Source organism: Plecotus auritus, assembly GCF_963455305.1.
Source record: "Plecotus auritus genome assembly, chromosome: 10".
In the NCBI taxonomy this organism is placed as follows: domain Eukaryota; kingdom Metazoa; phylum Chordata; class Mammalia; order Chiroptera; family Vespertilionidae; genus Plecotus; species Plecotus auritus.
Genome location: NC_137785.1, coordinates 23,946,387 through 24,056,712, shown reverse-complemented (window position 1 = coordinate 24,056,712; position 110,326 = coordinate 23,946,387). Strand labels below are relative to the sequence as shown.

The 110,326-nt window shown below is 51.2% G+C and overlaps 1 protein-coding gene across 1 annotated transcript; it reads right to left on the bottom strand.

The window, feature by feature from the left end:
• Positions 1 to 5,354: 5,354 nt before the first annotated feature.
• CRISPLD2 (cysteine rich secretory protein LCCL domain containing 2) lies at positions 5,355 to 72,878 on the bottom strand. Its single transcript, XM_080643954.1, has 15 exons — positions 72,664 to 72,878; positions 55,922 to 56,235; positions 50,164 to 50,282; positions 47,521 to 47,653; positions 47,001 to 47,116; positions 42,235 to 42,335; positions 36,600 to 36,734; positions 34,721 to 34,781; positions 31,582 to 31,648; positions 30,991 to 31,121; positions 29,309 to 29,352; positions 28,018 to 28,090; positions 24,081 to 24,156; positions 17,259 to 17,392; positions 5,355 to 7,769 (listed from the first exon to the last, which is right to left on the bottom strand). The coding sequence occupies exons 2-15, from the start codon at positions 56,159 to 56,161 to the stop codon at positions 7,715 to 7,717; spliced, it is 1,485 nt and encodes a 494-aa protein (XP_080500080.1). The 5' UTR covers positions 56,162 to 56,235; positions 72,664 to 72,878; the 3' UTR covers positions 5,355 to 7,714.
• Between the last annotated feature and the right edge of the window lie 37,448 nt (positions 72,879 to 110,326).

Genomic DNA, 110,326 nt, shown 5'->3' with positions numbered 1-110,326 from the left:
ATACCTGGGTTGCAGGTCTGATCCCTGGTCCTGGTCAGGGCACTTGCAGGAGGCAACCAATCAATGGTTGTTTCCCCCCCTCCCTCCCTCCCCTCTCCCTCCTTGCCTTCCTCTCTCTCTCCTTTCCTCCTTCCCCTTTCTTTCCTTTCTTCCACGCTCTCTAAAAATCAATGGAAAAAATATCCTCGGATGAGGATTCACAAAACAAAACAAAAAGACAACCAACAGTGACTGCCTCATGACGACCCAGATATAGGAACTCATTGATCTATAGGGTGTTCCAAAAACATGCACACACACACTTTGAATAATTATAAAGGCAACGTTTATTAAAATACATTTCCTTTTCAAAATTGAGCTATCAGCTTTTAAAGTGCGTATACATTTTCGGGGGACACCCTGTATATCTATGCTGAAGTTGAAAAGGAAAATATCTTCAAAATAAAGGAAAGAGTGAGACATTTTGCAGAAAATTAGAAAAACAAACAATTGGACATTCTATACTTGAAAATGTCTCCGGACAGAGAAGCATTGAACAGACTGTCAAATTACAGGCGGAAGGCTGGGGAGGGGGTGGGGGAGGTAAGAGATCAACCGAAGGACTTGTACGCATGCATATAAGCACAACCAGTGGACGCAAGACACTGAGGGGTGAGGGCATGTGCCGGCAGGTAGGGGAGGCTGGGGGAAGGTCATTGGTGGGGGGAAAGGGAGACTTATGTACTACCATTTGTAATACTTTAAACAATATATTTTTTTTTTAAAGATAAAAAAGAAAATGTCTCTGAAGTCAACGGGACCTAATGAGCTGCCGCAGTGCTGTTGCCTTTCGCCGCAGTTCCTCTTCTTTCCCAGGACATCCAACTCTGAGGAGCTGGAGGTGAAGCCGTCAGCCATCTTTCAACCGTGAGGGCACAGGCCACGTGGAGGCTGACAGGTCAGAAGTGGGAGGAATCTGGTCCCTGGGGACTTCCCAAGCATTGTCCCCTGGACCTCCTACCTCCCACTGTGGGGCGCCTCCATTACACGAAGCTAAATGCATTTCTAACGGACACGTTGACAAATAAAATCAAACAGCACCTGAATTATATTTGACAAATATAATTGAATGAGCAAGTGCTTGGAAGACATGTGTGCTTATTAAATAGGATATAATATACTTGGTGCCTCCTGGTACCTCGCAGGCACTTGACACAGTGAATTTCTTTGCCACCTCCCTGTGTCAGACAGGGGTAGGGGCAGTGGGATGGAGAGGAAACATCCTTGGGACCACGCTCGGACGGGTGAAAGGAGGTGAAAGCAGGTGAGCTGGGAGCCTGCCGGCTGACACGCCGGCCCCTTCCCGTTCAGCCAGGGCGCACAGGGAGGCGTTCTGCCACTCGGAGCCAGGCCAGGCGCTGACAGAGGGAATTGGTTTAAGGGCCCCGTCTTCCTGGTTCTTGGCTGAAGACTGCTACCAGTTCAGCTGGCCAAGATGAAAGGGTAAAAGGAATGTCATGAGGTTTTCAAAACCTGCACCTTTGGCACCAAATTTATTTTTTTAAGGGTCTAAAAGATTTTTTTAAGGTCTAAAAGATTAAGACAGGTTTTGGCTTGGGGTGAAAAATTGGAAGGAAGGTGGATAAACGAACAAACAAAAATCAACCCACTAAAACATAACAACTTCGGGACCACCTACATAGCTGTGGGGTTTGTTTGTTTTCTTTTATAGAATGAAGCTGCCATGACTTGAGGACCCAGAATTCAATAGCTCCTTGTCACCCCTTCCCTGGGTTCCCAGGCTCTTCTGGGCAGGGCTGATGAGGGAAAGCCTTAAAGTCGATCTAGTCCAAGATTCTTCTACCTCTGCTTGTATCCTTCCAGAGACGGGAAGCTCACCCCCTATTCACATGAGCCATTTCAGCTTTGGGCAGTTCTGTCAATTACAGTGTCAGTGGCAGGAAAAAGGCACCAGGTGTTAACCTCCTTTCTGCCACCGCAGTTCTCGAGGTCTGGCTAAGAGGAGAACTCAGAGCCAAGACTCAAATGATAAGAGAAAGTTTATTGAGGAAGTCACAGAGGTAGGGGGGTGGGGCAGGCTGGAAGGGGTCAAGCGGGGGGAGGGGGGCCATATGTAATACTTTCAACAATAAAGAATTATTTTTAAAAAAGAAGAGAAAGAAAAGGAAGTCACAGAGATAGAAGAAGTGAGCTGTCGAAGAAATGGGCTCAGGAAACAAGTGATAGCAAAAGAAGGGCTCCTGGAGCTGAGGGGAGAGGGAGAGGAGAACGAGAGCACGCGCGCGCGAGAGGGAGAGAGAGAGAGAGAGAGAGAGAGAGAGAGCGAGAGAGAGAAAGAGAGAGAGAGAGAGAGCGAGCCCTGCTGGGTCCTTGTCCTGAGGGCTTCTATCTGAGGTTTCAGGGGAGGGTCTCAATAGAATATAGTCAGCTTTCCAGGTGTGTCTCCTCAGAATTGTGCTTTCTACTGACTGGTGGGCGCTAGGGGAGCGGGTCATTAATCCCTGCAGCCGGTCCCGAGGTCAGCCATGGCTTTACTCTGCCTGGTTTTGCCGCTTCTCTGGGCCTGGAGCGGAAACGTAGCTGAGGCCTAGGTGTGTTCATGCTGAAGGAGTGGTCCTGCAAGAACTTGCAGTTGTGTCCGTTGCTAAGCAACTGGGGCTCTCCATCCTGGTAACACTGCACCTGGCCCATCGGTCCTACTCTGCTCATGGCCGTCGAGCTGCCTCCTCCAAATCGGCCTCCCTGTGACATGCTGTCATTGGCATTAGTTCTGCAAAAACAATGAGAGTGACCATCTGCGGCAGCTGCGTGAGCATGCCAAGTACTGAGCATGTCTCAAGTTTGACCTCATTCAATCCACAGGACCACCCTGCGGAGCTGACCCTGCTATCATCACCCTTTTGTGGAGGAGAACACCGAGGCTCAGAGAGGTTCAGCAACTTGCCCGGCAGCACACAGCAAGTAAAGAGCTGAGCTGGGGTTCAAGCTCAGGCATGTCTGAGCCCCGCCTCTTGACTCACATCACACCTCCTCCTACGAGAGCACATCTTTATGTAAAGGCAGTGCTCATGGCCCCCTGGTTCTCCTCTTTCCACTCTAAATCTTCCTGTTCTCTCAACAGTTGCTTGTGACAGATCTGGAAATAGACATGTGGTTGTTTATGATGAAAGGGATTTCAAACAGGCCTACTGTGTGACATCAGGAAATATGTCTTTCCCTGATTAAAGAGAGAACACGTGGGAAGAAGTCCTTCCACTGCCATCCATCTTCCTGTCTCACATCCGTGTGTGAGCACAGCTGTGGCCCTGCCGTGACCACAGGGGAGGGGAGAGGCCTGGAGAGAGGTCGCTGGGGTGTCCTGAGCTCACTGAGCTGACGCCCCAGAATCACCTCCTCGGACTCCTGAGGCTGAGATATCTGGATGTCTTTAGAGTGATGCTTCTCCCACCGGAACCAGAGCCAGAGTCGTCCCCCAGAGGCTGGTTAGCACACAGGGTCTGGGTGACCTCCGAGGATCTGTAAGTCTGGGTGGGGGCCCGAGAACCTGCATTTCTATCAGGTCCTCGGGCCATTCGATGGGGTTTCTGTTACCTGCAGCCAAAAGCATTCCAACTGGGGCAAATAGTTAGCATCACCTGAGCGCGTACTTTGAGTACTTTTATCTACAGCTCCTCTAATTTAATCTTTACACGGCTATGAGGGGGCTGTGATAAATTTCTTTTGTTGTTGTTGTTGTTGTTGTTAATCCTCACCAGAGGACATTTTCCCATTGATTTTTAGAGAGTGAAATTGAGGGAGAGAGATGGGGAGGGAGGGAGGAAGAGAGAGGGAGAGAGAGGGAGAGAAACACCAATGTGAGAGAGATACACTGATTGGTTGCCTCCCGCATGTGCCCCACCAGGTTTGTGCCCTTGACCAGAAATCAAACCTGCGACCCTTGGGTGTGCAGACCAGCACTCTAACCACTGAGCACGCCAGCCAGGGTGATAAATTTCCACTTTATAGATGACCAGCCTTGTGCCCAAGGCGGCCAGTTGACTTGTCTGAGGTCCCGCAGCTGGTAAGAGGACTCCTAGGTCTGTGCTCTCTGTCCTTCCCCGCCCCCTCCCCCCCCCCCACTTCCCCCGGTGGCCACGGCAATGTTTACATGCCGGAGGTTTGGGGACAAGGCGCTTGGTGCAGGAGGGTGGCACCCTGGGATATCAGACCAGGGGAAGGGTGGGAAGGCTGCAGATTCTGAGGGAGGCGGCCGGACAGGGAGGCTCTCCAACACCCTGGGGGAGCTGCCCATGGGGGGGGCCTGTGAACTTGGCAATGCTTTTGTCAGAAACCAGTATGTCCCACACATCAGTCATTATTATCCAATCTCGGTGATTGTGGCAATTCATTCCCACAATTGGTTACTTAATATTGTAAAATTACCACCTAAGAAGGCTTAGCCATATTTAGTCAAGAGGAAAGCTCTCCCCGCCATCAAGGAAAAAGAGCATAAATAGAGGGCCTTGAAAGCGAAGGTGGAGCATTGATGGCGAGAGGAGACAGGTCAGCCAGGGGCCCCCAGCATCGCTTGTGGGCTACAGTGCATTGGAGCACGTGGGGACACAGGGCTGTGACCCCATGAACAGGGGCTGATGGCTGTGAAGAAGGTGACTATTTGAGACTGAATTGTGTCCCCAAGTTAACCCCCATTTGTATTTAAGGAGATAGTTAAGGTTAAATGGGGTCATAAGGGTGGGACCCTGATCCAGTAGGACTGGTGTCCTTATAAGAAGAGACACCAGGGGTGCACTCAGAGAGAAAAGGAACACAGTCAAGAAGGTGGCCGTCTACAAGTCAACAAGAGAGGCCTCAGGGGAAACCAGCCCTGCCAGCATCCTGATCTTGAACTTCCAGCCTCCAGAACTGAGAGCAATAAAATTGGTTGTTTAAGCCCCTGAGTCCTTCGTGGTCTTTTGTTATGGTGGCCCGAGCTGATTAAGACAGTGACAGAATGAGGTTGAGCCTGTCACCACTCACCTCTCAGAATAGGACTGGGATCAGCATGCCAGCGTCACCAGGAGCTCCCGAGGAATGCACACTCCAGGACCACTGCACAACTGCTGGACCACAATCCAAATCTGGCAAGTCCCCCACCCTGTGTGATTTCACACACTTAAGTCACACCTTTTCCTGCTTATCAGGCGGAGGTCTCCGAGAGCCTCTGGAAATACCGCAGTAATTAGCATCCCAGCCACGCTCCTTCCTGGTAGAAGCCGTGTAAACAAAATAGGTAACAGCCTGTGAGGAGGTTTCAACAGCTGTACTTCACAAACTGTTCCGATTTCTCCGTAAAAGAGACGTCACAGAAATGTTTTAGAAATCAAACCAGTTTTATTGAAACAATAGCAATGTGGTCCCTGTTCATGCAAAGCACAACAAATTTTTTACAGTAAACGTTTGTACATAGGAAGTAGTAAAATACATCATTTTTCATAGAAAAAAAGCACACATGTAAGCTGCGGGCCAAGTGAGCCTACAGACGATATGAAATCTCAGAACACGGGGACAGAAATCCAGAGGAAACCGAGACCCAGAAACCCTGTTGGCCTGGTTCACCATCTCTTTATGGGTTAAGTGCTGATGGCGCAATGGGTGTAATCAGGCACCACCTCGAAACACACAATTAGGGTGGCCCCTGATTACAAGGGCTTATCATTTGTGGTCTTAGTTTGAAAAATGGTTCCAGTTTCAAAATGTTCGTGAGGATGAAAAAGACACAAGGTCTGGCTCTGGGCAGGCTGTTCGAGCGAAGGGCCCACGCACGGAGGCACTCAGGGGCCTGGGAGCATGATCTCCCGGGACGGGGTCTGCTTACTCTGGAAACCTCAGGTTCTGCCTCGGGCGGGCGGCTTCAAAAGCAAAGCCACGGAGAGCCCCCTGGGCTGTCACTCATTCTGAAAGCCCAACCTGGCAGGCGGGACCGAGCACAGCCACGGTCACCAAAGTCTGGTGACGGACGAGCGGGAGTCCAGCAGCAGAGCAGGTGATACCCCAAGTTTCCAAGGACTCAGGCCTTTGCAGGGAACCAGACGCAATATCTGACAGGCTGGCCAAATTCTCTCACTCTGACATCTGGGGTTGAACAGTCAGGACCTACGCATTACTCCCAGCCCACAATGCACACGGCAAAAGCATGGTCCCACAGATTTCAGCTCCATTCAGCAAAGAGCTTCATTGCTTACTCCCCAGAGTGGGAGGGGAGAACTGTTCCCCTTCAGTTTTTGCATTAAGAATGCACTCAAAGCACCAGTTGTGTGTGTGTGTGTGTGTGTGTGTGTGTGTGTGTGTGTGTTTTTCCTGGTGATTCCTTTGCCTTTGTAATATTTTGATGGGGAGTGAAATCAAATTTGAAACTGGTGTTCACAAAAGTGATCTATTGGCCAGCCTGATGCTGGAGGGTGGAATTTTACCTTCTGCAAAGAAACACTATTTACAAAAGGGTATTTTATTTCACTGTGGGTTTTGGTCTGGGCTTATGAAGAACTTTTATAAAGTGAAGGAAGCCAGAGAGCACCACACTCCTCGGAGTCTCAGGAACATTTGGCAAGAGTTGTTCCACAAAAACAGGAAGAGGAATCCTTCTAGAGTGTTACTCTCTCTTGTGGTTATTATGCCGCAGGACCATTTCATAACCACAGGCTGTTCCTCTTCCCAGAGCTGCTAACCTCGGCGAAGAAGGCACTAAGGAATCCATTCCTCCCACTGCTAAAAAGTAGGTCACCGGACAGAAGGTGAATCTGCACGTTTAATTGTCATTTTTTAAAAGCAGCAACCAAGCACCTCTTCTTTGGCTGTTCTTAGATATCTCGGTGAAACCAACAGAGATGAGGAGTTTTTTTTTAAAAAGTGGGCTTCAAACAGAATCGCTTGCAAAGCAAATACCCCGGTGTGAACTATGACACATAAACTAGTCTGGGCTGGTGTGTGAGCCACAATGGGTAGGGGGTAAAGAAAGGATCCTGGTTCATTAGTCCTCAACGAGACCAAACGTCAGGACAGCAGACGGCCACATGGACGAAGGGAAGGACAAAGACAAGATAAATCTCTGGAGTTACTACTGAACTCTAAATAAACCAGCACTGCTGTATATAGAATCGGCCTGCTCGTGGCAGGACGCCAGCCAGGACAGTTGCCAAGGCAGAGCCTGAGTCTCGCTTCCTCAGCCCCCTGTTCCGGCCCATTTGTCTGACCAGCAAACATTAAACTCATTTTTCTCCATTGATATGAACGGACTGTGTTTTAAATTTTTTTTAAATAACTACCTTCTACCCCATTCCTGAAACTCCCCTTGCGTGTGCTCAGTCTGTCTCTTCCTACACCCCTGAAGGCCTCACCCTGGGATCCCCGAGTCTGGTGCTCTCTCCACTCATTTGGAATCCTCTCTCCCCATAGGACTACATGAGGAGGACCATCTTGAGTGACTGTCTGTGCAGAGTGAGCAGCAGATGGAGGCCGCCAGGCCTCGGCAGGACCAGTTGTCCGGCCAGGCCCCAGAGGATGCTGTTTCTCCACGGCCCAGAGATGAAATAAAGGCACAAAGGATGTGACACTGAACACCACTCAGGAAGTTTCCTGCCACTCCATATCCCCAGCCCACCCCCAAATGATAAAATAAAAACAAAAAGCAAAACCCAGAAGCCCTCTGGAAGACCCCCTTCTCCCCAGCACGGCAAGTTCACGGCCTGACAGCAAAGATCCGGAAGGCCTTTCCGTCCCGAGCCGTCTCCAAGCTGCAAAAGAAGGAGAGGGCATGTTATCTGTAGAAGGGTGGATTTCCACAGTGACTTGAGCTGGGAAGGAAGAGCTGGGTGACCCTTGTGTCCCCGTGGTGGAAGGACCGTGGCTGAGGGACACTTCTCCACAGCTGCTGGAAACAGAGTCTGCCCCAGCCAGGAACAGCTGGCAAATTCCATTCTCTTTGCCTGGGTCTGAATCTAGGTCAGGGTTGTTAAGTTATTTTCTTTTAACTCTGGGACTTACTGGCCCCAGTCTGTCTGAATTGAATTCACCCTCCAAAACTCCTGCCTGGTTTTTACTAACACCTGTCAACCCAAATAGTGGCCATCTGGCTGACCGATTAACCGGTTGGCATTATAACAATAATGCATGTGCTGCTGTCATTAAAATGGGCACACCGAATGCACTCAGATTTTTGTGCCAAGCACTGTGCAAAGTACTTTGTATACTCCTTTTTACCTTCCTCCCCCAGTACGTACCATTATGTATCCCATTTTGCAGGCGAGGAGATTATGCAATCATCTCACAATCTAATATTAAATCATTATAACCACCACCCCGCAAAAGATCTTTCATGCCCATTTATAATAAACTAGAGGCCTGGTGCACGAAATTCGTGCATAGGGAGGGGGGGTCCCTCAGCCCAGCCTGCATCCTCTCGCAATCCGGGACCCCTCGGAGGATGTCCGATTGCCGGTTTAAACTGGCAGTTGGACATCCCTCTCGCAATCCGGGACTGCTGGCTCCTAACCACTCACCTGCCTGCCTGCCTGATTGCCCCTAACCACCTCTGCCTCGGCCCCTGCCACCACGGCTTTGTCGGGAATAACTTCCAGAAGGTTGTTCGGCTATCTGGACTAATTAGCATATTCTGCTTTTTTATTATAGATTCCCCTCCTCTCAGGCCCTGGGAACTTCTCTCTCTACGGATTTGCCTACTCTGGACATTTCATGGAAATGGAATCCTACACTATGTGGCCTTTTGTGGCTGGCTTATTTCACCTAGCATAAAGTTTTTGAGGTTCAGCCATGTTGTAGCAGAGTCGGTACTCCATTCCTTTTTATTGCTAAATAATATTCCATTATATGGATATACCACTTTTGTTTATCCATTCTTCAGTTGATAGACATTTAGATTCCACCTTTGGCTATTATAAATAATGCTGCTATGTAAGTGAAACATGTCAGTCAGAGAAAGACAAGTGTCATATGATGTCACTCCCGTGGAATCTAATTAACAAAATGAACTGATGAATGGAGTGGATGCAGAGACAAGTACCTGTGTGGGCATTTGTTTTCAGTTCTTTTGGGTGGATACCTGGGTGCAAAATTGCTGGGTTGTATGTTAAATGGCCGCTTCAATTTCTTAAAAAACTGGACAGCTGTTTTCCACAGCGGCTGCACCTATTACAGTCCCACCAGCAATCCCTGAGGGGTTCCACTGTCTTCACACCCGCACCAACATGTGTTACTGTCTTTCAGCCATTGCTGGTGGCTGTCTGCACATAGAGAGCTTTCTCAGGCTTTTTATTCAACTGCATAGTCTTCTGTTCTATTGAAGTATTATACTATAGGTAACAGTCCTTTTAAATAGTATTTAGTTATTTCTAATCTCTTGTTTTTGCAAACAGTGCTAAGGAGAACAACCTTGTCCATGGCTTTTCACATATGTAGGAGGGTGCCTGTGGACAAGCTCCTGGAGGTGAAATTGTTGGATTAAAGGTTGTGGGCATTTGTAATTTGGGAAGCTCACCAAATTGCCCTCCATAAAGATTGTACCAATTGACAACTCCCATCAACCAAGCAAATCATCCAGCTTTGTGTTCTCAGCCGATCTAAACTAGGGAATGGCATCCAAATAGTTTTAATTTGCATTTTGCTCATTATGAATGCGTTTGAGTGTAAGATGAAAGCCCAGCCCGATCCAAGCCTGATTTCCTCAGAGTGTCCCCTCCAGATTGGAAACTGCTGGACTAGAGAGCTGGCCTCGCCCTCGTGAGCTATTCGCAAGGTCAGGGATCCTCGGGGAACAGGCTGCTGGGAACTCCTCCTTTTTTCCCCTTTCCCCATGGCAGGTCCAGGCTTTTGGCTACCCTGGGATTGAACTTTTGAAATGTGGATCCGATAGGAGCCCTTGGCGAGCTGGAGCTGTGAGGGAAGGCCAAGGGCCCAGAAAGAGCAGGATGCTTGGCCCCGTGGCCTGGGAGCCAGCCATCCAGCGGACGACTCAGAGGGAGAGTGGCCACACAGGGGCTGGGTTACCCCCGGCTGCCCTGCTGGTTTCTGGAGAGCTCAGATTCCAGGCCCTCCTCAGGCCTCCAGCTACAAGATTTCCCTGCATTCTTCGCCCAAATGAATAGTCTGGGACAGTGGTCGGCAAACTCACTAGTCAACAGAGCCAAATATCAACAGTACAATGACTGAAAATTCTTTTGAGAGCCGAAAACCGACTTCTGCGCATGGGCCACGAAGTTTCAATCGCACTGTACGTGCGTGCCCGCAGGTGGTATTTTGTGGAAGAGTCACCACACTCAAGGGGCCAAAGAGCCGCATGTGGCTCACGAGCCGCAGTTTGCCGACCACTGGTCTGGGAGAACCACCCAGAGCTACAAGGCAGTTGGCTCTTCCACATGGTGGGCAAACCACACTGGGGAAAATGACCAGGGTTTGGGTCTCCTCTGACTCCTGATGGGGCAGGGGGTTCTCCCATTCCCGGGGCCCCAAACAACCCAGGGACAAGGGGGACATTCAGGCTACCATCCAGACAGGCACCCCAAGGCACCTGGACATCTTGCCTGGACCTACCAAGCAGCCCCACTGAACTGACGTGTGTTCGTTAGCACATCAGACGCTGTGCTGGCTGCTGGAGGGCAGGGAGGCCACGCCAGGGTGGCCCACCACTGCCGCGGGCAGAGAAGCCCCCCACTTTGGGTTGCTCAAAACCTTCAGTGGGTCCATCTGTGCACACCTCAAATATTCGCTGAGTGCCAGGCCCTCCCGGTAAGCTGACAGTTGTGCATGTTTGAAATGAGTGTGATTTGAGAAATTATATGATAACCTCGTTTCCTAAATCTTGCCCTCTGATTCTATTTTTGGATTAGCTTGTAACTCCCATACATATGTGAAGGGAGTGTAAATTGACAAAGCATTTCTTGGCAATTTTCATAAAAGGTATTGAGCAATTTTCATATCAAGGGTTTTAAAAATCCCTCAATTAGTTCTCAACAAACTGCTGACCCCAGCAATTTGTCTGTCGTTTGACCAATGTTGACTGAATGCCTACTATGTGCCAGGCACTGGGTTGGGTGTTGGGGACATGGGGTTAGCAAAACTAATGGGGTTCTTGCCTTCATATCATTTACAGTCTGGGTGTGGGGGCGGGGGAATAGAGATAAGCAGCTAAATATGTGTAGGCAATAGTTTCAGAGAGAGGCAGGTCCTGGAAGGAAAATAAAACCCAGGACAACAGGATCACACCGGATCTGGGAGGAGGAAAGCGGCTGAGACACAGGGGTAGAAGGATGCTTTCTCAGGGAGGTGGCCTTTGTGTGTAGGTCCGAATGACAAGGGGGATCCAGCCACAGGACTATATAGGAGCCGGGAGCGTCCAGGGTTGGATATAAAGCAGGAGCAAAAGCCCTAGGTGAGAGTGATCTTGGCATGTTCGAGGAACAGAGAGAAAGCTAGTGAGGGAAGTGCTGTGCTGAGGAGGAGCAACGCACCAAGAGAGGGCGTGGAAATGGGCAGGGCTGGCCGCAGGCGTGACCTTGCGTGGTAAAAGGAGGGGGTTTTGTTCTCCATTGCAATGGAGAGCCATTGGGGGCAGGGTTTAAACAGCAGAGAGAGAGACATCCTGTGCATTATATAAAGAGATCAACGTGGCGGCCGTGGCTATTCTACCAAAAGGAAGTTACCTAAAGAAAGTGTCAATAAAGTACAAGGGTTGTGCAAAGATGCTCTTTGCTGTGTTGTTTAATAAAAGAAAAGAGGAAGCAACATGATGTCCACTGACCGGGTCAAGAAATGATGGTCTGTCCACACAAGGGAACAGTGTGTAGCCACTGAGACAATGGTGTGGCCACATTGAGCCTGACATGGAAAGACACTCACAGCCTGTGGCTGACTGAGGAATCAACAGAACGAGACAGACAGCATGGTCCCATTTTATAAAAAAATTAAAAATAAGGTGCTTGTGTGTAATCAGAAAAAAAAAAAAAAAAAAACGGGAAGAAGCATACCAGGATGTGTAGTGGCTCCCTCCTAGGTGTTGGAGTTTCAGTGACAGTAATTTCTTTAAAATTAGTTACTATATTTTTTGAAGTTTCTCTAATCTTATTTTAAAAAGAAGGAAGGAGGGGAAAGAGAGAGGAAGGAAAAAGAAAGGAAGGAAGGGAAGAGGGGGAGGAAACCAACACGAAAATTCCCCACAGAATTTGCAAGAGCTGAGTTGGCCTGGGAAGCTTCTGGGGAGTTCCCTTTGGTTGACTCAGTTCATGAGGAGCCTCTGACCTACCTGACCAGCCGTGACAAGGTGCTCTGGGAAAGGTCTGTAGCCTCAGGTGGTGTCTCCGGTCTCTACCTGGTTAATGACTCCCAGCCTTCTGATGGCCATCACCCTGCCCCAGGTGCTAACACTCACCTCCGAGCCAGCAGCTCTGCCCAGCACACACTCACTACACAACAGACGCTGCCTCCATCCTTTAAGACCTCACTTGTCCATCCATTCCTGCAGTCACCCCATGGGATCTCTAAGGTTCTTCCCACTACAGAAGGCAACCGAGGCTCTGAGGGGTGCCACAATCTGCTCCAAGGCCCCAGATTGATCCCCACATTCCCTAAGGGAAACAGGCTCTGGGGATATGGGCTCAGGATATGGGACCCCTTCCTAACCATTATCCGAAATGGACGGGCTGTGGCCAGGCCATCCCTGAAGATGGCATTGGCTAACCCAGATGGCAGTGGGAGCCCCTCGGAGGCGGGGCCTGCAGGTCCACAAGGAGCTGCAGAGTTAAGGCTGAGTCCTAGAGACTCCCCCTGTCAGTGAAAAGATCCCCATTTGGTGCACAACACAGACTGGATTAAAGAGAGAGGACAGCTGGCAGTTCTGGGAGCAGGGTGACCTGTCCTGGGAGGGGTCGAGGAACTGTCCATGTCACCATTGGCGTATTTCCCAATCTCCTTGTGAAATCTGTCTTTAAAAATGGTCCTGGTCTAAGAAAACGTCTTGAACTAATATTCACCCAGATGTCCAGCTTTTTCCTCAGAATATTTGCACAAAGCCCAGTCCCAACATCAAAAGCTCTTTCTGACGTCCTTTCCTTCCTCTGCTGTCCTCCACAGGCACATGTGTGAGAGAAGGTGCCTGTCCCCTTACGCTGTCCCAATTCGGCACCGTCACCTTTCAAAACCTTCAGGAAATCCTTTTCTAGAAAAGGTCATTGCCTAAACCAGGGGTGGGGAACCTCTTTCTGCCAAGGGCCATATGGGTATTTCTAACACCGTTTTCAGGCCATACAAAATTATCAACTTAAAAATTAGCCTGCTATATTTGGTCAAACATTTAACCAACTCACCCGAATGCCTTGGCAGGGCCAGACTAAATGATTTCTCAGGCCTTCTATGGCCCGAGGGCCAGACGTTCCCCACCCGTAAACCGATGCCACTTTGAAGCAGAACCAACTTTTGGCCGCGTGCTGGCCGCGCTGGTCAGGAGTTTTGTTGGTTCGAGTGATTGAAGGATTCCCTACATTTAGAACCCAGTTTGCTAAGGGCCCACATCTTCCTTGAGACTGACTGTGACCACTCCAGGGTCCCAGCAGACATTGGGGACAGAGCCCCCCTCTGGCCCCAGATTGATCCCCACATTCCCTAAGGGGAACAGGCTCTGGGGAAATTTCTCAGCCTGGGCTCTGTGCAGAGGGTTGCTGAGGTCCCATCTGAACAGGGAAAGATGGGCAGGGCCACACTGGAGATGTCCACGCATCTGCTGCAGCCACGTCACCAAGCAGGCACCTCTGGACGGTAAGTCGTGGTCCTGCTTGACGCAGTCAGCTCCCTACACCTCCTTCTATAACAGAACCACCCAGTGTCCCGCTACTACAATATTTCCACCTCTGTCCCCCGACTAAAGTCCCACGAGGTCAGAGGGCAGGCTGGGTTCCCTGCTGGTCCTGGTGCCTGGACACTAGGGCTCATCCCACGTAAGACGTCTGATGTGAAGGCATATTGGAAGGATGGATGCAAGAGGAAAGATTGCATTCCTTAACAAGCCTCTTCCTTGTCCTGAAAGGTAATCTATCTAAGGCTGTTTCTTATGATCAAATTGACTGGCACCATGTGAAAAGAGCCATAGCATCTTGAGGCTCGCAGCAGACCTGAGAAGGTATGCCATAGGGGAGAAGGGCCACCAGTTTCATCGGACACTTACTATGAGCCACCAGTAAGCGCTTTGCACGTACCGTCACATTCATCGTCATGGCAACCATTTGATGGGGCAGGACCGTGGCTGGGGGAGACTGCCTACCCAAGGACACACAGTGCAGCAGGGTCCCAAACGCCATGTGCCCTCTGGCCTAGCCTCTTCCCTCCGTACATGCAGGTGGACCCTGTCATCTGGGTGCCATGTACCCAGCGCAGGTCCTGGCACATCGCATGTAGTAAATGAAGACTCTTAATGGCAACATGTCAGAATCGTGCACAGTGTTGACTACGTGTGCCAGGGACACGGTCCCCTTCCATCACCCTTACAGTAGTGGTCGTCGCCCTCCAGTGTGCCTCAGGACCCCTGGAGGGTGGGTCACAGCCAGCAGAGCCCCTCCTGGAGTTTCTGACCCAGCGGATCTGAGGTGGCCTGAGGATCTGCTCTTCTAACCAGCACCTGGTTGACTGGGACGCTGCTGGCCTGGGGAACCCACGATGAGTTCCCCAAACCTTACCACCACTCAGGGGGTAGGAACTATCATTTCCCCCTCTACAGGTGAGCAAACCGAGGCATAGAAAGTGGAGGAACCTGTGCAAACATCACAGATTCCAGCCTGTAGGATGCGGGTGTGGGGCAGGGAAGAGTCCAGGGAAGAAGGGGAGCAGAGTCCCCGCTATGGGGGCGCTATGGAAGCTCACTAACCCTTTCTGAAAGTCACTAACACCTTCTGAACACTGCAGCGGGCTTCAGCCACATTGGGCCTGGGCAAGGCTGCCTGGCCAATGCTCATAATAACAGTGGCAATTCAGGTGGGTCCCTGGGGAGAGAGAATGAATGACGGGCCTCCCTGGGGAGGGGAGCGTAACAGTGAACAAGAAGCCCATTCTGGGACCCCGTCTTGGTCCCCTGCCCTCCCCAGACACCCACCTTTTGGAGGCCACACAATAAGCCATTTTGCAGCCCTGGGAGCTGCTGTGATGTCCTCGGGATAGTACAGGCAGAGAACAAAGGCCGACCCACCATACCGGTTTCTCTTAAAGAGCTCGATAGATTGGTGTCCTGGGATTTCTTCCCAGCCTGGCCAGGAAATTCCACCTCATCAGCGGCTTCATTTCCCTCCCGTTAAATCAATGGAATTTCCCTTCATTAAGCTTTTCCCAAACAAAGGTTGCAAATGCTGAGGGAGAAATTGCATGAGCAGTTAGCTGTAGCTTCCGGGGCTGAGGGCAGTGACTGTGCAGGGGCCCCTGGGAAGCAGCGTGTGCGATTCCCGTCACGGGATTCCGCAAAGGTCTTCACACACAGCACTGCCCGGAGGTTCAGCACGCTCTGGGAGGATGGGAGGGGGGGACAGGAGGATGGAGCCATGAGACCTTAAGGTCCAAGGGGCCTTAGCACATCTTGTGTTCTTGATTTTATATACCTTTTCTAAAGAGGGCCCTCAAATGCAAAGTCTTCAGCATTCCCCTGTGTTATGGGCTGAATTGAGCCCCGTCCCCAGTTCACATACTGAAGCCCCGACCCCAGCACCCTCAGGACTGTACTTGGAGATAGAGCCTCTAAAGATGTACTTAAATTAAAGTGAGGTCATTGCGGCAGGTCCTGCCCCAGTATGACTGGTGTGCTTGTAAAAAGAGCTGGGCATCATCTCAGCGAATCCCCCCCACCACCCTGTGAGGTAGAGACTATTGTTATCCCCATATCACAGGTGAGAAAACCAAGGCTCAAAGAAATCAGGCGGCTGTTCAAGGTCACAAAGCTGGTAAGAAGAAGAGCCTCCACACTCTCCACTCTCATTTATGTAACAACTAGAGGCCCGGTGCACAAAATTCATGCATGGGGGGTGTCCCTCAGCCCAGCCTGCACCCTCTCCAATCTGGGACCCCTCGGACATTTCTCTCACAATCTGGGACTGCTGGCTCCTAACCACTCGCCTGCCTGCCTGCCTGATAGCCCCCTACTGCTCCCCTGCTGGCCTGATTGACATCTAACTGCTCCCCTGCCAACATGATCATTCCCAACTGCCCTCCCCTGCTGGCTTGATCGCCTCCAACTGCCCTCCCCTGCCGGCCCAATCACCCCCAACTGCCTTCCCCTGTGGGGCTGAGGGGACTAGGGGACTCCAGCTGGATGAAGTGGGGCTGAGGGGACTGGGGGACTGAGGCTGGATGAGGCGGGGTTGAGGGGACCGGGTGCCACCATCTTGTAGCTGTGGGTGCCGCCATCTTGTGAGGGCATGGAAGTCAATTAGCATATTCCCTCTTTATTAGATAGGATATGTAAGTACATTATTATGGAGCCATATCTAACCACTATCTATATATATAAAAGCCCAGCGATCATTATGGTGGAATGACGAGAACAACCGGTCACTATGACGCCCACTGACCACCAGGGGGCAGATGCTCAATGCAGGAGCTGACCCCTGGTGGTCAGTGTGCTCCCACAAGGGGAATGCCACTCAGCCAGAAGCCGGGCATATAGCTGGCGAGTGTGGCGGCGGTGGTGGGAGCCTCTCCCGCCTCTGAGGCAGCGCTAAGGAGCAGCTAGCCCAGCTTCTCAGGGATCAGGCCTAAGCTGGCAGGCAGATATCCCCTGAGGGGTCCCGGAATGCGAGAGGGTGCGGGCTGGGCTGAGGGACCCCCCCCCCCCCCAGTGCACAAATTTCATGCACCAGGCCTCTAGTGTAACTATAATTTGAGCTCACTGTTTGTGGGGGTGGGGGAGACAGGCACACATGCACACATAGAGAAGGGACCACAGGGATGGGCACCAAAAATCTAACAGCAACTCCCCCAGGTGATGGGTGACGGATGGCTGTTTTCCTACGGACTCCTCTGATGTTTCTAAATTTTCTAAAAATTCATGCATTGGTAATGGAAAGAGACAAGCTCTTACTTTGAAAAGAAAAAGGAAGAGAAAAGTACAGGTTTCTCCTGGGTGTTCTGGTAAGAACTAACACAAGGCTGTCCAAGTTTCATCTTAACGGGCACCGTCCTGGGCCCTCTGCCGGGCACCCCTGCCGGCTTTGGGTGTGGAGAGTTGAGGAGCGCAGTCCTACCTTTCAGACTGGACCCCGTTTTTGAGCGAGCCCACGTACGTCTTCTTTTTATCGACGGGCATCACGTCCACGTAGCCCCCGCTGTCGTTCCTGATGACTCCCGCGTGCACGGCCGTCTTACAGATGCTCGAAGTCTGAAAGCACAGGAAGAGCTGAGGTCAATGTCAAGGGGTCAGGCTCCTGGATAAAGGTCAGCCTCCTGCTGGGGGTCAGCCTCCCGCTTGGTGGCCATGTCAACCTTGAGGAAAGGACCATCACTACCTTGATTCCTCAGTGGTCTCTCCAGAGAGACCTGCCATCATTCATTCATTCGTTCATTCATTCATTTGTTCAACAAAGATGTTCTGAGCACCCACTATATGCTGGACACTGTCCTAGATGCAGGGGGATTCCACAGGGAACAAAACGAAGACCTTGCCTTCACAGAGTGAAGGGAGACAAGTAAACAAATACAAAAACAAGTAACTCGGGCTATGAACAAATAAAACCAGATCGTGAGATAAAATGACTAAGTGGAGGGGGCATTTTTAGGCCAGTTAATCAGGGAAGACTGTTCTTGATGGGCCATTTGCACTTAGAACTGAGTAACAAAAAGGAGCCAGCCACAGCCATGGGAACATCTCTGGGCAGCAGAGCATCCCAGGCAGAGGAAGCAGCTTGTGGAAAGGCCCTGGGGCCCTGTCCAAGGATCAGAAAGAGGACTGGGTTGCTGAGTCAGGCAGAATGTGGCAGGAGAGGGTGGAGAGGTGAGCAGGGGCCAGCCACGTGGGGCTGTGAGGACCACAGCGCGAGTCTGGATTTATTCTAGGAGCCAGGGGAGCTGCTGGCTTTTAAGCAGGGGCAGGGTGTGCTGTTTTCCACAGTCATCACGTTGTCCAATTCCTGGGTAATAAAACCCTCGAGTAAAACGTTCATTAGGGCCTTAACTTATCCAATAGAAAAGTGTGTTGGGTTGTCTGAGAGTAATGAATCAACATTTCTCAAATTCGTTCAGGGGTGGCTGGCGTTTGCTAAAGATGCAGGCTGCTGGGCCTCACCCTGACCTACGGATGCAGAATCTCCCCGGACAAGGGCTGGTGGTTCTGATGCACACCCCAGGCTAAGCACCTGGCAGGTAGCACCCTCATGCCTCTTCTATGATCCTCTCAGCTGGCCTGTGCTAAAACCCCACACCAGCCGTGGCAGCGGGTCCCAATCTTCACAGCAACTCAGAGCATCTTTTCCTGATGACAATGCCTGGACCCCTCCCCCACCCAACCCCACCAATTCAGTTGCTCTGGGATGAAGCTCAAGACTCAGTATGGTAAACATGAGTGACTTTTGGAAAGAGGGGGATACTTGTTGGTAGAAAACAGAGTCACCCGGAGAATGGCCCCAGTGGCATCTAATGATCCACTCAACCAGGCTGATGGAGTCAGCTGCTCAGCCTAGCTCGGCAAGTTGCCAACTTAAAGATAAAGTCAGGCCCGACACCACTGGGCAGGACTGACCCCAAGGCCTGCCCTCCCTCACAGCCCAGTGACCTGTGGCCACCACAGGGGCTCGGCCTGTGGCCTGTGGGCTCCGTGTGGGGCGAGGGTGGACAGGGCAGACGGGGCCAGGTTAGCTGGCTTTATGCCATCCTGTGGGGGGACACAGGCCCCTGCCAACCACGTCCTGAGTGGGAAAACTTAAACATGCCACGCAGGCTCACACAGCAGGAGGGCGGGTCTGGGCTTTGGGGTGGCTTCATGCCATGCCGCTGCACAGTATGGGGGACCCAGTAATCACTGTGGGGCGACTGAGGTCCCAACCACTGGTTAACCAGCCAGCACCTCCTTCATGGAGAGAGCAAGAGAGGGAAGAAGACAAATACATTCCACGTGCAGGGGGTACCAAAAGGAGTCAACTTCACAGCCACGGAAAGGTTGTGGGCGGGGGACGGGGAGGGGAAGGGAGGTGCTGTGCGATGGACGAAGTTTCAGATTTGCAAGATGAAAAACTGGAGCTCTAGTACCCGACAATGTGAACACAGTCAACACTACCAACCGTACACTTACACCTGGCTAAGAGGGAAATTTCACGTGTTGTATCGTTTACCACAATAAGAGAAAGAAAAGGGAAGAGAGGGGGAGAGGGATAGAAAGACAGACAGAGAGAACGCCACACCCAAGCCTAGAGAACACGTTCCTTCCAGAGCTAAGCAGCGCCCCCCTAAGCGTGGTCCCAGGCTCTGCCCCTGGCACGGCCCGCCACATTCCTTTGTCCCCTGTCCTTACCATTGTCCCTGGCCCGTCTGTGTGTGGAAGATGCACCCTGAACTGCTCTCTGAATGGGACAAGCAACCCACCCAGCAGGTTCCCAACACCAGACGTGAGAGGATGGAGGAATTCTCTGAGAACTGAAATCTCACTGAGCTTATTACTGCTCAGAACCCGCAGCCGTTCAAAAACTGCATCATGCCCTCTCAAGGGATCTGCCCTTCCCATCTGCCCTTCAGCCACTGCCTCACCCTTCGAAAAACCAGGTCATTCCGGAGAAGTTGCTGGTTTTGCACAAGAAGAAAAAGGCTTCCTACGGAAGACCCGTTGCTGCCGGTCCCCTGGGAAGTTAGCTTGCTGTTAAAAAGGTGGAGCGTGCCCTGGCCGGTTGCTCAGTGGCTAAAGCGCCGGCCTGCGGACTAAAGGGTCACGGGTTTGATTCCTGGTCAACGGCACGTACCTCGGTTGCAGGCTCAATCCCCAGTCTGGGTCACAGTGCATGTGGGAGGCAACCAATTGATCTCTCGCTCCCCCTCTCCCTCTCTCCTCTCCTCCCTCCCTTCCATTCTCTCTAAGAATCAATGGAACTAGGGGTGGGCAAACTTTTTGATTCGAGGGCCACAATGGGTTCTTAAACTGGGCCAGAGGGCCGGAACAAAAGCATGGATGGAGTGTTTGTGTGAACTAATATAAATTCAAAGTAAAGGAGCGGAGGGGAGAGCAAGAGAACCGGATAGAACAGCCGGATCCGGCCCACGGGCCGTAGTTTGCCCAAGGCTGAAGTATATCCTCGGGTGAGGATTAAAAGAAAGGGTGGACAGCCCAGAGCCCACGCACATTCATACTAAATGCTGGAGAACTGGACTTCTTGCTTCCCGTGACTAGTTTCCCTGGTTTAACCGAAGGCCAGTTTCTTAAGTCCTGCCCCTACACATCTCATCTTCTTCAATAAATAAACGGACGAGGGCAGGTTCCTTCGCCCGAAGTGGCCTGCAGGGGGTCTGTGGGGCCCTGGAGGTGCCGGCAGAGCCCTGGGTGCCTGCAGGGCCAGCAAGAACCTCCCGGGGGCCAGCGCTGAGCACAGGAAGCCCCTCAGTCCCAGGCATCCTGTCACCACCCCCAGAGCAAGGATCCACACCTTTCCAGTTCTCAACTGCGTCTGCGCCCTCGAAGCTGAAGAAGCAACCCCTTGACAGCCATCTCCGGGCGGCAGGGAGACTGGACAGAAATGGGCATGTTCGGACGCCTCTACGTTCGTGCGGCGGGCGAGCTTGGTCAGTGAGCACAGCGCCCTTACTGCTCTCACTGGCAGCGAACTGGCATGTTTCCCTTTCTCTCCCGGTACTGCTCACCCTGCTACCCGGGTTACCAGAAGGGGAGCCCGGGGCTGTTTCCAGGGGGGCCAGCACCTCTGCTGCCCCGCATCGGCCCTCCTGCAGGCCCTGCCTGGGGAGCCGGACTCGTGACTAACTGTTGCCAAGAGGCGGTGCCCTCCAGTGTGTGCCCTCTGAGACGGGTCTTTCCTCCGCTCCGAGGACTTCCGGATGCCAGAGGCAACACGAAGCCATGGCCAGGCCTACGCCAACCTCACCCCCACGGCGGCTCTTTCTCACGCGACAGGCCCCGTGTTCGTCCCTTATCTGCACACACATCTTCATCCCCGAGGCCAGGCAAACATTTTCTTCCCTTTTCTCCCTCCTTTCTCCCACACCTCTCCTCTCACCGAGCTTCCGTAAAGGTACATGTTGTCCCTTTTCTCCTCGCAGGGCCCCAGTAATACAAAGATCTGAATGTTTATTGACCACTGTCCTCAGCAGGATCTGTCTCCGCGAGGCTGGGAGCCACTCCCACATTGCCCGCGTGGCCTGGGTGACCACGTTAAGCCCCAGAGTCTCTATTTTCTAATGTAAAGGGGGGATCAGCTACAGTTTTGAGCATCACCAAGGCAGGCCCTGTCCCAAGCGTTTCACATGCACTGATGCAGTCAGCTCCCGACTCCCTGCAACGTAGGTGTTATCAGCAGTCCCTCTTGACAGTCGGGCAGACTGGGGCTCGGGGAGGTTAAGTGACAAACAGCAGAGCCAGCAAGCTGCACCCTGTGCTCAGGGGCCAGTAAGTGCTCAGTAGATGTTTGGTAACCAGACAAAGATCACCACCCTAATCATCACTGTCACACTCACTATTATTGAAAATTCTCAAGGGACGGTCACCTCTAACCCGGTGGTCCTCTAAGTGCAGTCCCGGACCAGTGTGTGAGCATCACTGGGGACTCTGGCTCTTCCCCAGACCCACTGAGTCAGAAATGCTGGGGCGGGGCCCGGAAGTCTGTGTGAACAGCCCTCCGGGGATTCTGATGCATAAGAACTAACCCAACCACCACGGAGACAGGGAGGACAGATAAGAACACTGAGGTTCAGTGGGGAGCGGGGAGGGAGGCAGGGCTTGCCCACCATCCCCCAACTAGTAAATGCCACAGGTGGGGCTTGAACTCTTGTCTTCTGACCCAGACTTTGTGCTTGGGCTACACCCTGATGCTTCTCCTGCCTGCAGCTCACCACAAAGCGAGGGGTCTGCCAAGTACACTGGGTGAGCAGGCAGGGACTGCAGCACTGTGAGGCCCTTCGAAGATCTGGAGACAACGCTCCCAAAATAAATCTCTTAGCTAAACAGACATTTTCCAAAAGACATCACCATTTCCCAGAATACAGAGTGACCTAGAAACCAAGGCCAGAAAAGAACCTCTGGACCGAGGTAGCGTTCTTCCTTCCCTCCTCCCCCTTCCCGCCCTGCCTCCTCCTCGCTTGTTCTTTCTCCCTTTCCTCCTTCCTTCTCTTGCTTTCTGAAGAGCTGCTTAAGTACTGACCACGGAGTATCTTCGTTTATTTCATTCTTCAACAAACGTTAATTGAACACTTGTCGGGTGCCAAGCTCTGTCAACGAGCTCTGTGTTTCCCACTTCGCAAAACTCTGAAGAATGAGTTCAAGCCTCCACACAGGCTTCACCCACATGCCTGTAACATCAGTGTACCTATGGGCGCAACAGGATGGAATGAAGAGAGCCTGAGGCAAGACACACCTCGTGGCATCCCACTTCGCCATGTACCAGCTTGTGTGATTTGGGGCAGGTTATGGGACAGGTTATTCTGAGCCTCACTTTCCTTTTCTGTCAGGTGGGGGTGACAAAACCTGGAGGTGGTGTTTCTAAAGACCCTACAACACAGGGAACGGCAGCTTTCTGTTGTTACTCAACTTGTATCAAGTTCTTGCATTTCTTACCCTTTGGGAAGGGCTTCCTTTTTAGACGTTTAGCTGCTATCTTGTTTGGTGCATGTAGACTGTTCATATTTCCAGAGATATACTTTCTGTGTCATTGCATAATGAATCGTTTGTCCCATTCAGTATGCTTAACCTTCAATCCTATTTTACAGGATAGAAATATTGCCGCTCCTACTGTAATTGTTTGCTTCTTTGTATTTCGCTGGAATCACTTTAAATCATTTAAAAATCAAAGTCTCTGTCTCTTAATAGCAGACTTTGGTTCAGACATTTAATATAATAATGTGTGTGTGTATATGTGTATGTGTGTATGTGTGTGTGTGTAATTTTACTCCTTTTTTAAACTTTCAGAACTCAATGTTGGCCAAGCAGTTTTTGAGGAAAAACAATGACTCACTTAAAGAGGAAAGAAAAAAGGAGGAAAGCGCTGGCCATTAGGCTGCTCTGACCTCGTAGAACTCAGTGTCCTCACACCCACAGGGATCCAGAACAAATGAAGGCAAAGACGGCGATGGTGTGTGAGCGAGAACCACAAAAATGAAGATGAGAAACAGTGGGGTGAAAATGCTGGCTGGGGATGAGTGGTGCTAATCTAATCACGGAAATCCAGATCTGGAAGATTCCCTGGGCTAGAAAGCCCGAGCTGGCTCGTTTAACAGTGAGGTAGATGACTTGGCAAGACCACGCAGACTGCTGGGCAGAGCCGCGGCCATACTCACATCTGCCGGGTCACCATGTCCCTAAACCCTGGGCAGCTGGAGGATTTACTTAAGGAAAATCAGGCTGAAGCTTCCTTGCTAACGTCAGGAGGGAAATATGGAAGAACAGGCTCCAGTATAATCAGCGGTTATTAACGAGAAGAAAATTCGTGTAATTTGTATTTTCCTCTGTGTGCTCAAAGCTCCGGGTATACCCAGCCCGGTGAGCAGAGTGCACCAGTGTCTGGAAATGCATCAGGAGAGCCGGAAAGGTCACTAAGTACCTGGGAAGTGAAGTATGTGACACATGAAAGCTTTTGGGTTAAAGATGCGTATCCATGGGGAAGGCAGGATTCAGTTTACCAAACTTTGAAAACGTGTGTGTATGATGAGACACCCCTGCATCTGTACTCAGATGCGTCCAGAGGTAGCCGTACAAATAGCCCTGTAAGTGGGAAACCAGGGCAATGGTTGCAGAAATGACTGGTCTAAATTTAGCGGGAGGCCCAGGAATGAGATCTCGGGTTTCTGGTATCCAGACCTTGGAATGTGGTTTCTGAGGGTTTAATAAGCTTTGAGAGGTGGTCACTGAATGCCAGCATACTCACGTCTGCATAGATGTTGGTGCCAAACACAGGAGCCCAGTAGGATGGCTCGTCTTTGCAGTACGCCGGACAACGGACTCTGGAAAACAAGAAGCGTTTGTGTGATGGTCATGGTCAGCGGGAAACAAAACTTCTTGGGAAGCCGCTGGCCCTCTTTCTTTGAATTTCAAGATGTAAGGTCTTAGATGGAAGGAAACTATCATACTGTTTATTCTTAAAAAAACAAAACCAAAAAAAACCAAAAGCCCTGGCCGGGTGGGTCCATTGATTGGAGCATCATCCTAGATACCAAAAGGTTGTGGGTTCAACCCCTGGTCAGGACACATACCTAGGTTTTGGGGTGTGTACAGGAGGCAACCAATTGATGTTTCTCTCTCACATCGATGTCTCTCTCTCTCTCTCTCTATCTCTCTCTCTCTCTCTCTCTCTCTCAAATCAATAAACATATCCTCAGATGAGGATTAAAAAGAAGAAAAAGAAAAATATATACTCCTCCCCCTCTGGCAGTGGTAAAGATATGTTTCCTCTTCCTAAATGGTTCATTCAGAATTTAAAAACCCCATACAAAAAGACACTCACAAACAACAAGGTGAGAGGGAATAAATATCTCAGGGAGGTGAATGTGGGACTATAAAAGGTGGTCCCGCCCATTCTTGGGTGTTGGCCAGTTCATACTGTGGGCACATTATGGAGATTATAATCAATAGACTTTTTAAAGGTCACTTCCCTGTGTGGGGGAGGAAAGGGTGGAGGACCCTCACCTCAGTGAGTCACAGACTATTCCAGGGAGGGGGCCCCGATAACCTGAGGCGGAAAGGCGTTAGGTCATCACTATGTCAGCCACCACATCCCTGCCCTCAGCACAGGGGATGAGGAGCTGCCTGGAACTGGAGATGGGTGGGCCCAGCAAAAGGCAGGAACTTCACTTAAGAAAAGGCCTTTGTCTGGATCTGGAACAGTGCACCTCAGCGGGGCCCAGGGAGGAGAAATTCAAATGTGGCCCGGAAGCCACCTGGCCCAGGATAGCAGGATCGAGGGAGGGAAAGCAGCCAGGCAGGAGTGAGGACCTGCGATGGCACGGGAGGGCGCAGGGGTGGCAGAGAGAAAGAGGGTGTGTGTGTGAGGGATTTAGAAAAAGAAACCAGAATTTAGGTAAGAACGTTCTTTCCTAGATCTTCTGGAATGGCAGGTCAAAGCCCACGTTTTGCATACTTGTACTATGCCAAGTTTTTCTTTTTGTGTTCTATTTGGTTGAGATAATTTCCTTCAGCTTCTCTTTAATATTTGGGGAAATCTACTAAGAGGTTGTTATCTCCACTTGATCATTTGGTGGGGTGAGAGTCAGAATGGTGGTGATGGTGGTGATGGTGGTGATGGTGGTGGTGGTGGTGGTGATGATGGTGGTGTTTATGGTGATGGTGGTGGTGATGGTGGTGATGGTGGTGGTGGTGGTGGTGGTGATGGTGGTGGTGGTGGTGGTGGTGATGGTGGTGGTTATGGTGGTGGTGGTGATGGTGGTGGTGATGGTGGTGGTGATGGTGTTGGTGATGGTGATGGTGGTGATGGTGGTTATGGTGATGGTGGTGATGGTGGTGGTTATGGTGGTGGTGGTGGTGGTGGTGGTGGTGATGATGGTGATTATGGTGGTGGTGGTGACGGTGATGGTGGTGATGGTGGTGATGGTGGTGGTGGTGATGGTGATGGTGGTGATGGTGGTGATGGTGGTGGTAGTAGTGGTGGTAGTGGTGGTGATGGTTATGGTGGTGGTGGTTATGGTGGTGGTGGTGATGGTGCTGGTGGTGGTGATGGTGGTGGTGATGGTGATGGTGATGGTGGTGGTGGTGGTGGTGGTGGTGGTTATGGTGATGGTGGTGGTGATGGTGGTGATGGTGGTGGTTATGGTGGTGGTGGTGGTGGTGGTGGTGGTGGTGATGGTGGTGGTGATGGTGATGGTGATGGTGGTGGTGGTGGTGATGGTGGTGGTTATGGTGATGGTGGTGGTGATGGTGGTGATGGTGGTGGTTATGGTGGTGGTGGTGGTGGTGGTGATGATGGTGATTTTGGTGGTGGTGGTGACGGTGGTGGTGGTGATGGTGGTGATGGTGGTGGTGGTGATGGTGATGGTGGTGATGGTGATGGTGGTGATGGTGGTGGTGGTGGTGGTGGTTATGGTGATAGTGGTGGTGGTTATGGTGATGGTTATGGTGGTGGTGGTGATGGTGGTGATGGTGGTGGTGGTGGTGGTGGTGGTGGTGGTGGTGATGGTGGTGGTGGTGGTGGTTATGGTGGTGGTGGTGGTGATGGTGATGGTGGTGATGGTGGTGGTGGTGATGGTGGTGGTGGTGGTGGTGGTGGTGGTGATGATGGTGATGGTGGTGATGGTGGTGGTGATGGTGGTGATGGTGGTGGTGGTGGTTATGGTGGTGGTGGTGGTGGTTATGGTGGTGGTGATGGTGGTGGTGGTGGTGGTGGTTATGGTGATGGTGGTGATGGTGGTGGTGGTGGTGATGGTGGTGGTGGTGGTGGTGGTGGTGGCGGCGGTGGTTATGGTGATTATGGTGGTGGTGGTGATGGTGGTGGTGGTGGTGGTGGTGGTTATGGTGATGGTGGTTATGGTGGTGGTGGTGGTGGTGGGAGAGCCTCCAGAGGAAGGCGAGTAGCAAAGGGGAGGAGTCAGGGCCCCCAGTCCAGTCTCCAGCCTCCTGTCCCTCGCCCGCTCCCTCCGTGGGCTGGACTCTGCTCACACCTCAGGGGTTTCCACCTATCAGTTTTAAGGGCAGTCTTTCCCTGGGAGAACCACAAGTTCCAGGCCCAGGATAAGCGTTCACCGGATGCTACATCACCAGCGTCTGAGAGGACCTCGTGGGCACTTCAGACACAAATGCTAGGAGGACACTCTTTATTTTATGTTATGATGCATCCTCCTCCAAAATCAGCCAATTTAGGTTTGGAAGATGCGTGTAAACCTAGTCCTTAAACACACTGTGGCACATCCGCAGAATGGAGCATCATCGTCGACATGAAGGAATAAACCGGACACGCTCAACAACACGAATGGCTCTCGGGAGCACGCAGAGAGAGGGGGCCTGACACAAGGTCTGCATGCTGTGGTGCTCCACTTATATGAAATCCCACAAAAGGCAAAATCAGGGACAGAAAGTAGATGGTGATTTGTGGGGATGTGGGGAAGGAGAGAGGGTGGGGAGGGCCTGACCACAGGGAACTTTCTGTCTTGATGGTGGCCATGGCTGCACGACTGTGCATTTATCAAAACACGTCGAGTTGTAAACTTATAATGGGTGAGTTTTATTGTATGCAAATTATACGCCCAAAACTGGGTTTTCATAAGCTGCTTCTAAATTGAGACTCCGGCAGAAGAATCAACGAGCTGAGTGAAATGGGACCAGCAGCACGCAGCCTGCAGGGTTCTAGACTGATCTAAGAGGTCACAGTGACAAATCTCCAGGTCTGCCAGAGGGGCTTGGGGGGAGCCATGTGGCAGATGAAGTCGTTTCTGCATGTGTAAGCACTCCGACCAGTGAGGGGAGGAGCAGCAGGTGGACAGAGCCCTTTCTCAGCTAAGTTCCCAGAACTGAGTCTGGGACCAGCTGCCCACTCAGCTCAGCCAGTAGCGTCTAACGAGGCTGGTCCCCGGCGGGCCACGCCCGGAGATCCAGCTCTCAGTGGTCAGGGTAGGGTCCCCGGGCAGGGTGCCCCTCAGACTATTCCAATGTGCAACCAGGGTTGAGAACCAGCTGTCCCAGGGAAGGTTGAGCGGGCCCTTGGCTTTGAACACAAATGGACTGCTTTCCTGGGCACATGCATTCAAGGGCCACATCCAATGGCCACTGCCCTTTGCTGCCAGGAGATGACCTCCAACCCAGCGCGGCACCTTCTCTCAGGCCCCGTGTTTGCCAAACCAGAGGCCAGCGGGACTCACCTTGGGCAGTGGGTCCCCGGCTTCTCAAATGGACAGAGCTGAGCCACGGTGGTGTAGCAGTCCGCGTCTTGCACTGTGAACAGGAGCCAACAGGAGCGGGTCAGGTCACGAGCAAGCCTGGGCCTCGGGTTACCCGCCTTTGAAAGGGACTGCTGGACACCTGGGTCCTAGGGGTTCACTGAGCCCTCCGATAGAGCTGGGTGAGAACAGGTGTCAAGCCCCAGTGCTCCTGGCACTCCACCCAAGACCACTCAAGGGATGAGACAAATGCATGCCTGAATGTGTTTACTGGTCAGGGATGCTACCGCCCGCAATAGTTTCTCCGTGGATCTACTATACGTCTCGTTTGCAGAGTGCTTTTCGATTTTGAAACCTTGCCCCTACTTCATCATGTTGGACCCCCATGGCAGGTATTATTGTAATTATAAGAGGAAACTGAGGCTCAGAAAAGCTGAGACCTCGCAGGACATGGCTGAGAACCCAGGTTTCCAATTCCCGGCCTAGAGCTGTTTCAAAGGAGGCCAGTGACTCTTTTCTGCAAAGTCACATGTTTAAACAACAGCTGTAAGAAAGTGGTTCTAATACTGACCACCTGCTGTGTCTGACAGCATGTCCCCATCTAGTCCAGAGCTGGGTAAGCTCTTGCTTAAAAGACCAGAGAGTAAATATTTCCAGCTTGGTGGGCCCTATGATCTATGCTGCAAAGAAACCACATAGACGATGCATAAATGAATGGGCATGGCTGTGTGCCAATAAAACTTTATTTCCATAAACAGCCACAGGCAGGATTTGGTCTGAAGGAGGTCGTGACTAAAAAGCATGCTCTCCCATGGATGCATCCCACCCAACCAAATGAACATACCCCACATTTCCCGCTCTTGTCCATGGCAGACATTACTGATCTATCAAGTTCTGTTTTCTGCTGAGCCCAGAATGAGACCCCAGCATCCATCTCAACACAATGCTCTCGGACCAGGTAGCCACTATCAATCAATAGAAACTGACACTCCCTATGCAACCTATTAGCTACTCTAGACCCAGGTGTTGGTATTTCTGTGACGTTCAGCCAGAATGCCAAGCCTGTGCTTCTGATTTAGCTCTCTAGGGCCAATGCCAAGTTCAGTTATATTTAGGAATTAGAAAATCAGCCTCCTCAGGAACCAGTTCCTGAGAACAGCATTAATAGCAGGCATGATAGACATTCAATCAACAACTACGGGGAATGGCCATTCTAGGGAAACCCAACATAACCCATGTATTATGGTCACATAGAAAAAGGCCACCAGCTTACCTTTCACTTTTGACACCGTGAATGAGCTGGACGCCTTGTATTTGCTATAAAAGGAAACATTCGGTAAATGCAAACAGAATGGCTTGTACACTTGCTCCCGCGTTTATTTTATTTACAGCTTCAATGTTTCATTTCCCTGCTTATTGCCCACCAGCCTGAAGGCCCTAGAACACCTAGTGCAGGATCTAGAATGAACTTTCTGGGCACAGCTCATTACCTTCTTTGGGGCAAGGACCCCTCTGGCAGCCCGAAGGAGCCCATGCGCCCCTTCGCAGAGTGACAGTTTTAAAATGCATATGATAAACTGAAAAGACTAAAGGAAAATCAGTTCTTATTAATATCATTATCAAACTATTAAAACGAATTAGCATTAGAGTAATAGGCACACGTTGTTATGAATGCATTAAGACCAGTTTATAGGTGGGTCCTCAAACTACTGTCATTTCAGCGTAAGGACGCAGAGACTCTTTCGAGATGTCTATAGCAAGCCCATTTCCATCAGTGGGAGAGTCGCCCGTCCTGCTAACCTAGTCTGGTTTGGGGCCAACATTCATAATGAAAGGAAATGCTACATTGCAATGAGAAGTTAGTAAAAATAAAGCTGTAATTTGCTTTATGTTGATGTTCGCACATTCCCTGAATTCTAAAATGTGAAGAGCCCATTCTAGGTGCAAAGCTGGGCATTGAACGGGACTAGAGATGGCTCTCGGACAAGCATCCCAGGCAATGCAGGATCTGAACCTGGCCACGCCCACAGCCTGCACTGAGCCTCCTCATGAGGTCGCCTAACTGGCATCTCTGTGAGCACCTCCTTGGCTTTGGCTTACAATTCCTGGCTCTTTTTTTGTTTACATAACCCTAGGTCCTTAGCTAAGATGGAGAAGGGGTACTCAGACACCCCTTGAAGAGCCGGACCTTTGACAGGGGGAGTGACGCCTGTCATTTTTGAAATGCTCCAAGTGGCCTCACAATTTGCATGGGACATGCTGCCTCGGAACAATCACGGAGCATTTGCTCAGTGCTTCCTTGTCACAGACGCCGGGCTAGGCCCCGCCATCATGGATTAGTGGTGTCAGCCCCGGGTCCCACCACCGTCCTCATTTACAAATGAGGGTGCAGCCACCAGAAGAGATGAAGAAACCGCCCTAGGTCTGCACAGGGAAGAAGCAGAGCCAAGTCTGTTTGACCCCATGACCTCTATTGGGCTCTACGGTCCCAGGTCACTAGCCTCTTGTTCCATAAAGAGGTCAACACATGGCCTCCTCCCCGAGCCCCGAAAAGTCAGAATAGCCAAGGACTGTCTGGCCCATCAGCCAGCCACATACCTTATGTGAAAAACATTATCTTGAAAAAAAAACTAAGTATGTTTAAAAAATGAAAAGCCTCATTCTTAGGAAGAAAAAGGACTATTCCAGAATTAGCCTATAAACGCAGACACTTTATTTAGTGATAAAGTGTCTGAACAGTTATTGGGGACAAGGAAGACAGGCAAAGCAGAATGAGAGAGGGAGAGAGAGTGAGGGAGGGCACACAGCACTGGAATAAAATATGCTGAGCTGCCTAAGGGGCAAGTTCTAAGTCGTGGATTAAGCTCATCTCTGTTTGTTCAGTACTTTCAACGTGTCAACAATACTTTGATAACCAGAAAGCGTTGTAAGGAACCCTGCTCACAGAATAGTTACCTCAAAGACTCCATGCCATTCCTCTCAGACTTGACGAAAAAGGGGACCCGCCCGTTCCTGGTGATGTCCACCAGGCCTCCCTTGTTGTCCAGGATCCCGTAGTGAATGGCAGCCCGGCATATGCTGGAAGACTGGGGAGGGGAAGACCGTGAGTGCACCGGAAGTGGTCCTGGTCAGCCATCCCCAAGATGTTTGTCTTCAACCCACAAGAAGCCAAAACGTCGGGCCAAAGCTCACCCCACCTCCGACTCCTGCCTCTCTCCAGAACACTTGCGTCTCTGTCCCTGGGGCTGCTTATCTTTAAAAACCCATATGAGGGGCTTTCCACAGTAAGAACAGCGACAGACAGCCCTTTCTCTCCACGCAGTGGCGCATGGTAACGCCCCGTCTACACGGAGACGGGGCTTCACGAGGGCTGGCCCAGTGCCCCAAAGCGGTTCACCAGTTTGTGAGCTCACACACACTCACAGATCATCACGGCAATCAGAGGTCGGACGAAGGCGGGGAAGGGAACACCTGTCCCCTGAAAACCACCAACCTCCTTTAAAAACACACGACAGAGCCATTTAAAGAAACACGGGCCCCACTTACACTTTCATAAAAGAGAGTTCCGAAGACCTTCGCCTTGTTGCTCAGGCAGCCTGCTGGGCACTGGTACCTGATGGGAGAAAGCATATGATTTCCACAGGTGAACACGACTCCGCATCACCGTGCAATTATCCTTGTTTTCTTCAGCAGCTCTATCGTCACACGCAGAAAAGCCTCGGTGATATAGAATCCATTGTTTTCTGGCAAGTCCCAGGTCACCCAAGCCGAAGTTTGTAGTCACGTGAACACAATTACAGGTTCAGTTTGACCTTCTTAACGACTGCTTTCAGGTGTTTAATTAACATTTGTGTTTAAGGCAGAGATGTGACTAGACCAGCCGTGGGCAAACTACGGCCCGCGGGCCGGATCCGGCTGTTCTATCCGGTTCTCTTGCTCTCCCCTCCGCTCCTTTACTTTGAATTTATATTAGTTCACACAAACACTCCATCCATGCTTTTGTTCCGGCCCTCCGGTCCAGTGTAAGAACCCATTGTGGCCCTCGAGTCAAAAAGTTTGCCCACCCCTGGACTAGACGGACAATTCACAGAAGAAAGACAAGTGGCACCCAAACACTAAAAAAGTCAAAAATAAAAAAATCCCCAAACATCAGTCATCAGAGGGGTGCACATGGAAAGAAAGTGCTATTTCCAGGTGTTAAATTGCAAGGGTTTTTTCCTAGAATAAAACTCAGTGATCGTGTTCATGTCCATGAAAAAGTATAAATAATTCTGGCGATTCCTGAATTTCCCTTTTAGTGTATATCCCAAGGGAAAAGTCAGAGAGTCAGACCCGTGTGTTATCCCCACTGTTTACAACTGCGGAAAGCTGGAAATAAGCCAGCAGATGTCAAAGGAGCGGCCGAATATTTGTGTGTAAGTCGGAGCCCCTAGGTCACAGTGGTTCTCAACCTTTCTAATGCCGTGACCCTTGAATACAGTTCCTCGTGTTGTGGTGACATAATAATTTTATGGTTGGGGTCACCACAACATGAGGAACTATATTCAAAGATCACGGCATTAGAAAGGTTGAGAACCGCTGCCTAGGAGAATGTACTGACTTTGGAAACTCCTGTGAGTACAATAACACACGAGCTCACCTAAGCGGCGTGAGCGAGTCGGTGCCTGGGAGAAGGCTGGGACTACGCCAAATTGCTGCCGACCCTGGGAGATCTGGACACTTTTTTTCCTTTATACTTGGTTATTGTGGTAGTTCTCCTGAGTTACTCACCATGAACAAGAACACCTTTTAAAGTCAGAAAATAAGCCCAGTAACTGCTATTGTTATAAAAGCACCACGTCCAGAGACAGGATGTGCCAGATGGCGGGATGGCTTCTCGGCCAGACACAGGGACACGGGGACACTGTGCGCAGGGAGGGTGAGCTATGCTTCTGGTCTGGAGGTCTCGGAGAGTCGTGGTGTGGACGGACCTTGCCTGCTCCCTGCCTGGGGAGGCTCCCATCTGGGACTCTTCCGATGCTACCTCACAAGGGATATTTTTTAAACCTTGTCATTTTCCCCCATTGAGCATGTGGGCGTGATGCTGTCAACATGAGCTTGCGGGACAGAAAGTCCCATCGTCACAATGGAACCACCAAGAGCGCTCCTAACATCCTAGAGCCATGAGTATGCGGTGTGGATAGCCCTCGCAGACGCTGCGTGCTTTCTCTGATTGGCCCAGCACACACGGAGATGTGCAAATGCCCCCGGCACTGCAGGGGACGGTTGCGCCACCACCATTGCCACATCTTGCTCGTCTCACCAACCCGTGGACGGTTGGCTTCTGCAGTACTTGCTTGGCCTGCTACCCGCTGCTCCAGGGACGAGGCCTGAGCCTCCGGAACGGCCTCATCCTGGGTTGCTCAAAGCCCATTTCCTGACACGCCTGCCAAGGGCGGAGCCAAGCGCTCTAGCGCACCCAAGCCCCAGTCCCTGTGCTATCAAACAGGACCCGCGGCCTTCCCTTCTCAGCATGCGTGTTACATGACGTGATTCGGCTTTAGATGAATGAGTGCCAGCGTCCATAGGAAGCCGAGTAAGGACCCCTCTACCAAGGGCGTGGTTTTCCCACCGTGAACCTGAGGCTCTGCGTGAGGCCGCTGCACCTGTTGGCCGTTCGCTGCCAGAAAGTGCAGCCCAGCGGCACTGCCAAAACCAAACTCCTTCTTCTTGGAAGACATCTTTCAACATCCGAGTGGATGGTACTCGATGACTCCACCAGCCAGATGAGTTCATTCCACTACCCGGGGCCACACTGGCAGCTCTTCCTCTAGAGGGGCCTCTCAGGAAGCAGCCTACTCAGATTCCGCAGCGGGATCCTGCGGGACCCATGGATGGCCAAGGAGCTGCCAGCCCGCACATCCTAACACCACCCCAGCCGTGATCCTCCGTGCACAGAACTCTGGGCCACCGTGTGACTCCCCTCACACAGAGAGGTGTGATGGAGTCCCCCGATACACAAAAACGTTGGTCAAGACTGTCATGTCTGTAGCACATCAGCCACGTACAAGTCTGGCATTTCCGCAGCTTGCAAATTCCTTTTGAGACAATAAGGCCGAGCATCTGTACTTTGAACACGTCCTCCCGACTAGGGATGAAACACAACTGGGATGTATGTCCAGGCGGGAGGAGACTCAGAGCTTGGGTCAACCGTCTAGGTCCAAGGTTATCAATTAGGGGTATCTTGTCCTCGGGGGATGTTGGCAATTTCTGGAGACATTTTTGGGGATCACAACTAGAGCGGTGCTCCTGCATCTAGTGGGCGGAGGCCAGGGTGCTGTCCAGCCTCCTACACAGCACAGGGCCCCCACCACGGAGCAGTATCTGGCCCTAAACGTCAGTAGTGCCAAGGCTGAGGAACGCTGACAGAAACGGGTCATCTTTCTGTGCCACACTCCTATCTTAATAAAGGTTGGCATTCAGAGGGAACTGAATTTATGACACAAAGCAGGCTGCGTTACCTCCCCACTCAACCCTGGGAGCACACCGTTGTTGCTGAGAGTAGAGAATACCATTTTTTGTGCATTTCTACCCAGCTTGGTTGGGTGGCCACCCACTGGCTGATCATGATGTGACCCGTAGCCCGCAGCAGGCACTTGGAGGGGCTGCAGGGGACGGTGAGAGAGGGATCCCGCCCAGGCCTCACCTGTTGCACGTGGATCCTTTGCACTTGTCCTTCATCTTGGTGTCGCACCTGACAACTTGGGCTAGGAGAGAAATGCAGAAACAGTCATCACTGCAGGAATCAAGAGGATGAGACTGAGTTAGAAGACCCCACCCCCCACTCTGAGGAGCTTTCTGGAATCCAGGCCGTTCCAGAGCAGGAGCATTGCCCAATGGCTGCTGGCTTCAGGGGTGAGGTTCGAATCCCAGGTCCGCCGCTTTCGAGTAGCCGTGTGACCTTGGCCATGTTACTTCCCCTCTCTGAGGCTCCATTTCCGCGTGTGAATAACGGGTGAAAGTGCAGTGGGTACTATGTCGGTGGCATCATGAGAACGTACCTGTGACCGTGGAGGGAGCCTGGCACACACTAAGTGCCCGGTGGACCCTCGGGCTCTGGAGAATAAGCCTTATTCAGCCTGGAAGGGGAGACCAGGCATTCCCACCTGGGCTGTCTCCCCCACAGCCTTTGCCAAGCTTTCCTTTTTGTTTATTTTATAGGGACATATAGAAAGCTCGGAGTAGAGTGAGAGTTGGACAAAAAGACATATTATGGTTTTGCATCATTAAAAGAACCAATGGAACCGTTTCAAACCGCTGAACAGAAAAGAGGGTCAGCCTATTTCCTCGTCAAAGAAGCTAAGGATGGCTAAACAGGCAACACGTCCAGGAAAAGGCACTTGAAGCCCAAGAGGATAGAGCAGTGGTCGGCAAACTCATTAGTGAACAGAGCCAAATATCAGCAGTACAACGACTGAAATTTCTTTTGGGAGCCGAAAACGGACTTCTGCGCATGGACCACGAAGTTTCAGTCGCACTGTATGTGCACGCCTGCACGTGGTATTTTGTGGAAGAGCCACACTCAAGGGGCCAAAGAGCCGCATGTGGCTCGCGAGCCGCAGTTTGCCGATCACTGGAGAGTGACTGTCGGGGGCGGGGGAGAGAGTAGTTGAAAAAGTGGGGATGGTTTCTGAGCAAGATGGGCACAAGGTGGGCCCTACGCAGGGTGAGTCCAATGTACGCTCTTTATGATCTAGGGGAGAATCAGAGAGAACCAGGCCACCAGCAGACTGCCACGCCTATTGCTATGTCTGTAAGGAAGTCCCTCCAGGGCCCGGCCTCCATAAAGGCGCCCAACGGCAGTGTCAGGGGAACCAGAGCACTGAGCTCTAGCCGGGCAGAGAGCCAAGGAAGGCGGAGAGCCCTGTGAGGGGAGGTGTGCTGGGAGCCGGGGGAGGGGAAAGGGCGACAGAGGTGAGCGTGGGAGCGTTCTGGGACTTCCAGAAGTCTGGGGGAAATATCTAATTCCCGCCCAAGGGGCTGTCTGAGGCAACTTGATGATCTCAAGTACAGGGAGACCCCCGCTGACACCAGGGCCCACAGTACTGCAAACCGTCCTCATAGCACCTCGTATTATGGCCCCATTTTATGGATGAGCAAGCTGAGTCTCAGAGAGTCAAATGATATCCAAGTCCCCGAGCTGGTATGTGGAGAAGAAGGACTGGGCTCACAGGCGCCAGCCTCCACCTTGCATGCTCTGCGCTCTCCCTTAGGGAGCCCGGCGCTTCCAGGCAGAACCGTTTCAGCCCGGGTCCCCTTCGAAAGGATAAGGTCTCACCTTAAAACAGCTGCCTGAGCGGAACTGCCACTCAAGCACAGCTCCTATAAGTGGCTTAAAAATACCATTTTTAGGAACACCTTAGAGTTATACTTTTGCAAGCTGCAGGCCACCCTGCTCCTGCTGTTTGTGGACTTGGAGCCCTCTCAACCCACCAGCTCCCTTCCCCCACCCACCCTGAAGAAAATGGCCCCCTTTCCGAGGGGGCTCGAGGGGTCACCGAGGGCAGAGAGGGAGCCCGACTCACTCATGTAGCTCACGGTGGACGTTTTCTTGGGTCTGATCACCCTCGGCTGAACCCAGTCGTGTTTCCCTTCAGTCACGGGAGCTGTCTCCACCTCGTTCATCTCGTCTGTTTCAGGTTTTTGGACGTAAGTCCCTTCTTCATAGCAAAGATGGAGGGGAAAAAAAATGCTGAGATTCAACAAAAATGCACTTTGCAAAAAAACACTTGGAACCTAAACTTATTTGAGGTTTAGTTTGACAAAGAATCATTTCAGTGGCAAAGAGAAAGTTACATTTCGGAACAGACCTGGCCAGGTGGAATTCTACCAGCAAGGGAGATGGACAGGCCCTGCTCACTGTGTCTGCTCTGGCCCCAGGCCCAGCTCCACACCTGGATTATCATCATGGTTTCTTGTCCTGCCTCCTCCTGCACCATCATTTGCCCAAGGAAGTACATCCTCTGACCCCAAACCATAGCTGCCTCCCCTAAGTTTTCAGGGGGAGAGGGGCCTTCCTCGTTTATACACCCATTAAGGTGCAGGAAGACTCATGTCAAAGGCCTTGGGCCCACTGCCCCTCATCTCCAGCACATCCTGCTCCTTCTTTGTCCCTGTGAGCCAAGATCACTTAACCGAACTCAACTCCTTTCCTGCACTGACGCGTTGTCACCCCCTGACATTGGACCCATCATGTAGAATGAGCCAGAGAGACGGACTCTTGTTTTTTTTTAAAAAGTGAGTTCATTGGGTCCCAATCTTTTCCCACCCAAACATTATTATTTCTCCACAATGATCATGACAACCATATTTTAAGACATTTTGATTAACTGAACAGATTGCATTTCTTATAAACATCAGTTTAATCAGGATACCAAACTGTACATTTCAGCCAAAGCAAGCAGGGACTTGTTGTTTGCATTTGCCTGAATGGCCTTCTCAAAGATCAACTGCTGCACATCTCTGCTGGGGGACCTTGGCACCTTTACAGCATGCGCGCCTGTCCCCCCCGGATGTCTGTGGACCAGGCTTGCCTCCTTCTCTCCCTCAATGAAAGAATCGACAGAAATGTGTTTGGGTAAGAAGGACTTCAAGGAGGAGGAATGAAGCACCCTCATAGACCTCTTTGTGTCACTGGATTAATAATATCCAAGTCCCATCAATCCCTCAGCCTTGTCACCACTTCTCTTTAAGGGCAATGGCCTCTCTTCTCCAAAGGGCAGACCGTGTTTTGTGTCTATACAAGACAAACATCGAAGGAAGGGCAGATGAGTGGTTCTCCCATGCTTTTCGAGGCTGGAATTCTTTGCTTCTGTTTCATTGCCAATTTCCTTTTGTTCCACCTACACCCCAGGCGAACCTTGTCCCGAGAGAATGGACAGGATTTAAGCTGGGAGGTGAAGTGTGATTTTGACCCCCATGTCCGTTCCCTCGGGGAACATCCAGAGCTGCTCGGGGCAGCTAGCTCACAGCTGTGATTTCACTACCACCTGCTTTCCTACCCACTGTGAGCTCCCTGAGGCCTACAGCTAGCCTGTTTCACAGCCCTCTGGATACCCAGCTCCCAGCACAGAGTAGTTGCTCAACAAAATTTGCTGAATGAAAGATAATTTAAAAACCCCCAAAGGATTCTGTCTTTGGATTCCTTTGAAAAAAATATATTCCCAGTGAAATTTAAAAACATTTAGGAAGGGAATTCTGAAAGTATCATTTGTAGCCAAGAGCTATTAGTTGAAATCTTTATGAAGACACCCGGTTTGCAACGCCATTTGGCACAATTAACCGTCTCTGGTCTGCCTTCCCGTCAATGTAGCTACTCAGGTTTGCGCTTCACTGAAAGCCAGAGCTGTCTCTGGAATAACCGGGTTTTCTTCCACTGGCCTTTAGGGTTTTTATACCACATAATCGTGGCTTTATTCAGCCGAATATAGTTTGGTAAGGCAGTCTAAAGCATTTGAGGGCTCACTATTTAAGAAAATGGGCAGACAGTCCTCGCCCTCAGACACACACATGAAAAGTGGAATGCTTGCCCAGAAGACCGGCTCTATTTGAGCACATCCTAATTAAGATCCCCTGTGTGGACCCGCGCAGGCCTGGGGAAATTCCACGCCCGAGTTCACGGCCAGGTTACTGTGCGCACTGTCCATCCCCGGGCCTGGGGTCTCGGGGCACATAGCATTGCTTACATCATTCTGGAGATTCCCACCGCAGTCTATAAGTGATAACAGAGCTCACAGCTAATGTTTCCTGAGCGCGGACCTTTTCCAGTGTGTCCTCACATCATCCTCTCACTGCCTTGACAGACGTGCTGAGCCTCATTTCACAGACAGAGAAACCGAGGCTCAGAGAGGCTAAGGGACCTGCCCAAGCTCACAGAGCTGAGAGTCAAACTGCCTTTCCCTGAAGCCCACGGCCTTTATCACCACACCTGGCAAGGCTAGCGGGAACAAACCTCTCTTAAGGTCTGTCCTTATCCCTGCTCCATCTCCATTAGAGGCCAGGCCCTGCCGTGCACGCTCAGTAAGTAGCTTATGCAGGTCAGTCACTTTACAGGAGACTTGCTGCGTGGTAAGCTAGGAAAACTGGCACACCTGCCGAGTGAAGCTGGCTATTTTCCACCAAAAATAAAGAAACAAGTACAGAGGCTTCATTGGGTGGGTAAACCAGCATCTGAGGTAGCTTTGTCTGCATTTGTTCTTGGAAGTTGGCTCTCTTGGGGATGCGGGTATTGAACTGAGATGATGTGAAGAACACACCCGCTCCGTGCCCCTGGAGGCACTGGAGTGAACCAGCAGTCGTAACAGGTGGTCAAGGTTCAGGGAGAGTCTGGCTGCAGTAAGAGCAGGAAGGCAGGTGCACTGCCAGTCTGTGTAGTCAGGGAAGGCTCCCTGGAGGAGGTGTGACACCAGAGCTGTGTTTCTAAAGAGGAAGAGGCATCTGTCAGGTTCCACAGATGGATGAGACCCCCAGGCTGGGAGAGGACCGATATGCCTCACCAGGGGATGAAGGTCACCGTGCAGGTATAAGTACAGTCGTACCTCCCACTTCTTCAAGGAGCTACCATCTGTGTTTATAAAGCACTGACTATGTGCAGGTTGTTGCGCTAGCAACTCACATCCTTCTCATTGCTTTAATTGTGGGAGAACAGGAGGCAGGGGTTTCCAACTCTAGTCCACAGGCATCCGAGGGGGGCGGGGCGCATGCTGTAAAGGTACAAAGAGGTCCCCCCACAGAGATGTGCATCAGTTCATCTTTGAGAAGGCCACTCAGCAAATGCAAATAGCAACTCTCTGCTTTGCTTTGGCTGAACTTTAACAGGACTGTACGGTCACTGTTACAGATGGGAAAACAGAGGCTCCAAGAAGGTACGTGGTACGCCTGAGTCCACACAGCCTGCGAAGGTAAACACGACCGTGCTCCACCTGAATCCAGACGGCTCTGGGCCACGCACACACCGAGCCCCTCACAGTGCGGGACTCAGGAGGAACCCCAATGGGCATCCTTCCTTACAGTCCCCAAATCTGATGGACACTCAACCCTTCTGGGTGACTGGATGCTAGAGGCTTCATTTGGTGCGTAAACCAGCATCACAGTCTAGCTGTTTGTTTTTAATTCCTTGTTTGTTTGTTTTATATCAAACTATAAGCACAGTCACAGGGCCTGCCTGAATAGGACCATGGAGATGGGACCTGACATGCCTGACTGTTGACCTCAGCCTTCTTCTCCTAGTCCTCCAGGTCCCCAGGGGTTGACACCATAACCCTCTTTTCAGACAGAAAGACTGAGGCTCAGAGAGACCACCTGCCCAGGATCCCACCACTGGAATGTGGCGGGGTTGACATTCTCGGAGCAGGTGTGCCAGCCTCTAAAACCCATGCTTGGCTCACAAATCCAGGGATCAGAGGGGGCGTATCAGGGAACAGTTCACCAAAGACGGGCGCATGGAGACAGAGAAGAGGGTGGCCTGAGAGGACAGGGGAAGAGGGAGAAATTCCATCTAACAAACGCTTACGGGTAGATCAATGGAACAGGATAGAGAGCCCAGAAATAAACCCACACCTTTATAGTCAATTAATATTTGACAAAGGAGGCAAGAACATACAATGAGATAAAGATAGTCTCTTCAATAAATGGTGTTGGGAAAACTGGACAGATACGTGCAAAAAAAGTGAAACTAGACCACCAACTTACAGCGTACACAAGAGTAAGCTCAAGACCATGCTGCCTCATGCCTCTAGGCCTTTGCACATGCTGTTCCCCCTGCCGGAAACGCCTTTCACTTCTCTCACTGCTAGGCTACATCTTCTTCCTTAAGGGTACCTGCTGGGGGAAGCCCTCCCTGACCCCCTTAGACAACAGCAATGTTCCTGCTAGAAGCTCCCGGCAAACAGTTACTTCCCCTGGAAGATGAGAATCACTCCCTGTGGCCATGACCCCGCTGGGCCTCAGTTTCATGAGGGATGGGCCATGACTGTCTGGTCGCCATAGTGATCCCCACTGATATCACCCAGCAGCATCCTGGCACACAACAGGTGCTCAATACATTTATACCAAATGCACGAATTCTCATTTGTGCCTGAGATGTATTATGGGAGATGGTGTTATCAAAGCCATTTGCTGATGGGTAGAGTGAGCGCCTGGTTGGAGCGCCAGCCTCAAGCCTGGTTTGTTGCTTCTCCTGTCCCCTCCTCCACCCCCAATGGGCAGAATCAGTGGTGAACAGCTGTCAGGACAACAGAGCGCCTGGGCCCCTGAGAGGGTCTGTGTCCCCCCACTAGCCACTAGTGTGTTCACCCCAGAGCCCACAGAACTGACCCCACGACCCCTCCGTCAGGGAGGGCCTGGCACAGAGGGTGGCTCTCGCCTGCGTGCCCAGCCCCCCTGCCAAGCCCCTCTGAGCCACATGAAAAAACTCATCTTAACCGTAAAAACACGGGGAGGCCCTTTGGCCCAGCTATGCCTCTCCTGGGACGGAGCCTGAGGAAATATTCCAAATTGTGAGCAACGCTTTAGGCACGAAAAATGTGCGTTGTTTGCAGTAGCAGAGTGAGTGGAAACATTCTGAGTGGAGACCACAAACAAGTGGGGGAGGGGCTGGAAACCCCACAGCCTTGGAGAGCCCAGTTTGCCTGGGAGGGAAACGTAAATGTCTATGACAAGTCCCACGAAGGATGAACAAGGTAGGAAAGTTGCGGGCGGGCGGGGGGGGGGGGGGGGGGGCTGGCAATAGGTGTGGGACAAGGACGGGAAGGACACCCTGGAGGCACAGCCCTGCCTAGCCTGGAGCTCTCGGGAACATCACAGTCTAGCTGTTTGCTTTTAATTCCTTGTTTGTTGTCTGTTTCATATTGAACTATAAGCACCAACAAACAAGGACAGGGACCTGTCTGAGGGGATGCTGAGTTCAAAGTCCAGCTTGGAATCTGGCCATGGGATGCTCATGGGGGGGACATCCAGGGCAACCGTGGGTCCCAGGGAACCGGGGGACTGAACCCCGAGTCTTCTTGTGCACGAGGAGGGAAGGAAGGGGGGAGGAGGGGGTGCTGAGGGCGGCTGCAACAGGGCTGGGGAGGGGGCACCTTGGGCTCCATTGTTCACGTCGCGGGGTCTGTGCTTTGCATGAGCTGTTCTGTGACTCATGGTTTTGAGGTCATTTCCTACCTCGGTAACACAAGTTGTTCTTGCAGCCGCCTCCGTAGCTGGGCGGGCACTCGGAGCAGGGCCGGCCGGTTTTGTACGGGGCCTCTCCAATCCAGTTCCCCCTGAGGACAGACAGAAACACTGTCAGGAGGGGCTGCCACTCGAGGGCCCAGGTCACCCCTTTCCTGGCCCCACTCGGGGCTGAACACAGTGTGGGAGGAGGATGGTGGTTGCCATGTAATGGGAAAGAGGAGCTGCCGGGGCCCCTCTGAGCGCAGAGTCTAAAGAATTCTAGAAGAACCCCAGCTGAGAGCTACATGGTCCCTCCCTGCCCTTAGTGTGTGTGCCAACACCCACTGGCCCCACATGTACGGCTGGTGCTCCCCTCACTCAACTCTGAACACTGTCCACCCCTACCCAGCCCCAGCGCCTTTGTCCTGGAAAGCTGCCAGGATCCCTCTTTGCAAACATTTTCAAATGAGTAAACGTCAGTGTGTTCATGGAGTACCTGGTGTTTGGACCACACACCCAACCCAGGTCACCCCATCCTTCCAGCACCCCAGGAGGACATGCTGGAATTCAGTCCTTTGGCACAGGAAGGAACTGAGGCTCAGAGGGGCTCAGCGACTTGGCTGAGGTCACACAGCGAGATGGGAACCCAGGCTGTGGGGCTCAGAGCCTCTGACCACACTCGGCTCTCAGGGCTGAGACTAAGGTCCCTCTGAGCAGCCAGGCACCGTCCATCTCCCTCTGAACTTCCTGGGGCAGGAGGAACATCACAGTCTGGAGGCCACTCAGTGAGATTTCTCCGGGGCCCAGGTAGCAGGTGGTGAGCGGAATTCCCAAATCCTTCTCATAGCATCTAAGTCTTCAGGCAACACAAATTGGAGCTGTGACTGACCGGGGACCAGTCTCTGTGATTTATTCTAGAAACTTCCTAAGTGGTCGCCCAGTCATCCATTCCTTCTCCCAGGAAAGGGATTCGGGCCTGCTGCTAGGCCAGGCTGGGCCCCCGCCTCCTCCAGCTGAGTGGTGAAGAGCAGATGCCCTAGGTTGGACCCCAGCCCTGCCAGCTGGCTGACCCCCACTTTCCCCAGCCCTGAGCCCGTCTGCTCTGTAATGGGGGGGCGACAGGTGAGTGACTGTATGGACACCTCAGACCCAGGCCCGGCTCAGGGTGAAGGCCACACGCTCTGAGCGCTTCCTAAGCCAACAAGCGTGTCCAGGTGATGTTTCTGACAGCTTTCCAGGGAAGCCAGGGAGGGCCCTGCGGGTGTTGGCCGGAAGACAAACTGCAAAAACACGCTCTCTGTTTAACCTCTGGCAGCTCAAAATAGCGGATGGCATCACCCAGGGCCGTGTGGGCATCAGGCTGGGGACGGAGGGCGGGGGCCCGTTATAACACACTCATCGCTTCAACCCCCACACACCCCGGGTGGCGAATGGTAGTGTTCTCACCACGCTCAGACCCCACTCAGCTGGCCACCTCTGCTGGGACAGCAAGGCTGGCTAGGGACTCACGGAGGCCTTTGGAAGGACTCTCCCGAACAGCCCACTGCCAGGCAGACCGAGAGGGCCCTAGAGCCTGTCCTGTTGCTGGGTTAGACTCAGTAAGTTTCTTCAGACTATCTGGACCCCCAAGTGGCTCATCCCTTCCCCAGCTGAGACGCCAGTCCATCAAGGGTTCTGGATTTCCTCAAAGACGAGCCACACCTCTGATGTCCAGGAGGGACAATGCTCAGGCGAGCGTGTAAGGAGGCTGGCTGGGTGCCAGGCTCTGCACCAACGCCCTGTCCCTGGACAACCAACCGCTTTAGTCTTCCAACAGCCCCGTAAAGTAAGTGTCCACTCCAATGCACAAGGTCGTGAAGGTGCAAGACCCTTCACACCCACCCCTGCCCAAAAGGATCTGAGCCCAGACACTACCCCTGGGCCCACCCTCTCAGCCTCTGCCCGCTGCAAGGCCAGGGGCTCTGCCCGCTGAAGGAGAAGCCATGGAATACCACACAGCAATCAGAGAATGGCCCATTGAACACATGATACCACAGACACATCTCACAGAAGTGGTGCTGGGAGGAGGATGGTGGGTGCGTGAGGGCTTATCTGTCAGGTCCATGCATATGAGACAGACTGGCAGATGGAAAGAGAGGTCAGAATGGGGCCACTCAGGTTGGGGGGCATCCTGGGGTGCTGGAAACATTCTCTGTTGTGACCTGGTGGTAGCTACGTGGGTATGAACTGCGTTGTGTGTGCCCACAAATTCATAAGCTGAGACCCTAACTCCCCTTGCAGCTCTAAGTGGAGATGGGACTTCTAAGGATGTAATAAAGGTTAAATGTGGTCATAAGGGTGGGGTCCTGGATGGGACTGGTATCTTTATAAAAGACACCAACAAGTTCTCTCTCTCTCTCTCTCTCTCTCTCTCTCTCTCTCTCTCTCTCTCTCTCTCTCTCTCTCTCTCCCCCACTCTGTTTCTCAGTGTGTGCATCAGGAAATATCACATGAGGACACAAGGAAAAGCCATTTACAAGCCAGGAAGAGTCCTCACTAGAAACTGGCCCTGCTGAACCTTGAGCTGGGACTTCCTGCCTCTAGAACCATGAGGAATAAATGCTTATTATTTAAGCGCCCAGTTTCTGGGTGCCCGAGCAGACAAATACATGTATGTAGGTGCGAAAATTTATCCAGTTGCCTACTTAAGATTAGTGTCTTTAAGCCCGGCCAGCGTGGCTCAGTGGTTGAGCACTGACCTATGAACCAGGAGGTCATGGTTTGATTCCTGGTCAGGGCACATGCCTGGGTTGTGGATTCGATCTGCAGTGTGGGGCGTGGAGGAAGCAGCTGATCAATGATTCTCTCTCATCATTGATGTTTCTATCTCTCTCTCCCTCTCCTTTCCGCTCTGAAATTAATAGAATATGTTTTTTTAAAAAAAGATTAGTGTATTTTACCCTCATGGATTATTCCTTTTTCAAAAAAAGGAGTGGGAGCTAAAGAAGAGAAGGGTTGGATTTTTGGTCCGGTCTTCTAGTGTATTCCTTATATAAAGAGTCAAATCAAATTATTCCTCCTTCCCCACCTGCCACTCTGCCAGGAACTCCACCACCGTGGACCAGTTTATTGCTCTTCCATGGGCTGCGTCCCTCCCCATCAATGACATAATCCCCCTTATCCCTGTGGGATGCTGAGACATGGCCACCACAGGCGTGCCAGATGGTTGATGAAGAGTTCTCTTTTCCTCCCAACATCAGCAATTCCCCCTTCATCGCACCCATGGCCACTCTGGACCCAAACCAAATAAATGAAGTCATTGCCATTTCATTCAGTCACTGAGCAAATACACCTCGAGGCCCACAATGTGCAGGGCATGGTACTAGGATGGCCGCCAGCGTGCAAACCGCAGGCCGTGAGCTGGGCAAGCAATTCCCCAAGAATGAGCACATGTTTGCCTGATGAGCAATGGAGGTGAAATGAGTCAAGGGATTAACGACATCGGGCTGTGTGAGGAAGAAGAGGGGCTGTGACATCAAGGGGATGTGGTCCCTTCTGAGAGGGGGAAATAGAAAGATGCAAAAACTCCATCTAACGTGAATACCTGTGTCATAGAGTGCTATCTGCTGCATATTTTCCGAGAAAAAATAATACTCATGTTGCTGTGGCAGACCCCACTGGTTGCCCAGGTGACAGCTATTCCTCCTTCTGGTTTGTGCAGGTAGTCCCAGAGAAGGCTTACGAAGTCAAATGGAGCAATTCCATTGGTCAAAGCCAATTAGAGCAATCTGATTCCCCCCATTGTCTGCAATTGGTCTAGTGCTAGCCAATGACATAGGGAGAAAGTGGGCCAGGGGTGAGAAAGGCCTAAGGATAGAGGTCTTTTCTACCATTCTCCTTCCTTCTGCTTGGGAAGATGTGATGCCCAGTGCTTTGCAGCCAGGGGTCCATGAGGAGAGGACAGTACAACCAGGAGACAAAAGGATCCTGAGCCCTGGTTGACACTGCTGATCTATTAAGCTAACCCAGATGCACCACCTTCTAGACCAGTGGTTCTCAACCTTCCTAATGCCGCAACCCTTTAATACAGTTCCTCATGTTGTGGTGACCCCCAACCATAAAATTATTTTCGTTGCTACTTCATAACTGTAATTTTGCTACTGTTATGAATCGTAATGTAAATATCTGTGTTTTCCGACGGTCTTGGGCGACTCTGCTAGTGACCCACAGGTTGAGAACCGCTGCTGTAGAGCCTAAGACCATTGGAAAACACAGATATTTACGTTACGATTCATAACAGTAGCAAAATTACAGTTATGAAGTAGCAACGAAAATAATTTTATGGTTGGGGGTCACCACAACATGAGGAACTGTATTAAAGGGTTGCGGCATTAGAAAGGTTGAGAACCACTGCTCTAGACTCCTGTTATCCTATATAATAAAAGGCTAATATGCAAATTGTCCCCTCAACCGGGAGTTCTTTCAGGAGGTGGGGCTAGCCGGCCAACTGCCTGCGGCCCCTCCCCTTGGCCAGCCCTGCCCCTGACTGGCCCCCCACCCTGATTGGGGGCAGGGCTGGCCCACCAACTTCCCGCGTCCCCTCCCCATGGCTGGCCTGGGCCACTCGGCCCCAATTGGGGCAGGCCAGCTAGACACCTCCCCTGATGCACGAATTCATGCATCGAGCCTCTAGTGTAAAATAATGAGGAGATGTCACTGTTGAAGACAGTTTTAGTTGGGTCCTCTGCATCTGGTGACAGCATCCCCACCACAGAAGCATGCCAACTTGCTCTTACTTTGGAGAGTAATTGCAGACGAGGTAGACCGCATTTTCCCAAATGTCTCCCCAGACGTTCATCCTCGGGCAGGTGTGCACAGCGCAGCCGACCCTGTTGGTGGTGGCCCACACTATCTGAAAAGACAGCCCTGCGTCAGAACTCAGGGGCAAGGCACACCAGGGCGACACCGTCTGGCCTGGATCACAGGGTGCTGGTTAGAGGGTCTGTGGTGAAGGGATAAAGGGCCAGATTTCCCCCAACCCACTGAAGATCTAAAGTAAACAAAACCAAAAACTAAAAAACAAACCACACACAAGGAAATGCCCAGCGTGTAAAAGTGCCATGGAAGCTTCTAGAGCTTGGTCTCAGTGTTCTACTTGTGAGCCATCAGTCCACCAGTTACACTTTGAATCGCATCAAATTGAAGGGAAAGTTAAGGCAAGGACAGTGGAGGTTTTCCGACTGGGCAACAACCCTGCAGGGCCTAGTGAGTGACGGGGGACAGTGGGCTGAGTCCAGGCCACCCCTCCAGGGTTACCTGCGTGTAGTGGGTGCACATGGCCCCCGAGCACCTCTCTGGACACCAGGGGTTGCACTCGTGGGGGTAAGGGTAGGTGTAGTCCTTCACCTCGTCATACCAGGACTGCACGTGGAACCCGGGAGAGCGATACCTGCAGGGACAGATCAGCTGGTTATGTTCCGGCCACCACACACCCAACAATGGAGCCGGCAGCTGGCAACCACCACCCAGGGGTCGACTGGAGGAGAGGCTCCTTCAGGGACAATAGTCCCCAACCCTGCCCAGCACCTGGTAGAAATACTATTACCCAAATCAGCAAGGGGCTTACCTGGGCATCCCCAGAGTGTCCCTCGGGTGGCCCACATGCCTCCTGAGTGTCCAGGAAACGTTTACCTGGCCCCCAATGAGCCTTTTTTTTTTAAATGTTCATAATTATATGTGTATTTTCATGTACATTTGGGAAAATATATGCAGTCCATGAACCCTATATTTTGCTTAAGACAAAACTTGATTTAAGACATTTAAAGTCAATGTAGAAAAAAATATTGAGTAAATAGTTAAACAGGTGAGGCACAGATGGGACACCCCCTGTGGCCGGAGAGGGTCTGGAAGCTGGGAAGGAGCTAGCTACGGGGGCCAGGCAGATGGCCCCCACCATCCGCCAATGGATGGTCATTGTTGCTCAGCTGCCTGGGGGAACCCGGGGACGCAAATGCAAGGCGGAAACTCATTTGGGCCAGAGCCTGTGGCATACAGAGCTCTGCAGTCAGTGCACAAACCCTCTTGAAAACTGCCTATTTAGGATTTCTTACTGAGCCTCCTCGGCTGCAACAAGGAGGGCCCGGGGTCATCATCGTTGGTGGCCACTGCCCCTCACTGGGCCCCATCCGCCAGGCTGGCACTGATTATTTTCTTAGGAAAGAAAATAAACTGGATGCAAATCCCAGGTCGCCGTCGCCAGTGAGTGTAAACAAAGCGGTTTCAATAAAAGAGAAAGGGGGCGCGGGGCCTGGCCGTTTCTGAGAGCGCTGCGGTGAGATGGGCAGTTAGAGGTCTTGTAACAATTACTGTCAGAGCCCAGAGCGAGTGGCAGTGGTCAGTGACGCGGCTGGGGAACGGCCTGCATTCCTGGAGCGGCCGGGGAAGGAACACAGCCAGTGAGCGGCAGAGCGAAGGGACACGCGCTACCCGTCTGTCTCCAGAGCCCAGCCAGGCGGGCCGCGGGGGGGCTTGCGAATGAGGAGCTCTTTGGGGACGCAAGCTAGTAGCATTTACCAGAAGGGGAGACCTTGGTGTCCTCGGCCCACCCACCCCACTCCTCGGAGTTGTCTTAATAAAGTAATTCAGACGAGCCAACCACAACACAAGCAAGCGACAAGAACGGGATGGCTAAATGAGACTTGTCTACTTGGTAGCTCAGAGGCAGCCTTGCGAGATGCTAACCATGACAACTATGTAGTAGGGAAATTGTTTGGTATTGTATGAGAAGAGGAAAATGAATTAAAAGCTGTCCTGGCCCCAGTTACAACTGCGTCGAAATATGCCGGCCGACAGCCAAAGGCTACACGGGCACCCAGAAACTGAAAGGAGCTGCAGCAGGCGGTGGGAGGATGGAGTCTTCCCCGCAGACGTCCCGTCCAGGGCCACCGCGGGCTGACTTTACAAAAAGCAGAACCACCCGAGGAGAGAGGGCCCCGTGCATCTGCTTCCATGAAGTCATGTGTCTCCCGATCCAGCATGACACCTGCCCGGGTTTGTCCTGAGAGGGAGCAGCCCCAAAGGAAAGCGAGCAGCTCGTGGCCAAGTTGAACTCCGGAACTTGAGCAGCTGAAAAATGTCTGGGGTAAAGTCAAGCAAAGCCTGACCTGTGTTTTGAGGGATATTTCAAGTCCTGTTCAACTTTCCGATGATTAGGACAAAATGAAGGTGGACCTGAGACCCTGGCCTCCCTGGGTCCGATTCAGAGGCCTTGGCACAGCACGCCTGCGGTGGCTCCCTAAGTCTTAATTCGTCCAAAGACATTTTCTCCACTTTCTCTGATGAAACCAGCCCCAGCGGGAGGGGACTTTCAGCCGGGCTGCGTGCCTGCATATGTGGCCCAGTTGACTTTGGGGAAGGTCAGGGAATGATATCCAACTGACCACTGTCAAGTGCCTCCCAAGGGCAAGGCGCTGCCAGGCCAGGAGGCCTTGGGGGTTCAGCGATGTGAAGGAGCCCCTCCATGGCCAGACAAGGGGGGCAGTGAGGGACGCCTGCCCACGAGGTGGAACCTGGCTGGGCCTTAAAGAGTGAGCAGGACCCAGACGTGCTGGGGCAGAGGAGATGGTACGGACCCCCACTAAAGGGGCGAACATTCCCATCTTCCCAGCGTGCCCAGCCAGCTCCTTCCTGGCCAGCTGCAACCGCCCAGAAGCCCTTCTGAGGAGACGGAATGGAAAGTCCACGCTCTAGGAACCCCGAGTCTATTGGTCAGCGTCTGGAGTCAGCAATCAGGCTCATATCCATTTTGCCAGTTACTCGGACGTGTCCCCGGGCACAGAGCCTCCGCTTCCCCAGCCGTAAATGACATGGGTGGTCTCCTGCTCTCTTAGTGGGTGATCATGAGGGCTACGTGTGATAATAGCCAGTTCACACGTAAGGGGGGGCCACGGCGGCTCTTACCTGCCCCAGTGCACGGCCAGGTTCTGCCCAATGGACACCAGCAGACTGGTGGGCCCGTGCTCCCAGATGCACTCGTGGGCCCACGCCGCTGCCGACCTCGCCAGGTCTTCATCCCAGGTCTGCAGGGGGAGGAGAGATGGCACCTTCAGAGTCAGGGGTGGGTGTAAGGTCCCAAACTGCTGTGACGCCTCCCGCCGAGGCTCCGGGTGAGCCCGCGGCCGGTTCTGGCCCGTCACTGGTTGCGTGCATATCTCCACGGAGTTCCTCACTCAGCAATGGGAGTGGCAGGTCAGCCAGGGACTCGGAGGAGCCTCATCCACGGCTGCCCTCAGAGCTCCTGCTCCACCTGTAACCTGCCGGGGACCTTCTCTCAGCCTCAGTGTCCTCACCTGTGAAATGGGGGATGAATACGTCCTGCAGAGGGATGGTGGTGATGGTTGCACAACAGTGTGAATGTACTTATAGGTGCTGAACTGTACACTTAAAAATGGCTAAGATGGTAAATTCTGTTATGTATATGTTACCTTTTTTTTAAGTATCAAGAAATGCCTTCCACTTGCCCAGCCCTGCTCCCTTCTGGCATCATGATCCAACCTAAACCAAGGGGGCTGGGGCAGGGGCCTGGGCCAAAGGATCTGCAGACAGGCTCCGCAGCCGGCCCTGCCTCCCAGCTGGCGCCAGGAACACACGTGGCTCCCCAGGAAAGAACAGAGAACAAAGCAAGCGGGTCATTTCTCTTCTGCGGAGGAGCAGACGCCAAGCGGCCCTCCGAGCCCACTGCGAACCAGCTGCTGCACCGCCGCCTCCCAGTCACTGGGCAGATGCGTCTGCTCACGGGCAGGCAGGGCCGTCCCCGCTCCACGTAGCCCCAGCCCCTGGCGCACAGTAGGTGCCCACTGAAAGGCTGTCTGGGCAGAGCCCCCAGGCCTGTCCAGGAACAGGGGCTGCTTAAACCAACTGCGAGGCCCCAGGACGGAATGTCACGAGGCTGTGCTTCCCTCTCCTCCTTCTGTCCTGCTGCCCTTTCCAGCCAAGACTCCTCACATCCGGGGGCAAGTCCTGCCCTAGGGCAGAGCCCCTGGGGACCCGCTTCACACCCCTGACACCCCTCCCATTGATCTGGGCGCCCTCAGATTCATCCCTCGCCAACCGCGCCCCACCTTCAGGGCCACCAAGTTAACGTTTATTTAGTACTTATCATCTCTCCCATGTCCAAGCAAAGCCTGAATGGGGTTGCGGGGGTGGTCAACCCTCCCAGGACCACCCTCAGTCAATGGGTCCAGGCCTGTGGATAAACACACCCACCTCCTGCCTTCAGGAGGGCGACCGCCTGCTGCTCCCTTCACTCAGCAGATCCCGGCAGATCCCACCCCCACCGGGACCCCTGGAGCGCACTCTGAAGTTAGACTTCCTCCCTCCTGTCTCCCGGACTCATGGGTCAGCCCCCAAATAGACCACCTGCACCAAGTCAGTGACTCATTCATCTCCAAGCAGGGGAGAGGTGGGCAGTGGGGATGAGGGCAGCTGGCACACACACAAGACCCCTCTGGAGGTGCCCAGCTGAGGCCATTCCCAGTGTCCAGAGAGGCAGGGCAGAGCCTGGACGGGCACCGGTCCCACCCTGAAGGTCACAGGCTTCTCAGAAGCTCGCTATTTATTCTGTGCACAGCTCAAGAGCGATGTGAACCCTGCTTGCCGTTGGTCTGAGTCCATAGCATTTCCTACAGCTCCGAGGGGAGGGGAGCAGGGAGGGCAAAGATCGAACTGGGCAAAGAGGACTGGCCAGGCGGGACCTCTGGGGGTTAAGGCTTTTGACATTCTGGCTGGAGACACACAGACCCGATGACTGGCCCATAGCAGGACACAGCCACGAGAACCCAGATCTGCCCTCCCTCCACTTGAGGCTGAGCATCCCCATCCTGCCCACCCTGACTCCCACCCTCCTCTTGGCTCCAGCCATGCCTGCCACACAGTAGGACCTCAAAACACTGCTCCCCAGCCCTGGCCAGGAGCTCAGTTGCTTGGAGCATTACCCGTCAGGACACATCTAAGTTGCGGATTCAATCCTGGGTCGGAGCACATATGAGAGGCAACCAATCCATGTTTCTCTCTCACACCTCTCTCTCTCTCTCTCTCTCTCTCTCTCTCTCTTTCTCAAATCAATAGAAACATATCCTCGGGTAAGGATTACAAAAACAAACACACAATGTTCCTATGCAGAGCTGGCAGTCACGGGTCTGGCTGTGTGGTGAGCTGTTGACAACTGACACTATTGATCAGTGTCCTTTCCACGCAGTGTTACATGTCTCGACTATCACCCAGAATAATGCATGCATAAGTAAATGAATGAATGCACGCGTGGATGAATGCACACACAATGAAGCTCACTTCCCCAGCTCACGCCAGCCCTCACAGACCTCCTCCAGTCCCCACCTGCCCCTCCTGCTCCCTACCCCCCACTCAGCCTGTGCTTCCCCAGTGAACGCTTGCCCTCCATCTAGTCCATGTCCCTCCGAAGGAAGACGCAGGTGGACATCCTTCAGCCCTCAAAGGGACGACTCGAGGAAGGGGAAGGGGAAGAATAGGGCAGTGAGATGCACTGGTGAGAGCGTTTGTGTCAGGTGAACCTGGGTATGACACCAGGCTCTGCCCTTGCTGGCTGTGTGACTTTGGGCTAGTGGCTTCACCTCTCTGTGCCTTTGTGTCCCTATCTCTAAATGGGATAATAGTACCTGCTGGAATAGAATTTGGGGGATGACTGAATGAGAGCAGGCATCAAGCCTCGGGTGGGATGCAATGTGGCCCTCAGTAATCAGTACCACCTTTAACTTCCTCAAGCACCTACTATGTGATGAGGCAGTGCTGGGCCCTGTACCTCTGGAGCCGCCATCATCTGAGCACCTTCCACTTGCCAGAGCATTGGCACCATTTTCATTTTTAATTGTCACAACAGCCCTTGAGGTATGTTTTATTTTTCCATTATTGCAGACAAATTAAAACTTGAGGCTAAGGGAAGTTAATTTATGGCACTTGTCTAAGATCACACAGCCAGGAAGTTAGAACTTTAACAACCCAGTCTTATCTGGCTTCCGAGGGGTGTCATCCTGTCTGCATGCTGCACCAAGTCCTGGTCCCACTCTACTAAATGAATAATAGTTACTAAAGTAATAATAGCAAAAGTATAGTTAATGTTTATTTAGTACTTATCATGCATTACCGCATTGACTCCTCCAAACAACCCCTACAAGAAAGGTACTTTTATTGTCACCATTGTGCCGTGAGGAACGATAAACACAGAGAGGCCAAGTAGTCTGCCCAGAGTCACGCAGCCAGCAAGTGGCCGCTACCTAAACCGAGGCAGGCTGGCTTCAGAGCCTGCTCACTTACAAATCCTCAAAACATGTATCTTAACTCTTTGGAACTTTAACCCTCACTCTTCAGTGCTGAGTCTGTTTCAAAGGACTGTGGCTTGAAGCCTCAGCGGGCAGGGCTGAGCAGGAAGCTACATTTTCAAGACACTTTCTCAATCAGTGCTGCTTGTTCGGGACTGGAAATAGGAGCAGATGGGCAGCACTGGGCCTTAGATGCTGGGTGGAGGGGCTGAGCCTTGACTGCCTTCCCTACCAGATGGCCCCTGCACAGAGGCGCCCCTCACAACGCCCCCGAAGGCTCAGCTTCCCTGACAGGCAGGCTATCGAGACCTAAGGACCCAGATCCCAACTCCAATCCTGGAATATCATGATGCTGACAAAGGAAAATGTGGTAGGCTCGTTACAGGCAGTCCAGGAGGCCCGGCCTTGCCTGCTGCCTATCTCAGCTCCCTTCACTGGCCTCAAGTCTTCCATACAACCACTGACAAGCTCAGTGCCGCCAGGAAAAGACCAGCAGAAACCCAGCTTGCTCCAACAGAGGTGGGAGGCAGCCAGGACCCCGGGGCTTGGGGCTCCATAGCTTCAGGCTGAGGAAAATACCGCTCCCTGGGGGCACCACTCGGGGCCTTGGGGTGGGAAGAGCACTGGGTGACCTGTCCAGAGAGAGGTGCAGCGTGTCCTTCCCCGATGGGGACCAAGGTCAAACCCACAGGTCCAGGAAAGGGTGGGGAGGAGTCTGTTTCCAAAGCCCCAAAGAAATCTACCCTAATTTCCTACAGCTTTGACCTTAAGAAAGTCTGCACACGCTGCCCCATGCATTTTGAAAGGGTGCCCGTTCTTCCTCCTAAAATTAGCACAGCCCCTTTGGAATAAATGCCTGGATGATTTTCTTAAGGGAAAAAAGGAATGTTTCATAATGAATTCCCGAAGCCTTGCTCGCAGGCCTCTGCCCGGATGGGTGACCCGTTCATCTGCCCTAAGCTGGCGATGGGCCTCCTAGTGTGGGTTCATACAGGGACAGTGAGGGGCTCACAGGTGCACAGGGGCACGGGACGGTCCCCAACACGAGCGCTACCAAGGTCAGGGCACAAGGCAACATGAAAGCGACCGCTGAGTGGTGGGAGAGGGGAAGAGATCTGGACCGGGGAAGGAGGGCGTGGCATAGGGTGCGGGCTGCAGAGGAGTTGGACAGGGAAAGTGATGCCGGAAAGTGTTCTCGGGGAGGGAGGGGCGGCTGCCCCACGCAGCATCCTCAGAGGACACCCAGAAGACCTCTCTGGCCAAAGCGGAGGGAGAGAAACAAGTCGTCAAGACAGACAGGGCTCCCGAGAGAAGCCTGGGATGCCAAGCAAGAAGCAATTGGGCTCCGTCCTGGGCACAGAGGGCCCTAGAGGCTCCTGAGCAGGAGAAAAGTGAAGATTTAGGAAGCGTAACATGATGGCAGGACTCAGAACGAGCAGATGAGGGCAAGGTGGGCAGTGAAAGCCCCAGGGCTGAGGCTGTCCCTCTAATCAAGGCGAGACAGGAGCAGGATGGGAAGGTGGGGTGGGAAACACGTTTGTGGCTCTCTGCACAGACAAGGAAATCAAGGAGCCAAGAGGTTAAGCAATTTGGCCAGTGCCACAGCCAGGTGGCTGAGAGCACAGGTCCTGGAGTCAGCTGGACTCGGGTTCGAATCTGGCTCTGTCACTGCCAGCTGTGTGACCTTGGGCATCAGTATCCTAATCCATTAAATGGGCAAAATAACCGCACCTATTTCCCAGGGCTGGGGAATGGGAGATGGTACCGACAGGAGTGGAAATGGGTGAGTGAAGGCACGGGGGCGAGATCTGGACCTGGGAGAGCGGGCTGCCCCTTCTGCTCCTAAGTGTGGGGTTTCTCCAGATTCAGAGGGGACCCCCACACTGACCCTTCTCTCCCTTCTCCCTCTCAAAAGACACCTTATCTCACAGACTCGGCCACACCCGCTCAGACAGAGAAGGTGCCGGAGGAAGGCCAAGCCGCCACAGTAACCCCAGTAACGCACACCCCAGGTGTGAGGTCTGCGCTCCGTTGTCACAGGAACCATGGCAGCACAGGATGCTCACAGTGGAAACCGAGGCGCAGGCTGGCTGGGGTCCAGGCCACACAGGTAGGAGGTGGCAGCCCAGCCCCGAGGCCCTCCCGCTCCGTCTTCCGGAAGCCTCAGGGCAGCACGTGAGCTGAGCTCAGGGAGGTGGCAGAGGAGCTGGCGACGAGGCAGCCTCTGCTCACGGGTGCTGTTTGGCGGGGCATCGAGAACAAGGCAGCGGACCCTCTGCCGCCCAGGACCCCAAGCCTGCCCCACAGCAGTGATTGGGGACAAAGCAGAGGGAGCCCAGGCTCCAGGCCCGGGCGTGCAGACTCACCATGTGCTCCATGTTGGAGGCCGGGGGGTGCACCTGGCCCCGCAGCTTGTTGTGAAGCATGAGGATCTCCTCCTGGTCCGACCTGGGGATGGCCCTGCGGGCCCGCGAGTGCGGCTCGTCCTGCCGGTACTTGCTGAGCAGCTTCTCTAAGTGCGTGACGTTGGGCAGGAAAAAGCCTTGGGCTCCACAGACCAGCAGCACCAGCCCCAAGGGGACAAGGCCATTCAGGATGTAGCTCATGGCTCCTCTCCTACAGCCGGAACTGGGGCCACGGGGCGGCCTGGGCTCCTGGGGCAGAGCTGGGTGCCCGAGCTCTGAAAGGAAGCAGAGGGCAGCGGAGGCAGTCGGTCAGCACTAACCAGCTGAGGTGTTGGCTTGAGCAGTGATTGGAGGAGATAGTATTCGCCCCACTTTCCAGATGTGGAAACTGAGGCTCACAAAAGCTGAATAACCCAAGTCCCACCGACAGGAAGTGGCAGAGCTGGGATTCAAGTGGAGGGTTTCCAGCAAGGCAAGCTGGCCGGACTCCACATACGACATCCTGGCACAATCTCTCCTGGACCCAAGTTCTCCTGTCCCATCTTTTCTCATTTCGAGTCAGCATTTCTACTCATTCAGGACTCAGGTGGGTCTATGACTGGATTAAGTTCTAGCCCCTGCTCCCAGTAGAGATGGATAAGGTCATTCACATCGCCAAAGGAGTTGCCCTGAACCAATGCTCCTGGTCCCCGCGAAGGTGGACTCCGTTTGCCAAATGTGGTTAACAGGCACCCCCAGACCCCGCATTGCAGAAGGCTCCTCTTATCACGGCCCACACAGTCGCCAACACTCCAACATGTCACCCAGCCCCAGCCAGGAACCCAGCTGCCTGCTCTGGAGCAGCAAGTCACCTGTCAACATGATCCTCAGAGGAGGTGACAGAGGAAAGAGGGAGGACCTCCAAGGGGGGGCTGTGTACCCCGCTCTCACCCCCGAGCCTGCCTGGCAAACCTGCTCAACAACCAAGCTCATGGTCTACTCCAGACACTGCCAGGCGTTACCCTTCTGGCTGCTAGGTTAGTGGTTCCCACGGGTAATCGGACCCAACGCACACATCAGGATGGTGACCTATTGCAGGTTGACAAAACCAACAGCAATGTGAGGGGACAGAAGAGGGCGGGCTGGGACTCCCCGACCTTCGCAGCACCTTAGCAGAGCTGCACTTCCCAAAGCGCGTTCCTGGACCCCTAACTCTGACACTCGTCAGGGCTGAGGGGCTGTGGGACACATCGCCCCTCTCAGAGAGCCACAGTGCCGACGGCAGGACAGAAAGCTTTCTCACTTTTATTACCCACCCAAGGCCTTGCAGGTCCTTCCTTGCCTTTAGGCTACAAGTCCCTTCTCCCCAGCTAATCCTCTTCCTCACCTTTCTTCCCTGGCACTCGTGTAGGAAGAGCTGTCTTAGTCTTCGAATACACCTACTAGCTTTAAAATCCCAAGGTCCGATTTCATTAGGTGAATTTCCTCTGTGCCTTTTGTTCTTTCTAAAAACTCTTCCTGAGCATCTACATGGACCAGTCACTTCATTCACATCGTTTCCAATCTCAGAACAATCCATCGGGTCGTCTGTCCTCACTCCCATTTTACAGATGAGTAAGCTGAGGCCTCGGGTTGTGACACATCGAGCCCAGGGCTGCTGTACTAGTAAGTGCAGATGCTGAGACTTGACGCCAGGGGTGGTGACTCTGAGGGTCCAGGATTTTCACAACCCTGGCTCCCCTCTCCCTGGAGGCCAGAGGTCTCGCCTCCACTAAAGGCACACAAACTGTGATCCTCCTCCTGGCTGTCGCCTGGTCCGAAAAGACAAGGCAGGGCTTGAGCGAGTGTGTTCATTTACGTCTCTCTTCACCTCTGCGTTCTCCCCAGGGAGAGCTGTCAGTCACCTGATGACCTTCACTGAGCACCTATTTTGTGCTAGATCCCGGGACATGAAGATGAAGAGAACACTGTCCCTGGCCTCAGGGGGCTCCCAGTCCGGCTGGGGAGACAGGCAGGAAAGCCACAGCCCCCATCCCGTGGGACAGGCTGACTTAGGACATCACAGGGAGCTGGAGGGCAGGGCTCCTGGGTGGGAAGGCTGCCGGCCGTGCCTCAGTGCTGACCCACTTGGAACGCTGAAAGGCTTGATCTTCTCACCAAGGCTCAGTAGTGACAACCAGGTGCTCAGCAGTCGTGCTGGCGGGACCGAAAGATGCAGCCAGAGGAGGACACCCTCAGGGGCAGGACACGAGTGGAGCAGGGCGGGGAGGAGCGAGCCTGGAGCCAGAGCCTGGGCAGTAGAGCCGGGGATCCCAGGAGGCAGAGCAGAGGCCAGTTGCTCTGGGAAAGAGGCAGTTCTCATCTCCAACCCTGGAAACTCTCCAGGGTCCTGACGGAGCCTGAGTTTCAGATAAAAATAACCGCCATCTAGAGGGGAGGCCTGGCTCTCTCTGGCATGAGCCACATGTGGCCCCCTCCTGCGGAGTTCCCTCTGGGGCAGAGCCCGGGAACTGCGGGAAGGACTTCTGCGTGCTCACACGCCCCTCTGGGACTCAGCCCAGTAATGCAGAGCCCCTCGGGGTCCCTGATGTCTCTCTCAGGTTAATCACCCCACCATATAAGAGCATTTCCCAGCTGCAGAAGGCCAGGCCGAAGGAGATGCCAAAATACACTGACGCTGGACCAAGACTTGAGACGAAGTGACAGTGAGGACTGACATCACAGCAACACTTATTTGCTTTGCGCTAAAGAGCTGGAGGGGCGGGCACCCCAAAGACGTGAAACAGGAACTGCTTAAATAACTCGACTGGCTCACAGACTGAATCCTGGGTTTGGTTTAAACTGCCAATGGGCACAACCCTAATGGCTAACAGTAGGGCTAATCAGTAAATAAATCATGGAGTGGTCATGGGTAGAACAGTATACAGCAGGTAAAAGGAATGAGCTAGAGCTATGTGAGTGTCAGCATAAATAAAATTCAAAATCATGTTGGGCTTAAAAAAAGCAAGTTGTAGAATACTATGCTCATTGTACCATTTAAGTAAATTTTACAACATAAACCATATTTTGTATATTTTTGGATATACATGGGCATATACACACAAATATTTATATGTATATATTACATACACATATCTGTATGTTTGTACTGTGTACATGTATGTATTTGGATGTGTGTGTGTGTGTGTGTGTGTGTGTTTGTATGATAAAACCAGGACTGAATCAAAAAAAGTTCATGGTGGTGGTGGACTCCAGGGAAAGAGCGAGGGAACTGAGAAGGAGAATGTAGGGACTTCATCTTTATCTTTAATATGTTATTTCTACTTTAAAATCTCAGGCAAATATGGAAGTGCCCACCGCTCTCACTTGAGGTGGACAGGCTGAGTCGGCAGGAGCTGCGAAGCTGTAAGCAAAGCGGGCGTCCTCCAAGGCCGGGCCTGGGTGGGGAACGCGCCCTGTGGACTTGTCTACTTTAAAACAAAGCAAAACACTGGCGCATGAAAGGGCAATGAAACCACTGAGGGTCCCACGTGCATCCTTCTGCCATGTCCCCCGCACAAGCGCAGCCTTATTCCTAAAGAGTCAACAAGCCACCTTCCCTCTGAATAGGAAAGGTCCTTCCGCGAAGGTTCCAACGAGAACTGATAAAGCCTCAGGTGGAGTTTTAGAGTTGGGAGGACCAGGGCGTTTCCTGGAACGTTCCCAGTGGAAGCAAGCAGAAGTGAAATGATTTCTTCAAGCCTTCTCTGCCCTGCCAGTCGCCGGCCTGGGAAAGCCAGACTTGCCCTGGGTCCCACCATCCGTGGCACCAGGCTGGGCGGCGTGTGCAGTATACTGTTGGGCTGGAAAGAGGTTTGGCCTGACTGGGGCTCAGGGTGCCTGGGGGTCCCTGTTGGAGAGGGGCAAAGCCTGAATCTCGATGCTCCTGCTAAGTGTGGGCAGCAGGAGAACACTGATGACTTAAGCAGAAGGAGGGCTGGCGCTCCCTCATGTCTGTCTGCATTCCCAGAGCCCAGCAGGGTGCTGGCACAGAGGAGCGAGCACACGGTTCTGGGCTGGGTTGTGTCTCATATAACTTCCTATGTGGAAGCCCCAACCCCCAGCACCTCAGAATGTGACTGTATTTGGAGATCGGGCCTTTAAAGAGGTGGCGAAGTTAAATGAGGTCATCAGGGTGGGCCCTGATCCAATACAACTGGTGTCCTTATAAGAAGAGGAGGTTGGGACACAGACACACACAGAGGGAAGACCGTGGGAGAACACAGGCAGAAGACGGCCATCTGCAAGCCACGGAGAGAGGCCTCAGAAGGAATCCCTCTGACACCTTGATCTCGGACTTGCAGACTCCAGAACTATATGAGAAAATAAAAGTCTGTTCTTTAATCTCCCCAGTCCGGGGTCCTTGGTTACAGCAGCCCTACCAAACTGACCTGAGCATCAGACGAATGGATGACAGGGTCATGTTCCAAATACCCTGCTGGCCACTATATGGAAGGAGGCAAGGCGGGAACAGAGAGGCAAATGAGGAGGCAAGGCGAGGGTCTGGCTGGGACCTGCAGTGACAGTCAGCCCACTTCACAGGCAATGCCAGCACCTTGGCCTGTTCTGACCATTCAGCTTCCGCTGCCCAAACAGCTCAATCAGAACTTGGGGCCAAGCACTTCAGTCCCTTTTCCATTTACAATTTTTTTTTTTAATAAAAAGCTTTTTACAAATGAGACATACCCATTGTCCAAGACTGCCTGGAGCTTTCCAATGACAAGTACACGTTCCCCACCAGGGAGGCTGGCAGGGGCCTTAAGAGGGAGACCTACTGTGTGCCAATTGCTGCATTTCTTAATTCACCTCCCAAAGTCTCAGAGGTTTGGGTTCCACTATCCCATTTTAGAGATGAGGAGACTGAGGCCTCTGGTGTTTAAGGAATCCATCCAAGGTCATACACCTACCCAGCGAAAACCTGGGTTGGAACACAGCTCCATCTGACCTCAAAACCCTTTCTTACTGCCACTCCATGGATTTCCTGTCACCACCCAGGCAGGAGAGGGGCCCCACCAACCCTCTCTTCCTCTGCAATCCTCTTCGCCTTCCTCTGCCTCCTGGGCAGACTGCTGGGCTCAGTGGAGCTGAGGCAGTGGGCCCCGGGGCAGACGGTGGCTCTGTTGATGAGAAGGCACCAATGTGTCATCCCCAGGGGATTTCAGTCACATCATGGTGACATTTCACCAAAACATGCCCCTGTTATTGGGCTTGGAACCCTGCCAACCTCCATCTGCTAACCAGCCTTTGACTCAAGTGTGGCCAGCTGACCTCTGACCCCAGGCATTGATGCGTACTCTTTGTAGAGCGCTTTCCAACTGCTGAGGTCCCAGCTGTTTTCCTAACTTCCTGGAGGAGCTCGAACTTTGGTACCCGGACAGCACGGCCCACACTCTTCTGCCCCACCAACTCTCCTAGGGTTGCCAAAGTGGCGTGGGGGGCAGGCCCCTCCAAAGGCATTTTCTAGAGAAACCCTCTTCAGCGTTTTGACATCCCGGGCCTCATGCCACCCCTGGAAACATCTGCCGTGGACATTTCCAAGATACGGAAGAAATGCTCTCTGGAAGATCTTGTTCTTTTTCGCCAAAGTTGCACATTGCAGCCCAGCAGGTCTGCGGGCATGATTAAGCAGACCACAGATATGATAAAGACACCAAGGTCTCATGGGGACATCCTAGACATCAGGCCACTGGAGAGGTGGGGAGGGACCAACAAGGCTTTCAAACCCTGGGGCCGGCAGGGGGACCCACACCTGGTGACTGAAGTCACAGGAGGCAGATTCCTGCAGCATGGCCCGGAGCGCTCAAGGGCTTTGATCTCTGCTGCTTTCAACCCCGTTTTACAGAAAGCATGTACTGGGGGGAAGGGGAAGCTGGGGGGAGGTCAATGCAGGGGGGAAAAAGGAGACATATGTACTACTATTTGTAATACTTCAAACAATTTAAATAAATAAATAAATAAAATAAAATAAAATAAAAAAAAGAAAACACAACTCAGTCCAGGAGACACTGTCTGGTGTTTGGGAGATTGTGTAGCTAGTGGAACCACGACTCAAATCGAGCTTTCTGAAAGCTTGGGGAGCTCTCCACAGCACAATGCCCCTCCCACCTGGCCAAGGCTCTATGGGCACCTAGGGGTCAGCAGATCTTCGTGTTCCCAGTCTAGCAAAGGGTCTCCTTGACGGTGACCTCCTGGGTGACGCCACCACCAGATTCAACCCTCAGAAGCGAGAAAAGGAACATGGTTTAAGTCCGATGCGTCATCTCGCCCGGCAGCCTTTGCCTGTGTTTAGGAAAGTCTGCCAGAAAGATGAATCTTAGGACCGAGTCTGTCAGCCCTCAGCTCCGAGACTGTGCCAAGTTCTCTGCTTTTGCACATGCTGTTCCCACAGCTCATCCTGTGACCCCAACAGGCCCCCTCCGCCAGCCCAAGCTAGGCAGATTAATTCCTGATCCTCACTTAAGATTCAACTCAGGGTCACCGCTTAATCATGCCTGCAGACCTGTTGGCTCATTCACAGCTGAATCACCAATGTCTGCCAAGCTGGTGTTCAATAAATATTTATGGAATGAATGTGTGGCTCTCCTCTTCCTCCCGAGATCAGAAGAGCCGTATAAACAATACACATGATGTTGGCTTCTTCATTATGGCCTGAAGCTTGGGCTCTCCGGGACCAGAGACCTGGGTTCAATGTCTGACACTGCCCCTCACTAGCTGTGTGACCTTGGACGTGGCATGTAGCTTCTCGGGGCTCCAGTGTCTGAATCTATATGGTAGAGGAGAATTGCAGGACTTGTCAGACTTTGGCAAACAAGACCAGCAGGTCTATAGCGTGATTGAGCTCTAGGAGGCTTTGGGGAGGCAGTGACTCTTCAGGTGAATCTACACCAATGAGCAGGGATTAATCTGCCCGGCCTGGGCAGAGGGAGGGGCAGGTTAGGGTCCAGGGATGAGCTGTGGAGTGAGGAATGAAGGAGAGATAAACATGACCATGTTAGCTATGTACTGTACAACTAACAGTGTTAGCTATGATGATGATGATGATGGTGCTACATGCCCCGCAGACACGCTGTTTGAAGGGATTCTTAGAAGGTTGACGTTACTAGTAATAATGCAGAATGCAGCAAAGAAGACTCCTCCCTCTTCCCCACATTATTTCAGAGCCCACCTCTGCCTTGAGAGGAAATTTAACTTTTTTTGTTGTTGTTAAACCTTACCCAAGGATATTTTTCCATTGATTTTTAGAGAGAGTGGAAAGGAGGGGAAGAGACAGAGAGAAACGTCCATGTGAGGGATACACATCAATTGGTTGCCTCCTGAGCACGCACATGCCCCAAACTGGGGCCGGGGATTGAGCCTGCAACCAAGGTACATGCCCTTGACTGGAATCAAACCCAGAACCCTTCAGTCCACAGGCTGACGCTCTATCCACTGAGCCAAAGCGGCCAGGGCCGAAATCTAACTTTTAAAAATCCTATTAAATGTCTAATGCTTGTGAAGCAGAGGAGAGAACCTCCCCTAAATTTAAAACACACTTTATTTAGCACATGCAGGCATGGCCACTTTCCCCACCTTCTGGGGAAGCAGGTGTCAAGATGTCACAAATCAGGTCTACAGCACTGATGTTGACCAAATGGCCAGGAACCATCGGTACAGAAGTATGTGGTAATTCATGCTGATGCCAATGACCCAGCTCAGATGCCACGGCTGCCATGGAGCTCTGTCTCCTTCCAGGGCTCAGTCTTAGCTGGGTGAACTGGCCCCTGGATGCCCGAGAATTCACCAGCCTGCACCGCATTTGTTCACACTGTTTACCTCGGCAGCTAGACTATGTGCTTCTTGAGGGCTGGAATCAGTGGTGTGCTAGTAAATGTTTAACAACCAATGCTCAAAAATAAACTTCGTTTAACCCACCCTTATTTGTAGTGTTTGCCAATTGCCCTGGTATAAATGCTCCCGCCATGGCCCATTTCGAGCAAGCAACAGGAGGTACTGAACATGGGGTTTCTGCAAAGACTTGCGCTAGCACACCAAATAACCTCAAGTGCAGAGATAACAGTAAAGTAAAAATTTAGGATATGATAAGTTTTGAGTATTTATTACCTTTCTTTTAAATATGATTTATTTAACTGTAAGTTTATGTAAGTCAACATTTAATGATGGTTGTTTAACTGGCTCATGACCTTTCTGAAACTTTAACTAGGGAGCTGGCCCCAGCACGCCACTGGCTGGCAGTGAGCCTTGTTCAATTTCAAGTTCCAGCAGGGATTCAATGCTCAAGGAACAGTCATCACCAATAACCCAGCCGAAGCGCAATGAGTGTGGACTAAGCAGCTTCTACTCTCAGCTTCTCATGCTCATTCTCTCCACAGATTAATGGGGTCACTGCGATTATGAGCCCTATGATGCTGATGAGGAGACTGAGGCTCAAACCGGATAAGCAACTTGCTCGTGGGCACACAGAAGGCCTGTGGACAGGGCCGATGCATGTCACACTCTGTCTGCTTACCGATCCTGGCTCGTCCAGGCCGTGGTCCCCCAAATATCAGGGCAGTTCTAGCCTCCAGCCCCATGTCAGCCAGACTCATTCAGTAAGACACCCCACCCACAGGACAGCAGCTAACCCCAAAGGCACAAAGAAGAACTCGACATTCGAGCAAGGCCAAGCACAGATCAGAGTCGTACCCACAAACCGCCCAGAAATCCCAGGAATGAAGTGGTGGCTGGGAGGAGGGACGAGGACTCCCCAGCAAGCACGTCTTGGGCAGATCCCAGGACTGGGCAGAACCTCTCAGGAAGAGCGTCTGGGTCAGCACCAGACACCCGGGGGTGGGGTGGCAGGCGATCTGGTTAGTTTTCCTGAAACCCTTCTCCACAGAATTAGGGCTGGACGGGAGGAAACAGGCACCCTGGATTCCCCACAACCAAGGACAGATGGACAGCAGTCCACTTGGTTTGAGAGAAAACCCACCCCAGGCGCCTTTTTTCCTCCTCAGTCCCTTTGGCAAAGGATACTTTCTTATGGGATATATATTGAACAAGAACAATATACAAGAAGGAAACTCATCCCACAGACACTTAATCTACTTTGTGCAAAAAAAGAACTAAAAACCGGGTGCATTCAACTCAAGCCAAGAGAATATATCAAGGAAGCCACTCTCTAGTGTCTGGATAATAAATCAATATGGTCTTAAACTACCCAGCCAGGACTCCAGGGCCCTTGCTCTTTTCTTGCAGGTGTGTGGATGTTTGCTTGGGAACAACGCTCTCAGCAAAGCTGTGGATAAACAGCAGAAAATGCCATCTCCACAGGACAAGACATCCAGGACTGCCAGAGGTGTGTGGAAAGCATGGCCACTGGCTCAGACCTGGGTTTGAATCCTGGCTCCACCTCAAAGAGCTGGCCCGAAGGACCCTTCACCTCCAATTCCTCATGTGGCACAAGAGGCCCGGGGTGTCTTCCTCTAGAGGAGGGAGGAAGCGAAGATTACTAAAATAGTGGTTCAGCCCTGGCCGCTTTGGCTCAGTGGATAGAGCGTCGGCCTGCGAACTGAAGGGTCCCGGGTTCAATTCCAGTCAAGGGCACATGCCTGGGTTGCGGGCTTGATCCCTCGTAGGGGGCGTGCAGGAGGCAGCTGATCAATGAATCTCTCTCATCATTGATGTTTCTATCTCTCTATCCCTCTCCCTTCCTCTTTGAAATCAATTTTAAAAATACATATATTTTTAAAAAGTTTAAAATAGTGGTTCTAAAAAGCCCAACAACAGGGTCCTTGGACCTAGCAGTGTTTACGGACTGTTTCTCTCCCTTGTCTCCTGGGTGAATCCGGGCATCCCAGATCATCTCTGCTCCACCTCCAGGGCGGCAGCACCTGGCCCAGCCGCTTGCCTGAAATGCATGATCCCCTGGCACTGGGTGGTATCTGCCAGGAGGAGTCACGGCCACTGGGTGTGAACCGAGCTCATAGACACAAGCTCAGGAATCCTATAGCACCAGGCTATGGACTCTCCACACCGCTCTGCCGGTGAAGATCCCCAGGGCAAACCCTCGGGTGGCCACGGAGTCCTAGGGATATGCAAGGGAACAAGACAGGCCGCTCTTGGGAAGGGAAGGAGACACAACAGCCACTAAATAAAGACACGAGAAAAGCAGCCCTGGGAATGGGGCAGGGGAGCTAGCGGGGGCCGGGGTAGGGACCACTCTGGCCAGGATGGACAGTGGGAGTCCCGCTGAGGTCTCAAGGAAAGGGAACTCCAGGCAGCAGGAACAGTGAGGACAAAGGCTTAGAGTGGTCACAGGACTGAGGGGTCTCAGCATGACGCAGGACAGGCGGAAAGAGGGACAAATGGGGTCACAGAGGCAGGTGGAACAGGTGGCCAGGGGCCTTGAAGGCCATGACAAGGAGTTTTGATTTTGCTTTAAATGCAAAGACAAGCATGGGAGTGGAGGAAGAAGCTGATGGTGACAGGGTCTGGTTTATGATTTGAAAACCCGTCAGCATGCACCAAGGTAGACAAAGCTCACAGACATAGCGCTGAACAAAAGAAGCCAGACTCCAGTGATGACACATGCATGGTGCCTTATGTGAGGTTCAAAACCAGGAAACCAACCTAGGTGGCAGGGGGAGGTGGGAGGGACTGGTCAGGCCTGCAGCTTGATCTGGGATCCTAGCATGTACATATATGCACTTCGAAAAAAATGCATCTGCCAGTACAGAAATGAACGTGCGGTCCTCTCTCTGGCTTCTGTTTGAAGGATGGACCAAGAGCAACGTGAGTGGCTGCAAGGGGAGCACCATTATGCAAGAGAGAACCCTCCAGGATTCTCCCCAGGAGTCTCGGAGCTGAGACGAGTCTGGAGCCTGGCCTCCGGCAGGACAGCGCTTCAAAGTGAACTGGCTTGCTGGAGCCCCGATAAAGCCCTGCGGCTGGCCGGGGCTGCCCACTTGGACCAGACACCCACTCTCCCAGACAGGGCCCAGTTCATCCCACGTCTGAGAGGGCACTTTGTCCAGCAATGCCAACGCTGAAAATATCTCCAGTCCCAGCGAAGCCCAGGTCTTGAAGGTTTCTGGGAATAAACAACGTTTTCAGCTGCCCTGCGCTTCTGCCCGGAGAACAGACTGGCTGTGTTGGGAGCTGGTTTGGGGCAGGAGGGAGGGAGGGGGTGGCAGCAGATAATACACGTACACGCATATATATTTTAAATGGTATCCCGGAAACAACTCATTCTTCCCGAGGGCACATCCAGGGCTACAGATAGATGTCCTTCGCGAGCTCCTGTGCACACAGGGACACTCTATATGCTGGGAAGGAAGATGCCGGCAGCCTCAGACACGTGCGCAGGCCCCAGCAAGAGTGCCCCAAGCTGAGCATTTTTCCGGGAGAAAGACTTATGGATCCGCCGACAACTTGTTCTCAAGGGGCTCCTGACTCTGGCGCTCACTTTAGCTCCCAAGCCACTCGCTGCTTTCTCGCCATGTGACTTCTCTCTGTCACACCAGGCCCCATAAGCAGAACCCTCCGCACAGCTTCCCATCTACCCACCCACCAGTTCCCCCCTCCCACCTGTGTCAGGCCTCCGGCAAAGTCTTCATCTGCTTTCTAGGGCTGTAGGTCTCACATTTGAGTCTGCACCAGAAAGTGCTGGGAGCCTCAGTAAAACACAGATTACTGGTCACACTGATTCAGGAGGTCTGGGGAGCGGCCTGGGAATCTGCATTTCTGATGAGTTCCCATGTGTTGCTGTGCCCCGCCAACTTGAGTGGGACCCCCTTTGAGAACTGCTACTGCAGATTGTACCAGCCTCTCAAACCTCCTCAGGCCCACCTTAATCCAGGAGTTCCCAAACTGTACCCTTGGCACACCCTCTTCCCAATCTTGTCCAGCTTCACTGTCTACTTGTACAGGCACATATTTTATGTTTTTATTCAACTTGGCCCACTCTAAGGGTTCAAAAACGTTTACTTATAAAAGGTAGCTTTCCTTCTCCGCCACTTGCAGAGAACTTGACCACTTCTGCCTTGAACGGAAGCAGGAATCAAATTAAACACAATGAAAACAGAACAAAGTGAGACCTCCCAGCTGAGCCCTGATACTGGCCAGAGACTGTCGTAGAGAATGCTCTCTTTGTTGGGAAGGGAGTTGTTGGGGGGGAGGGGAATATTAGGGACTGAGGGTACCACCTGAAACCTTGGCCTTGCAGGAACAGTCCTGGATGGGTGAGCTTTGCTGATGGGTCTGTGCCAACACTCAGTCACCTAGGGGACCAGCCGGGATGGGATTCTCACAATTTGGGGGACACTACTCATCCCACAGTGATCTGTTCTCCAGTGAAAACACCACCTGTTACACTCCTATGCCCCGCAGCCGGTGGCAGGGAATCCAGACTCACTAGAGCTCCCCCCACTGGCAGGGCAGACCCTTGCTGTTCCTTAATCTGGCCCTGAACTCAGCCACTCAGAACGTCTTGTCTTCCTCCACGGGTGCCAGGCCTTCTCCTACCTCCGGGCCTTTGCACACACACTTGGTACCTCCACTTGGGGCACCCTCACCAGCACCCCACCCACTATCACCTTTCCCTGCCAGAGAACACTGCTTCTTTGGTCTAGAAAGATTTCTCAGGCTCTGATCAAGTCAGCTGGATGCCAGCTACAGAGTTCCGGGTGGGCTTTTCCCAGTCCGAAAGAACGCTGGGGCAGGGTCCATCCCAGGACCACTTGACTGCAAGTAAAATGGAAGCTCGAACCCTGGCTTGTAGGCCTCAGCTGGTTGAGCATCGTCCTGTGTACTGAAAGGTCACCCACTCAATTCCCAGTCAGGGCACATGCCCAGGATGGGCGTTTGGTCCCAGGTCAGATTGTGTACAGGAGGCAACTGACTGATGTTTCTCTCTCTCTCTCCCTCTCCCTTCCTCTCTCTTGAAAATCAATTAAAAAAAAAAAAAAACATTAAAGAAACGGAAGCTCGATTCTTTTTCCGGCTTGGGATATTGTCATTCTGCATTCATAATGGAACACAATCCAGACATTCAGATTGAAAATGTGGGATTTCATAATTTATAATATTTATTAAATGATGATCCAAAAGTTGCATAATCCTCTCCTTCCCCTCCGAATCTGTGGTTTCTGTCTAAGCTGACACAGCACTTGAGACAATGAAGAAGATAAATCTCCTTCAGGCTGAATCACGAGAGACGGTCTGTCCTCACAGTCTTGAAAGGGGGTGTCTGTGTGTGAGTGCCCACAGTGGCACAGCCTGGGGTACAAAGCCAGGTGCTACTGTGACCCTGGGTGGAATGCCAACACTTCCCCCAAAACACCCGGATGCCAGATTTTCCTGCACCCATGGCAGAGGGCCTTGACCAATGCTGAAATGAGAGGACCTGAGTTGATGCTTCTTTAAGAAGGGAGTCAAGAAAAGAGAACATGGTTCCTCAATATGTTCACATGACCCAGCAATTCCACTCCAGGTGTTTAAAATAGGTGTTTAAACAAAAACATGTACACAAATGTTCAGTGCAGCATCATTCACAATAGTCAACATGTAGAAACATCCCAAACTTCCATCAACGGAAGAATGGAGAAACAAAATGCAGTCTAGCCATACAATGGAATATTACTCAACCATAAAAAAGAATGAAGCCCTGACACACCACAACATGGATGAACCTGGACAACATCATACTAAGTGAAAGAACCCAGTCACAGAGGGCCACATGTGTATGAAATGTCAAGAATAATAAATCCATAGAGCCAGAAGGTAGAGCAGTAGTTACCTGAGGCTGGGGAGGAGAGGAAGGGGAGTGACTGCTGATAATGACTATGAGGTCTCCTTTTGGGGTAATGAAAACGTTCTGGAATTAGATAGTGGTGACGTTGGCACAACATTGTGAGTGCACTAAATGTCACTGATCTGTACACTTTAGAATGGTTAATAGGGGAGCTTTTATGTTTATGCCTATTTTACCACAATAAAACCACTTTTTTCCAAGGGAAAGAGAGAGAAAAAGGGGCATGGCTGTCCCTACCAACCACCACCCAGATCTGCCCGGCCCTCCCTGTTCCAGAATAAAGCATGTTCCATATGAGGGGCTCCAGACCCCCGTCCCATGGAGGTCTGAGAATCTCTTCAGCTCAAGGAGCTGAAGATGAAATGAAACGATGCCTGTGTTGTACTTTCCTTTCTTGACAAGCCATCAGCCCCTTTGAGTGATGCTGGGTTTACACATCTGGGACTGATCAAAAACCAGTGAGTTTGCAAAAGAAAAAAGGGAAAAAAGCCTCGTAGGTTGGGAGCAAGCAGACACAGAGGCACCTCCATACATAGTAAATTATACTGGTGACAGAGAAAAGAAATGTTCCAGGTCCCGCAAGGCCAAAGGGGTCAGTGCTGGGGGTCCTGCCTCTGAAAGCCAGTTTTCAAATGCAACTGACTAAAGGCAACTGAGTCAAGGCCGGATAGCCCGCGTGGGGTCTTTGAGGGAGGGATGAAATGTGGGAGCTCCCGGAGGCCTCGAGCTCTTCTCCCAGGGCTCCGTTCCCGCCCCAGCCAGCCAGCTCTTCTCTCCCGTCTGGAAACAGGACTGTGGGAGCCAGTGTGGACCTGAGTCTGGGGCAGGGCTCTCTGCGCTGATAGCAGTACCTGTAGGCAGAGTGCGGCCCAAGCCCCCTTGTCAGTGTGTCCCCTCTCCAGACCCACCTCTAACCCAGGCAGGGGCCTCGATCCCACATGGCAGGAGAAACCCGACGAGCAGCAAGTGGCTCCCCATTGGATGAGCATGTTCTTTCAGAACCTGGGCAGGACCCACCAGGATGGCAGCTCTCCCCTGCCCTGGCTGTGTCCTGCTGGGCACATGCCTTAATCACTCCAAGCCCCAAATTTCCTCCTGGTCAAAAGGAGGACGGGCCAGTGCCCACCTCATAAAAAAGTCAGTGAGATCATCCATGCAAAACCCTGGGCATGGCTGGCCCATAGTGCTGGGTAGATGTCAGGCTGGTATGATTATAAATGTTATTACTACTATTCCAACTCCTACATCTTAAGAGACTCTGTAAAAATCAAAGTGACCCTCTTCATTCTCCTCCCAGGGAGCAGTGTCAGGGACTTGAGGCTTGGGATCAACCTGGCTGACAGCGGCTTTACCTGGAGCCCCTCCCAGACAAAACAACACCTGTGTGGAGGTCAGGCCCAGAGGTGGAGTTAGGGGTTGGGCAGAGAATTATCTTGAAGGAGGCAGGACCCAGCGGTTGAGTGGGGTCTGCAGCTAGACAGACCTGGGGGTGACAGCATGGCACACCTGCTAGGGGACCTTGGCATGCACTTCACCTCTTTGAGCCTTGGTTTTCTCATCTGTGAAATGGACATCAAGAGGCCTGCTACCCAGGTGTGTTGCAGGGATGATAATACAGGTAAAGTGCAGGGCCTCATACCTGTCACACTAGCAGTACAGCTCCCGTATCTTCCGCTCCTCCCATGTGAAAATAGTCAGATCAGAGGCAGAAGTCGAAAGGCAGGTACACAAAACACAAAGAGCCCTTTCAGTCTATTTGGGGAAGGGGGCCTGCCCCTTGTCTTTTTCTGCAGACCCTGTCAGACTTTACACCCTAGATGCCCTGACCCAGCTGGGAAAGGTGGCTCACCCTATTCTGCCAGAATAAGGGGCTCAAATGCTCACGGTAAAAACTCACAAACCTACTCTGTATTGCAAGGCAAGCTGGGTGTTTGCACAGGCCCCCCAGTTGCTTCTTTTGACCAGAGCAGCTACTCACCTTTTGGCTAAAAGATGCCCAGTTCAAGTTAGACTTCACTGAGCAGGCATCGGCTAAGCCCTTTCTGGCCTGTCCACCAGCCTAGCACTTGACAAGGGAGGCTCTGGGTATGCCCCCATGAGGGGCTGGCCCTGGTTCTGTCCATCCAGGGCAGCCCATCTCCCCGGACTGCAGAACCAAGCCCCAGCTCTCAGCAGAATCCTCTCCACACAAGGGGTTTATGCAGATGCCCACTCCAGCGGAAGGTACCCAGGAACGCTGACGTGCCCCAGCCCTGGAGCCATCCACGGCCATCGGCCATCAGGAGCGTTGGAGGCAGACAGAGCTGGGTTTCAGCCCTGGCTCTGCCTGGACAACTCACTTCACCTCTCTAATCCCCAGTGTCTTCATCTAAAATATGAGAAGAGGAAGGCTACCTAGAGGTTTGTTGCAATTGTAACAACATTAAGGGGTGTGGTCCTGTAAACTGTGGAGCAAAATGCACACACCGTCAGTATCACCCCCGCATCCTCATGTGTATAGACACGTTCAACCTCCTGCCACCTCCACCCTACCAGCTTTCCATTGACGGACGCCCCGCGTGTACACAGGAGCACAACAAATGCTAGCGAACTGCACAGGACAGCAAGGGCACACAGCCTCCAGGAGCACGGATCTGCAGCCAGGCTGGCTTTGAGTACCGGCTTTCTCCCTCTCTGGCTGTGGTCTTGGGCAACAGACTTGCCCTCGACTAGCCTCAGTTTCTCCAGCTGTGATTCGGCAAGCCCTGAGCCCGGTTCTGGAATGCGGGTAGACGCTCGGTTTGGTGCTTGCACACGGTAAGCCCTGAGAGCTGGCATCTGCGCTGGATACTTCAACTCGGAGATTACGGAATGGATCAAAGCTTGGAGAGAGGAAAGGAATCCAAGTCACACTTACCGATCTGGGCTCCAATCACCAGCTCGTAGGCGTCTCCCGCGTTGTGCAGCGGCGGCAGCGGCAGCGACGGCGACAGCGGCGGTGGCAGCGGCAGCACGGGCACAGCGGGACAGGCCGGTCACAGGACACCGGGCACCCTGGCAGCCGAAGGAAGCTGTGGATTCGGGGACCCAGAGCGCGGCTTCTTGTATGCTGCCCCTTAGCCCGGAGGCCACGCCCCCCAGGGGCCGGCGGAGCTGATAGGGCCGCACCCCGCCCCTCAGGCTCCGCCCCAGCCCGCCCCTCCCTGCGAGCCCCGCGAGCCCCACCAGCGTCCAGGACCACCCGCACCCTAAGAGCTCGTTTTGAGAAGAGGACGCGCTCAGTTTCCTCATCGTGACCATAAAAGTATCGGTTCCATTGAGGACTCACTAGGAGCCCGGCGCGGAGCCAAGCACTTTCCACTAGAGGTTTGCAAATTTACCAAAATGCCTTCTCTACTGGAAAATGGGAATAGGGAGGTGACCTCCCGGGATTGTACGAATAAAATCCGGAAGGGCGTGGGCTCCGTAAACTGTGGCGCAGAATACACACTTGCTATATTTACTCCCATCCTCTGCACATGGGTAGAACTTCACGCACGCCACCCCGACTCAATGTCAATGTCTCTGTCTCTGCCTCTCTGTCTTCTCTCCCCGTGTTTGTCTCCTCTCTGTCTCTGTCTCTCGTTCCCTCCCTTCCTCACTCCCTCCCTCTTTCTCGCTCTCTCTTCTCAAAGTGCAAATGAAGAAACGAAGACTAGGAGATGATACTGGATGAGGAAAGTAAAACCCCTCACCCATGTTCTAGGCTAAGTGCCTTTACCTTCATTATCCAAATACATGTTCACAGGAATCCAGTGAGATGGAAATTATCCCATTTCACAGATTTAGCAACTGAGGCCTGGAGAAGAGAGTCCCACAGCTAGGGGGCAGCAGCACAGGTTCAAACTCTGCTCTTACTACGGTAACAAAACAATTTGGAGCCAAGAAGAAATAGCCTTTGAAGCATGTAAGCCCAAGGTGGATAAACAAGGCTGGAGAAGCTGAAGGGCTCCCTCTCTGTGCTCCCCACTCAGTCACATAGCCTGTCCCCCTGCTGCATGAAGACATTGGAATCAGCTCATTCATCACTCATACCTTTGCCACTCCCATTGAATCACCCGCACCAGCCCCTGTGCTATGCAGCGGTGAGCAGGCTCAGATAAGACCCCTCTGGGATCTCAGGGCCTGGGGCACCAGATGGGTCAGAGCTTACAGGGGAATACAGATGGAGAACGCCTGGGGCAGGGATGAGGGAAGATGCCTCCGTGACTGGTGGGGCATGTGTGACATGGATTCAGAAAGCCGGAAACTCTTGCCTAAGATTTTGGTGCAGCTCAAATGCAGATAAAGAATAATGTAGACATCCTCTGTTACCTTTTTATCATTTCTTTTACTTTTCTTTTCTTCTCTCAGTTTTTGAAACATTCTCAGCTTGACATTCAATCATTCAATACTTATCAAGCACCTATGTACTGGGCTCTGTTCTAAGCATCGATATATTCAGGGGTGAACCAACTTGTTTGAGAACAGTCCTCACTTTGACAAAGGGCAAACCTTGTACTATTAACAGATGCCTTTCAGGTACCCAGCCCCATATGTAGCATCCTGTCCACCCACAACAATCCTCTGAGGCTGTAATCGTCAGGAAACTGAGCACAGAGGGTGTAAGTAACTTTCCCCAGGCCACAGAGCTCCCAAGTGGAGGAACCGGGATTTGAACTCACACTCCTGCCCACTGAACTGCCACCACCTTGTGTACCATTAAACTTTGGGTACAGCCTGGCCCATGTGGCTCAGTAATTGAGCATCAATCAGGAGGTCATCGTTCGATTCCCAGTTGGGGCATATGCCTGAGTTGCAGGCTCAATCCCCAGTAGGGGGCATGCAGGAAGCAGCTGATCAATGATTCTCTCTCATCATTGATATTTCTATCTCTCCCTCTCCTTTCCTCTCTGAAATCAATAAAAATCTATTTTAAAAAAATTTAAAGAGTTACAAAAATAAAATAAAACAGAAAAGAACTAGCATTAGTCCTGGAAGGGTGCCCAGCATCCTGGCAGTACCATGTATTTCCCCCTCTCACTATAGGGGTCCCTTCCTTCTCCCTCTGTAGCCAGGCCTGAAATATTCACACTCTAACTCGGACCTCCACCTCCTTAATGATGCTTTTTATGGCAACTCTGCAGGCTCCTTGCTGACCCAGGATAGCTCTGCAGACACTCTTCCCACTGGCAGAGCTGCAACCTGAGGGCACCTAAACAATGTCGTTCTCCGGCCAGGCTCCCAACTCCCCTCTGGCCTGGCAGCCACCGCTCTAGCACCCTGCACACAACAGAACCTTCCAGACCCCCACCCACTTCTCTCCCTCAGTTTCTTCTTGCCTCTCCCTCTGTGGTCTTCTCCTCATCTGCCTCACTGCTTCTGTCTACCCCGCTGAGCCTCCCTGGCCTGGCATCTGGCTATGCCCACCCCTGCCTGCTGACTTCAGCAAGCACTTACATGTGCCAGGCGCTGTACTGGGGGCTTCACTAGCAGCGGCCTGTGAGCCTCTCACAACCCAGTGAGGGAAGTGGCTACTGTTGGCCTTGTTTTCTACATGGGGAAACTGAGGCTCAGGCAGGTGAAGATACTTGCCCAGTGTCACTTGGCTACTGAGAGATGGGGTTGGGACTCCAACTCAGACAGTCCAAGCCCACTGCCCATGATCTTGACCTCTAAACCAGATGTCCTGAAGGGATTAGGGCGTTTGGGTTTGCTGTAGTGTGAACCCATTGGACATTTCTGAGATATTTCATATCTCTCTTTAATAGCCCAGTTGGGCTAGCATTTCTCAAATGGGATGTGATGGTTATTACTGCTGTGTAACAAATTATTCCTAAACATAGCAGCTTCAGACAACCACTCTACTTTGATGATAATTTTGTAGGTCAGGAATTTGGGACAGGCCCAGTTGGATGCTTCTTCCTTGGGGGTCTCTCACGAGGCTGCAGTCAGATATTGGGTGGGGCTGCAGACATCCCAAAGCTGGACTGAGCTGGGCATCCGAGCTGGTTCACCCATGTGGGGGGCGGGGGTGCGTGACCTTTTATGACCTGTCACTGGAAATCATAGAGTATCACTCTGCCATACCCTTGGTCAAATCACAGAGTCTGCCTAGGGTCAAAGGAGAGAGGACACTTCTCAACAGGTAGAGATCAAAGGATTTGTAGACAAGATACATAAAAACACATAGCTCAGTGCCTGGCATGGAGCACTCAATAAAAGACAATTCATCCTTCATGGGGGCCAAGTTAGTCCAGTGGAAGGAGCACTATTTTTGCATCTAGACAGATGAGTTTGAATCCTAACTCCACCAGCCACCAGCTGTTCAAGTGACCTGACCCCTCTGAGCTACAATTGCCTCCCAGGCGGGATCACCGTAGGGGCAGACTGAGTCCATATTGTCTGGAACCAGTTGGGCTGGGTTCCCATCCTAGCTTCTCCACTTCCAAGCTGTTGGCCTTGTGTTCGGCTCCCCATCTGTAAAATGGCAATGGCCTCTTTCTCCCCCAGGCTGTTATTAAAATATTAAATGGTTTATATACAGGAAATAACTAGAAAAATTAGAATAATACCTGCACATAGCAAGTATTAGTTAATATCATTGTTAATAGAGCCAACAGAATAAAGACACAGAAAAGTTTAACTTTAATCAATTTTTCCATCACTGTGTAATCTTAGATTTCCAAAAATTAACATTTGACTTGGAATAAGATGGTGTGTCATGGGCAACATCGGCTCCTGGGAGGTCCTGAATGGGAAAGGACCAAGATGCTCCCAAGAATCTTCATGGGAAGGGACTGGCCACGGATATCCTTGGAAATCCCAGCAAAGGGATTTCCCTGTTTGCTTCCCAGGCAGGAATTAAGTAATGGAGAGTTTGAGACGAAGAGAAAGGTCCTTCTGAAGAACCATAATGAAGCCCAACCTGAATAAAGGAACATGTGGGCCTGGTCATGACCTCCTAGAGAGGTTCCACCCCTCTGCCAACTGCTCTTTCGAAACCAAGGTGGGCTGACGGCAGGACCACACACGTTGAGTGCAGAATGGTGGGGCTGCACCAGGTGCTCTGAAGGTTTACTCATTTGAAGCAAAGATCAAGGTCTTTCTTTCCTGTCTCAATGTGGTTGTCACAGGGCTGGTATCACTCTGCCATACCCTTGATCAAATCACGGAGTCTGCCTAGGGTCACAGGAGAAGATGGCACCAACACCTTCTTCGCCTCTTGTTTTCCCTGGAGTCTCTTGAGCTGGACATCGAGAGCTGTGGCGGGGGAGTGCCAGCTTCTTGTTTGTTCCTGACCCACCCATTCAGCAGCTGCAGCCTCAATTCGGCTTCAAAGACCGTGAAGACGTTGAGCCAAGGAGATACGGGGCATCGTTCAGTGATGAGCATGGCTTAGAAAGAGGAACCAAAAGGAAAAGAAAGATGGTGGCACCTCTGCATTGACAGACACCCATCGTGTGATCCTCCGGGATCTCAGGGGGAAGGGTTTGCCTGACTTACTGGAAGGTACTGATGGGCTAAAGTTGTGAGTAACAAAAACACGCTCAGGTTAGTGCAAGCAGAGAAGGGAGCTTCTGGGTAGGATGCTGGGTTATTGTGGAATCCAAGGGTAGTCAAGACCCTCAAAGAACTAGAATTACAAAAATAAAATAAAATAAAACAGAAAAGAACTAGTGTTAGTCCTGGAAGGGTGCCCGGCATCCTGGCAGTACCATGTATTTCCCCCTCTCAGTATAGGGGTCCCTTCCTTCTCCCCCTGTAGCCAGGCCTCACCTATTCCCTGTGGACATGACCATCCCACCAGCATGGGGTTCACGGGGACCAGCGCAGGCTGCGCCCAGCCACATCCCACTTCTAACTTCCTAACAAGAGACTCTCATTGGCCCTGTGAGGAGAGATGTCTACCCCTGATCAATCAAATGAGACCAAGGGGATGCAGCCAGGCGACATGAACGTGATGGCAAGGCACTGCACATTGCAGACACACCCACAGGCCAGATGGATGGGGGTGTTCCACAGCAAAGAATCTGTAGGAACAGCCAGCAAAAGGCAGGAGTCAGGGGGACAGTAGCTTAAGGTAAAGCTGAAGCAGACTTCATCGTGTCCCCTGCATGTCCCCTGCATGTCCCTAGAAGCCCCAACCATTTCCGTGCACAAACCTGACTTCCACAAGCCACACCTACATCTGTGGAGGGCTGCTCCTGAGCTGTCAGATACTTAGCCCACAAGCGTGGTGTCCCCAAAGTGCCTAGGGCATCAGCTAACAACGGCTAACAGGGTTGAGGATATAAATACCCCAGATCCCATCTCTCAGCTGAGAAGCTTCAGAAAAATTCTCCAGTCGGCCCCGTGGTAGCTGCCTTAATAATGCTCTGTTTATCACCTTCCTTCTCTCCCTGTCTCACTAACCCACCTCTTTCCTCTATTCCCTGCACCTCTCAAATACACCGCCTGCCCTCAAACCTCAGGACAGCGTCTGCTTCTGGAAACCAAAATGAAGACAAGGACCCTTAAGTTCAGGGATAGGGTCCCAGGCATCACTCTATCCTCCTGGAAGACCTGTGCATTCATTCATTCATCTATCCATTGAATATGTATTGAGCATGTACTACATGCCATGGAACATGTGGACAAGTATAGGAGAAAAATAGTAAAGAACTGACAAGGTCTAAACAGCCATATAAAGAGAGGAAGGCTTTTTACAAGAAGAGTTTGGTAAGCTAAGGCTTAGCTGTGGAATTATTTAACTATATAAAAAAATATGACTCATGTAGGAAAAGTGGACACCAAATCCCAGAATATGATGGGCACCCTCTTAAAGTTTGAGAGAGGTGGTTTAGGACACATTCTTCATCCAACAGTGAATAGCAAATTTACCCAGCTCGGGTCATCCCACAAGAAATAATACAAGCAGAAAATGTCAATAGGTTTTTAAAAATAAATGAATGCTGGAGGTCACTTTTGATTCTATTTGATGACATTTACTGAGGCCGTTCTTTGGACCAGGCATTCTGGAAAAAAGAGATGAATAAGGCAGACATGAGACAAGCCTTTTAATGATGGGACCCTGAGTGAAGGATCAATGCAGCCCTCTGTGCTGAGTGCAATAACAGAGGCATCAGATGGTTCCAAGGAGCCCAGGAGAGGGGCGGTGTCTGCACCGAGGGGTGGACTGCGGCGTCACAGACGTGAGCAGGGCCAGTGCATTAACCAGGACTCTTTTGTTGCTTGTTACAGAAACGTCACTAGGACAGACTCCAGAAGAAAGAGGCTTCTATAAGTGGGAAGTCGAGAAGAACTTCAGGCACATCTGGGCCCAGAACCTCAAAGAGATGGCCACACCTTCTTCTGGCCCCTCCCCTGACCTCCTGGCTCCTCTCTGGGTTCTGCCTGGCTCCCTCCTGTTACTCCTCCAACAGAGGAGGTTGCCACTGACAGCCACAATTCAACCCTGCCCAGCTCTGTGACTCAGCAGGCCGGCACCTCCCACCTGGCTACATATCCTATATAATAAAAGCCTAACATGCAAATCAACCAAACGGCGTAGCAACTGGCAGAATGACCAGTTGCTATGATGTGCACTGACCACCAGGGGGCAGATGCTTAATGCAGGAGCTGCCCCCATTCCACAGGCCCCAGACCAGCCAAGGCAGGTGCAAGCGGGGGCCAGGATCGCCCCACTGGTCACCCCGAAGTGACTGGTGGGGGGAGGAGGGAGCGCGGGGCCAGAGAGTGGGCAGCACCAAGCCGGCCAAGGCGGGTGCCAGCAGGGGCCCCCTGATCGCCAGCAAGGCCTAGGGACCCTACTCAGGCACGAATTTCAGGCAATGGGCCTGTAGTTGAGAAATAAAATCCCAGGGAAAGACCTGATTGGCCTGGCCCAGGCCACACGCCCACTCTGGCAGATGCCTTCATGCCCGTCCTGGTCCTCTAACCATGATGGCTGGGTACATGGCAGCCTGACTTCCAGCTGCCAGCACATGCGTTCCTTTGCCTCAGAGCTTATTCTGAGCACAGGACCTCAGGGCAGGCCAAACGCAACATGGAATTACACCCCGCAGAGCAGCATCCACAGGTAATTTAGTAAGAACTGCAGTACAGATGCCCCGACCTCCTCCCCTCTCAGGCGAGACAACACGGGCTCCCAGAGCACCAGGGGATTAGCTGCAGGGACCACAGTGGTAGCTGGTCAACAGCCATGTTATAAGTCCTTCCTGTCCCTGTCTCACTTACTCTCCTCCTGGTATTTCTGGAGTCATCTCCTCCAAGAAACTACATGCACTCACATCCTGTCTCAGAGTCTGTTTGGGGGGAACCCAAAGCAAGACCCCCAGCCATTGCCAGCAGCCTGTGGCGGGGAACGGGATCTCAGCATGGGCTAATCTGGCACACCCACCAGCCCGGGCAGCAAGAGTCTGTGACAGGAGTGGGTGGGAAGGGGGCCAGGCAGAGAGACAGCCAAGACAGACGGGTCTAGATGGGCGATCAGGAGACAGGTAGGGGCTCTCTCGGCAGAGGGCAGTGATTGCAAAGACCGGAAGCCTGGACCTGGGCGTGTGCAAGCAGGGATCGTCATGGGGAGGCGAGAGCCTTAAGCAATGCAGACTTTAACCTGGAGGGAGAGAGTTGGGAGCCCCCAGAAGGCAAGCCTCCCGAATTGTGGGAATCTGTGGGGAGGGCAGCCTGAGTGGAGAGCTGGAATGTTTCGGGGAGAGCTCCTGGCACCGAAAAGGACGGTCAGCCACAGCCCCCAGAACAGCTTCCTTCCTCTTGGCACCGCTGAGCCCTGAGCACACAGGAGGGAACTAGGAACCCCAAGTTCACCGTCTATGGAGCACGCGACAGGAATCCTGCATCACAGCCTCATGCCAATGCTGTGAGGTGGGACCTACTGCATCCCCGTCACACCAGGAAAACAGGCGCACATGCATGTTATCCAGGATCGCTCTGTGTGAGCCCCGTAGGCTCCAAACCCTGAGATTAGAACAATACTGTGATCTGTTTATTAAATGTTAATAGGTCCGATGCAGGTCTGTCCCTCTCTCTCTGAATCTGAGTCCTAAATTCCAACTGTGAGCTTCCCTCTCGTGAGGAATACCTGTCGAGGCGACGGGGTGGCCGGGAAGGCATCCTGTTGAATTCTTCGGTTAGCAAGTACTGGAGCATTCAGGGAGCTTGTTGTCACAGGACTTGAGATGGAAATGCTTTTATGGCTTTGAAGTATAAACAATTATCCTGGAACGCTGGCAAATCCTTCCTCCTCAGCCAAGGGAAAGTTTCTAAAAAGCGATTCCAGTCATCAACACCTGGTGTGACACAGATGTGCCTGCCCTGAGACAACAATGCCCGCTTCCCAAGTCTCCATCTCAGTGCTGGGTCCCTTCTGCCACGCAATTCCCCAGCAGTGGCACCAATTGCTCAATGATCTCCTTTCTTAAAAACAGAAAAATTCTTACATTCTAATAGACTGTCACTCAGCTACAAGACTATACTTCCCAGCCTGCCGGGTAGCTTCTCCTGTCCATTAAAGTACATACATTTCAGCTTAAGAGTTGTGTCTGGCTTCAAGGAAGTCTCCCTATAGGATGGGGGAGATTCACCTTTCATTGTTCTCCTTCTTCCTTCCAACCTGGAATAGGGGTCTGATGGCTGGAGAGCAGCAGCCATCTTGACCATGAGGTACCTTGGGAGCAGAAACCATAAATGTTGACACCTAGTCCATGACAGTGTAGGTCTCTACATCAGTCCCACTACCTCGATCTGACTTCTATTGCATAAAAGAGAAATAACGTTCTATTCCTGTTTAGGTGGAAAGGAGGAGTAGGGTCTTTTGTTCCTCATAGTAGCTAATCCTGATAACTTCTTCAGTTTAAAAGTGAATAGAGATCTGATGTTAGATTTTAAATGTTTTGTTATTACCCAGCCAGCGTGGCCCAATGGTTGAGTTGTTGACCTATGAACCAGGAAGTCACAGTTCAATTCCCAGTCAGAGCACATGCCCGGGTTGCGGGCTCCATCCCCAGTGTGGGGCATGCAGGAGGCAGCCGATCAATGACTCTCTATCATCACTGATATTTCTATCTCTCTCTCTCTCCTTCTTCATTCCTCTCTGAAATCCATAAAAATATTTAAAAATAAAAATTTTTTAATTAAAATAAATAAATAAATAATAAAATGTTTTATTATTGCTTTAGTTTTTTCTCCTTTGAATCATCTATCTGGCACCTCTTCCTTTTGGGAGAAAGTGATAAAATGGAAGTGTGATTATATCTTTAAAAAATTGAGAGATTCTGCCCTGGCCATTGTGGCTCAGTTGGTTGAGCATCGTCTCATGCACCAAAAGCTCACCAGTTCGATTCCCGGTCAGGGCACATGCCTGGGTTGCAGGCTTGATCCCAGTAGGGAGTGTGCAGGAGGCAGCTGATAGATGTTTCTCTCTCCCTCTCCCTTTCTCTCTCTCTAAAAAAAATCAATTTAAAAAAATGGGGAGAGTCTATTTAAATTTCACAAGAAACTCCTTGCTCACACTGGGGATTCCTCAGAAAATTCAGCTCTTCTGGCAAATGCTGCCACGGTGATTGCTTTCTCCCTGGGGGACAATCGGCCTTTCCCAGGGAGGCTGGGCCCTGGGTTTCATGCCCAGGGTGTGGTGTTTCCAGGAGATTCTAAACTTTCTGTCAGCCTGGGGGAGGAGAGGACTGGCAGAATGGAAACTGGTCTCCCCAGCGAGGGTGTCACAGCACCCCAACCTTCCTGCTGGAGAGGGGCCCTCACACAGCTCCTCATGGCACTGAGCTCCCAGATCCCCTGCTGGGCCTTGAATCCAAGCCCCTCAGTCTCTTCCTCTGTAAAATGGGAATAATAACAGGCACACTTTTAGTGCTATTGTAGTAGACGAGTTCACTGTTAAGAATTCTTAGTATCATCCCTACCATCTTTGTTCTCCAACTTCTCACCCCTCCTGTTTCTATCAGTATTGTCCCTGACAAGCATTATGCCCAGGAACACTCTCCCTAGTCACCCCCATCCCAGAAAGCAATCAAGTAGGTATAGCTTGTGCTCACGGTTTGAAAAGCCGGGTAAATGAGAGCATTAGTGTCCGGGGGCTGCCGGAACCAATGCCCACCCCTGGGGGCCAAACACAACAGAAATGTGTTCTCTCACAGGACCCTCTGGAGCCTGTAGGAGAGGATCCTCACTGCCTCTTCCAGCTTCCGATCTGCTCCTGTAAGTTACGTTACGTTACGTTACGTTACATTATGTTACGTTACGTTACGTTACGTTACATAACCTACATAACTGTATCCTCTAGTGATAGGGACACAGTCTTATTGGGTTAGTATGACTTCATCTTAACTGATTACACCCACAAGTCCCTATTTCCAAGTAAGGACACATTCAGAGGTTCCAGGAGGACATGAATTTGGGGAAGATACTATTCTCTTGACTTTGAACTGCATGGCCAAGAATATGGTGGAAGTGACTCTGGCCTAGTCCTTAAGAAACTGGTAGCTTCTACTTCTTCCTCTTGGGTCACTTGCTCTTGGAAGCCCACCACCATGCTGTGAGGAAGCCCAAGCCGCCATGTGGACAGGAGCCAACAGCCAGCACCATCTTGCAGCGATGAGAGTGCGCCATCCGAAATGGGTCCTCCAGACCCCCTGATACGTGAGCAGAAGAAATCATTGCTCTTTTGCTAAGCCACTAAATTTGGGGGGGGGGGGTGTAGCAACAGGTAACAGGAATAGGAACGATCTACCGGTTCCTTGTTTCTATGTCAGTGCTGGGCACACAGCAGGCGCTCACCAAGTGTTTGCTGACTGAAACAGAATCATTTCTGACTCCCAAGAAACTGCTCAACAATGGCAACAACCAAAGTCCTGAATACCCAATGATCTGTTAGACAGAACATGCCAGGACTCTGTCTGCCCTGTTGAGTAAACCAAGATATATGGAGATGTTTGTTTTCAAACAGTAGGGTGGCTTCAGTGTTGCTGTTAAATAGGCCATATTGGTGCCTGATGGAAGACAGACCTTTCAGAGTCACGGAAGGCTCTGGCTGGGTGAGTAAGTGAACTCATGAGACGTGTCCATGTGCAAGTCCTAGTGGGTGCTCTGACCCGGGGACAACTGCAAGGATGACCTCATCCTGTGTGCACATCTCCTGATCATTGTCTTCCACTGAATGCCTGCGGTCTGTTGCTCACTGGGTCCTGCTTTCAACTCAAGCCAAAGCTGAAAACGGCTCTTCAAAGGAGTCCTGACAACGTGATAGATCATGATGAGGATGGCTCCCTGTGACGCCTGCCTCCGGGTCCTGGCCCTTTTGCAAGTGACTTTGCCCCTCGTCTTGTCAACAGGTAGAGACTATCTCTTTGCCCCCTGGTGCCTGGGCTGGCATGTGATTTGCTTTGGCCAATAGATTATGGCGGAAGGGATGGGGTATCTGTTCCAAGCTTGGGACTCAAGAGGTCTGCAGTTTCTGCTCTCCCTCAGACCCCAAGAGGAGATGCCACAGAGAAGCTGAGTCCAGCCCAGTGGATGATGAGAGGACCCATGGAGGCAAACCATGGCGTCTGAGCTGACAGCCACACCAACTGCTAGCATGAGCGGGCAGCCTGGGACCCTCGGCCCCAGTGAAGCTGCCAGCCACCCGCATGCAGCTGCATGGGTGAGCCCTGGCGAGACCACAGAGGGCCAGCCAGACTGCCACCCCAGAGACCATGAGGATAAGACTGTCACTGTTTGAAGCCCCTACGATTTGGGATGTTTGTTCCACAGCAAAGGCTAATGAACAGATCTTGTCATGTAACGATAAACTTTGTCAGGGAGAGAAAGCCATCCATTTCCCTCCAAACAGGTAACTGTCCAGTGAAAAATCCTGAGAACACTCTGTACTTCTGTCATGGACTGAATGGTGTGCCCCAAATCCCTGTGTTGAGGTTCTAACCCCCAGCACCTCAGAATATGACCATCTTTGGGGATAGGTCTTTAAAAAGGTGATGAAGGCCCACCGGGTCATGAGGTTGTGTTCTAATCCAAAACACTTACAGATTAGGACACAGACATGCACGGAGGGGAGACCCTGTGAGAACAGAGGGACAAAACGCATGTCTACAGGCCGAGGGGAGAGGCCCCAGAGGCCTCAGCCCTGCGGACATTTTGATCTTGGACTTGTAATCTCTAGAACAGTAAGAAACATCTCCTGATTGAGCCCAGCAGCCTGTGAACTTCATGGCAGCCCTAGCAAGCGACACGACTTCTAGCAGCTCTGCCGAGGGCTGCCTCCGCCTCCTCACACCTGTGAGTGGAGGTCTGCACTGACCTTAGCTCAAGCCCTGCTTTGTCACCTCAGGAGGAACCGTTTCCTTCCCCCAAGGGCCAAGGTGGGCCTCCAGCCCCGAGCTCACCTGAGCTCCTGGCGCTCACTCAGCATCTTTAAAGAACTTACAGTATGCCAGCCCGTGGAGTCTTCCGGTCAATCCTCACGCTTCCTGCGGGGGTATGTGTTATTTTTGTCCCACTCTCACTGGTGGGGAAACTGAGGCCCAGAGAGGCTACCCAACCTCCCCATGTGCACACAGCTAGGCCCCCTCCCACATCTCAGCCTCCAGCAGTCCGAGTCCCGCCCCCCCCCCCCCCCCCCCGCTTCCCGCTGACTAAGGGCCTCCAAAGGCGTCCATTGCCCCATCCCTGGCACTTCGCGTGGACGTGAGTTTCCTCAGGCTGCTGTAACAAAGGACCACACACGGGGAGGCTAGCACAGCAGAAAGGTGTGTTCTCACAGCCCTGGAGGCCAGAAGTCCAAGATCAAGGGGTCAGCAGGGTCTTGCTCCCCCCGAAGGCTCTAGAAAAGAACTGGCCTCATGATGGTCTCTCAGTTTCCGGTGGTTGCGGCATCGTTGGCATTTGGTCATGTCACTTCAATCTCTGCCTATCTTTACTTGACTAGCTTCCTGTGTGTCTGTGAGCAAATTTCCCTCTTCTTACAAAGATACCGATGGCTAGATTAGGACCCACCCTCGTCCAGGATGACATCAACTAGATTACATCTACAAAGACCCTATTTCCAAATAAGGTCACATTCTGAGGGTCCACGCGGACATGGATTTGGGGGTGGTCGGGACACTACTCAACCCCTCTATACACTGTAAAGGGGACTTCGCTAGTGTGATTAAGTTACGGAGCTTGAAATGAGAGATTATCCTGAACTATACCGTGGGTCCTTATAAGAGGGAGGCAGGGAGGCAGAGCAGGGAGAGGTGATGGCAGAGCGAAGGCTGGAGTGATGCATGCTGAAGGTGCAGGAAGGGCCGTGTGCCACCAAATGGAGGCCGCCTCCAGAAGCTGACAAAAGCCAAGAAATGTATTCTCTCCTGGAACCTGTAAGGTTGTGTCACTTGTTACAGCAGCCACAGGACACGCACACGGATCCATGCTCGATGGCCCTGCAGAAGGGCGGGGGTGGGGGGGAGCGGGGCGCTGCAGAGCTGGGCTGCAGGCTCTGCGCTGCCCCTCCGAGGGGAAACGGCTGTGAATCAGCAGAGCGCGCACGGACGCTTCCAGGCAGCCGCCGCTCGCAGACCACACAGCACTCGGCAGAGCCCTGACTCATCTGGCTCCGCGAGGCGCTCCTACGGCCTTTTTACCAGAAATGCCCCGGGTTCATCCCGAGCAATCAAGCAACACTTTCCAGATGCACAAACTGGACAGTAGCCAGTCTCAGACTTTGCGTGGCCTGGGGGTCCACACATGGCCCTCGGTGGGTACCTCAGCCCGAGCGGCCGGCACGGCATCACCAGTGCTCTCAGAGCCGCAGTGTCCCTGGTGGGCAGCGCTGTCCTGCCACCATCGGGGCCGCCCAGGGACGCTGCAGAAGCTCTGACAGGCTGCACTGGAAAGTGGCCGAGGCAACGCATCCTGTGTCTCCCCAAGCTGGCCTCCTGCGGGCGTGTCTCATTTCCCTGGACAGCAGTTACCTTTACACCCACAGCTACTCAGGGATGTGCATCTGTTTTCTGTAACAGGGCGGCTGGGAGGTGGTGTGGGGAGCGGTACGTCACCTAAACTTGACAAGAAGCAGCATCTCAGTTTCTCACTTGACATCATCTCGGTTCATTCGGAAAGTCTCAAGTCACTAGTCCACGGATGTGCTATCTGGAGCCCCTCACAGCTGTGTCCCCTCCACTCTCCCCCTCCTCAGATGCCGCATGGTGGGAAGGGAAGTGTAGGGTCTGTGTGGTTTTGCCAGGAGCGGGGAGCGCACCCCACCCCAGATCCCTTTACAAGTCACAGGAGCCTAAATTGGTTTCCTGGGGCTGTCGTAACAAATGACCACAGACTGGTCTTCAGACAACAGGAATTGATCTTCTCCCAGTTGTAGAGACCTGAAGTCCGAAGTCAAGGTGTCAGCAGGGCCACACTCCCTCCAAAGGGTCTGGGGGGAATCCTCCTGCCTCTTCCAGCTCCTGGTGGCCTCCGTCCTCAGTGGCTTCTCCTCTTCTTACAAGGACACTTCTCATTGCATTTAGAACTCACCCAGGGAAACCAAGAGGATTCGTCTCGAGATCTCCTACCTGGTCACATGTACAGAATGTCACAGTCACCGGTTCTGGGGTCAGGACTTGGAAATATCATTTTAGTGGCCCCCATCCACCCCCTATTTCAAGCTCGGGCTCACTCCGGTCACTCTCTCCCATCCAGGCCACACCAGCGCCTGGGCTTCCATGCCATCCACGTTGGAGTTGGGCCACCATGCATGGGGGTCCCCTCCACATCACACTGGGGGGTGGCTCTCAGCCCTTCTGCTTTCAGCCTTCTGCTCCCTCCCTCACCTCGAGGACTCAGATGCAGGGGGCAGCTCAGGACGTGTTGCCCCTCCCCCCCCCAACACACACACACACACCTCTTTAATCTCCATCTCCTGCCTCTCCTGGCTGGAGCTGGGGTGGAAGGATTTCCCGCCTTCCTGTGTTGCGAGGGTGCCCCTTTCATGAAGCACGGACTTTTATGTCCCCTCTCGCTGATAATCAGCCTGAAGGTCAAGTACCACAGGCCTGACTCTTGATGCCTAAGTAAGAGCTAAAGGAATCTAGAAAGCCCTTTTGAGTTTGGACTATCAACTCGATGAGAACTCTAAAGCTAAAATCGAACTCCTTTTTTGCTTAGCTCTTGTCAAGCATCACTAGTCCCCCAAAGGCAGGTAAAGGAAAAGGTCACATACCCCAAAATACAAGAGGAAAGCACATGCATGTGTTGTAAAAACTCAATCCTCTTCCACTAACTGCCCACACTGACCCAACCTCACCAGCAGGAGGCTTCAAAGGTGTTTATATTTATTTATTTATTTTTAATTCTCACCCGAGGATATTTTTGCCACCGACCTCTAGAGAGAGTGGAAGGGAGGGAATAGGGGAAGAGAGAGAAAAACATCTACATTAGAGAGACACATTGACTGGTTGCCTCCTGCATGTGCTGGGGAACCTGCAGCTGAGGTACATGCCCTTGACTAGGAATCGAACCCACAATCCCTTGGTGTGCAGAACAACGCTCCAACTACCGAGCCAAACCAATCAGGGCTTGAGACATTTTTAAATCACTTGGTGGACTTTATTTATTTAATTTATTTTTTTTTAATGTTTTATTGATTTTTAGAGAGAGAGGAAGCGAGATGGATAGAGAGATAGAAACATCGATGAGAGAGAAACACCAGCGATTGGTTGCCTCCTGCATGTCCCCTACTAGGGATCAAGCTCACAACCCAGGCATGTGCCCTGACAGGGAATCAAACTGGTGACCTCTTGGTTCACAGGTCGATGCTTAACCACTGAGCCACACCAGCCAGGCAATCTACAATAAAGTACACACAGCCTCATGAGCTGTGACAAACATCTACACCAACTCAACAACAATCACTTTGTAGAATGTTTCCACCACCTCATACCCCTCCCCGGTCTACCCCCCTCCTCCCTCACTTCCCATACATCCCCCCGCCTTCGCCTTGCCAGTTCTAGAATGTCCCATTAACGGAATCATATGGCATGTTAAGAGTTGCTCTTCACCCTACCCTTCCCCTACAGGAGAGCACATTCAAGCCTCCAACTCATCAAGCTTCACCAATGAGGAAATACTTCAAAAGAAATAAAAATGCTTTGATTTGTATGTTAAAATAATACCTATTTCAATAGGTTGTTGTGAGATTCAAATGTAATTAGGTGTCTTAAGTGCTTACTTACTTTAAAACCTATGAATGATAGTCACACTATTGTCCTACTCTCTGTTCTCCACTCTGCAGCCGGAATGCTCACCTAAAAACGCCAGCCTGGCCAAGGCACCTCATTAGCTTCATTACTGACTGCTTTCTGGGATCAGCTCCCGCTACTGCCAACTCCCTGCCCCCACCACCTTATGTGCCAGCCTCACTGCCCTCTGAGCTCACAAGGGCCTTTTGTGCCCCTGGGCCTTTGCATATGCTCACCCCTCCTTTCAAGAACCAGCACAAATGCTGCCTCTGAGAAGATGTGGTTGGCAGGTCACAATTGCTTCTATCTCTGTCTTCCTTATCAGCATCTTTTGCTTTTTTGCATTTATCATGCAAATTACACATAGTTTCTTGAGGCCTTTTGGCCAAGATCAAGTGTATCATGCAAATTACTTTATTCACTTGTCCAATGGAAGAGGTCAATTGAACAATTGGTCCATAATTCTTCAATCTGCACAGACGTCCTCAAACTACGGCCCGCTGGCCACATGCGGCCCGCCGAGGACATTTATCCGGCCCGCCAGGTACCGCTGCCTGTCCTGCTTAGCAGCCGACTCATCCCGGGCCCGCAGTGCGCATAGGAATTTGTTCATAGTTTTTTTTTAAACTATAGTCTGGCCCTCCAACGGTCTGAGGGACAGTGAACTGGCCCCCTGTTTAAAAAGTTTGAGGACCCCTGTAAGAACATTCTATGCCCAATGGCCTTGGGGCTTCCCATGGCCTCAAGAGAGTACTTCCTACCTCTTGACTTTGGCCATGTGACTGGCTTTGATCAATGGGCTTCTGCCATGGCCAGCTCACCCTTAGAGGACTGGGCACAGAACGAAGATGTGGGGAGTAGAATTGAATGCAACCTGCAGCTTGGAGGCCAGTCCAGCTGAACCTGGCATAGGTCAGATAACACCACTCCTCTCGCCTCAGCTGATCTGCAGACACAGGAGCAGTTATCTGTGGTTTGTTACTCAGCATCACTGTGGCAATAGCTAACTGTTACAATGGCTTCATCACCTCATTTTATGACAAGCATCTATAAGACAGGAACCATGTCTCACTTCCTCTATCTCCCCAGGGCTGATATCTGAAGGGAAAGATGTTTCAGAAAGTCTTGTGCAATGATGTACTGTTCACTTCAGCCATGGGGAAGAAAAGACAGACACAGGAGGTCCACGCATGATGGGCTTCTTTGGGACAGCTTAGGGGTTAAGAGCATGGGTTCTGATCGCTGGACAGCCCCGCTTGAGTTCCAGCAGCTTCCTTAAAGGCCTGAGCCTCAGTTTCATCAACTATAAAGTGTTGTTGGGAAGAGTGAATGTACTAATGGAGGTAAAGCTCTGAGTATACTGCCTTGCACATTGCTAGTCCCCCTGCCCAGAAATACTACCTAAAATTGGTCTATTGGAGAGAGGCAAGCTAACCCGACAACTGTACTTAACAAAGGTAAGAACTGAAAATACTAGTTAAAGGGAGGTGTCCTTTGGCTCGGAAAGTTTTAGAGCATGAAACATGCAGCTCGGAGAGAAAAGCTTAGCATGAGGGAGGGAAGGAGAAGCATAGGAAAGGGAGCAGAGGTGATTGTGTCATTCCAGATGGCTGGGCTGTCAGCCCATTACCTCATTTCTCCCACTTTTCTAGAACTCTCCACTTTACTCCTCTGACGATTCGAGTCAGAGACAACACAACTGTGAACTTAGGGGATTAAATGCACTCAGCTTCTGGTGTAGGTTTCCTCTGTTTCCTACTGGTAAACAGAGGCAAATTCAAATGTGCATCATTATTCTCGACCTTTTCCTTAACCAGTCATCTTGTGATGGCTCTCATTACTTTAGGAAAAACCTCTACTTTCTATACATCCCTAAGGAAATTTTCACTTTTTAAATACCTGCAAGAAAATAAAAAAGATAAACTGAAATCAGAATAAAGCAGGAATCAGCATAAGAAGCTGGGAAAATTCCTTGACAAGTGGAATGAGGAAAACTGAGACAGATAGTTAAACAGCTGAGCAATTTACAGCCAGATAAATTGCAAGGTCTTATCTTCCCTAAGTAACCAAGGATACTTAGGAGCGAATAGTTTACACATTCCAGACCATGCTGGGACAGACCCGCCTCAGTTCCAGTCCCTCTTTGGTGACACTCTTTCGAGTCTCTCTAGAGCTGCATATTTCATGCTCTAAAACATTCCTTACTACAAATATATATATATATATACACACACACACACACACACACACACACACACACACACACACATACATATATATACATATATACATACACATTAGAGGCCCGGTGCACGAAATTTGTGCACAGGAAGGGGGGTGTCCCTCAGCCCAGCCTACACCCTCTCTAATCTGGGACTCCTCGAGGGATGTCCGACTGCCCGTTTAAGCCCGATCCCGGGATCAGTCTTAAACGGGCAGTCGGACATCCCTCTCACAATCCAGGACTGCTGGCTCCCAACTGCTTGCCTGCCTGCCTTCCTGATTGCCCTTAACTGCTTCTGCCTGACAGCCTGATCACCCCCTAACCACTCCCCTGCCAGCCTGATTGATGCCTAACTGCTCCCCTGCCAGCCTGTTTTCCCCTAACTGCCCTCCCCTGCAGGCCTGGTCACCCCTAACTGCCCTCCCCTGCAGGCCTGGTCCCCCCCAACTGCTCTCCCCTACAGACCTGGGTCTCCCCCAACTGCCCTCCCCTACAGGCCTGGTCCCCCCGAACTGCTCTCCCCTATAGGCCTGGGTCCCTCCCAACTGCCTTTCCCTGCAGGCCTGGTTGCCCCCAACTTCCCTCCTCTGCCGGCTTGGTCACCCCTAACTGCCCTCCCCTGCTGGCCTGGTCACCCACAACTGCCCTCCCTTGCAGGCCTGGTCCCTCCCAACTGCCCTCCCTTGCTGGCCATCTTGTGTCCACATGGGGACAGGATCTTTGACCACATGGGGGCAGCCATCTTGTGTGTTGGAGTGATGGTCAATCTGCATATTACTCTTTTATTAGATAGGATAGAAGCCTGGTGCACAGGTGGGGGCCAGCTGGTTTGCCCTGAAGGGTGTCCCGGATCAGGGTGGGGGTTCCCTTGGGGCGTGGGACGGCCTGGGCGAGGGGCCTGTGGTGGTTTGCAGGCCGGCCACGCCCCCTGGCGACCCAAGCAGAGGCCCTGGTATCTGGGGTTTATTTATCTTCTACAATTGAAACTTTGTAGCCTGGAGCGGAGCCAAGCCTTCTGCTTGCCCCATGGCGGCAGCCATTTCTGTTGGGATTTATGTATCTTCTATAATTGAAACTTTGTAGCCTTAAGCGGAGGCCTGGGCCAGCCAGAGCTGCAGAAGCTTGGCTTCCTCCATCGCCGTGGGCAACCCTAGCCTCCTGTTTTTTCCAGCTCCATGGCTGCTGCCATTTCTGTTTGGATTTATGTATCTTCTATCATTGAAACTTTGTAGCCTTGAATGGAGGCCTAGGCCAACAAGGGCAGGCGGGAAGCTTGGCTTCCTCCATTGCCAGGGAAACCCGAGCCTCCCTCCTGCTCTCTGTGGCCATAGCCATCTTGGTTGGGTTTATTTGCATATTCGCTCCTGATGGGCTGGTGGGCGTGGCTTGTGGGCGTGGCTTGTGGGTGTAGCGTAGTGATGGTTAATTTGCATATTACACTTTTATTAGATAGGATACTAGAGACCCGGTGCACAAAATCCGTGCACAGGGGAGGGGGGCTCCCTCAGCCCGACCTGCAATGATGCAAGCGTTCCGCACCCAGCCTGGCCAGAGGCCCTCCGCAGCCAGGTGTGGAATGCTTGCCTCGTTGCCAGGGCGACGATGCAAGTGTTACTCCTCCCCACCCCCCGCCCTGGGCCGCTCCGTACCCGTTGCCTAGAGGCCCTCCGTGGCCGGGGTGGAACACTTGCCTCGTCACCATAGTGACGAAGCAAGCATTCTGTCAGGCCGCTCATGCTGCCCGCTCTCAGTGGCCGCCCCCCAGGACTGGGAGACTCTGGTGGGGCTGAGAGGACTGGGCACCGCCATCTTGTGGCTATGGGTGCTGCCATCTTTGTGACGGAGTGACGGTCAATTTGCATATTCCCACTTTGTTAGATAGGATTATGTAGCACTGGATTATAGTCTAAACTGATCAGAGAATGACCCTGACCCTATATGCTCATTTTGATGAATCAGCACATCACCTGGAAAGGACACATATGAAAAGCTGATGAATATTCTAGAGATCCTCCCCTGAGATCTCCTCTAGAACTCCTACCTTTAGAAAACAGGTAAAAACCCTAAAGACTAAGGCACTGCACCTTTCTCTCTCCACCCCACCCCCGCAACCCCTTCTTTCCTCAGGCATGTATCTTTGCTTTCTTTCTCCTAAATTCTAAAGGTTCCCAGGAGACTTACAATCACGGTTAGGAGAAAGAAAGCAAAATTAGGTAGCATTAGATTATAATCCAAAAAGCATAGTGGAACTCTCTGCACTATCTTTCAACTTTTCTGTAAAATCTAAAATCATTTCAAGTTAAAGACTTATTAAAATCAATCAATATAATTCATGATAACCACTGACTAAAGAAGAAAAACCCAGATGATCATTTCAGTATATTGAGCATCTGACAAAATTCGACATTCAAGCATGATTAAAAAAAACTCTCAGTAAACAAGAAATAGAAGGAAACTGCATCAACATAATAAAGGGCACTTATAAAAGTCTACATTTAACATTATAATTAACAGTAAAAGTCTCAATGTTTCCACCTAACATCTGGAAACAGATTAGGATGTCCACTTCACCACTACTATGCAACATTGTAATGGAGATGCTAGCTAGTGTAATAAGGCAAGAAAAAGAAGTAAAAGCCAGCCAAATTGGAAAAGGAAAAGTAGGACTCTATTTGCAGACAACATGATCACCTATGTAGAAAATTCTATGGAAGCTACAAAAAGGCCCTAATAAGTAAGTGTAGCAAGATTGCAAGATACAAGATCAAATACAAAAATCAATTGTGTTTCTATATATTAAAAAATTAGCCCTAACCGGTTTGGCTCAGTGGATAGAGCGTCAGCCTGCGGACTGAGGGGTCCCGGGTTCGATTCCGGTCAAGGGCATGTACCTTGGTTGTGGGCACATCTCCAGTAGGAGGTGTGCAGGAGGCAGCTGATCGATGTTTCTCTCTCATCGATGTTTCTAACTCTCTATCCCTCTCCCTTCCTCTCTGTGAAAAATCAATAAAATATATATATTTTTAAAAAATTAAAACTAAAATTTTAAATACCTTTTACAATAGTATACAAAATATGAAATATATAGGCTTTAATCTGACAGAAGATGAGCTAAACCTATACATTAAAAACTACAAATGTTGCTGAAAGAAATTACAGACCTAAATAAATAGAGAAATACATTGTATTCATGAAGGATAATTTGAGTATTTCTTCAAGTTAAGTGCAATATCAATCAAAATCCCAGCAATCTGGTCCTAAAATACATATGAAAATACAAAGAATACAGAACAACTTTGAAAACGAACAAAGTTAGATTTACATTCCTGTTCAAGATTGTTACTAGAAAACAAAGCAAAATCGTGTGTTACTGGTATCAAAATAGGTCAATAAAACAGAATAGAGGGTCCAGAAATAGATCCATATATATATGGTCAATTGTTTCTGCGAAGGTGCAAAGGCAAATTTGATGGGGAAAGACAAGTATCTCTAACAAAAGGTGGTAGAAAAACGTATATTCTCATGCAAAAAATTACCTTTGTTTTATACCTTGCACCATGTACAAAAATTAACTCAATCACATCATAGACCTAAATGTAAAACCAAACATTATAAAACCTCTACAAGAAAACATAGGAGAAACCCTTTGTGACCTTGGGTTAGGCAAGGATTTCTCCAGTACAATGTCAAAAGCACAACCCATAAAGGAACAAATTGGCAGACTGGGCTGTTTAAAGCCAGTGTTACAGCACTGAGTTACTGCGTGTACACTGCGTCTAGAAGTGACGTATGGGACCACAGCAACATTTAGTATGGCGGAGGAGTAAATGGACATATATTGTTGCAAGGGTCCTTTATTTTCCTGAAGTAATTCAATGTTAACTCTCAGTAGGCTGTGATAAGTTAGAGATGCACATTGAAATCCCTAGAACAACCACTAAGAGTGATGGTGTTGGCCACGGCCTGGGGAAACACATGAGCAAAAACGGAAGAAAACAGCCTTGGATCAGGGCCCCGTCCTCAATATACGAAGAAAGAAGGGAGCGCCGGCCAGCGTGCTCAGTTGGCTGGGCATCGTCCCATCTATATTCTTTCTCCCTCTCCCTTCCTTTCCTTCTAAAAATCAATAAAAATATTTTTTAAAAAAATAAAGACGGGAATATAAAAAGGACAAAAAATAAATATGTACAAATGTGAACGATGAGCTGATGGTTTTTTGTTTTGTTTTTTCCCTGCCCGTCAAAAATGTTTAGAATGAGCATGTATTACTCTAGGGGGAAATGTGCACAGCAAGAACATGAAAGAAATATGAGAGGGAAGAGGAAGGAAAAACAGGGAGGAAGGAAACGCATCTGATGGAGGACCCTGTAAAGCAGAGAGAGGGACTGCCTGGCACCTGTACGCCCCAGCTTTCCCCAGCCTCTCGGGCTCTGTCAAAGGCGGGACAGTGGCTGCCAGAGGACTTGAACGAACAGGGCATCCTGTGAACTTGGAGAAGGAACGTACCTGTGGAACAGTGCACACCTAGAGCCCAGTGGTCTGCCTCGTTATGAACTGAGGGTAGCTGAGCTACTGCTACCTGCTTAGTCACTGAAAACCGCCACCAACCTACCTCTTGCAGCCATGCGAGCGTGCCAGCAACGACAGGATGACGTGTTTTGGGTGTACACCCACGGCCTGATTGGGGCCCCAGGGCAGCCCCCCTGTGGCCTATTACTGAGATTAATCAAGATGATGGGGAACTGGGGAGATTCCACCTCCTCGCAAGCGCTAAGGAAGGGGCAGGAATTCGGACCTCTGAGTCAGCTCTGCTGACCGAGACTGGAACAGGTCAGCGGAAGAGAAGGTCACAAAGTCCCCACGAGTGACGTGCTCTTGCTCCGTCTGTAGAAGGAGCCAGTGTTGGCAGGGAAATGGCAGCTCTCTTCACAGAAAGCCGTCTCCGGCTTCCCAGAATTCTTAATCAAAACAGAACGCCATAAACGCACAAACCTTTCGAGGGTAACTGTTCTTTGCTAACATTTCCCACCAATAAATTAAAGTCATCTGAGCGAGCGCTGACTCCGGAGCCACCTGATGAGGTCTGAGAGGAGCGCTGGCTGACACAGTGGCTGACGGGCGGGTTCTTCCTCAGGAAGCTGTGATCAGCAGAAGACTGAAATTCTGAAGGCACATCGTTGAAAGACAAGCCAGCCCCTGTGCTTACCTGGAAGGCGTGTCCTGGCTAAAACACGCCATAACATGGGCCTGGGTTCGAATCCTTGTCATAGCACTTCCGTGCTGTGTGCCCTTGGGAGAGTGGCCTCCCTTCTCTGGGCCTCACTCCCCTCATCTATAAATGAGGGTGGTAAGCTTGGTCTGCCTCACAGGGCCGTGTAGAGATAAAGGAGAGGATTATGAAGGCTTAGTAACTGGTGTTTAACAGTCAGTATTTAAGAAACGGCAGCTCTTATTTTTCATATTCAAATTATAGATTCTCAGCTGTGTGTACTTGACCCAAGCACATTCACTCCCTAGATGAATCACTCACAGTCTTGGCCGTGAGCCAAGACCCCAAGCACCGCACACAGCACCCCTCAGGTCAGCAGGGGTTCGTGCACACCACTGCCCAGTGACATCACAGCAGGGCCTAAGAGGCAGGGGACTCCCAGTTCTGCCTCGTTCCCTCCCTGGACCTTGGTGTCTCCATTTGTAACAGGACAGGACTTGACAAGCTCTCTCAGAACGCTTCCCTCTGTCTCCACTTTTCCAATGAAGAGCGGAACGTTCAGCTCAACGTGCAAAATGTGGAGTCCGGCTGAGGACACATGTGCCCAGAGAAGCTGAAGTCTGGGTGGAAACGTGCACTTTGTAAAGGAAAATGGCTTTCGCAGTTTAAATGCGACTGACTTCCCGGGTCCCTGCGAGCAGGATGCGCTGAGATCCACACGCCTGCGGCTGCCGGGGGCCCCACAGGCTGTCCTGATTAAAAATAAACCTGCGCAGGTGTGGGCCCTCAAGATGGATGAGCAGGGTCCTTCCTGGCTCTCCCAAGGAAGCAGCTAGGACCCCTGAGGCATGCAGGGCGCCGCTCTGGGGAACTCTGAGAAATACAGGGAGGCAGACAGACAGGAAGGAAACAGACTCAAAGCGCCCCGGGGCAGTGGTGCTGGGCCCACCATCACCTCCATGTAAATGTGCACCAAGTGAGGCAAAGCAAGCTCCAACAGAACCCTCTGTCTCTGGGCCAAGCAATACCAAAGGGAGATTCTGGTGAGTCAGAGTTGATGCCCTCGGTTATTTTTCCTTCCTGCTGTTTGCTGTTTTTCCCACTTGTACCAGGCAGGCCACAGGCAACACAGCAGGGAGACAGTGAACTTGGCCTTGGGCAGGCACCTGAAACTTCAAAGAGTAGAAGGCTCCTTTCTAATCACAAATCTGCAGTCCCAAGATTATGCAGGTTGGTAGCTTTTCCCACACTCTGTGCTCTACCACTTGGCCCTGGAGGCAGACAGTGGCAGGAAGAACACCCTCTGGACCCCGAAGAGGGAAGGGGGACATCTGTTAGGGGAGATGGAGTGGGGGAGGCACTCAAGAAAGCGACCCCAAGGAAGTGGTACACGGACTCCCAGGCTCACCCCTGAGCTGCACATGCATGAAAGTCTCAAGTGATGTTAGAATATGGTGTTGAACTGAATGTGAAAATACCAAGTATCAAAATTGGTGAGATGCAGCTAAAGCCATGCTTATAGGGAAATTTACAGCACTTGAAAAAAATTAAGAAAAAATAGGTGTTCCTATTAAATCTTAACCCACAACCCCACTTTGAGAACCCAGCAAAGTAAGAGTAAAATAAACCCAAAGCCAACAGAAGGAAATAATAAAGATGAAGGCAAAAATCAATGACATTGAGAACAGAAAAAAAGAGAAAAATCAATGAAACCAGAATCTGACACTTTGAAAAGAGCAATCTGACTTGACAAACCTCTAGCAAGACTGACAGAGAGAGGACACAAACGACCACTATCCAGAATAAAAAGGTGCTACCCGCAGAGAAGCCCACACACACATTAAAAGGAGAATGAGCGGACACGTTGAACATCTCTATGAACATAAACTCAACCAACACAGATGAATTAGAACTATTCCTGAAAAGCCAGATGACCAAATCTCTTTCATGATGAAAGAGATTATCCCACAGCCCTTTATCTATGAAGGAAATTAAACACATAGTTAAAAACCACCACTCCCCACAAGAAATCCTCAGGCCCAGATGATTTTGCTGGTGAATTCTACCAAACATATAAAGAAGAAGAAGACCAATCCTACACAGCGTCTCTCAGAAAATAAAAGAGGAGGGAATACTTACCAATTCATTTTCTGAGGCCAGTAGCATTCTGAGACCCAAGCCATGTGACTATAGTAAGAGAAATGTGTACAGACCAGAGCACAGCATAAACCTAGACCCAAAAATCTTCTACAAGTACTAGCAAATGGAGTCCAGCTCCATATAAAGAATATGTGCCCTGACTGGTTTGGCTCAGTGGATAGAGCGTCGGCCTGCGGACTGAAGGGTCCCAGGTTTGATTCTGGTCAAGGGCATGTACCTTGGCTGCGGGCACATCCCCAGTAGGAGGTGTGCAGAAGGCAGCTGATCGATGTTCCTCTCTCATCGATGTTTCTAACTCTCTATCCCTCTCCCTTCCTCTCTGTAAAAAACCAATAAAATATATTTAAAAAAAAAAAAAAAAAAAGAATATGTTACACCAGGCCTGAATGGAGCTTATCCCAGGAATGCAAGGCTGATGGAGTATTAAAGAAATCAATCAATGCCATCCACCATAATACACTGAAGAAGAAAAAAACACATGATCGTATTAATTGGTACAGAAAAGCATTTGACAAAAGTCAACATCCATTCATGATGAAAACTCTCAAAAAACTGAGAGTAGAAGCGCCCTGGCCAGGTGGATCAGTTGGTTGGAGCATCTCCCATACACCAAAAGGTTGTGGGTTTGATCCCTGATTGGGGCATGTGCAGGAGGCAACTGATCCATGCTTCCCTCTCACATCGCTGTTTCTCTCTCTGTCTCTCTGTCTCTCTCTCTCTCTCTCTCTCTCTCTCTCATCAATAAAAACCGTGAGAATAATAAAAAATAATAACAGAGTAGAAGGGAACTTCCTTAATCTGCTAAAGGATATCTATAAAAATTCCACAGCTAGCATTCTACTCAATGGTGCGAGACCAAATGCCTCCCCTTAGGATCAGAAACAAGGCAAGTATATACATTCTTACCATTCCAATAACACATTTTATTGAAAGCCAGTGAAATGTTACAAGAAAAGGAATTTAAAGGCATTAGGACTGAAAAGGAAGAAATGGTACTATCCTTCTTTGCATACATCATTATCTATGTAGAAAAGCTGAAGGAGCCTATAAAAGAAGCTTATAGAAATAATGAATTTAGCAAGGTCTCAGGATGCAAGGTCAACATGCAAAAAGCAATCTTATTTCTTTATAAGAGAAATAAACAACTGGTAAGTGAAAATTTAAAAATAATACTGGTTACAATAGCTCCCCCGAAATGAAATACTACAGGTATAAACCTAACAGAACGTGTGCATGATCTGTGTGTTTTGCTTTGCATGTCCTGTAACTCAAGCACTCGCCACAGTATTGCTGTACCGGGGCCCTGCTCTCTCCCACTGACCGTGAACTCCACTGGGCTTATCGAAGTTCTCACCTCCTCTCGTTTTTTATCTCTCTGCAACTACAAGAAAAACCTGGCACCGAGTCAATGCTCAATGACAGTCTAACAAATGAATAAATACACTTGAAATGGACCTAAGATCTGATTCTGGTAAAGATTAATAGCAGACTTGGGGCAAGTACTTCCGTGAGGCGGGGAGAGGGAGACAAGGCTGTTTTGTGATGGTGGCGACAGACTGGCCAGAGCCGCGTTACTGGTGATAAATCCTCAGCACAGAGAGGTCTCCTTCGCTATTTACAGCAATGAGAGCAGGCTGAGAAGGTCCTATAGACATGCTTATTAAGTATCAATTAGGATTCAGGCTGGAACCACTCAGGGTTTGGAAAAATGTTTTTAGATTATTTTCCAAGTGTTTGATGAAACCCCAAAGACATTTTTCCCAGGCGTACTTTCCCAGAAGTTGGAAACCGTACATATTTAAAAGAGAATTTAATCCTTAGGTTTAGGGTCTGAGTGATGAACTCATTGCGATGGAATGGCGCACGATGCCACGGCGGCCTGCGCTCTCTGTATTTTAAAAGTGGAATTAGATACTTGCATTTCGGGTGCACGCAACTGAATCTCACATTCTCAGACCAGTACTTGAATTCCAAGAGGGAACAGACTTGGCAGACGTGTCGCTCAGTTATTGGAATCAAGATAAGCCCTTCCTTGACTTGCAACAGGACCAAACTGCGGGCCTTTGAGAACCCAGGACCCTCGGTGGGGGATAGGAGGGGCTCCAGCAGCTCCCTGGGCTGGCAATACCACGCAGGGGAGACTAAATGTAGATTTAAAAATGCCCATTGTTGAAAAATTGGAATATACAAATAGGAAGATTGGAAAGAATGAGAAAGAATAACCTACAGAGACAGCCCCTGGTGATGTTTCAGCTGAGGGTATCTGCTCTCAGGTTTTTCTGTCCTGGGCTTTGGGAATGGCTTCAAGGTGGCAAATGTGTGACTGACATGAAGGGGGAGCTGCGAAATGAATCAGCAGTTGGCCCCTCAGGTAAAGCTTCAGGCCCTGAGATGGGCTGGGCAGCCCTCCTGTTGGGCAGCAGGGGAGGAGTAGCAAGCCAGAGGGCGGGACTTGGAGACCAGGATCAGGATTCCTGCCAGATGCACCTGTCACTCACACGTACTTCCTCCAGAAAAGGTGGGCACCAATTTCTGCACATCTCACAGAGATTGTAAAAATGGGGGCAATTAGAGGCGAGAGGGTGGTGGATAAACGTGGTAACTGCAAACTCCTAGCTAATCTTCAGTTTCCTGATATAAATGGGACCAACCCCCGCACCCTGCCCCCCACTCCTAAGATTCTGGCGAGGATTAGGAAAATATTGTTGTGCCAAGACTCAATGTTACCTGCCTGGCCGTTAATAAATGGTCATCAGGAAGAAAGGGGCTTCACATCGTTCCATACTATGAACGGTGCAGCTGTGAGATTAACCAGCTGTTGAGATTTATCATTTTGAAAATAATTTATTAGTGGATACACTGCTGTTAACACTGGCAAACTCTGCCTATGTCTCTGTGAACCTGAATCCCCTTTTTGTGAATTTCAATACAAAGTGACGTGGAGGACAGACATCAAAAGGACTGCATTCATGCCGACCAGGCCCCGTGGCTGGCACCCCCTCCCCTGGCCGGTGGGAGTGGAAGCTGGTACAGCTGCTTTGGAAAACTGTGTGACAGAGTCGACTAATGTGCACCCAAGAGAAACAAGGGCACACGTGCACCAAAGACGAGTGGGAGCACCTTCATAGCTTCACTGAGCATAGCCCCACCGGAACGACAGGGCCCATCAGCACTAGGATGCGTCCTGCGCTGCAGTCTATCGATATAATGGAGTGCTGCTCGGCAATGGGAAAGAACCAACTACCGGGACAAATCACCACGTGGGTGGGTTTCAGAGAAACAATTCTGCATGAAAGATAAGAAGAGTGCATACTGGATGGTGCCATTTACACAAAGTTCCAAATAGTCAAAATGATCTATGGCAGCGGTTCTCAACCAGCCGTGATTTTGTCTCCCAGGAGACATGTGGCAATGTATGGAGTCATTTTTGGTTGTCACACCTGGACAGAGAATGATACCAGCATCCAGTGGGTCGAGGTCAGGGATGCTGCTAACATCCTACAATTCAGGGAACAGCCCCCCACACATGGAATTATTGGCCCCAGTTGTCCACAGTGCTGAGGGTGAGAAACTGATGTATAATCACGCCAAGTACTGGTCACCCTTAGGGATGGGGGTAGTGACAGGGAGGGAGCTCGGGGGCCCGGGGTGCTGGAAATGCTTTACACATTTACATGGATAAATATGCAAAACCCATGGAGCTAATATTTACGATTTGTGCGCTTCCCCCCGTATGTAAGTCATACCTACACCCCTGGACCCAAACCCAGCCCCGCGCTCCAGCACAGTCATGACTCCTGGGTAAGTGTTTTACATCATCGTCCTCGCCGCGGCTCCCACTTAAGTAGGACGAGACATTTTAGTCAATGTATCACTTTTACTCAAGGGAAATTAAAGGGTTTGGTTTTCGGGTATTCCAAGTCAAATATGAACCATATGAATGTGCAGACTCATGGTAGCCACTTCGTTTTTTTTCACAATATTTTCCAAACCACGGCACACAGCATCTGGAGATTGCAGCCCCGCCCACCCCAGGTTTTATTGCTCTGGCACCCCAACTCCGAGAGCTCATCATTTCCATGAAAAGGGGGCAGGACCTGGCCCACTCCTTCTTGCTCAATCAACCGCAAACCTGCTGGGGGGGGGGAGGGGTGTCAGCATTTCTGGGTGTTCAAAGACCAATGGGTCACCTGCTCAGTGGGCCAGGAGGTCAGCTGGCTTGTGCTCAAGTTCTGAGCCACGACTTAATTCCATCCAGGACTGCGTCGAAGGGACGCTCTGGCCAGACCCTGCCACGATACCTTGCTGTGGCTCTGGCTCCAGGAAGGGTGAGCGCTGAGGCTTTGAGCCAAGCCATGAAGAACTGTCCGCCTATTTATTCTATTTTTTACAGTGAATCTTATTTTCCCTTTGATTCGAATTATATACTGTCGCCATTAGGACTAGCAGGACCAAAACACTGAAATAGATTTGGTTTCAGAAGAACAAGGCTCACAAGTCAGCGTACATGTGGGTTCACAGTGCAAGCGTCAAGCACTACGGACTTACCCGGAGAAGTAAGCGACCCGCAGCCTGTGAGCGACGCGCAGGCCGAGCAGACGGACAACTCCAAATTCCCAAAACAAATTTCTAAAATGCAAACCATACAGAAGTGACTGAGACCTTCAGAACTGCAGTCAACACTGTTTCAGGAGAGACAGAACTCCTGGAGAGGTTAGGGTTGGTGTCCGCGACGTTGTTCAGTGGCTGACGGTGACCAAGCCAGCCTGGTGCTCCGAGGCCCCGTCACGGTTTGTACTGTGTCCCTGTGAGGACCAGGCTAGACCACAGGGCTCCCCTGGGCACGTCCCGCCCTCTCTCCTCCGTCTCCTCTACCCTGTGCTCTTAGCTGGTCATGACACAGACCTGAAGCATCGTGCCGTTGGCGATATTTATTAAATTAAGTGCGAGCTTTCTTCTCAGTTGTATCGTGAGTTGAAGTTTTATATTTCTATTTCTTTGGAAACAAACCTTAGGCTGCTCCAGATCTTGGGTTGGATGCAATCTTGGGTTGGCCCTGTCGTTGACGGTTTGTTTGTCCTTGCACTGGTGGCTTTTGGTTTTTAATAGAAGTCCCGTTATAGCTGTGAAGAGGAGTAACAGAAAAACAGGCGTGTGGCGCAGCCGCCCCAGGTTGTGCAGCTGAATCAAAGGAAGACAGTGGGAGGAGTGAACTCCTCTGGGCAGTCGGACCGCTCCCTGTGGCAGTCCTGCCGGGTCACCCACCACCCAGGCACACCTGCTTCTTAGTGGAAATTCAGCCAGTAGCAAACATCTCTCTCCTCTGGTGGCCCTGACCAGGCAAGAGACAAAGCCCAGCTGTCTGAATTGAACAGAAACATCCAGGACTATGAGATAACAGAAATTCAAATGAGAGGACAAGGAGGGGACAGGCAAGGAAGGTCAAAGGTCAAGGCAGGAAAAAAGGCCCCAGTCCCAGGCCCGGTGATGACACCAAAGGATCCACCAGTTTCCAGGGTTCACTGAGCCCCAACACTGTGCTGCTAACAGATCACACCCATCCTCTAGCCCAGGGGTGGGCAAACTTTTTGACTCGAGGGCCACAATGGGTTCTTAAACTGGACCGGAGGGCCGGAACAAAAGCATGGATGGAGTGTTTGTGTGAACTAATATAAATTCAAAGTAAAGGAGCGAAGGGGAGAGCAAGAGAACCCTCCGCTCTTTCGGCTCCGCGGGCCGGATAGAACAGCCGAACGGGCCGGATCCGGCCCGTGGGCCGTAGTTTGCCCACGGCTGCTCTAGCCTAATCCTGTCCAATCTGGTGGGACAGTGCCACCTCCAGCCTTTTTATAGACTCTGGGCCACCTCCCCGGGTCACGTGGCTGATTACTGCAGAGGAGTTTGGAACACAGGCTGTGTGGCTTCTGCACCCAGTTTTTCATCATTTCATTACATTGTTGCTTTTTTTTAATGCTACAAACATTAACAGTTCACCCAGATCTCCCCCTTTGGTTTCTCTGCAATACCCACCAGCCCGTCTGCCATTCCAGTTTACTCCCAAGGACCAGGAGCTGAAAGGGGCAAGCAGGCAGGCACGGGGATGCAGGTGAGCACCTCACACAGCAGGGTCAGGGCTCCGAGCAGACTGAAGCTGGCACCCATTCCCAGCTGCACACAGGACAAAGTACCCACGGCGCTGCGAGGGCCAAGTGCCTGTAAGGAGCTCAGAAGTGGGCCTGGTCTGTAGGAAGTCTTGCTTTTTCATTTCAAACATTTTTAGTTGATTTCTTAGAGTGAGGGAGAGAGAGAAAAACATCAATGGGATAGAAACATCCATCGGTTGCTTCCTACACGCACAACTGAGAATCAAACCTGCAACCTGGGTATGTGCTCTGACGGGGAATCAAACCGGCAACCTTGTGGTGCACAGGGTGACACCCAACCAACGGAGCCACACCAGCCAGGGCTGTAGGAAGCCCTAGGTCTTAGCCACTGTGGACATCTTTAAAAGAATACATGCCAAGCCCTAAGCCAAAGCAGAAACCGTGTCCCCGAGAGCGGACAGGAGGCGGGGAAGCCAGAGAAGCTGAGGGTGGCGGCCAGCAGGAGCACCCAAAGGTGGCCACAGAGGACGGACTGCCGTGAGTGGCTGGTGCCAACACCCACGGACATGCTCCAGGTCACGAGCCCGGGGTAGAGGATCCACTGGAGCCTGTGCTTCTCTCACTGGGAGGGAGGGCCCTGCAGTGCAAGGAGCACTTGAAACCACAGGACACAGGGGATGTCTTCCTAGAAAGTCAGCGCTACTCATGGCAAAGTTAATTAACACCTTTCCAAAAACAGAATAAAGCTCATGTCACTGCATCACCCCCAGGAGGACCCAAGGGTGGGCATTCACTGGAACGTGGGAGGCACAGGGGCACCACTTTAGGCTGCATGCGATAAAAAAGGGCAGGGACACAAATCCAGCCAAGGTCGCAGAAGCTACCTGAGCAGCAATAAGTAAGCGGTTGCCTGTGCAAAGGAGACAGACTAATCAACAGCACCAAGAGTCCAGAGCCGGCCCCACTGACAGAATGGAAAAGGAAGGAGGATGAAGAATCAATCCTCACATCAGGAAGTCCACATCTTACAAGAGACTTCCAATCATTTTTTCAAAGCAGAGCAATGCTTTTTTCTTAAATCACAGAGCCCTAGACAGTTTTGCTCAGTGGTTAGAGCATCAGCCTGTGGACCAAAGGGTCCTGGGTTTGATTCCGGTCAGGGGCAAGTACCTCAGTTGCAGGCTCCTCCCTGGCCTGGGCCCTGGTCAGAGCTCGTGCAGGAGGCAACCAATCAATGTGTTTCTCTCTGTCTTTCCCTCTCCCCTCCACTCTCTCTAAAAAAAAAAATCAATGGAAAACATCCTCCTGTGAGGATTAAAAAAAAGAAATGTTCATTCTAAATCACATAGAGAATCCCAAAATACCCGAAAAGCATGTGAAGAGATTTGCTTTCTTTGAAGGACAGATGGGAAACCCAAGGTCAGGATCACCAGACCCAACCCGGTAATCCCAGGACCACCAACACTTTGAAAACCACGCAGATGGCCCACAACAGAAAACAGAAAACACATTCCAGATGGGTTTAGATGTTAAAAACAAACAAACAAAAAACCACAGAACAATAACAATAAAAAACTTCTATTAAGAAACAACACACAAATCAGAAAGGAGTGGGGAGGCATATCCGTTCCCAAATGCCCAAAGCCTATCCAGGGCTCTGCCGATGCAGACACGCCTTCCATCGGCTCATCTGGTAGAACACGTGAAGCTGCCTCAACATTTCACTTGTTAGAAAACAAACAATGAATGATAAGTAAGACTAAAGTGGGAGTCTATTGTAAAATGGAGTTGACAAGGAAATGAAAATATTTTAGACGACATCAGTGTGAAACCCGAGTCAAAACCAAAATACTTTCCTCGAACCACAGCAGCCAGGATTGCGGTGTTTCCTTTAATCAAAGACGGTGACTTAAAAGCTCACTTCCCGTGTCTCGGAGGAAAGAACACTTGACAAAATGCTGAGCAAATCTGTAGTCAATTATACCTAATTACAATCAGTGAGTGTACAGCGGGAGACATGGCCAAACGTGTGAAGCGAAACGCAAGTACTAGTGAGAAATAAACTCCCCATTAAACCCCATTAAAGGAACCCACACTGGCTAAAACAATACACCCTTTCACGTAAAGGGGGTGGGGAGAGAAGGAAAGAGAAAGATGGGAAAAGGGGACCAAGCATTTGTTCACTGGTTCATTTGTTCATTCCTGAAAAAGAAAAAAACAAACATTATCACAAGAAGAAGCTAGGGGCTAGGAAGTGAATTTCATTTTTCAAGCAAATAAATTTTCCTCCAAAAGACAGAAATAAGATGGGAATGGTCAGACCAGAAGATGAGTAACCACTTAACAAAAAAGCCTTGGAAGCAAGAGGAAGCGCTTGCTTAGGGAAAAGCATGCCCGCCCGCCCGCCCATCTGCGACGATTCAACTTAAAGGGAAACACAACGTGGCATGTGGAGCCGCTGTTAATGTGTGGCCTTGCCAGACAGGAACTGTTTAAACCACTCAGATTTTGTCTAATGTTTCCTAAGTCCACTGCCCCGCTGGAAATTGGTGTAATGGACACACCGCCCTCACTGGGGCAGTCCACTAGGTCCTTTGCTTTGTTGAGCTGGAGAAGTGTTAGAAAAGCCTTGGGTCTTCGGCTCCCCTGAGGGAGGTGGCCAGACCACACAACCGATGATCACTGATTACTGCAAGTTAGCTGGGAGCTGTGCAAGGTCAGACTCACTGGTTTAATTGGTCAATTCAAAGCAACTGACTTACATGGCAATCTCCATTTTCTAACCAGTTGGCCTGGTCAAGTACAAGCAGCGAGCGAGAGCCTAGGAAATTTCCACTAAGGAAAAGACATAAATGGTGCAACTGCTGATTACAAAGTTCCTGCTCGTGTCGCCCACACATTAGATCATGATGAGGTGACTACACTGAAAATAAAAGCACAACGCTGCTCTGAGCCACTTGGGCAGCTGAACTACCGTTATTCAAACAGGACAATGAAATGACTGCCACCTTCCCCCATTGGTTTTTAGACAGAATAGAAGGGACCGAAGGAGGGGGAGAGGGAGAAACATTGATGTGAGAAACATCGATTGGTTGTCTCCGCATGTGCCTTGACCAGTGCCAGGGATCGAGCCTGCATCCCAGGTACATCCCCTTGACCAGGAATCAAACCTGTGACCCTATGGTTCGAGGGCTGACACTCTAACCACTGACTGAGCCACAAGGGCCAGGGCATGACTGCCATTTTTAATTCTGAATGGAACCCAGAGTAGCTCATGCACTTTCTTGGTTATTGGACAAACAATACACCAATCAGATAAACCTCATTACATTCTTCCCTGTAAGAGAACTTCCAAGTCTTGTAATAAATGACATATTAAAGAAAAATATCTCTATAATATACTTCTGACAATAACTCAGCATTCACATTAGTTTAAGAGCTATCTATAAAGACATATCAAATGCTAATAAAGGAAAATAATTAAATTTATATCCACAACACCAAGGTTAATGGGCAAGTTCTACATGTAAATGACCTAAAGCCAGAGAAAGTCTATGAAACTTAAAAAAACCTACACATTGCAGCACAAAATACTAAACATTGAGTTCAAAGTCTTAAGAATGGATAACACAGGTAAGCCCACCATTCCCTCGGGACCCTAGGAAATGCTGGTTTACTAGCATCTGATTCTCTATCCACGAGCCAATCATTCACTCCAGGGACCAGATGCAGGTAATTCTTACTCCCCAGCCGGAATCTCCTTGCTATGTATTTTGTCCCTTCCTGAGTTACGCGCTTCTGTCTGCAGCTGGGTGGGCTGATGCAGCTTAAGCAAAATTGGGAAGCTACATCTGTCTAAACCAGTGGTCGGCAAACTGCGGCTCGCGAGCCACATGCGGCTCTTTGGCCCCTTGAGTTTTTAGCAAAGGCCAGCTTGGGAGTACCCTAATTAAGTTAATAACAGTGTACCTACCTATATAGTTTAGGTTTAAAAAATTTGGCTCTCAAAAGAAATTTCAATCGTTGTACTGTCGATATTTGGCTCTGTTGACTAATGAGTTTGCCGACCACTGGTCTAAACACAATTGGAGTTATTAGGTGGTATGCAGGCTCTCTTTCAAACAAAGCTACCTTTCACCTCTCAAACCCAGCATCCTCACATGCAGGTAACAGTGGAGCCCTTTGCTGGCTACCACATGGCTGAATTTAAAAGTCCGTGCGTACCAGTGGGGACAGCAACTCAGGAGTGGATCAGCCCTAGCTGGTTTGGCTCAGGGGATAGAGTGTCAGCCTGTGGACTAAAAGGTCCCAGGTTCGATTCGGGTCAAAGGCACATGCCCAGGTTGTGGGCTCAATTCCCCCGTGGGGGACATGCAGGAGGCAGCCGATCAATGATTCTCTCTTATCATTGATGTTTTTCTCTCTCTCTCCCTCCCTCTCTGAAATCAATAAAAATATATTAAAAAGAGAAAGAAATGAATTTGTGGATTCAGTTGGAACTCCGAAAGCAGATTATTAATAATGTCTACAATAAAATTGGAGTTTAAAAAAAAAAAGAGTGGATCAGTGTCACTGCACAGCACATGTTGACCGACATCGAATGTCCCACTGGACTTAGTTCATCTCGACCACTTTTGAGAGACTTGAGACCTTTCAAAGGAAGTTTCTCAATACCTCAGTCATTTCCAATGTATTTTGGGTTTGACACAATATACACCTTAGCAATTTAACAATTATGTAGAAACCCCTATTTGAGGGAAAATTTCTCATCTAAATACACAGGATGCGCCCTAGCTGGTTTGGCTCAGTGGATAGAGTGTCTGCCTGCAGACTGAAGGGTCCCGGGTTCGATTCCGGTCGGGGGACATGCCTGGGTTGCAGGCTCGGTCCCCAGTGGGGGTCATGCAGGAGGCAGCTGGTCAGTGATTGTCTCCCATCATTGATGTTTCTCTCTCTCTCCCTCACCCTTCCTCTCTGAAATCAATAAAAATATATTTTTAAAAAATAAAAATACACAGGATGTGTTTTAAGACTTAGAAGCAGATTGTGTAGCAATAATAGCCTTCTTTGGCCTCTTGTTCGATTCCTGTGACAGGCATCCGGGTCAGAGGGCCCTGTTCTGGAGAGGGCGTCAGTCTAATAACTTCACATCTGAAGAGCCACGTTATCCTGCTGCGAGAGGATGGCCAGCACCACCGATGGAGGCTGAATGCATGCTCAGGGCAGTTAAGCGTTCCCAACGGGAGAGACAGGACCTGGCTCACAGCATGACAACCCTGAACTCAATGAAGTGCTTCAGAAATGGGTTTCATTTAATCTTCAGCCAAGTTATTGCTGGTGTGGGTTGCTTTCCCCAAAGTTAATTTGGCTTCCAAACACTTGCACATTATTTTAATGAGAAGCTAATTGTTACATGACTTGTAGGTTGGCCAAGTGAATCGGAGCAGGGTTACAACAGGGTGAGTAGGCCACGTGGCCAGTGATAGGACTGTAAGCTCTGAATGTGGGAGGCGCACAGGGAACACCAGATGGCAGGAGGAAGAGCTTGGGAAGCAGGCTCAGACCATGCACAACTGCTTCTCTGGAGGTCCAAGGACATTTCTATGAATCGTTTGCAT

What these genes read in the sequence shown, in the direction of transcription:
- CRISPLD2 (XM_080643954.1), bottom strand. Translation starts at nt 56,161, where the DNA reads ATGAGCTACATCCTGAATGGCCTTGTCCCCTTGGGGCTGGTGCTGCTG. An exon ending in CACGGTGTCAAAAGTGAAAG is followed by an intron (nt 28,091 to 29,308) that starts GTAAGCTGGTGG and finishes TCCTGTTCACAG; the next exon opens with TGCAAGACGCGGACTGCTAC. An exon ending in GCACCAACATCTATGCAGAC is followed by an intron (nt 17,393 to 24,080) that starts GTGAGTATGCTG and finishes CTGTGCTTTCAG; the next exon opens with ACTTCGAGCATCTGTAAGAC.